The sequence below is a fragment of the Canis lupus genome, chromosome 12 (assembly GCF_011100685.1).
Source record: "Canis lupus familiaris isolate Mischka breed German Shepherd chromosome 12, alternate assembly UU_Cfam_GSD_1.0, whole genome shotgun sequence".
Taxonomy (NCBI): domain Eukaryota; kingdom Metazoa; phylum Chordata; class Mammalia; order Carnivora; family Canidae; genus Canis; species Canis lupus.
The window spans coordinates 57,719,848-57,847,360 of NC_049233.1; the positions used below are offsets into that span (position 1 = coordinate 57,719,848).

General features: G+C 42.8%; 1 protein-coding gene and 1 non-coding gene across 5 annotated transcripts; one reads left to right on the top strand and one right to left on the bottom strand.

Annotated features, from left to right (window-relative positions):
* The first annotated feature begins 38,754 nt into the window (after positions 1 to 38,754).
* On the top strand, positions 38,755 to 38,861 carry LOC119874391. Its single transcript, XR_005368245.1, has one exon. It is a non-coding gene; the product is annotated as a U6 spliceosomal RNA (small nuclear RNA).
* A 10,468-nt stretch (positions 38,862 to 49,329) lies between these two features.
* Positions 49,330 to 121,591, bottom strand: FAXC (failed axon connections homolog, metaxin like GST domain containing). Of its 4 annotated transcripts, none has more exons than XM_038554785.1 (7): positions 121,411 to 121,527; positions 120,465 to 120,586; positions 114,987 to 115,122; positions 102,157 to 102,353; positions 92,523 to 92,746; positions 59,277 to 59,393; positions 49,330 to 51,553 (listed from the first exon to the last, which is right to left on the bottom strand). In XM_038554785.1, the coding sequence occupies exons 2-7, from the start codon at positions 120,569 to 120,571 to the stop codon at positions 51,264 to 51,266; spliced, it is 1,071 nt and encodes a 356-aa protein (XP_038410713.1). In that variant the 5' UTR covers positions 120,572 to 120,586; positions 121,411 to 121,527; the 3' UTR covers positions 49,330 to 51,263. The 4 variants fall into 4 exon arrangements, with proteins under 4 accessions (XP_038410713.1, XP_038410714.1, XP_038410712.1 ...); XM_038554786.1 differs by lacking the exon at positions 121,411 to 121,527 and adding an exon at positions 121,083 to 121,194; XM_038554784.1 differs by lacking the exon at positions 120,465 to 120,586 and having other exon boundaries at positions 121,411 to 121,591.
* Positions 121,592 to 127,513: the final 5,922 nt, after the last annotated feature.

Sequence of the window (127,513 nt, forward strand, 5' to 3'; positions counted from 1 at the left end):
TAACTGCCTCTCAGAATCGGTGCTGTCCTGAACCCTCTTCAGCAGGGACTGGTTTGCTCTGGTGGCATCTTGGTACATTTTGTTTAAGCTTTAATTAAATCTCTTCTGTTAAGGTGTCAGTGACTCTTCTTGGCAGCTGAAAGATAACATGTAAAAGGTAATTTCCTAAGATCCCGGAGCACAAAACCCTGGCAATGTGCAGGAGATACACACGTGGGCTCTTTTCAAAAGATGCACGTTTGAAATGGATTGTTCTGAGTGAACGAAACTTTAAAAAATAAAGAAATAAATAAAAGACGGTCTTTACTCAATGAGAAAATGTTTATAAAAGTTAAGATAAGCCAACTCAAGTCTTGACTTAAATACTTTATGCTGTCACACTGTCTGGAAATAAGTGAGGCTGCGGGGAAAGTATTCATATAGGAGGAGGTGCTGAATAAGCCATGCTGAGGCCTGTAGTCATTGGCACATCCTCTACTCTTGCACTAATTTCCCACTGCTGCTGTAACAAGCTGGCAAACTGGGTGGCTTAAAACGACACAAATGTATTCTCTTACAACTCTGTGGGTCAGAAGTCTGACACAGGTCTCCGTGGTTAAAACCAATGTGTCTGCAGCACTGCATTCCTTTCTGGAAGCTCCAGGGGAGAATTGTGGTAATAGAAAGAGCTTCCCCTAGGTTCTTGGAGGACCACACTTAGGCAGTGACAAAAATAATAAGTACTATTGTCTACTAGATGTCAATAATCGTCATTATTGTTCCCTTTCCAGCTTCCAGAAGCCACCTACATTCCTTAGCTCGAGGCTAAGGAATCTTAGCCAATCTTCCAGGCAGGAATGTTGCATCTCTCTGACCACTTTTCTGTAGTCACATCACTCTCTGACCATGGTCTGGAAAGATTAAGAACCTATGTGCTTACTACTGGGTATTTACCCCAAAGATACAGATGTAGTGAAATGACAGAACACCTGCACCCCGATATTCATGGCAGCAATGTCCACCATAGCCAAACTGTGGAAGGAGCCACAATGTCCATCAATAGATGAATGGATAAAGAAATGGTATAAATATACGATGGAATATTACTCAGCCATCAGAAAGGATGAACACCTACCATTTACATCAACATGGATGGACCTGGAGGGTATTATGCTGAATGAAATAAGTCAATCAAAAAAGACAACTATCATATGGTTTCACTCATATGTGGAATATAAGAAATAGTGAAGGGACCATAATGGAAGGGGGAGAAACTGACTGAGGAGAAATCACAGAGGAAGACAAACCATGAGAGACTCCTAATTCTGGGAAACAAGCAAAGGGTTACAGAAAGGGAGGTGGGTGGGGGATAGGATAACTGGGTGATGGGCATTAAGGAGGACAATTGATGGGATGAGCACTGGGTATTATACTCCATGTTGGCAAATTAAATTTTAATCAAAAAAATAAAACAAACAAAAAATAAAATACATCTTGAACCTCTTCCAATAGCTCAGCCTATACTGAGCCATCAGGAAAACCCAACCTGTTAAGACAAAGAGGGGTTTTGAATAAAGAAATGTTGAAAATGGGGATCCCTGGGTGGCGCAGCGGTTTGGCGCCTGCCTTTGGCCCGGGGCACGATCCTGGAGACCCGGGATCGAATCCCACGTCGGGCTCCCGGTGCATGGAGCCTGCTTCTCCCTCTGCCTGTGTCTCTGCCTCTCTCTCTCTCTCTGTGACTATCATAAATAAATAAAAGTTAAAAAAAAAATTAAAAAAAAAGAAATGTTGAAAATGAAACAAACAAACAAAAAAACCTATGTGCTTAGATCAGACCCACCCAGTCTCCCATACCTCCTCTTACATAAGGCTGCACTGATCTTTGGTTCTATACATCAATGGAGACATAAGCTTCCCTCAGCTTGACCTTCCATCGTTAGATGGAACCGTCCAGTGGAAATAGCTCCCCTGCCCCTGCCCATCTGCATGCCCACCTCAACCTCTCCTGCCAATGCCAGCCAAAGCCCCACGGCAACCACAGGTACAGACACATCCACCTCCTACTCAAGGTGGTCACAAGCTTTAAGTAACATCTAAATTTACATGCAGAACTGAGAAGGGATGGAATATATTTTTCTGGACACCTCATTTTTTTTTTATTCATAAGCATTTTAAGGTCATTCCACTGCCCAAAATAAGAAAGAGCATTTGGAATGTCAACATCATTATTTTCGTTGGAATGTTGTGCCAGTAAAATACACAAATATAGCCCATGGTATTTGATTAATAGATGTGTATACCAGGATAGAACTGTAACACTATCTTTACGCCAAAATGTATTTTCCCTCAACATAATAGACAGAGATTATAGAAACACACACAGCCCTTTGTTGCTTTGTTGAAACACGAGTCCTTTAAAAAGGAAATATAGGTAAATAATTAATAAAGCCATAGAATGTGTAGCTACTGACGATATCAACAAAGCTGGGACAGAAGAGTTCTCACTTACCTGTAATAAGAGATTGCAAAAATTTGCTTTCTCTCCTTCACAAAACAGATTTGGCTTTCAAATGTTTGCCTTCCCCTCATTGTTCCCAATCTCCCAACCAAAGTGTTAAAGGTCATTATCCATGCACCATTCCTTTTTTAAAAAAAAGATTTTATTTATTTATTCATGAGAGACACAGAGAGAGAGAGAGGCAGAGACACAGGCAGAGGGAGAAGCAGGGTCCATGTAGGGAGCCTGACGCAGGACTTGATCCCAGGACCCGGGATCATGCCCTGAGCCAAAGGCAGACTCTCAACCACAGAGCCACCCAGGCGTCCCTCATGCACCATTCCCCTGATCGGTTATTATCATGAGTATAGTACATTTAAATTAGAGGCTTTTTAATACCGAAAATTAGGAAGTTTTTAATTTTAATGTCTCTTCTGAGTTGTGTGGGATGCTCCCAGGAGATTTTTTCTCTTGTTTGTTTTTAGCTATTTCTTTCTGCTTCCTTTCAGGAGGCAGGAACATACAAGACCTTTCCTGTTAAATGGATTACTTCTGAGTTTTTCCACTTTGGGAGTCTCCTAAGTCCAACCAAAGGGCCTGCCCCAGGTGACAGAGATGGAGTGGAGCATTGGCTTCCTTGGAGAGCCCCAGCCAAGGCTGAAGGGGGGCTGGCAGGAGAGGGCTGCCCCCAAAGCCTGGCACCTGGACAGGCCAGGAGAAGGTTCCTGATAGGGGCTCCCTGCCTGGGGCCGCTCATGGCAAGTGACTGGAACCTTCGTGTTCCCATCTCGGCCTCTGCAGTGTTCAAATCCCAGGCCCGCCAATTCACAGTTAATTAGAGATAAGGATGAAATACTAGATATTTTAAGAATATTTTCCAGTTTATTGCCCTTTCAAGGTGTCAGGGAAATGAGAAAGAAATGGAAAGGAAGAGGAAGGCGAGGAAGGCAGGAATAGAGAGGTTAAGCTCCCAGCATCCCCTGTGAAGCAGGTGCTTTACATACCCTTACATACCTTGTCTCTCGGAATCCTCCTACTTGTCCCCGATCGTCATTATTGTTCCTGATAGCAGGGAAGGCGACTGTGGCCAAGCGTGTTTCTACAACACGCTCATGGCCCAGGACTAATAAGCTTCAGAGTCCCTCTGTGATTTCCACTCCCAAGCCCACTCCCTGCAAGTGGTTACCCTGGGCGGTGACTTCATGCGTGTAAGTACCCTTGCTCCCACCCCGCCTTTTTGGTGAGGTCTTGTCCTGGCACACTGAGCAAATCCCTTGACACCGGGAGTAGGTGTCACCTCTTCCACCACCTGGACCCTGGGGATCCACACAGTCCACCAGCATGAAAACAAGCAGCCGACAGTCTGAATCGGGGCCTCGTCGTCTCGTCAACACCTCCACTACCCAAAGAATTTTCTGGGCTCCCCCTCCCATCTATCCCAATGGAGTCCAGCCAAGCCCCAGGCCCCCCGGGGGTTCCTGCAGGCTGAGATCAGGCCCTAGGGCACTATCTGAGGGGTTTTAAGACTTCCTTTCATTGGTTCAGAGCAGTATGAATTTGATAGGCTGCAACTTGAGTTGGTTTCCTACCATCCATGGGCAGCTGACAGCTGTCAGGGAGGCAGGGCTCCCTCTTGCCCCCGGCCAGTCCTGAGGCTCATTCACTGAGACAGGGACAGAGCCCAGACTGACAGACTGTTTTGGCTGTTGCAGTGAGGCCCCAGCAAACCGGGTTTGGCTGCCCATGGCCGAACACGCAGGTTTCTCGAATACCACTGGATCAAGTTGCCATGAAATGGACTAAGGCCGGTAAAAGACTCTGGCCCCCACTGCAGATTGCTTCGTTTCAGCCACGTATGCTTTTCTTTCATTCCAGTAACATCTTTTGAGCTCCTCCCATGTGCAAAAACTGGGGATGCAGAGCATCTGGAATGTGTTCAACATACACTTGCGCCGATAAAACACAGCATGAACAGTTTTGCCATTTGTTCATTCAGTCATTGATCCTTTACTCATTCGATAGATAGATACTCTGAAAAGTACTATGTGAGGCAATGTGGAAAATAAATACGTGCTCACCAGGCATCCTGCCCTCAAAAAGGTTATACTTTAATAGAGGAGGTAAGCTGGGATGCCTGGGTGGCTCAGCGGTCATGATCCCAGGATCCGGGATCGAGTCCCACGTCGGGCTCCCTGCATGCAGCCTGCTTCTCCCTCTGCCTGTGTCTCTGCCTCTCTCTATCTCTCTCTGTGTCTCTCATGAATAAATAAATAAATCCAAAAAAAAAAGAGAAGGAGAGGAGATAAGTCATAGAATTCTCTAAGATAAGGTAAAATATAATAAATGCAATGTAAAAAGTACAAGTACAGTGATATACGTCTCAAGAACGGAAAGAAATTACTGGCATTTGGAGTATTGGGAAGTTGTCTGGAGTTTGTTTCCCCAAAAGCGGACCCTGAGACAAGGATCGGAGTGCAAGTAGTTTATTTGGGAGGGAGAGGATCTCAGGAAGCACAAGGCAGCAAAGGGAAGGAAACCAAAGAAAGAGTATTTTAATGAGTGGGTTACTGCTGTGAGTGACTGGGTCTCATCCCCTTGGGGAGCCTCTAGGGAGCACTGAACATGCCTCAGAATCATCGTGGTGAGGGGAGAGGGGGCTGGAGTGTTCATCCCCCAACTCCCATCTCTGTGTTAGGGCTCACTTCTAGGCCATTAACTCCTTTGGCCTGGCAGCCCAAACCCTAGTCTGTGGCCAGATAGTACTCTCCAGAGTCAGGGGGCAGGAAGTTCCCAGTGTTTGCAGAACCCGCTTGTGGGGTAAGAGAGTGCGGGTGGAGAACCCAGCATATGCTACAAAAGCCTTCATGGAGAATCAGTACTTGAACAAGGCTTGTCCTAGTCCAGTCAGGCTGCTAGAACAATGACACCACAAACGGAGTGGCTTATAAGCAACATTTATTTCTCACAATGCTGGAGGCAGAGAAGTCCAAGATCTAGGTGTCTGCAGATTTGAGGTCTGGTGAGAGCCCACTACCTGGCTCAGAGTGGCTCAGTCGGTTAAGTGTCTGCCTTTGGCTCACATCATGATCTCGGGGTCCTGGGATCAAGCCCACGTTGGGCTTCCTTCTCAATGGGGAGTCTGCTTCTCCCTCTCCCTCTGTCCCCCCCCACACACATTTATTCTATCTCAAATAAATAAAAATCTTTTTAAAAATCTTTAAAAATTTTTAAAAGACCAAAAATGGACATTTTTAAAAATTCAATCCTTGCACAGAGAAGCTTATTCTCAGTGACAAACTACTTGACTTGACCAAGAGACCAGCTCAAATGGGATCCACTTTGCTTTTGTGTCGGTGAATGGCCTCCAATATTGATTGTGAAGTGCTTCTGCTCATCAACTATAGTTATCTTTATGATTCACAAAAGATGTTTCAAGTATCTCGGTGGCATAGCTCTCAGCTTTGGTAAATTAGTACTCCAAAGCAATGAAACAAGGTTGAATTTTATAGCCAAACAGTAAATAACCCACTCATCTCTTATATTTTAGGAATTGTCTTCTCTGGGAGTATCACCTTTCTACTGAGGACTTGCCTCTGCCCCTTGGCTGCTCTGAAAGCAGCCCAAGCATGCACAGGGTCATTCAGCTCTCTGCAGAGAACTCTCACACCAACAATAACCAGTGCTGGAAGACCAGGGACCCAGACACAGCCACACCTACTGTCCAGGGACTTCCTGTCTCCATGACTTCTGTTCCCTCACGTGACCCAGGGCACAGATACAAGTGGGTGAGTTGGAGAATTGCTTAGAATTTTGGTCTTAGGAATTTAGGTTTTAGGTCCATAGCAAAATTCGGGAGGTTCTTTGCCTTCAGGGTCAGAGGACCACACGTTTTTCTGACACCTCAAGGAAAATCAAACTTATTTTTTAATGACTTTAAGAGAAACAGAAGTATCTATGTTCCTTAGTTTATGAAACTAACATGTCCCCAAAAAGAGACATAAAGATGAATTTCCCGAAATTAAATCTTGTTTTTAATTCAACATGGGAATTTTCTCTTTAAAGACATTTTATGGGACACCTGGGTGGCTTGACAGTTGAGCATCTGCCTTTGGCTCAGGACATGATCCTGGAGTTCCAGGATCAAGTCCCTCCTCAGCCTCCCTGCATGGAGCCTGCTTCTCCCTCTGCCTGTGTCTCTGCCTCTTTCTCTGTGTCTCTCATGAATAAATAAATAAAATCTTTAAAAAAAAAAAAAGACATTTTTATGAGGCACCTGAATGGGTCAGTAGGTTAAGCATCTCTTGATCTCAGCTTGGGTCTTGATTTCAGGGTCATGAGTTCGAGCCCTGCATTGGGCTCTGTGCTGGGTGTGGAGCCTACTTTAAAAAAAAAAAAAAAAAAAAAAAAACATTTTTACTACGTAAGTAAGAAAGCATTTGTAGTCTAAATTTTAACTTCCCTCACATCCACTCCTACCATCTTGTGTATCTGTTTCATAAACCTTAATGGTCTTTGGGTTTTCTTAAAGTGGAGCACATTCAATTAAAAATGTCATTTATCAAGGAACTTTTGAAGGTGATGGATGTGTGTATTACCTTGATTATGGTAATGGCATCACAGGCATATGTCCAAACTCACCAAGTTGTATACATTAACTATGTGCAGTTTTTGTATCTCAATTATACCTTAATAAAGATGTAAAATAAAATAAATACAAACAAGTGAAATATAATTAATTAAAGTAGAATAAAATGAAATCATGCTGTTTATCATTCCATTCAGCACCCAGCCCTTTACTACAGGCCTGCTCGGAGGAGGGAAGCCCTGGGTGGAGGCAGAGAGGCAGAGGTGAACGTGGCACCGTTCCTGTAGGCCACGCGGAGTTGGCATTATTATTTTATTTTCACTGAATGTCATAGTAGGCATTAATGTTGTGACCACAGAAAAGCTGGAATCTTTTAATGCAGTGCTGAAAGGATTGCAATGGTAATAATTCTACAAACTAATGAAAAAAATACTGACCTCAATAAATCTTTTCAAATTATTTGCAAAGGATCTAAAACCATAAGAATTGATCCCCACTCATTTCCCTTAACTGAAATTAGAAGGTAATGTGTCAGATGAACAATAATCCTTACATTTTTATTGTCTCTCTCCACAGACATTTATAATTTTATTTCTTTGCAAGAATTTCTGCTGCATCCTGGATCTTCCCCCAAGTCCAACATAGTTGCTCTTCAGACCATCCTCATTCTTGTCTAATCATCTCAGATGTAGTCAATCAGATCAAAGTCCTTGACCTTCCAAAGGGAAGCCTTAGAAAAGAAAGTAGGGGGACACCTGGGTAGCTCAGTGGGTTAAGTGTCTGCCTTCTGCTCAGCTCATGATTCCGGGGTCCTGGGATCCAGCCCTGTGTCAGCTCCCTGCTCAGCAGGGAGCCTGCTTCTCCTTCTCCCTCTGCTGCTCCCCCTGCTTGGCTTCTTTCTCTCTCTCAAATAAATAAATTAAAAAAAAAAGTCATTAGAAAGAAAGTAGGAAACCCAGCAGGCACACTTTCCTAAAGTCCCTTCAACAGCGTCAGACTCAGACTGGCTCTCAGCCTCAGCACACAGGTCACCCTGGCTGGACCAGTGGTTCTCCATTTGCAAGCCCAGCCCCATTCCTGGTTCTGATCCCAAGCTGGGGCCAAAGAGACCTAAGAAGTTCCCTTTGTGTGTCTGCTCTGTTCTGAATGCATTATGCGGTTATCTCAATGCATCTCATTTAATGCTCCCAACACTCCCGCCCCCCAGAGCTAGCTGATGTTATCTCCTACTCGAAGGTAGAACACTTGAGGCTTTTACCTACAGCACACAGCAAGTCAGTGGTGAGGCCAGAATGGGAGGCCAAGCCCGTACCCTTTCAGCTGTACCCCATGGGCAGTGCTAGATCTTTCCATGATCTTATGCTAGATCTGCTATGCATTGAACATCTCTGAACCCTCACCTGGGGGCTAGCACCCTCCCCACCCACTGCCTGGCTACTCCCTGAGGAACTCCTTCTGCTAGGCTCGGCCTCTCTGCTGGGCCCCCAGCTATGTCGTTGTCTCATCCCCATTGCTGACTGCATGGGGGGGCTGTGCCCGGCTGTTTCCCTGCTCCTTGATCTCTCTGCTGCTCTGGCCAGACCCATCCTCTCTGCCCCTGACGCTGACCAGGGGCCATTCCCAGCCTCTTCCCCAGAGCCTCTCAGTCTGTCCTGCCTGCACGGGAGCACCCAGTCACACTCCTGGGCAGTGTGAGGCTCAAAAAAAAAAAAAAAAAAAAAAAAAAAAAAAGGACAGGAAACATCAGGACACCAGAGATGTCAGGTAACAGCCTCCATGATACAGGCATGTCCAAGAGGCCAAGCCAAAGCTGAATTCCACAAACAAGGGACAGGCTTTTGCCCCAGAACTTTCTAGATTTCTAGCCTCAGACTCGAGAAAAGTATTTGACTTTCTTCAAACTTGGCTTAGAATTTTAGGGCAGCCTGGCTGGCTCAGCAGTTTAGCACTGCCTTCCGCCCAGGGCCTGATCCTGGGGTCCCAGGATCGAGTCCCACGTGGGGCTCCCTGCATGGAGCCTACTTCTCCCTCTGCCTGTGTCTCTGCCTCTCTTTCTCTCAGTATCTCTCATGAATAAATAAATAAAATCTTAAAAAAAAAAAGAAAGAAAGAAAGAAAGAAAGAAAGAAAGAAAGAAAGAAAGAAAGCAAGCAAGCAAGCAAGCAAGCACTCTGGCCGCCAAGGTCCTAGGCCGGAGCCACAGTCATGGAGCGGCGTGTTGAATGGAGGCAGTGCTCTCACTACCCCAGAGCACCCCTCAATATTCTCTTCAACACCCAGGTAAGAGAGGCCAAAGCAGGATGTTCCTTTTCCAGCGTGACCAGGACTCACCCATTTTCTAGTACATCAAGGAAAACAAAGCCCATGAGGCCTACAAAGAAGTGGTTCAAAATGAGCTTCTCCAAGTTGAAGAAAATAGCAGAAACAATCACCTGGTCCCTGCTATGCTCGGGAGCAGCCTGTAAGGACAATGTTCCCTCCGTCCAAATAGGTTTCATTTTTCCTTTCGGATGACCCAAGTAATGTACTTATGGGAGAAAATTAGAAAAGGGTAGAAAAGCACAAAAGTAAAATTCGAATCAATCATTATCCAGGAACTCAGACATAGCTGTTACTGGCATTTCAGTGAATATATTCCAGTCTTCTTTTCTTTTTTTTAAAAAAAAAAAAAGGTTTTTTTTTAAATTTATTCATGAAAGACACAGAGAGAGAAAGAGAGAGAGAGAGAGAGAGACAGACAGACAGACAGGCAGAGGGAGAAGCAGGCCCCTGCAGGGAGCCCGACATGGGACTCGATCCTTGGACTCCAGGATCATGCCCTGGGCTGAAGGTGGCACTAAACTGCTGAGCCACCCAGGGATCCCCTATTCCAGTTTTCTATCCATGTGTATACACTTGTATCTTCTGGTTTTGTTTTTTACAAAATTGGAAATGTTGTATATACTATTTGTATCTGGTTTATTTCCCTTAACGAGATATCTTAAACTGTGACGGCAGTTTCTCTTTGACATCAGTTTTTCTTTTTCTTTTTTTTTTTTAAGGGTTATTTATTCGTTTGAGAGAGAGAAAGCATCTTGAAGCAGAATCCCCACAGAGCGGGGAGCCCAAGGTGGGGCTCGATCCCAGGTCCCTGAGATCATGGCTGGAGCTGAAACCAAGAGTTGGCCACTTACCTGACTGCACCACCCAGGCATCCCTCAATTTTCCTTCTATAAAATAATTTGAGGGTTCATATAGTATTTACATTGTTTCTAATTTTCTCCTTTAGAAATAACATCGCTAGTAAAAGTCCTTGTGCATAATTCTCTTTGTGCATCTCTACTTATTAGATCCTTAAGATAAATTCCTTAAAGTAGACAAAGTCAGGAAATATGAATGTTTTTAAAGATTCATATAGATTTATATTAACAAGTTACCAACCAAAACTCATACACATTTGTGGAATATGCCCCACTCTTTTTTTTTTAATATGCTTTTTTTTTTTTAAGATTTTATTTTATTCATGAGAGACAGAGAGAGGCAGAGACACAGGCAGAGGGAGGGAGGAGCAGGCTCCATGCAGGGAGCCCGACTTGGGACTCGATCCCAGGTCTCCAGGATCACACCCTGGGCCGAAGGCAGGTGCCAAACCACTGAGCCACCCGGGGATCCCCCTAATATGTCCTATTCTTTACACCTCTGCCAATAGTGCACATTTCCCTTTTTTTTTTTTTCCAATTTAGTGGGTGAAATTGAGAGCAAGCTGTTTTAATTGGCATTTCTTTGTTTACTAGTGAGATTGAATATTTTATCATATGTTTTTGGACATTTACTTAAATATTTATAGCTTTTATCTATTTTTTATATTGCAGTATTTATTTTTATTTTGAAGAGCTCTTTATGCATCACAAATATCCATCTTTGGTGTACCACATTGTTGCCAATATTTCCCACAGGCTATCATTTGCTTTTTAGTATCACTTGGGGTGGGGTTTTTTTTTTTCTTGCATTAGTTATAATTTATGTGCCATTTTAAAAGTGTTCCAAGAAAGAGTCAAGAACCCTAACATCTACTGGTGGGAGCAATTCCACCATTGACACAAGTGCAGGGGCTTCGGCCAGGCTGGAAGCTCTCTGAACGACACCCCCAGGGATGCACAGTGAAGTGCAGGGATTCTGGATTCCGTACACAATGCCATAGAGATTGCAAACAGACAAATGAAAAGCAGCTGAGACTTAGCCTGAGCTCCTACCTGACCGAGTTCATCTCTGACCAATGATACAGGACAGGATGCAGCAAGCTTTTCCTGTAAAGGGCCAGACAGTAAATATTTCAGGCTTTGCAGGCCGTACAGTCTCTGTCACCATCATGCATTTCTGCCATTGTAGCATGAAAGCAGTCCAGGGACAATACACAAAAATGAGTGGCTTTGTCCAAGTGAAACTTTATTTACAAAGACTCTACAATCTGACTTTCACGTAATTTTCACACATCACAAAATATTTTTCTTGCGAGTTTGTTTCAACCTTTTGCAAATCTAAAACACCCTTCTTACCTCAGAAGTCGTGCAAAAACAGGCGGTGATCCACGAGCATTAGTTTGCCAACCCCTAATGCAGGATGAATGTCTGGTTCATACAGATCTTCTAGAGAAGCCTGAGGAAAAGGACATGTTTTGATTTGTGAGCAGAAGAGATGTGCACCACTTCCAAGTGGGACTTTTAGAAGCCATCACATGATTGCACCATATTATCTTTCATCTCACTCCTAGCAATATCTCTGCTGGTGAGCCTGGATCCCAGAGGGAAAATATATGGAGCAGGACCACAGTCAACCTGCAATGAACATGAAACTTGATTGTGAAATAAACCTTTGTTGATACAAGCCACCAAGATCTGGGGATTGCTTTATTACTGCAAATACTTTAGCTTGTGCTGACTGATACATACCTGAACAGATTATTTTGTATTTGTATTTGCTTGGCCCCTGTGGGCATTTGAGTTTAAAAACGTTTTTTAAGTTATTTGAGCTTTAGTTTCTTCGTCTATAAATTTGCAATACTATTTACACTAGCAGGTTGTTGCGAGATAAGATATGTGAAAAACGCTTTATAAATCACAAAGCACAATGGAAAGGTTTTTATTACTTTTATTATCAAAAAGCCATAAAAGAAAACAGATTTTACAGAGTTCTACTACAGAAGTAGACGGGACTCTACTCTAGAGTCAGGGAGGGACTCAAGGTAATCAAATCACACAGAATTTCTTTAAGAGAAAGTGGCATTTGAACGAGACATTGAACGATCAGCAAGCTTTTAATGGAAGCATGGATGGAGGCCAGTAGGGACAGGCCTACTTTAGCACTGTCTTTTTTTCTCTTTTAAAGATTTTTTGTTTGTTTGTTTTGTTTTTTTATGCATGAGGGACACAGAAAGAGAGAGGCAGAGACATAGGCAGAGGGAGAAGCAGGCTCCCTGCAAGGAGCCCAACATGGGACTCGATCCCAGGACCCTGAGCCAAAGGCAGACACTCAACCACTGAGCCACCCAAGCGCCCCAACACAGTCTTGAATTCACTTTGTCTCTGCCCTTGTTTTAGGTACTAAAACTGATACCTGTTCACTAAATTTTGAGAAGGAAAAAAGGTTGTATTACAGGTAAACAGTGTATAACAGAAGACTTAGAAATCTTCCTTCTGACACTTGATGTTATATTTAAAATTATTTCATTTCAACTCAGAGTGAAGTCAGCCCAGAGGAGTTAGCTACATAATTACTCCTCTCACAGTCCTGGCCACCCTTAGCACATGTAATTATTTCATAATTACCCATACTTATGGCCCAATGTGGAGATTGTATGTGGAGCATCGATCTTTATGACAAATGTAAAAGAAAAGCAGTCACGCTTCTCTGTCCCCACAAGGTCTCCTCCCTCTTGTCATGAGGACAAACAGCTTTCCCTGGGCAAAAAGGAAAGTGGAGGACAGGCTGGGAGGCCAGAAGTACCATAGTTGTGAATTTGGAGATCTCACAGAGGGCCAAGACACAAAATGCTTACACATTTCCAGAAACATTTCACCTTTGTTTTGTCTTCTCCAGATTCACAAATGGCAACTGCTCCCTGAGACACCCAATTGTTCATTTTAAAAAGGTCTTGTAAAACTCGAATTCTGTAAAAGTCAAAAACACTTCAGCATCACTTTCTCTTCCTTTCAATCCCTGTCAGAGCACACTTTCACATCCTGAAAATAAGCATGAGCTCAATCTATTGAACCATCCAAGGCTGGACTCAGAGTCAATGTTGGCATCTCTGGACTTCACCCTTACATCGTCAGGCGAACTTCCAGCCTCTGTGGGATCTCTGCTCTGCAGTTAATGGGCACTCGTGGCCACTAGTGGGAGAATGACACAAGAACACTGATGTACTGTAGGCCAGTGCACCGCGAGTCCTATGGTCACCAAAATCATGTCAGAAAGAAAGGGAAAGGCCTGTTCATAGGGCCTGCTGCTTGCTACAGTTGACTCTCTGTTCCTTACACCACAAATTTTCTACAACTCTAAAGTCTTATTATGTGTTTTATGGAATAATTTTAGGAAAACAGAATTTGTGTAAGACCAGTATTACACAAGTGTCTGCTTATACGGAGTCTTTTTTTTTTTTTTTTAAAGATTTTATTTATTTACTCATGAGAAACAGAGAGAGAGAGGCAGAGACACAGGCAGAGGGAGAAGCAGGCTCCATGCAGAGAGCCCGACATGGGACTCAATCCCAGGTCTCCAGGATCATGCCCTGGGCCGAAGGCAGGCTAAACTGCTGAGCCACCCAAGCTGCCCTATACTGAGTCTTATATCCCAGACTCAGCCTATTCCAAGAGACACCAGGAGCATCCCAATTGCTCGTGAAGAGAAGCATTTGCCTCTTCTGTGATTCTTTTAAAGTCAACAAGTATAAAATACCCTCTCAGCCCCTTATCCTTTAGTGTCTCTGACAAAGGGACTATTATGGTCATAGAAAGCCTTTTTCCTCCTGAAAGTTATAATCTAGTTAGGGAATGAAACAGAGAGATGAGTCTTTAAGAAACAGCACTGGACTTGAGTGGCAGGACAAAGCAACTTCAAGGCTATAGTGGCTTAACCATCTGAGGAGCATCTCTTCAATAATTCAGAACAAGTAAGAAATCTCAATGGCCTGAAATAGCCATGAGGATGCCTGGTTGGAAGATAAACATGATCCAAGGGTGGATGGATTTTTTGTTTCTTTACGAATTGGTGGGCAGACAACACTCACCATATACTCAGTAGACCCAGAGTCTCAGAGGAGGGATGTACCTGGTGAGCTCAGGGACAGTGAGACCTGCCATATCTGAATTGTGCCCAAAGTCAGCATTGAAAAGATAGGTTGAGGGCAAATTGTAAGAGGAATTCTGGGCTTTGGGGTTCAGAAGCTGATCTAGGTGTGAGCAGCTAGTATGATCCTCTGCTTGAATCTATAACAGAAATTAGTGATCAAGATCTCAGCCTTGGTTTCTTAGCCTTTAAAATGGGGATAACAATAGTACCCACCTCACATTATTGTTCCAAGAATAAAGTGAATATCTACATATTATATATCTATATATTATATATATACTCTCTCTCATATATATATTTTCTCATATATATCATATATATATATATACACACACATACAACATATATATTCATTAAAACAGGGAACCTGGTAAATAATAAGTTCTAGGTATGTATACACCATTATTTTTTTTTAATTTTTGGTAACAGTGCATCATTCCTCCTGAGGAGTTTTGTGCCCTTTGGAGATGGCTAAACGGGAATATTTAATTCATTCTTTGGATTTTATAAACAAAAAATAAGAATGATTCTCTTTACCCAGGACAGCTAGAGACCTGTTTCCTAACTGTACCCCAAACAGAAAGAAGGCATTGGGTGGAATAGAAGGTCCAGAATCCGGGCTCCAGGGAGCACCTCCTGAGTATGAAGCCTTGCTTCTTCCATGGCCTTCCCCTGGCACCTAGGAACTGAGAATCTTGCCCATTAGAGCACCAGAAACAGTGATTAAGACGGACATCCTCTGAAACAAATCAGAAACTTTTTTTAAAGGGGGAAAAAGGCTGAACTTCCACAGTATAAATATTACTAGATGGCCTCGGGCTCAGATGCCATTCACAAACTCCTCAAGCTGTGCTCTCACAATTTATGACATTTAACAGAGCCCCTGGAGAGAGCTTCAGTCCTGCCTTCACTCCAGAGCCAAATATTAGCCTCCTTGTGTTAATGAGGCCGAGTCGAGGAAGAGTAAGACGGGAGATCATTTGAGTGATTTTGCTTGTTAACTTTAAGGCCTGTCCTCTCTCCCATGCTCCAGAGAGAATGCTGGAAGCTTTTGGGATAAGGACTCAGTGTCCCCCTTCACTAGACACCAATGTTCATCCATTACAAGGCTCATCCACCCCAAGTGTCCTGGGCTGCTGGGCCTCCAGGGCACAGCTGGGAAGGGACGACAGGCTGACACACAGAGAAGAGGCAGGTGCAGTAGATGACAGCAGGGCCACTGTCCTCACCCAGGCCGGCCTCCATTAGAGCCTCCCACTTCCAGCACCTAAACAGGTGTGGCTCTGCTAAAAACATTTAGACCTCCAGCAAGGGGAGGCTTTGTACTTTTATCCAATACAGTTGGCCAAGGCCCACTTATGGTCAGGAGACTATTCATTGGAGTCAGTCACACACCTCCTGCTACACCTCATCGGTTCTGATCTCTGCAGGGCAGCTATACTCCTTAGACCTAGGATTATTGGGCCCAGTAAAGAGGAATAGTTTTTCATAGATATATGTGCCATGCAATATTTGAGATATACTTAAAAAGCTATTCTTTGTTCATTTGGAATTCAAATTTGTTTTGTTTTGTTTTTTAATTTATTCATGATAGACAGAGAGAGAGAGAGGCAGAGACACAGGCAGAGGGAGAAGCAGGCTCCTTGCCAGGAGACCAACGTGGGACTCGATTCCGGGACTCCAGGATCGCACCCTAGGCCAAAGGCAGGCGCCAAATCGCTGGGCCACCCAGGGATCCCCTGGAATTCAAATATAATTGGCTAGCTTACATTTTATCTGACAACCCTACCAAGGGGTTCAGTTTCCTCCTCTAAATGGAATATTAAGCCAGATTAGTGATTTTCAAACTTATTTAAGGACAAAGGTCTTCTGTCAAAAGAATTCTTACCCAGGGGGATGCCTGGGTGGCTCAGTGGTGAGCCTGCCTTTGGCTCAAGTGGTGATCCCAGGGTCCTATTACCTACACTTCAGCTACAGTGGTCTTTTTTTTTTTTTTTTACAGTGGTCTTTTTAAATGCAAATATAATCCTGACATTTGCTACCTAAAACCTTTAAGGTAGTCCCCCATGACTTTAGAAAAAGACCTAAACTCTCTACCATGGCCTCTAAGACCCACATGATCTGGCCCCTGCCCACTCGTCTGGCCACAGCCTGTACCACTCTTGTTTTCTCTGTCCCAGCCAAACTGAATTTCTTTAAATGGGCTACATCCTTCTCAATTCCAGTCCTCATGTTTCCCACAAGCTATTTCCTCTGCCTGGAATACTCTCTCTGCCTTTAGTCCTACCTTATACCTCTCTCTGCCTAAGTCTCTGCCAACTTATCTTTTGGGTTTCAATAGAAATGCCACTTTCTCAAATAAGCTTAATTAAATCTCCAGACAAGGCCTGGCCCCCTTATTTTAAATCCCAATGCATCCCAGTTTCCTTTTGGTAATCAATTATGCAATATTCAACACTTCTCCTTAAGGAAAAGGACAGGAATCATGTCTATCTTAATCATTTCTGCATATTCACTACCAAACTTAGTGCCTTGCACATGGTAGATGCTCAATGAATTGCTGCTGAATGAACTAATAAATGCAGAAAAGTCTGCTCCAGTCATACACTGTTCTGTTGCAACCCATGCACAACCCTTCAAAAATCCTTAAAAATTTACCATATTAACCCAAATTTACATGAAATTATAGAAGGACCAGCTTATGGCAAGCCTTGCAGATAAACTGAAGAACTTGGTTGATAGCAATAATGATTAAAACATGAAAATATATTTTATCTATTGAATTGGCAGAGATTAAGAAACAGACAGTACTTCATGTTGATGAAGCTATAGGGAAGCAAGCCCTCTCAATCATTGCCAAAGGGAATATAAATTCATAAAACTTCTTGATGAGTCACTTGACATTATATATTTATATGTGAAACGTACATACTCTCTGCTACGAAGTGAATGCTTGTGTTCTCCCAAAAGTCACGTATTGAAATCCTAACTCTCAATGTGATGGTGTTAGGAGTTGGGGCTTCGGGTGATTATATTAGGTGATTCGGTCATACGGATGGAGCCCTTATGAATGGGATTAGTGCTTTCTATATAAAAGAGGCTCCAGAAAAATCCCTCAGTCCCTTCCATCATATGAAGATACAATGAAAAATCTGCAACCCAAAAGAAGTCCCTCCCCAGATCGTGCTGACACCCAGATCTTGGACTTCCAGGCTCCAGAACAATAAATTAAGCAATAAATTTCGGCTCTTTATATGCCACCCATTCTGTGGTATTTCATTATAGCAGCTCAATAGTAGATAAAACTTTATAACATAAATACTGGGAGAGAAAGCCTAGAAAATATCTACTAAATTAGAGATTAGGGGGTTATTACCTTTTACATTATAAATTTGTGTGCTGTTTTAATTTTTAAACCAACATATATCACTTTGAGACTTGGGTAAATCAATAAAGTTTTTTTTTTTAATTTAGAGATTTATCTCATCCAATTTCTTTATCTTATTATTGAAGAAACTGGAGCCCAGATTGTCAAACAATAAATGATTTCTGTCTTCCACATTTACTTTTTGGTCTGTTCAACTTTTTCTTTGGGTGGCTTCCCTTCTATCTGATGGGATTTTTAAATCCAGAAGTGGGTACATGGTTCTGGTTGGCCAGTAAGAATATACATCTCCCAGGACATAGGGCTTGGCTCAAGAATAGAAATATGACATAAACATCGTCAATTAGAATCATTTTCAGGCATTGGTATGGATTTGGGGGAAGAGGACTTCATGTCTTTTACCCTAGATTATTATTTATGGGGAATATTAAATAGTAATTTAAAAAAATCTGTTGCATGTCTACGATTTTTAATGACAGGAAAAAAATGCTTCAGATTAAGTGGAAAGGGGGGGGGTTATTTTATCTATTCCATTATACTACATCTAATATACCTTAGAAGTGTTCCACTAAAACCAACTCTAATTTGTGAAGGAAACTGACACAAGACAGCCAAGAGTTAGATTTGTGGAAGAGAGCTACGGTGGCAGATCATTATTATTATTTAGTTGAAATAATATCAGTACATGCAATATACATCGTTGAGCACATTTTCAGTCATATCAAATCTCCCTCACATCCTAGCTACTAGAGTCCCCGTGAATTGTTTACACAAAATCCTCGAACAAGTAGCCCCAGAATGATGCCCTTGAGGCAAACAACTGAGTGAGATGACAAGAATGTATGTCGAATTACATGAAGCTGCCCCACAGGCAATTTTGGTTCTTCCAGACCAGTTACCCGAAGTCAGGCACACTAGAGCCCCCATATAACTAACTGAGGATATTTCCCCTCTAAAATGAATATTCCGTGCGTCCCCTGGGACTCACTTGTAACCAAAGGGGAATATTTTTGTCCTGCTTCCTGCCTTCTGCATCAGTGACTGACATACAACTCATCACCTGATTATGTTTCTCGGCCAGGAACTACATGTGTCACCAGGCAATCTTTAACTCTGTTCTTGATAAATAGATTAAAGATGTCATTAATAAGGTAAAGATTTAGGAAGTACTATTTACTTGGTCTGCCATGGAACATATCCAAGAGTCATACTTAGAAGCAGATGGCTTGTGTTTTAGAGTAACAGAAACCAGAGTTCAAATCCCAGCTGAGCCTCTTTTGAGATATTTAGCCTGACCACACCTCAATTTCCACATAAAATAATGTTCAATTACCCTTTCACTGGGTAATGATGAATTTGAGCCCCGTGCAGTGCCTGGCATGCTGTGGAAGCATAATAAATTGTTTTTGAATGAATGACCTTAAAATGTTTAGTAGATGGGGCACCATCTACTCTTGCTTTTGGCCTAAGTCACGATCTCAGGGTTGTGAGATGGAGCCCCACATCGGACTCTGCACTCAGCTGGGAGTCTGCTTGTCCCTCTCCCTCCTCCCCTCCCCCGCTTGCTCTCTCACACACTCTTTCTCTCTCAAATCAATAGATAAAATCTTTTTTAAAAAAATGCTTAGTAGAGTGCCCTTCCTTTTTCATCAGTGCTCCCCAAATTTTCAAGTGCATGTGGAAGCATCTTGGGCTCTCGATAAAAATGCAGATTCAGGTTCAGTAAGTCTGGGAGGGGGCTCAAGAATTTTACCTGGCTCCCAGGTGACACCAATACAGCTGGTACACAGACCAAACTTTGAGTAGAGTTTACACCACTGGTTCTCAAACCTAACTTTGGAAGCTTGCCAAGACACTTTTAAAAATACTGATGACTGGGTCCCCACTCCCAGAGATTCTCATTTCATTGGCCTGGGGTGTGGCCTGGGCCCTAGGTGATTCTGAGGTGCACCCACATTTGAAAACCACTGTTTCATACAGTATGTGCTTAGCAAGTAAGACCTATGGTAATTGTAAGTTTGATGAGGGTCCAAATGATTGTGATCACACCTGGTAACGTACGGGCACACTGTAACACTATTCCACAATAAGCAATATATGTTATGCTGTAATAAAGAGTAGAGAGAACCACAGAACTTAGCAGGTAGGTCTCGGCTAAACAATTAGCAAAAAAGCAGAAGACGATAAACCAACCAGAGTCTACGCAGACTTCAGAGTTTGCTCGTCTTGAAATTTAACCACTTTAAATGAATTATATGCAACGCTCTAAGGAAGAGTCTTTGTTTTTAAGGACATCTCTTCAGATGTGTTCCAGTGCATGGCACAAACAGGGACGCCTCTGTCCTATCTCATTAACTAAAATGTTGGGGTTTCTTTTAACTGTGCATCCTCATTTCCAACAGAGAGTGGGAGCCCAAGACACATGATACAATAGGGAAAATGTCGAGGCAGCATTTTCAAACATAATCATCCAAATGTGAAGGGACATGCAGTTCAGAAGAAACAGAGGAAGATGATACAGCAAGGAGAGAAGAGAGCAGGTGACGCAATCTGATGTGACGCTGACACGCCAGATCAAAGACTCTGACGGGTGAGAAACATTTCATTTGGGAATCAAGTGAATTGTTATCAAGTTAACAGAGAGAAGGAGGACTGTGGAGATAATAGAACTGGCTTTCAGCCACCACATCTAAGGACTTTGCCCAGAGGAGCTATTCAAGTGCTTGTTCAGAACACACCGTCTGGAAGCTTAAATGAAAGTGCCCAGGATTCCAGTGGGGTCTGCTCGCTTTAAATGTCTCCGCCCTAATCCCTGGGACCTCTGACCTTCTGGAGAATGTCTCCCATAGTCCAACAATCTTCCTCAGAAAGAACCCATCTCCTCCCTCTGAGAGATTTATGGATTCTATCAGTTTGTTGAGTTTAGCACTTAATTTGCATGTTAGCACTTGCTATTGGACTAATTTGCTCTACATGCCACTAATTTTTAAGTTAAAAAAAAAATTCCTTCATCATATTTTCAGATCATTAAGTGTCTTTTCATACTCCTTCAAACCAGATAATTTCATTATGTCTTCTTAATTTCTTAACTCTTTTCTACCATTTTACTGTCTTGCAGAACCAATCTACCACTTCAAAGGAAATAATTTTAAACGATTGATTTGCAAAGCTGAACAATAATTACCTTTGAGGAGTCTGAAGAGAGAGCCCTGAGTGGCTTTCTCTCTGATCTTGTCGCTCTCTGAGGTTGTCTGAGTCGGGCAGTAGACTGACTCTGTTTCACCTTGTTTTTTCTGTGTTTTCCACAACTGTTCCAGAAACATCTTTAAAATATGAGCGAGTTTAACAAAACAGTACAAAATTTCTCAGAAGGACATATTAAAATTTATCAAGATGAAAGCAGGAGTGGAATTAATATGAACTAATTATACAACTTAGAAGGAATTTAAACATATCTGAAACAAGAGAATCATGTTTACATTGACCAGATCCTGAGTCTTAATAAACAAACTTCAAGGAATACCATGGAATTTACAATAATTGAATTTTAAATGTTAAACTAAATATTTTTATATGGCGATCAGAATCATAAAAGAAAGAAAGAAAAAAAAAAGCTGAATTAAAGACTCTGTCATATATGGGCAAGTAAGAAATCTCAGTAAAGTCTAACTAAATGGGCCAGCTGGAAGGGCCCGACATCAGGGAAGAATGTCCCACAACTGGATCCGCTCAATGAAGTTGCAAGTTAAACCTAGTTACACACACCAGAAGGAAACATGGCCTGCCAGGTGCAACATGGTGTTTAAAGGGTATCGTTACAGAAGAGGATGCCTGGTATGCAGTAGGCACTCAGTAGTTCCTGGATGAACAGAGGAAGGGATGATGGGTGGTTGGATGGATGAGGACGCACAGGTGGTTGGATGGATGGGTGCAAGGATGGATGGGCATTTTAACCAGAGTCCATAAAGAGAGCTCATGTTACCTATAAAGGCACCCAAATAGGGGACATGAGGGACACAGAAGAAACTCAACAGCCCCAATAGGCAGGCAACACCAGAGCTGTCCATCAGCAGGTGGAAGGTATTCAGGGAGGAAGAACAAGGAGGCAGCTAACAAGAGCACAACCTCCATCCTGGAGAAACCAAAATAAATGGAAGATTGTCAACATAATAATTTTCAAGAAGTAAACAGCACAAAATAAACTCTCTAATGAGAAAGCAACAACAACAATTGGGTTTTGAGCACCAGACAGAAGCTCAGTTTTCAGACCTAAGGCACAGGAGCAAGACGTTGTCTCAGGACCCACACACAACTTCAGTGTATCAGAACTGGGGCATGAAGTCAAGGTGAGAACTGTACGAGCACCGAAGACCTCTGGTGCTGAAACCTGAAACTCATTAAATCTCTCCTACATGGCAATGGGACTAGTCCTGGAGCCCAGGGCAGAGCGGAGACCACAGATGTGTTGGGGACAGGAGACAACAGAGGCTGGAAATCAAACAGGGCCCTAATGACTCAAATCAAGGAGAACGAAAGTGAGGTTCCAGAAAAATGCAAACATCAAATCTCAAGGACAATTCCAACTAGCATCTGAAAACACAGCCACCCCACAAACAACTCCGCGGTTGAGAAACTTGAACCCTCGTGAGATCCTGCTTCTATGTGCTCCAATGATGTCAGCAACCTACTGGTACCAGTAACCTGATAACACAAGTGCCACCAGCCATCAACATTCCCCGACTGCCTTCTGTGCAAAGAGCTCCATCCCAGGCCTCTGTCAGTAAAAAAGAATTCCTGTGATTTGGAAATAAACTGCCAACGGGAATGCCATAACCGAGCAAGGATTATGAAAAACATCCAAAGATTTTCTTTTCCAAAATCAAGACATAAACCATTCACTCAAGTAGCAGGGACTTCTGCTACCCACTGAAAGAGATGGGAAGCGGTCCACTGGGCTCGTGGGAATTCTGTTTGCCAAAATCAAGAAGCCAGATATACAGAAAGCATTCGCCTTCCCACTCAGTAGTCCTCTTATGCCCTCATCCAAGCTGATCTCAGAGCCTGGGCCTCTCTCCAGCCAGAAGGACAGAGCAGAAGAGCTGAAAGTCCTAGACTCGGTGCCCCCGGATGCGAGCCCTTTGCTCAGAGGGATGGAAGCCCCTTCTCCCAGTGCATCAGCCTGCGGTTTCAAGGCACCTTCCCCACATCAGTATTCTGAAGGGGTCCTCTGATGCGGTGGCATTGAGAGGGAGCGGTTGTTTTGGTTTTAGTCCATTCCATATATTTAGCCCCTAGCATTGCCTCCAGCCACTTGCACTTGCTTAAGAGGATCATTTGCTACTGATGTTTGCTCGAAGCATCAGCAAGATGTGATGGTGCTGCCTTTGCTTAGCAAATAATCCCAGTTTCAAAGAAGGGAGACAAGCTGCCTTGCAAACCCAGAGCTGCTATGGAGAATTCCAGAAGGAGGAGTCGACTTTTCAGAACCAGGGCCTGTGGTACCTCATCCTGCGGCTCTGTGAAGCACCTGAAGCACCACAGCAGCAGCAGCCTTCCCCCTGGGGCGGACTGGAGATCTGCCAAAGGAAAGGAAGTGCTTCCCCCAAAGTCTGGCTCCCTGTTTTGAGAAAAAAAAAAAAAAAAAAAAAAGCAAAAAACTATCTGAATTCTGAATGTTACTAGGTAGAAGCCACAGGCCCAGAGTTAGAGACTAGGACTAGGAGAGCGTGCCCTACACCAATGGAAGATTCCTGTATCCTTCACACCATAGCATCCTTGGTGCTGGTGATCATGCCAGAGAAAGCTGACCCAAGGGAGCCGGCCCTCCCTACTAGTCGACCTGTCAAAGAATTTGGCTGGGCCACTCATGTCTCCTTCCTGTGAAGTCATGGTACGTCTTCCCTGGGTGGTGAACTGTGTGGGCCGCTTGAGGTAGCTGGTTACAGGGACAGTAACAAAGGTGCACAGGTGGCTGATGTGTGTGACTTGTCAGGGGAGGACACAGGGATGACCGATCCCATTTATCGTGCACCTACCGTGTGCCGGGCTCTGTGTACTCATCATATCATTTAATTCCCTCGGTAGCCCTGCAAGATGGGCATCGTCGTTCCCACTTCCCAGTGGAGGAGGCCACAGCCCGGAGAAGAGAGATCTTCAGCTTTCTGCCAGGATGACAATGGAAGGTCCTGGGGATACAGCTAGCTTTCACAGTGGCAAAATATTAATTGGCTTGGTCTTCACCTCTAACCTCATCTATCGCTTTAGCTTCTTTGTCCTGCCTGCCCCCCCCCCCCCCGCCACCATAACCTTGCTTTTCCCCCTTGGGCATCCAAGAGGGCTGGGGAGAGGGCAAGAGGAGGAAGTAGCAGAAAAGAAGATGATCTTAGTGGTTCAAATTAAGAAAAGGATCTCACAGACTGAGAGTGGAGGTAAATGGAATCAAGTTGCTCTACCTGGGTCCTCTAGGCACTGACGCACCTGAACATTTTTCACACCTTTTCTAGCCACTACGCTTTCCTGTTTCTTCCTGATAAAACATTTGCCAATGCACACAGACTCATCTGACATCTTTATCAAAGCAATAGTAGGGAAGCAATTGCACACCCTGAAGTCCTTGGGGTTGGATCTATCTCTTAGCCTACTTTCACCAATATGACCACCCAAAGTGTGAACATATGTGGGAGACTAAATATACCTGCAAATTCTTTGTAAATCCCTCCATTAAAGTGTCATTTATTAACCCTCCCCTTGCCTCTGGCTTGGCCCTGTAACTTTCTAATGAATTGGAATGACACTACACCAGTTCTAGGCCTGAGCCTGGAGAAAGCCTGGAAACTTCCATCTTTGCTCTTTCAGGATCCCTGAGCCACCATGTAGGTAATCTGACTATCCTGGTAGAGAAACTCCATAAACTGGTAAGGTTCTGAGACTATGGAGAGGGAGGCAGTCTCAGCCCTCCCAGCTTCCCAGTCCAGCCTCAGGTGACCCCAGTTCCATTTACCATCTGACTGTGATGACATGACAGATTCCAAGTGACACAAACAGAAATGCTCAGCTGAGTCCAATCAACCTACAGAACCAAATGAGAGCTAATAATAAATTGACCTTTATTTTAAGCTACTAAATTTGGGGGGAGGGGACAGTTGTTACACAACAATAAATAACAGAAACAACGTACTTCTGGTAAATCAGAAATGGTCTCAGAATCTCAAGCTGCTAGCCCTACCTATTAGAAATCTGCCTCATGTGAAAGAAAATAAGTAGCATGTCCATGTGACCAACTAGCAGCCAACGGATGTTTCAGCTGTGGTCTCACTGGTTGTGTCTACCTAAAAGAGGAGGATTGATAAAGGACAGGGAAGTCAGGGTCCAGCTATACTTTCTTCAAAGTGAGGTGATGACTGTCTTCAGGTATGACCAACTAAACTCTCAGGCAGCTGAGATAACTTGCCACCTTCTCCCACAAACTATAAACTTTGTCGCTTTCATTAACGTCTAAACTCCCAGCTGCATCACCCTGCTGAAGAAAAGGAAAGGCTCTACTAAAAACTGCCCAGGCTTTTTGTAGAAATGGCAATATCTTACCAAGGATCATGCATGAGGAAGGTCTACAGATGTCTGCAAGGAAAAGGGTTGGATCTCCCAGAATCAAAAAGTCCCAGCAATTTTGTCCTGATCGTCAAGGATGCTTATCCCTCAGATCCTAATCATCCACTCACTTCCCAATGCTGTTGGGAAGCAATGCTCCCAAGACCTGATTCACTATACAGCCACTGGTCATGAGGTCTTAGAGAGCAGCGGGGTGAGCGCAGAGCAGAAGACGATCAGAGGCTGATAGATCCGAGATGCTGGATAAAGAAACCAGCCATGTGCAGCCCATCAGCATCCCACCATCCAGAGTTCAGCAGTGGTGAAAAGAGAAAATGGTGAGAGAGAAAGCTCTACAGGAGGCCTGTGAGGCCCCAGCGTCGCTCTCGCATCAGACACATAGAGAATCAGTGGGGATGGTTTAACTGAATCATTGGCTGTAAAATAGTCAGCATCTAATGTATGGTTGGCAATGCCCTGGGAAAAGATACATATAAAAACCTACATCAAGATATAATCAGCTAAAATTAAGGGAGTAATTAAAGTAATTAGGCCATATTTATATGAAACTTAATGTTGCCATTACAAATTACGTTGAGGCAGAATAATGACGGCCTAGTAAAGGCTCACGTGCCTGCCCAGCTGGGTGATCCTGGGCACGTTACTCCTCCTCCTTTGCCTCTGCTTCCTCATCAATTAAGAGATACCACCACCATGTTTCATTAATTTTAAGATGCATGTTTTCTCACATTTTAACATCTCTAAAAAAAAAAAAAAAAAAAAAATCACCGCTTACAGGGACTAACCATTAGCTGGTAGTGTTTTAGTGTCTTAGACTTGATAAAGAGGTAGGACTCTACTGCACTAGGTTGTCGAGAGGATTAAAAGAGTTAATATTGGCCAAAATTAAAACTGCCTTACAAGGGGCCAGTGCTCGAAACAATGTTAGTTATTATAACTGTCACCAAATGGGAGCTGGTTTACATGTGAGTGCCCACCTCGCCACTTAGACGGGAACAGCCAGCTGTCTACTGGAGAGGGCTGAACAACACTGACAGGTGATCCCAACCAAAACAAGTATACTCCTCTCTTCATTTTGTTCTCTGGATTTCATATCACCCATCACTTCCCCTCCACAAGGGCAGGGGGCTTCTCAACTCTGGTTGCACTGAGGAATCACTTGGGGAGTCTTTTTTTTTTTTTAAGATTTTATTTATTTTAGAGAAAGAGAAGGCAAGTGGAGGGGGAGGGGCGGGGGAGAGGGAGGAGAAAATCTCAAGCAGATTCCATGCTGAGCGTGGAGCCCGACACAGGGCTCAATCTCAAGACCCTGAGATCATGACCTGAGCTGAAACCAACAGTCAGATAGATGCCTAACCTAGTGAGCCACCCAGGTGCCCCCTGGGGAACATTTTTTAAATGCCAATGCCCATGACGTCACCTGCCCTACACACACACACACACACACACACACACACACACTCAACTTTAACTGGCCTGGGATAAGACCCTGGCATTAGGATTTTTTTTTTTTTTGCATTAGGATTTTTAAAAGCTCTCCAGGTGATTCTGATGTGCCTCTAGCAGAAAACCACTGCATTAAATTATAAGGTTTTTGAGACTAAAAGGCCTTTCTAGGAAGAAAATCAATGGAGCACCACAGGGTCCTGGAGTCAGCCACACGTGGGTTTAAATTCCTTCTCCTCCCCTTGAATGGCCTCCCCTTAAGTTACAAACACTTAAATTCTTACAGCCTCAATCCCTTCATCTATAAATTGGGAAGAATACTTATCTCATAGGGTTGTTTAGGAGATTCATTAAATATGAGCTCAGCTCATAACAGCTGAGCACACACATTTAATAAATACATTGTTGTTATTAGTGTCATTTGTTCATCCACCTAGTGGAGGTGCTTAATAAATATTCATTGGTTTGGATCTAGAGACCACAGAAAGCCCCTCTCCTGAGAAAGAAGGGCAGAGAGAAGGAGATAATCAAAGGACGCTGGGTAAGGACCGTCTCACAACTGAACCTAGGCCCATCTGAGCCTCACATCATGGGCAAACAGGAATAAACGCTCTCCATCCACCAACAGGGCAGCGTTCCTCATGATGACCAATGAGGGGAAGTCCTCTTCCTCTGCCCAGGAGACATCTCCACCTGTTCAGTCTCCTGTGTGTGCAAATTGGAAGCAAACGGCATCTGATAATTTGGGCAGAGGCACAAGCTCAGGGATCTTTCAGAACCAGGAGGTTGAAACAAAACAACAACAACAACAAATATACTGAATGCAGGTCTGTGATGTTCCTTTCCTCAGAGATAAATCCCAACCTTGAAAGCTGAGCAGAGAGGAAGGCCTGGTCCCCACTGGCCTCCCCATCCTGCCTGCCTGGGCCAGGAGACCCCCAGCCAGGACTTGCCACACTCTAGTGATAAGCTATACTAATAAGGGTACACGAGAAATGTGCAAAAGCTGCACAGGGAAATGAAACCTGGGCCCCATTCCTCCCATCAGCATCAAATTTTTATTTCTTGACTAAATAGAAGCTCTGTGGAAGAGAAACAAAACTAGAATGGAAAGCATTTGCTGCCCTCTTGTGGGAGACTTGGCATCCTTCCCCTCGGTTTTCAAGACTAGAGACATGAAAAAGGGGGGAAATATATATGATGTCTAGAAGCCCTGCTCACCTCTGCAAAGGACCTGGGAAAACTGCACGCCTGCCTGGTCCCAACCATCCTGTGTGTCAGGAAATTGGTCCAGTTCTGGCCAAGGCCTGGGATACTCGAAGGAAGTCTGGGTACATCCTTAGCCTTGGAAAGGGAAGGAGGAGAAACAATAAAAGGTCTGACTTGTCATGGTTTATAATTTTCCTATGGTACAAATCTGGATCCGGGCTCTAGGCCTAACCCTGGGTTGGTCAAGACGGGTGGAAGGTGGGGTCAGCTAGCAGGATGAGGTATTCCAGAGTTACACCTCTAGAGTAATGGAGATCAGGGGCTTAGGCCTGTCATGAAATCCTGAACCATGTCAACCAAACCAGGCTCCAGGGAGCATGAAGGGGAGGTGGATTCACACTGAATAGCCCAGGCAGGAAGCAGATGCTACCTCCCCTCCCATCAGCCCTCACCGCCCCCCCCCCACCACCACCACCACCACTGCAGCCCAAGTCCCATCCCTAGTGGGCCAAACAAGACTTGAGCCTTTCAGGAGCGAAAAGGATTTTATTTTTTGTTTTTAGGAATGTTGAAAGATATCCTCCCTAGCTTGGAATGTATCCAAAATGTGTGTTGAAGTCTGTCTCTCTGGAGACTACCCCGTGCTAATGAGAGATTTAAGATTTCCCCGTTAGCCGCCACGTAATTTGCAACCTAACTAGTGACAGATAAATGAACCAGAATGGATTTTTTAAATTATTACATTCTTAACATATACATGAAATTTCAGAAATCTTACAGAAAGGCAACAGCATAGTCTACCCACCTAAGGAAAGAGGGAAACCTCAATAAAACAGTGTTTTATTCACTATTACCTTTTTATTGATATGTCACAATCCGGTGGCTACTAACACTAGTACTGGAGCAACCCTTCTGATGCCAGGAGCATGCACATTAGAAAAGTCTGTTTTATGGGCATCCCCTATCCCCAAATCACCATGGTCTTCATTCTAAGGCTAGTCCATGCAGAAATCAATGAATTTTTTTTTTCTTATTTGGTTGGCTGTCTTAGAATTGCTTAAATACAGCTTCGCATTAACGAGGCCTCCGTTTGAGGAGCCAGGAAACAGAAATGCAGTTGCCTCCCTCACCTCCCTAGAACCTCTCATGGCCCACAGCGTTCTAAAGCTGCACTGTCCAATACGGCCGCCACTAGCTGTGCATGTCTATTTAAATTTATATTTTAATCCATTAAAATCAAAATCCTTCCATTGCACTTAGCGCGTTTCAAGCACTTGGTAGCCACTTGTGGCTACCATATTGGACAGCACAAATATCAAACATGTCCAAGATCACAGAAAATGCTCTTGAAAGGCATTTTTCTATAAGATGGCTAAGAACCTTTAGCAAAGCAAACAAGGTTCCTAAGACCTTGGTCCTGTCTGCTTTCTTACTCTCCTCTCTGGCCTCCCTCTCCAAACTGCAACATGACATGACCCCCTCACCCACCACTTAGGCTAATCTCCCTGAGACGTCTTCCCTGCACGTTCCCATCCACTCACTACTGAATTACTACTCACCCTTTAAGACTCAGGTTCAATATCAGCTCCTCCCTGCAGTTTCCCATGATCTTCTCCCCCCCCACACCCCCACAGCTACAAGGTTAATTGGCCTTTTGTGAGTAATTCCATAACTGCTTATTATTTTTATAAGGCATTTGTTAATTGTTCTTAATAATATGTTACTGATCTATATTTAATTATAAAGTATTTTCTAATGATAATTTTATCTTTAGAAGTTTTTATGAAATAATTATTTTTAACACTAAACGCAAACTTTGCGCCCACCCTAGTTTGAAATATAGTTCTCAGGGCAGCCCAGGTGGCTCAGCAGTTTAGCGCCAGCCTTCAGCTCAGAGCCTGATCCTGGAGACCCGGGATTGAGTCCCACGTCAGGCTCCCCACGTGGAGCCTGTTTCTCCCTCCGCCTGTGTTTCTGCCTCTGTGTGTGTGTCTCATGAATAAATAAATAAAATCTTTAAAAAAAAAAAAAAAAAGAAATATAGTTCTCAAAAAACACCCTGTTCTGTCTTCAGAGCCAGAGTGATCTGGATGAAAGAGAATTGAAACAGAGAACAAGAAACCCGGGTCAACTCCTCAGGAGAAGCCCTGACTACCTGCATAATCTTAGACAAGGCACCTGACCTCTCAGTTTTCTCATATCAAAGCAGATTTGGGCCTGCAGATCTCTGGGAACTCTGGGTCCTTCCATGCCCTGCGTCTAAGGAGGGAGCCAATGGGAAAATGGTGGACAACACAGGGCAATGCAATTGGGGAGTCAGAACCTCCTACTCATCGTTATGAAGCTTTTGGAACTGAAATCTAAATTTCTGCCAATTCTGCACACATCCATACCAAACTGGATCACTCCAGGGGCTACTGCCTCATTCGTACCACCAGAGCCACCAGATTCTCAGAGCCACGTCAGGAGTCCTCGCCTGATAGCAATCTACAGAGTGCTGGGCTCTCAGACTTCCTGTGTTTGTGATTCACTTTCAAATACCAGAATTAGGGACGCCTGGGTGGCTCAGTGGTTGAGCATCTGCCTTTGGCTCAGGTTGTGATCCTGGGGATCCTGAGATCTAGTCCCACATTGGGCTCCCTGCAGGGAGCCTGCTTCTCCCTCTGCCTGTGTCTCTCATGAGTAAATAAATATTTTTTTTAAATACCAGAATTATCAGGAATATTGAAAGGTACTAAAGGACTCAAAATAACAGTAAACAAATCAGATATCACTAACCCTCCAAATCAATAATACATGGCTGTCCCCTGAGATGTTCAGGCATAAGCTCAATTGTCATCTTCTCAGAATGGCTTTCCCTGACCGTGCACCAGGCCAGTCATTCTCCTTCACACTACCCCATTTTGTGTTCTTTATAACACTTACTGTTATCTGGAGCCATCTTTCTTGTTTGTTTCCTTGTCTATTATGCGCCCATACACACACTGAATTATAAGCCCCCTCAGAGCAAGACTGTATGTGTCTTATTCCTTAACCCCCTATGATAATGACTCACACATGGTAGACACATAATAAGTATTTGATGACTATTTGCTGGGCAAATGAGGTCAGCAAAATTATGGCAGAGTCACTCCTACAGTAAAATTACACTTAGTAGTGTCTTTAAAGCTGCTGCTATTCCCACATTTGCCCTTCAGCATTGCATAGCTGTTGGAGAAAATCTCTTTACTGTCCCGACCTTGTTGTGTTATACACTAATGAGGCTCCATTCTCATATGTCCAGTGAACACACCCTCTTCCTTCAGCACTCTCTTTATACTTTGCTAGGCCCTTAGTAGGCATCAGTAGGGTTTATTGGCCTATACTACTTCCTCTTTGCTAGGAATTCAGGGGCACAGGAGCAGGGTCCAATGGCTCTGGGTATATGTAACAAAACTTTGTACCTCTGACTACATGACTCAGAACAAAATGAGACAACCAAGAGTGGGGAAAGCAAGAACCAAGACAGTTCCAGGGACCTCAGTGGCACCTAAGTGGGATCAATCAGATTGTTTCACCAAGAATCTTGAAGGTAGAATGAAAAAACCCGAGACACTAGGAGTCACCAATCTCTAGATCTCATGCACACTTGCCTGTAGAATTGCCCATTCTGAGATTTGATCGCCCCATTCTTCCTTTCACTCTGTGAGAAAGAAGAGTTTTTCCAAAGATTCATTCATTTATTTTAGCTGGGAAGAGGGAGAGAGAGAATCTCAAGCAGACTCATCTTAGACTGAGTGTTGAGCCTGAAACAGGCTCGATCTCAGGACCCTGAGATCATGACCAGAGCCAAAACCAAGAGACAGATGCTCAATTGACTGAGCCACCCAGGTGTCCCAAGCATTTTTCTAATTAACTTCTATTGCTTGTAATCAAAAGAACCTTAACTGACACAAACAAAGGAGTACTCCATTCTACTCCATAGCAGGTAACCGTCACAATATCCTATCTGGCAGAGATCACTGTGATGGTGTGCACATTTTGTGTGGTTAAAATAGATTTACACCTTGACTGAAGTTGACTGTTCACCAGTATGAAACTGGGGCGCACTGTAAAATGTGGACAAAAGCTACCAACCCAGAAAGAACCCACATTACAGGGCAAAATGGTAAAACCAAAATGATCAAATGTTATGGGAATAGTAATTAAGACATAATGTTATAGTCATCTACATAATCAGATCCGAAGAGCTGGAAAAATCTGGCTTCTTGGCAGTGTAAATGGAGGAGATGTGAGGGTTTCAACTGAGTCTAACCTTCCAGTAAGCTAACTTGATGAGCACTAATAAACTGATCAAATGTCCAAATCGTGATCCTGTAGTCTATGTGGATTAAATATTATTTGAAGTATAGTGTCTAAATCTTTGGTCATTCTATAAGGATGACACTGACTAGAGATCACCAAAGGGAGGGCTCTAATGTGGTAAGAGATGGGTAAACCATTTGACAGGAGGAACCATTAAGGGATGTTTGGTTTACAGGAGAAAAGGCTTAAGAAAGTCCAGTTGCTTCATCACATATTTTAAAGAGCAAGCACATGAAAGGAAACCTTCATTGAAACTCAGTAGATGGAAGTAAGAACAGTGAAAGAAAATTGCAAGGAGGCAGAATTTAACCTAAAGAATAGATTTCTATCACAATTTTCCAACAATTTTAATAATGTACCTAACCAATAAGTAGGCTACTCTCCCTGGAATTAGTCTCAAACTGTTTCCAGGTATTTTAGAAAGTGCTTCTGCATTGGACGGATGCGTGGCACAGGTGACATCCTGGTCCCTTTCAAAACTCAGAGGTGGGGCTTCCTGTAGAGATTCTATCACTCACTGGGTGACTTGAGCGAGTAAGTTAATTCCTCTTGGGCTTTTCAGCCTCATCTATGAGAAGAAGACTAATTCGATGGTCTCAAGGTCCTCCAAATTGCAAAACCCTATAACTCACAATGGAGAGGGAACAGGAAAGAGGAGGGAGAGAGAAAGGAGCTGCCTGTAGAGGAAAGATGAGAGGCTGCTTGTAATGGGAGAGAAGAGAAGGAATCAAAAAGAGGAAAGAGAAAGATGAAAAGAAAATGGAGGGGGTCTGTACTTCCCCAGCCACCCCCCCACAGGCCTATTTAATAGCTCCATCTCCACCTTCTTTATTGTTCAGCTTTTTTGATAAATTTCAGCTGGCATTAACGTAGAGCATGTGGTTAATACCATAGTTTTAACTTCCAATTCAATTTTATTACTGAAGGCGTCTTTTTTTTTCCCAAACAAGGATTTCTCTGAGACCCATTGCATTTTCCTTTTATATTCATCACATATTAAAGGTTTCCAGGAGCCCCTAAATTTCCCATTTATGCTGATGCTCCCATTTGGTATGCTGAAAGTACTTCATTGCCATTCGTTATGAATGAGCTACAACAGTATTGCAACAGCGCTCAGCAAACAGCTCCTGACTTTCAGGTGTCATTACATGCAAGTTAAACTAAATGGATGAATTTTTAGCAGGAATAATGTAGTTCATGTTGACATTATTCACAGCTTTCCCAAGAAGACAGGTATTAATCAGACAACACTCGTGTAGGTCTCAGTATATAAATATTTGGGCGTCTGGCTAAACAGTGCCCTAACCTTTAAAAGGCATATAGACCTTATGCTTTAAATAGGATCATCAGTATAAAGGGCAATTTAGGACAAATAAAAGGAAGAATTTCTTTGCACAGGAGTATGGATGTATATGGAACCCATTATCTCAAGAGTTTAAACAGCATACAAATAAAAATAAGTCCCCAAGAAGCATCTCGTTAAGTCAGTAATCACAAAGTTCTGTGAAGTCTTCCTCCAAAATCATTCATGCATCTGTGTCTTTCCCTCTACTTCCACTGTCTTTACCTTGGACAGCACACATTTACTGAAGCCTCGGAGGAAATTTTTAAAAATATAGAAATTCAAGTGGTATTTCTGGAAGTTCATAATCTAGAATGTGGTATACAACAGGAAATGAATAGGAAAGCATGGAGGCACATATTAGGTGCTCAATGAATAGATGAACAGTGAATATTTCAGAAATTAAGAAGGCACCATTTCTCAAAGCAGGAAGACTTCGTGGAGAAGGATGAATTTGATATGGCCATAATGCATGGAAGGGGAACAGATAAGCTATTAGGATAGAAACTCTATGAACTAAGACATAAAGCTAGCCAAGGGTATGACACGATTTCTGGGTGGAGAACAGAGTTCATGTGAAGAAGCTTCACGTAGAGGAGTGGGAAAATAGGAATTTAGGAACCAGGTATCAGAAGCCCTTGACAAATAGGTTAAAGAGTTGAGACCACTCTGTAGAGGGTGAGGAACCATCAAAGCAAGAAGTTCCGACAAGAAGCAACAAGGACCCAAGCTGAGAGCAACAATGAAAATAAAAAGGAAGGAACAAATTTATAAGACACTCTGCTCTTCCCTTCTAATACCTGCTGGAACATTCTTCCTTTATCATCTTGCCAGTCTTCCACTTGAAAGTCCTCATTGCATCCCACACAAAGTTCCAAACTTCTCCTTTTTGTATCCACCAAACTCCAGTGTCTTGCACAGACCTAGTTACAAACTCACTTGCCACTTAGAACAGGTCCCTTCCACTGCATTCCACCAGTTGGGGGCAGAATGACAGCATCCAGCACATAGCAGCCAGACTTTAAAAGTAGATTTCTACTCTTTTTATAAGTCTTAGATTAACCTTAATCTTATACATAGGCATAATTAAAACACAAATCATTATAACTTCCCTGAATCACAATTCAGGAATAAACCACTATGACCAATCTACCCTTCATTTTTTCCTTTAGATGAGAAATTTTAATAACTAATATTTCACCGGGCACCCAGATGACTCAGTCAATTAAGAATCTTACTCTTGATTCTGGCTCAGGTCATGCTCTCAGTGTTGTGAGACCGAGCCCCATGTCAGGCTCCGTGCTGGACACAGAACCTGCTTAAGATTCTCTCTCTCCCTCTGCCTCTCCCCCACTCTCTCTCTCCCTCTAAAAAACAAAAACAAAAACACTAAACTTTCCTATCAAATTCCCTTAGCTTTCCATAAAGCCAAGGCCTCCTACTAGACAGTCTCCAAGCCAGGCCCCTTGACAGTCCCCTTATCCTTTGCCAGATATCTTTTCACATCTACATAGTTTATATTCTCATATAAAATATGGTCTTATTTAGCCCTGTCAAATCACTAGCACAGAACAGAGCACAAGGTGAGCAATGATTACCCATTGATTGATTGATTGATTATAGATTGATTTTTATGTATGGATGTTAGTTTCATTCTAGGTTACTAAGAGAAAAGGATATTTGGAAATATTCCTATATGCCAAGGGGATAGCTTAAAGGTACTTCAGGATCTGAGGGTAAGATAATCCGGTTCATTGGACTACAAAATATTTCATTCTCTTATTTTGCAATGATAAAGGAAGAAATAGAAGCCCACAGGAAGGAACAGGAAAGGTGCAGTTGCTTGGAACAGAGTCACTGTGCTAAGAGCCTCCCACATCTAGCCTGAGAAAAGACACCAAAGTCCTGCCCATTTAGGTGAGAACATGAGTTCTCACAGACTTAGGACTATCAAACCCACATAAAAATTGGTTCGCAAAATAGAAAGAAAGAAAAAGAAAGAAAGAAAGAAAGAAAGAAAGAAAGAAAGAAAGAAAGAAAGAAAGAAAGAAAGAAAGAAAGAAGAAAAAGAAAGAAAGAAAGAAAAAAAGAAAGAAAGAAGAAAGAAAGAAAGAAAGAAAGAAAGAAAGAAAGAAAGAAAGAAAGAAAAATTTAAAAATTAAAAAAAATTGGTTCACTTTCACATGTATATGCTACAGTTTACAGGATGTACTCTCACATCCCGGGAGTGTACTCTCACCTTCTACTGAATCCCCAGGACAATAGGTTCCAACTAGTCCCACTGTGCAGTGGGTCTCAAACCACTTAAGCAGGGTAGGCGAGGGGTGGGGGAAGGGACGAGGGTAATTTCCAACCTCCTCAAGCTTAGTGAGTGGGGTTTGGTGGAGAGCTCGACTTTTTAGTGGCAAAATCTACATTTTATCATTAAAAGAGACAGAGATAACGGTACCATCTTAAAGGCACTTTGCCCAAGGGGATTTTTAGAAAAGTGTTAGAATTCCAACCAAGGGCCAATGGCAGAGTCATAAAGGACCAGCCAGGAGAGACGCATTTGCCTGTGTCATGGGAACTGCCAGAGGAAAGACCCCTAGTACCAGGGAGGTCTCCAACGGTTCTGTGAAAACACCCACCACAGAGTCATCTTTAAACATCTACAAATATCTACAACCATTTTGGTGGCAGTCAAGTTAGACATGCTTTCCTCTGCCTTCCTCTGCTCTAACCCTAGAATGGTCAGAAGTTACAGCTAGCCGATGTGGGTATGCGGTGGGAAAGAGGGAAAGAGGCAGAGGTTGAAAGAAGACCTAAAATAAAGGTACCATGCCCTTCTGATGGAGACTCAAGCAAAGGAGCAACTTACTGTTGAATGGAACCCAGCATTCTGGTTATTACACGACTGTACATCTTCGTAACAAACTGCACCTGTCTTGAGAGACTAAAGAGATCCCCAACTTTCACTAAGACTAAGCAGATAAACAATGAGGCTTGCCTGAAATTTCATCCAATATTAAAGGGAAAACTAATCCTACAGAGACTAACTTTGCAGTTGCAGTTAAAAAACCAATAATAAGAAGTTGCTTCATAATCATACCTGATGGGACGCTCAGGGCCTGATCCTGGATTCCTGAGATTGAGTCCTGCTTTGGGCTCCTTGCAGGGAGCCTGCTTCTCCTCCCTCTGCCTGTCTCTGCCTCTCTTTCTGTGTCTCTCATGAATAAATAAATAAAATCTTCTTTAAAAATCATAAAAAAAAATAAATCTTATCTCCTACCTACCAGGGATTTCTCCCTTTACTTTTGTGTGCAGAGATCGGGCTAAGTCTAAATATGCCAATACTTAAGCAAAGAAAGTATCACTAATATCACTCCGCTTCCTATAGGATGCAAAAACCGATAGCTAAAAGGAATAGACTTCCAAGACCCCCAAAAGAGAGCCATACACAGTTTTAATGGATGCCGTCTCATTAATAAATAGATTGTAATACATAGAAACAGTATAAAACAAAGAATGGGTGAATGTACTTCACACTAGAGGCTCCAATAAGATTTTGTTGGGCAGCAAACGACTGCAGGGGTGGGAAAAAATGCAGTGCCAGCCATGGGCAGGATTTGGGATTCAGATCCATGGTCTACATGTGTCAAGGAAATGGGAGCTATTTGAATTACAGGGCTATAACTCCATCAAGAGATCCTAAGGACTCCATAAACCACTTGAGCCTACAAAAATTACTACCCCATATTTCAGTCACCTGTGGTTTGTTCTATGAGTGATTTACCGGCTGCCTCTGCACAGTATGTCATGTCAAACTTCAAACTTTGGATGTCTCTTTGCAATTTGATCTCTCTTTTCCTTGAGAATCTGTCCATTCCTATAACCAGTCTTTATTGAGCATTTACTACATGTACGAATGCTGTGGGAGAGGATCATGCGGTTCCTTTCATATCTCTACCTACTGCAAACCCTAAACCCTTCAAGTTATCCAGCACCAGAAATCAGACATCCTACAGCGGGCTAGAGAGCCCTGCCCGGGGGATAAGTACCCCGCAACAAGTAAAGCAAATGTTTGATAAGGAAACAACTACAAGCATTTGTGGGTGGGGTTTCCAGAGTGTTCCATCCTAAGAGTTCCCCGAAGCTAATATGCACTCATAGGAAAAGCTGCTGCACAGTGACTTCCAGAAGCTGCTCTTAAGGAGAAAGGGGTTGATGCAGCTGCTGCTAAGACACAAGGTTATAGACATCCAACAGCCCCCACCATCTGCCTCCAAGCCGTTGGTGGAAAGCCTTGTCCTTCCCAACCACAGATGTGCTCTAGGTCCATTTTGATCCTTTAAAGACAGCTCTCGGACTCCTTGAACCCTGCAGGGCTAATGCTACTTACCTAAGATGTTGAGGGTGAAGAGGAGGTCCTTGACAGTGAGGTTCATCTCAGAAAGATGAGGCTCCCTGTACTGGGAGGGTTCTATCCACCAGGGGGATCCCCCCAACCCATCTTATCTATCCCTCTCTTGTGGTATCTATCAACATCTATAGTTTACCAGTTTTATGTCTTACCTACCATTGAGGGTAGAGTCAGCATCTGATGTACCTTTCTATCCCCCACCAGGTCAGAAATGAAGAACACCTTTCTCTTTCGCTTTCTCTCCTTGGGGAAAGTCTGGTGAAAAGAAGGCACTCAGCAGAGAAAACAGAAAAAAAAAAAAAAAAATCAACTGTAGCCAGCCATTTGTTATCTATGTAAATAGAAAAGGAGGAAAAAATGCCAATAACTTTTTTTTTCTTTTTTTTTTTTTTTTTTTTTTTACATCAGCATCATTCCTTCAGTGGTGGAATGACAGGTAAAACAAGGTGACAAAATCCATAGTTTGGTAACTCTGGAGTTTGGTGTGTGAAGATGGGAAGGGCAGTGGTGGGAAATATGGCAAGTGAGGGAGGCGTGTTCAGGTCCCGGAAGGCCTCATGTGCCTGTACTTTATCCTGAAAGCTACAGAAACAACAAGGACAGTTTTCCCTTTATGAGTCCCTTGGCAGTGCTCGCCTCGGCAACACATATACTAAAATTGGAACAACACAGAGAAGATTAGCATGGCCCCTGCGCAAGGATGACATGCAAATTCTTGAATAGCTTGGCAGCAAGGTGGAGGCTGGGTTTGAGGGAGGCGGACCAGAAGGAAGGAACCTAGACAGAAGGCAGCAGCCCCACAAGCTCAGGCTGAGCTGAGGAGATGAATTCCAAGGAATTCAGGAAGCAGAACCCCCAGGACTGGGTGACTCTGGGGTTCTTGCTGAGACACTAAGAGGCTCGGGAACCCTGACAAACAGCAGACGGAAGGAGGATGTGGATTAGCAGTGACATCTGGACGTGTGGAGACATCCACAGGCAGCATCCCACGGGCATATGGATATGTGGGTCTGGAGACGGGGAGCATGGTGTGGGGTTAGAGACGGAGAAGTGCGCAGCAACTGCTTACAGATGGTGGCCAGCAATGCATGTGATGAGCTCCTCCGGGCAGCAGGCAGTAGAAACCCGAAGAACCCTGCCACCTAGGGGGGTTGTCTCCTTCTTTTTCTGTTATTTCCCCAGGAATTCCCTCTCTAAGGAGGGTCAAGGCGAATGCCAGTGTGTGGGGCCAATGGCCATGACCACCAGAAGGGAAGCACATGAACCAGGGATAACCCACAACTCAGGTCCCCCCCCCCCCCACCATCCAGCACAGAACCAGCGTCTGTCTGAACATGGATCCAAGGCCTGGTGACAGGGTTTATGTGCATTCTGTAAGAAGACAAACCCCATGGCTGCCTGAGAATAACTCAGAAGTTAATTAAGTCATTTCTGCTTCCACACAAGCCTTCTCCTCAAAAGGTTGTGTGGTCCAATGTCACAACCACTAGAATGGTGTAGGGCTAGCGGTGCACAAAATGGGCTCAAACCTAGGTCTTCAAACCCCAGCTCTGCTGTTCACTTGGCGGAGACCCGGGACAAGTCAGTTAACCTCTCTTTACCTCAGTTTCCTCATCTGTGAACCAGACATGGTGATGATGGTGATGGTGCCGAGGAAGGTGGTGGTGATGGTGGTGGTGGTGGTGGTGGTGGTGGTGGTGGTGGTGCTAATCATGGTGGTGGCAGTGGCGCCACTGATAGTCCCTTTCTCACCGGGCGTTTGTAAAGGTTAAACGAATTAAGGGGTGCGGGTTGCCAAGAACACAGGGCACGGCACAGACTAAGCGATACGTAAATGTTAGCTCTTAGTGGCTGATCTGGTCACGAAATTCCTCCTTCCAACACGATCAGAATCAACAAAGCAGGAGGTGGAATCGGTGTTGATAGGAAAATGGTATTCAACCATGGGGAAGGACAAAAGGAGGTTGAACTGGAAGGTACCTTGAAGATCAACCTGCAAGACCCCCCGTTTCGCATGTGAGGACACAGGTGACAGGGGCAGGGAGTTACTGAGACAGTCGCCTACCGGCAGGGCAACATTAAACAAATGCAGGGAGCTAAAGATGTTCCATCACTCTCCAGCCCATTTGCTTCCACAACCCCTTCCGGGGCTGCAGCTTCACTTTGCCCCCCCTTCCCAAGCTCCAGTCCCGCATCTCCTGCTGCTTGCTCATGTTTGGTGTGGCTAAACCCAACCACCACTTTCCCCCAGACCAGCGCTTCTTCACATCCCAGCATTACCCCCACACCTTGGTCTTCTCCTTCCCCACACCCGGGAGTCAGCATTTCCTTGTGCATGTGCTCCACGTTCCACGCCTGGCATCTCGCCCTTCCGGTTCCCACAGCACCCCTGCCCCACTTCTGGTCTCTAACTTCACTTGGGGGCCACCGAGATGCAGCCCAGCTGCTCTGTGGCCACCTCTCCTCGGACTGGGCCCACATCCAGGCTGTCATCACACAAGTCTTATTTAAATACTCTTTCCTTGCATAAGTCCTCATTCCTTACCCTCAGAGGGATGACTTCCAAACAGTCCGGCCTAGTCTCCTTCCCCTCTTACCCCCCTCTTACCAGGGAATCTGGACTCTGACATCCCAGAGCAGTCCTAAAATTTCCACTGCTAGCCCATGAATGCCCCAGCTGGCCGCAGGGAGGTCTGTGAGGGTGCAGAAGGAAGCAGCAGGGCCCAGGGGAGGGGTCTGGGGCTGCTCCCTGCCCCTGTAGCCCTCCCCTCAACTCTCCTCCTCCCTTTCAAGGCTGCCTGTGGTGTTGTTTTCATCAGGGTTGACCTGATACATGTTGAGCACCTGTTACCCAGTGTGCTCGCCCAGGCCAAACACACTTCCCCGAGTGGGTGAGCCTCCAACCTAACAGGCCCTCACCTGGAGATGACCCTCCGTCTTCACAATGGGCGCACCACCATGAAAATACACCAGGTAGCTCTTGGGCACACAGGGCACCAACCCAGCCATTGCCGTGAGGGAGGGAGCTGGTCCTCTTTCCTTTGTTTTCCAAAGTTTCCTCTCATCCACGGGATTAACTACTTTCACCTCAGTAGGCTTTAAAAGAAAAGTCTGGTGCTAATGGGAACCAGCCCAGCTGGGAAGGGTTTAATGGGTGCTGACAGTGGCATCATGTGCAAGCAAAATAGGCCGCCCCTGGGAGAGCCAGGACACCACCTGCTCTGCCTCTTCTCTGAAAGGAAAGAAGGACAAAAATATGAAAAATCAAGTCGTGGAATATTCAGTACAACTGGCAGGAAGACATTCCTTCTGAGAGAGCACAGCACGTTGGAAAGGCGAACACCCCCGCCCTTCCTTCTGATGCCTTGGAAAGCGAAGAGGGCAAGCTTCCCTAAGGGGACCAGGCTTGAACCCAGGACCTCCCCACAAGTTCTGGAAGGGTCCGGAGCTAACTTAAATGGAAGTAGATATAGCTTTGCCCCAAAGCATTTTCAATTATGGGCCTGTGTTAATAAGCAGGGTTGACTAGTTGGGATTTATAAGTCAACAGAGGAAAGGGGGTCTAAAATCCAAATTATGATCTCTAGAATGTGGGATTACAGTATCCTCTGAATTCCTACTTAATAGATATTCCCATGGTTGGGGAAGTTTAGGATTTTGAATGTTACCTTATTGCAATTTGCTGTAAATGCTAAGATGCTAGGGCCACCTGGGTGGCTCAGTAGTTGAGCATCTGCCTTTGGCCAGGTCACGATCCTGGAGTCCTAGGATTGAGTCCCACATCAGGCTCCTGGCAGAGAGCCTGTTTTTCCCTCTTCCTATGTCTCTACCTCTCTCTGTAGGTCTCTCATGAATAAATAAAATCTCTTAAAAAATAAATAAAAGCTAAGATGCTAACGTATGAATAATAATTGGTCAGATTTCTAGATAGGATTTCAAACATCCTAAATGTCTCTATGGGTCTTGACATGCCCTTAGGCCCCGCTGTCTTTTGCCATTCATTGCCAGGCGTGTCTGGGTGGAACACTTAGTGACAGGATTTGTATTTCTAAAGCCCTCACTGCAAATCTATGACTTGAGCACATCTTAGCCACTTTACCCTAATCTACCTTCCCAAGGCTCCTTCGTCATCTACAAAATGGGAATCATACTTCATTGAAGAGGTACAAAAACTAATTTAGACACTATCAATAGAAAAGGAAATTGCTCTGTCATCAGGCCTAGTACCCCCCGTGAAGGTCTTAACATGTGTCCCGCTTCCACCCTCTCCTTTTCTTCTCTCTACTAGTGGATATCACTCCCCAAAAGCTCTGAGGGGCACACTGGGCAAGAACTAAGGGCAGGAGGGCACCTGGGTTGCTCAGTCGGTTAAGTGTCTGCCTTCGACTTGGGGTCATGATCCCAGGGTCCTGGGATCGAGCCCCTCACCAGGTTCCCTATTCAGCCAGGGGTCTGCTTCTCCCTCTCCTCTCAGTCACTCTCTCCGTCTGTTTCTCTCAGATAAGTAAATAAAATCTTAAAAAGGAACTAAAGGCAGGAGAGGGGAGGATAACATATTCAAAGACCTGTTTTTCTACTTAAAAAACATTCGTTTGAAATTCTTATCCAAAAGTTATATAGCTAAAAAATTCATTACCTATGTTTTAATTATACAAGAGCCTTACAAGGAAAAGATCTTCCCAAGCATCTAAGAGACCACCACTTAACAGTATGTTAGATGCAAAAATTTCAGATTTTCCTCCTGAGGGTAACGTTTAAAACATTCAAATTTGCAAAAAGAGAAGCAAATGGGAATAAAGACATTCACAGCAAAGCTATTTCATAACCACTAGTTATCATTTACACATCAAATACATACAGCATTGAGACCAAATGTACAGAATTTCCACATTTATATACAGTAATCAACATAGTGCACAATTCAAATCTATCTTACAATCAAGTGTACAAGTTTAAATATGGCTTTATAAACTACTAACAATAACTGTGCTAAAGTAACTCATAGGTCCAGAAATAAACACTGGAATGCCACCTCCACACGGAGGCCCTTTGTTCAGCAAGACGCTATTTGTGTTTGCGAAACAGATGGTTCAGGTAAATGCTTCCAGGCCGGCCGTGTCCACCCATCAGCCCCCAAGCAGTTGAAATGTGGGTTCAAATTATACCAACATCAGTCCTTCCTATCTCAGACATCTGAAAATAAATCTGTGCATCTTCCACACATTTGCAGACATGGGGTTACAAACGAACAGAAGAAAGATATATAATCAGTGAGATGATGGTTACCAGGAATTAGCAAAACATGCTTTTCAGATTGGTACTGGAATTCTCAAGCAATACATCCCATATTTGCATTGTTTTTTTCCCCTCCTTTCTTATTTTGCTTAAATCCATGGACTGTGAAATCTTTCAGAAATTTCCGAAACATTCCAGATCAAGTGGTCCCAAAAAACAGGATCAAAAATGGCTCTTGTAAAGGGGATATCTATGTATTCACTATTCTCTTCCCCAACTAAAAATGTCCATTTTAAGTAAAAATAAATACACGCAGACATACATTCCTTGACCTACGATCATGCGCCCATGCCTATTTTACATATCACTTTGCCGCAAATGTTACATACACATTCTTTAATCAATGGCAGCCTTCTAGGTGCTACCCCTAAATACACCTTGCCCTGTTCCCTAAACTCTTATTGAGTGCGGGAGAATATGAAAATTTCTATGTTTGCCATGGTTTTTCATGTACGTATCAGTACAGCAGTGTGAGCAGTGTGTGTGTGTTTATAAATAAATATGCTAACGAGCATGCTCAGAAAGTTTTACTGTGGAGTGAATGAGCACAAAGGTTTGGAGACCCCTGCCTAAATACCGATGATTTGGGGTGTCTCCATTTAAAGGACATCAACGAAACAAATAGACATTACTTTGTACATTTTATACTTATAAAATGGAAGCCATATGCCACAAACCCTTTTGAGAAACTAGAAGGAAGTTCCAGAATCAAAGGAACTGGGTGGAGTCCAACACTCTGCTCTTACCTGCTCCCCTACTTCCTTGGCTTTAGGTGGGACAATCCTGGAGCTCGAGCATATAAATTAAGACAAAGATCAATGTTACTCCAATGCTTCCTTCACCGTTCTTCTGTATATCCACAAACAACCCTTCCCTACAAATTGCATTTGTTTTTGTTGTATAAACCTGGATTTTGTATTGTGTTACTACCACCACCACTGAGACAACTTTTGACGTGCCGGACACATCTCTAACACGGCCATACCACGTGGCTGCCTGAAGCCACCACATCCGTCGCCCTTTTCTCCTCTCCTCCCACTCCATGAAATCCTCATACCATTAACTGAAGGATTCAGACCCTCATCTTCCCAACCATCACCACCGTCTGAGCTGTCAGACACTCTGCAGGATGCACATCTCTGGGGAAAACACATGTTTACAATAAGCGTGATCCCATGAGACTGATTACTTGAGGTAATCATTTTGACAGGAGTAACACAAACATGTCGCCCCTACTGAAGCAGAGATTCCTCAAAAATTTGAGCACTGTTTTTAATCTTATTGCTGCAAAAGAATTCAGATACAATTTGTTTAAAGTAAAAATACAATCATTTGGACATGGTTTGTGTTTGAATAAGCCAAATGTGATCTCTTACTGAAGAGAGAGAAGAAAATATGACACAACACTTCTAATTCTGAACAACTGTTAAAAAAAATCCACAGATCTGTTTCGTTTTGTGACTGTTAAGAGGAGGGAGGTGGCAAATATCCAAAGCATTGCATTTCTCTTTCCTAGCCCTCCACTTAATTGTATTCCTTCTGCTTTTTAGCCACAGCTAATTAACATGACAATTTAGGAGCTGAATCCTATTGTTTTTAAAGCCATAAGTAACTTTTAAAAATACTAAAGAAAGGAAAAGTTTTAAATATTATTGATAAATGAGTTGCTCTATTCCAAAGTCACAAAGTAAAAAAAAAAAAAAAAAAAAAAAAAAAAAAAGATGTTTGCTGTGGTGGGGGCAGGGTGTAAGTTATTCATATTTAATAAAATTAGCCATTATCATAAATACATATTGCTCTACAATTAGTGGATTGCTTCAAAATATTTAAAGCTACTAATAGGGACAACAATTTTCAAAAATCCAAGAAGGCCATGAAGTTCATTGCTGATGTTATTTAATTGTGTACAGAACACTAAAGTCTCTACCAATCTTTTATTCTAGGTAACTTGTTTCTCCTACTAAAATGATCATGAGTGTTGGTGCTGGGTAGACCACATTCATAAGTTAGTTTATTATTGCAATGGGCCCCTTTATTTATTTAAAGGTTTTACAACTTGGAGCAATAATCTTGAATTTCAAGCATCCCACTTTGTCATAATCTAGCCAGCAATAAGTTTCAGAGGGCCTTGTTCTGGGGACAAGTTCCCTGCCTTGGCAAGAGCCAGAATGCCGGAGGGGGTCACACTGTCAGCCCCAAGAGAGCTGAGTCACTTTCCTTTAAGCTATTTTTCAGTTTCCTCTCTAACCATCTCTAAAGACCAGGTCAATATGTTACTCATCCCAGTTATCTTATCCTAAAGGTTAAGGAATCTTAAATAATATCTTCCGGATATTCTTTAAAGTCAGGGACTAAAAACTCAAGTTTCTGGTAAGGAATTCAAATGACGAAAACATTCATGATGTGTTTGCATTTACTCCCAGCACTAGCAAGAGTACTCCAGGAAAGTGGGACCTCCTGCCCCACCCACTAAGGGGATCCTTTCAAACTTCACCTAGTTTCATCCAGACCACCGGAAGCAAGTGAAAGAAGGTCAAACACTCCACAATCATACATAATTGATGGCTGGATCTATTAAAGATGGGTTGCCAGAGTTCAGCATTCAGACTTCGAAGTATTTGTGATCGAATGTACCTTCATCGGTTCTTGTTCAACTTAAACAGCACTGCACATAACGGAAAGCAAAGGATCTTGGATCATAGTCAGGAGCAATGAAAATAACTTCACCCTGTAAAAAAAAAAAAAAAAAAGAAGACGACAAAGACGACGACAATAAAGAAAAACCTGAGTAGTTACCTATCAACAAAGGCACCATCCTTTTATTGAAAATACACTCAACAATTATCCTATGAATGAATTCATGAATAAATGGATGGATGAGTACAGGAAAATGTGACTGTGCACACCTTTTTCCTATAAGGAAAAATCCAGCCTCTTCTCTCCTATCTGAAGCCCCCAGCCAGTCACCCTACCCACGCAGAAGTGGTGGATTCAAGGGCTGAAGTGAAGCTCATCTGGCCCTGAATTGATTTTGATAAACTAACTTTTTGGATAGTTTAAAGACAACCGACAATGACAACAATAAAATCTTGTCAGTTTCGAAAGGTCGAATCTGTCAAGACAAAGACACTTTATCAATTAATGTTAGACTGCTCTTCTTCCTTCCTTCCCTGTCACTCAACACACACTCGACATGGACAATAAGAGATTGCTTTTGCACATACATCCCAGACCAATTTTTCTCCTCTCTGAATACATCAGAGGCAAGAAAGAATGAACACTAACAACAGTAACTTTTAAAGACTTTCTAATAGGCTTATTTGGCTAGGGTCTGTGAGATCCCTAAGGAATCCATGAATGATTTCAGGCCTCTAAAACTGAACTTATATGTAAAATTTTGCATATTTGCATATATGTATTTTTCTGGTAATAAGGTACAGGATTTTCATTAGATTGTCAGTGACAGCCCCAACACAAAAAATTTAAAACCACTACTTTTTAGTGTATGGCCTGCTTTCTGGGCATACCTTTCCCATGTAGCCATCATGGAAGGAAATGATGAGTGCTGTGTTTCTAGAGAAAGGAGAGATTATAATGGGCTGGGAAGTCTTGCAGAATGGATGAATGGGCCTCAAGAGCTGGGCATGAGTTGGACCAGCAGACAGGAAGGGCAGGCATTTCAGAAGAGAGGCTAGCATAAGCAGAGGCAGAAGAGAGGCTAACATAGGCAGAGGCATAAGCAGAGGCAGACAGACACGAGGCCTATTTAGGCAGTGGCAAAGAGACCAACCCAGATGCACTGGATGGCTCACAATGGAGGAGCCCTAGGAGACACAACAGGAAATGAGATGAGAGAAGAGGTGAGAATACCATGCCCCAGGGAGTGGCCCTCATCCTGAGGCAATATGGCAGCCCCTCAGGGCCAAGGCTTTTTAAAAAAATTAATGGTGGTGGGTGGAATGGATCAGGGAAGCAACCAAGCATTTAAAAGAAGCTTTCAGAGAAGTCTAGGCAAAAAAAGGATGCCCTAAAACAAGGATGTCATGTCTGTTCTGTTCACCTCTTTATCCAGCATGGGTCCTAGGGCCAGGCAGAGGGTAGGTAGATGTTCAGTAAATACATAATAAGTGAACAAACAGGTATGGATTCTTTAAAGATAAATAACAAAGGATAAGGAGTCTTGGTGACTTGATGTCTTTCATAGAGTCTAGCAGTGTCTTGCACAGAGTAAATCCTAATGAAAGATCTCTTGAATTGGTCTGGATGGACCTGAATAGACATGGAGAACAAGAGTGGAAGACCCCAAGCACTCTTTAAGAGAGGCGGGGACGTTCTGGTTCCACAGGCATGGAGAGATTTCTCAGGGGACATGAGTTTTAAAAGGAAACCAAGTCAAAGTGGTATAATGGCAGGAACCATCTAAAGCAAGGTCAATGATTTCAGTTCAGGTCCTGCCCTCCAAATGAATGTGCATGTGACATAGAGCCAATAACCTCAGAGGCTCTCCTGTAAGGGGATTTCTACAACTAATCCATGGCCCCGCTATACATTGCTATGATTCTATACTTTCTCTCAAATAATCTAGGCAACACCCATGAAGCTAAAATCCCTAGCTCTTCCTTTCCTTGAACTCTTAACTATTTTAGGAAAAGATATCCTAATTTCTAACACCACAGTACATACAGGCAGGGTTCATTGGAGGGCCAGACTGCAGTTGTGATTCAAGTCCAAGTTGTTCTAAGTCTATGATCAGTCACCTGGGTGGCCTCCGTAGCATCACTGTTCACAATTCATTGTAACAACAAAATGGTAAACTCTGACAATATAGTTTACCTCTGCATAAATTTATATTGCCCTTATATCTATTCTGCCACATGTAGATTAAATCACACTGTTGCTGCTCTTCGATCCTGATGAGTGGGGATAAGGGACAATGGGAGAGGGATGGAAGAGCAGAATTTATTTTTACAATGACAGGTAAAAAAGAAACAAACAAAAACAGGTGGCTAGTGGGTCTTCCGATCAACCAAAAAACATCTGTTAACATTAAAGATCACACTTCCTTAAGTTACTTTCCAATAAAAAAGAAACACAACTTGAACAAGTAAGCCAGATAACCAAAATATCCCCTAATTTCTTGTTATTTTTTCTTATAAGTAGCACCTGTTCACCATATTGGAGAACATTTCAAATCTGGGGAGCTTAAGAATGAAAGATAAAAATTAAAAAGATAAAAATAAAGCCATCCCATAAAGACTACCCAGGTCATCCACACCACAGCGATTCTCTCTTGGTCCTTTTGTTTCTATAATACACATTGGAAGGTAAAACCTGGGTATATTCCAGGGTTCCAAATCAGGTTACACCTACAAAATGCTGTATAGTCAGTCATGAGCCATCAGGCTGGTACCCAAGACTCCAAGTGGTAATGTCCATTCAAGCCCCTGTGAGAGGTACCTAGATAGAATGACTTATTTTACAACTTCACAAAAAAACATTGGCTCTCCATGTACTTGCCAAGCTATGCACAATAAAAAAATATGTGACTCTACACAGGCATAACTTAATCATTCTTGAAGTGAAGATATAACACACCTGGTGCTATATAGTAAGAATAAATTGTTGGCAAAATTTCAAACACAACTCTTTCCAGCTAAGGGTGGGAACAGGGCAACTCGGTCTTTTTGCGGACAGGTCTATAGTCCATCTGTTTATTTCATTCACATTTTCAAGCCCAAAATTTCCCTAGTCAAAGTATCCCTAGTCACTCAGAACTACCACCAGCTGACCCTGGAACACACGTTAGAGACAGAGATGACCAATCCTCGCACACGACGCTGGAGATAAAACACGCTCATCCATTCATATCTTCTCCACCACATTTTCATCAGGCACAAACAGTCTCCTCTGGAAGATGAAAGGTTTTAATAAGATACTACCAATTGGGTTTCCTGTGCAACAAGAATTTCTAACTCAGGGCATCTCCACATTTCTTCCCAGTTACATATATCCCACACAGTTGCTTCAATGGTAAGCGGCCTCAGCAACTCTCCCCCTTTACCTCTTTGTGAATCCACCGCATTTTAGGGTTGTTTTTGCAAAAGCCATATTCAAAGAGAGTCTTTTTCAAGCAAAGTATGTGAACTTCTCAGCACAAGTTGCTGTCTTTTAAGCAGTGCGTCTTTGGCCCTACAATGAATAACCATTACCCAGTGAGTCCATTGTGATCGGAAGCAAAGCAGTTCTGTTTGCAGTAGTAAATCTTAACACCGACCCTCCTAGCCCAAATCCACGGCCATCACCCCAGCATCTTCACCCCATATTTCACTGGAAAATGTTTTAAGTCAACAAAAATAATGTCTTCAGAGATGCCTTGGTAAATAGAGTAACCCCAAGGATCCATGTGCTCTACGGGGAAGGAGAGGGAGCACAGGGAGACTATGGGAAATCCTTAAGAAATATTAAGATTTGTCCTCAGCATTGCCTTCCTCTCACGGGGCAATGGCTGAGAACACCAGAAAGGTTGCATTAGTAAAACTGCATAGAGTCTACACTGCACAAAGTGCTTTGATATCAGTAACAGGATCCTCTTCATACTTCATCTTTTCAATACTTCTTGCAAGGTTTGTTTTCAAAAAGACATTACATGTTGGTAAGCGACTGCTTAGAAAAATCAGTCAAATACCTTCCCCTTCACCCCTAAGAAACCTATCATATTCCTGAGCTTTATTCCCTTCAAATAAACCGAACACAGGCAACTTAACACTCGGGAGTCAACAAAGGACGACATTCCAGTGTGCGTTCAGGCAACAAAAGAAAGACTTCTGCAGGTCCACAGAATTGAAGACTGTGTGTAGCTGTTGATGATCTGTAAAAATATTTTTCAAGGCTCTTTCAACAAAAGATTTCGATTCAAGCAAGATCACAGGGAAGAACGATGACAGAGTCCTAGCTGTGCCTTTGCATGTTTCGTCTGCTCGGCTTTTGCGAGTCGACTGTGGCTGCTGTTGGCTGGATATGGAATTCCTCTGCCCTCGAATCTTCATACGTCGGAAGCACAATCAAGAAGAAAATGTTGCGTTTATGTCACACCCCTTCCAAGAGGTTTAAAGCGCCGAATGTTACCACGTGAATCCTCACAACACCCCTGTGAGGTAGGTAGGTGGAGAGTATTGGTATCCCCACCTTACAGGTGGGGGAAATGAGGCACACAAGAATTAAGGGACTTGCCCGAAATCACACAGCTAGTCACTGGCAGGACAAAGAAAACTTATACTGATTAGCACCTAACACAGTGCTTTGCACGTAGTAGGTGTTCACTGAATATCTATGGATTTTATTTGAATTATCTCAACATACAATATACACAAATAAAATACAAGCAGCCACCATAGAACATCTGTCTCCTACATTTCTCCTGGTGACTTGTCTCATTGACTCTGAACCCAGGTGGATACAGGATGTTCAAGACTCCATCTCACAGCTGAGCCCTCCGGTTGAAGAGGATCTACGTAAACACGATCCATAGACAACCTGCTCTGGCACCTGCTCTACCACAGAATGTTAGTTTTCTAATGAAAACAAAAATGGATTTCAGGAACCATGCTGACTCTTTTTTTTTTTTTTTTTTTTTTTGCCTGTTTGTTTTAAATGGAGCCATCTGAATGGTTCTGTGTTTTTGTTTTGTACAAAAAGAAATAAGGCTGCTATAGTCCAGTTAGCTTGTGAGAAGTGTGCCGAGCACGAAGATCTCCTCCCAGCTGAGATGGATTTCTACCCAGGACGTCGGGCCAACCCCAGGGAGTGGCAGCTCTAGCAGAAGAGGGTCAGCGAGGCTGAACATCACTTGCACTGTTCGTGGTCTGTGTAGTCATCCATGTCCACGTCAGAATCAAAGAGCGAGTGTCCAGTGAAATCTGTATCTGGGGTTCTGGAAAAACTGTTCTCTGCTCCCTCATCTTCAAAGGTCTCTGTCCTTGAGTAAAAGCTGAAATCCAGCAGGGGCGTGTGGGTTTTGCTGCCCTCGCTGCTCTCCTCAGACTCATAGATGGTGTTGTCATCATCGTGGTGCCACTCGGGCCAGAATTTCCTCCTTATCCTCTCACAGTACATGGCAAGGTTGATCAGCTCACCTGCAGGGGAGAGGGGGGTGGCAGTAAGGAAAGCCAGGGTTAATTCTCAAAGGCAGCAGCTTAGCTTTATGGGGGAATTGGGAAGAATGTGGTGGGGGAGACATTAACAATGTTTTTCTCCATGGGGACTATCAAAGATTTAGATGTTCATGCACATAAGAAGAAAGGTGAGTGAGAAAAGTTAAATCATAAATGGGCTGAGCGAGATATAGGAGAGTCTTATGGTGATGATGGGGGGTGGGGGTAGAGTATCCACAATGGCAGCTAAACTACCATCATTTGGCTTTGTAAAGCATTTTATTATTTCATGTTTGCTTATCAAGAGAACTGGTGCTTTGACTGGTTCATATTTAAATTAATTTATAGCCCATGAAAATACACCAACTGTTAGTTGGGGTAAGTCAGCCAGAAGTAATCATTCATTCTACAAATATTTGCAGTGTAATTAAGGTCTGGGTACTAAGCCAAGTAGTTGAAAAAAGTTATGTTAAGATGTTAGTTTTGCCCTAAATAATCCTAAATAAAATGGATAACTCAGAATTGTCTATGGATGAGTGTGCCCACAGGCACTTTTAAGTAAAACAGGTATTTTGTTAAAATTTTTTAAATTAAATTGAAACGTTATACCCATAATTAGGTTCCTACCCAGTCACTGGGCTACTTTTCACGTGAATCAAAGGAACACTTTGGTTAAGTCACTAAACTTGTCCAGGTATTGGTCTGAAACATGACACAGAATTTGACATGCATTTCCTAACTCCCAGGGAAAAATGAAGAGGGTGAGTTTTTGCCTTTGATCCACCAGATGGCAACATTGCTTACAAATACATAATTTGTCACTATTCCTTACAGGATCTCATTGCCCTAAGAGTATTCTTCGGATGTTTGTTTTTTAAAAGCTCTATAAACATCTACTTGTTATATAGGTAATCCATGTTTTATTGTAGAAAATTAGAAAATGTGGATACGCAAAAAATAAAAGTTACCAATAATCGCATCCACTGTAATAACATTTTTGTTTATGTTCTTCCAGAAATGTATATACTTCCATATACATTTATATATATTTACATTTGCTATTTAGCATATATTATATATTGTTTCCTATGCTACTTTTTTCCACTTAACATCCTATAATGGAAAAATTTCAATTTCACACTATCATCTTGATAGCTGCACAGCAGTTCATTATTTGGATGTACCATAGTTTCATTTTGTTTTTTACCAGCCCCCCTTTGTGGCCCTTTAGGTTGTTTCTATATTAATGAGTCTCTTGATTATAGCCTTTAACTACACTATTTTATTTTCTATCAAAGATAATATACTCTCAAAAAAAAAAAAAAAAAGATAATATACTCTCATTCCGGAAAATTAGAAGTCTGTATATAGAAATGGTATAAATAGATAAGGAAGAAAACAAAAGGCACCTATGCTCTCATCAATCCAAGGTCATCACAATTAACATTTTGGTGCAATTTATTTCTGCATATTTTCTATTTAATTATTGTCATTGTTACCACTTCCTGTTACTTTGCATAACATCATTATATGCATTTTCCATGAAAACTTTTCAAAACTTGATTGCTGCTCTGCTTCAATAAGCACATTCCCTACAAAACATAATAAAGTTTTGTCCTACTCCATGGAGTTAGTCCTACTCCATGGACTAGTATTGGTTCCAGGTCACCATTTTCAGTTGTCTCAGATCCTAACACTCCACTCATATTACGGAAGAGTCCATCCTGATTCCCTACTCAAGGATTTTACATACATACCCAGGAGCCAGAAGCCAAGGAGCCAACATCAGTGCTCCTTGAAAAGATGCAGGCAAAACCTTCCCTTAGACTCTTCCTCAGGGAAGCAGTCATGAAACACCTCACCAGGTATTGCTGCCCTTCACAAGTAACCAAGACTCGGACAAAGCTGTGGAGGCAGCACCAAGGTTTGGAGAGTGGGGGGGCGGAATCAAAGATCATGGTCACTTCACAGTAGGGTCTGGGGACAGCTGTGTTTGCCTCAATCAACACCATTCCCTATTAACAGGTTAGTGAGCATCTAGAAAGTCAGAATCTAGTCACAGAATCTACACCATATATGGTTCTATCTGCCTCTTGTGCGGCTGTTTCTCTACTCTCGGTTTCTTTGCTTTTCTTCTAGGAGAGCTGCCCTGCCTTCATAGTGTGTGACATTAATACCATTTCAGTGTGCAATAATAAAAATTAATAATAATAGTAGCAAACATGCATATAGTCCTTACTGCGTACCAGGCACTGTTTGAAGTGCTTTATTCATGTGTTGAATTAGCCCTTGCAATAATCCTATGAGGCAGGAATTTTTATTATCCCCATCTGTCATGGGAACACTGAAGCAACAGAGAGGTTAATTAACTCGCCTAAGGTCACATAGCTTGAAAGTGGCAGAGCCAGGATTCAAACACCAGCAGTCTCCAGACACCATGCACTTCGCCACGAATCTGTTCTCTCCCTCTCTACTGATGAGCTGACAACCTGGCTTGGGAATTAATAGCTGCACACTCTCTGCCACAGAATTTTTTCCTGTAATTCTTCCTGGGGTCTCAAGAATTATGAGGGGACAGGTGCCGCCCCTCAAAGATAAAGAGTTGTCAAGAAAAAGTGATGATTCCATCATGCAGTCCAGAAAGGGACTGCTTTTGATACACAAAAACTAGGAGCCCACATACCCATCCTCATATCCTGCCACCAATAAAAAGAATGGACTGAAGAATGAAATTTTATGGTTGAGTTCTATCCTTGTCTGGCTTGGCCAGTCTCTTCTGTGCCTTGATTCTCCATCAGCTAACCCGCTCAACATGCCACCAGCCAAAAGAATAGAAAAAAGTTGGCAATAGAAATAGGCTCTGTGTATATGTGTGTATGTGTGTGTCTGAGATATAACTGTGTTAACATAAAAGCCTATGTTGAAGGTGTAAACTTTGTAAAATTATAGGAAAACTGCCATTTCTTTCAAAATGTACTTAATAATCAGATAACGATTTCGTACATCAAACCAGTAAAAATTAAAGTCTGATAATATCCAATGTGGAGGGTCAGGCAATGTAACTACATGTCTCATGGAATTATAAATTGCTATACACTTTTTTGGAAAGTAATCCAAAATCTCCTGTTGAAATATTAAATGTATATATCTGTTGGCCCAGAACTCCACTTTTATTTCTCCAGTCTACTAAAAGAAAAGCACCAGTATATAAAGATATACGGGTATGGATAGCAACAGCATTGTGTCAGTAAAAAAGAAAGGTGAAAACAGCCTGAATGTCATCAATAGGGATTGACTGAATGAATTATACTGTATCAATTTTATATATTCTGTAGCTGTTAAAAAGACATAATATTGTATTAAGTGGAAAAAGCAAGTTATAATGTGTATAATACAGTTCTATTGCTTAGCTTAAAAATAGTAAAAACAAACCAAAACTACTATATACACATATGTAAATTTGCACATGAAAAAGAAAGGCACAGAAAGATTCATCCCAAATTCTTAATATTGGTTATTCTATGGGAGTGATATTGGACATGGATGAGGGGGACAGCATAAATCTTTTAAAATATTCAGGGCTAAAAAAAAAAATCAGGGCTGCTTAGGTGGCTTAGTCGGTTATGCATCTGCCTTGAGCTCAATTCATGATCCCAGGATTCTGGGATAGAGCCCTGCATGGGGCTCCCCACTGCTCCCCCTCTTTCCTACTCACACTCTCTGTTGCTGTCTCTATGTTTCTCTCAAATAAATAAAATATTTTAAAAAATTGTTTTAAATAAATGTTTTAAAATTTTCCTATATAATTGAACTTATTATGACAATCATGTATTTTTAAATTTAAATTTCCAATAAAAGGGGCACCTGGGTGGCTCAGTGGTTGAGCATCTGTCTTTGGCTCAAGTCGTGATTTTTTTTTTTTTAAATAAGAATATACACAGCTACAGTCTTTCTAACAAGCAATTTAGCCATGTAGACTAAGAGCTTAAACCTTTTAAGGTAGAAATTCCCCAACCAGAAATTTAGCTTAAGGAAATAACCAGAAATAAGCAAGAATATGTATTTATACAATATTCACTATAGAATACTGGTTTAAAAAAATGTGAAATAACCCACAAGTCCAGAAAAAGAAGATTAATCACATCAATTACAATGTAGCCATGGGATAGAATATTATGTTGTTTTAAGGCATATTTAATTACAAGGGAAATGGTCATAATACATAGTTCATTAAAACTATAGGTTTATAACTGTATCAGCATCAGGATCCTAATTTTTAAAAATATACACATACATGTACTTCTTGAAAGATGAGGACACATGCTACGATATTAACAGTAGTTCTCTGTGTGTGACAGGGGGCACAAGTTATTTTTTTTTAACTTTTCTACTTTTTGAAATTTTCTCCAGCAAGAAAATAATATTTCATATATCTACATCTATCTATCTATATATATATATGCAAACACACACTTATGTATATTTTAAGAATGCTGAATATTCAAAGTCCCTCAACTTACTCACCTAAATCAAGGCAAATTTCTCACTATTTTAGATGGCTCCAGTACACTGTGTGGCTAGATACTGTAACTAATATCTAGGACCAAAAGCTAATATTTACACATATGCACTCACACACTCACACATGCAGTGAGGCCAACAGTGCCCTGGCGGCTCCAAAGTTAAGGCAGAAAATTGCTTCATCCAACCAAGCATTCACACTCCTGGTTTTGAGCCAGTTCTAAATCATACAGGTTCTTAGTTGTTTCTGCTTCTCCTTCCTCTTGTTACTTCTTAGGGAAGTCTCCACCACAGGAAGAGCAAAGACGGAGAAAGAAGTAGAGGCGAAAGTAGTAGTTTGCCTTCCTATTAGCAGCTCCAGTCAGAAGGTTTAGAAGAAGAGCATGGAACCAATGACCAAAATGTGATTTGGAGACTCTCTAGGGACTTTAATGATTCATGCGACACCATTCCCCAGGGAGAGCTGGAAGCTGCTAACTTGTTTAAGAATCAAGTACATGCAACCATGTGCCAAAGTCCCTCACAGATGATGGTGTCAGATTCCCTCAAATGTGTGGGCATTGAGTGGGACTCAAAATCAATCCTTCAAAAAGGCTGACCCATTTCTTTAAAAAGAACAATAAATGTCTCGAGTCCTTCCAGGAAGTGAAAGAGAGAAGGGCCAAGTCATAAATAATTTAATAAAAGATGCTTCATCCCTGCAAGAAGGGATTCCATAGAATTTGATAGTTCTACTTATAATGGATACCTAAATGCTTCTGAGTAATAACAGATGATGTCAGTTGTGTGTGCACATGCACGCACGCGCATGAGCAAGCACTTGGTACAAATATAAGTCTATGTGTACAAGTGAGTGTGTATGGAGTATGTACATATAGAAGTATGTGAGTATAATACCCAGTGCTCATTACAAGTGCCCTCCCTAGTGTCCATCACCCAGCTCTGTCCCTCCACCCTCTGCCCTTCCAGCGACCTTCAGTTTGTTTCCTATAAGACTGATGAATCACTGAGCTCTACCTCTGAAACCAATAATATATTATACGTTAATAATTGAACTTAAATTAAAAAATTTTTAATCAGGGGATCCCTGGGTGGCTCAGTGGTTTAGCGCCTGCCTTTGGCCCAGGGCGTGATCCTGGAGTCCCAGGATCGAGTCCCGCGTCGGGCTCCCAGCATGGAGCCTGCTTCTCCCTCCTCCTGTGTCTCTGCCTCTCTCTCTCTCTCTCTCTCTCTCTCTATGTCTATCATGAATGAATGAATGAATGAATGAATGAATGAATGAATAAATAAATCTTTAAAATACTTTTTTAATCAAAAATTTAAAAAAAATAAAGAATTATGTGGACAGATGTAACAGTCTGTGTACTCACCAGTGTGTAAAAGTGGTGTGCTGGGGAAATGGAGGGAGGGAGTAGGAAGTAACAGGAACAGAGGGTACATATAAAACATACCTCTAAATGAACTAAAGGGAACCAATATATTTTTAGATAATTAAAATGAAGAGAAACTATGTTAAATGCTACAAATGTCACCATTAGGATAACATTCAATTTAGGTAAGTTTTAACATATTGTAAGATAAAGAACATCTCTATGCTGATTATTTAGGAAATTAAGTATCAGTGCATACTATCCCAGGCCTCACTCAGCTGAAGTTCTGGAAGACCTTCAGCCAGTGCCTGACCCATTCCAACCAAGTCTGGTAATGTAGCTGAAGCCCCAACCCCTCCAATAGGAGGATCTGGAGAATGACTTCTGTCCTTAGCCTGGTCTGAGCTTCTGGGCATGCACATGAATACACACACACAGACACACACACACACACACACACACACACACACACACCAGAGTGCCATAGCCTTCACCAACCTTCCTATCCACCTACCTGTGACCACCACACAGGAGTATTCACCTGCGTCATGTTTCTTGTATCATTCTGCCTTGGTTGGTTCCCAACCATCATCCATCCAACATTAAAAGCATTCTATATGCTATTCACTGGTGACCTCATCTACACTCCCAGCCTGCTCAGTCAGGGCATAAATACCCTGGTCAATTCTGTCACTCCCCTTCTCAAACCCAAATATTGGACTTTGAACCCTCTATCCCCAGCCCCCAGGCACTTGCTTAGGTACTTCTTCAAATTGGAGAGGACTCCAAACAGTTCCCACCCACCAACACAGGGGAAGCCTCTCCCAGGGGCCCAGCTTCCTTGTACATCCCACCCCTTCAGTCTGCGCCCCTCAACATACACACACGCCAAGGTCTGGTCCTTGACATCAACTCACATTGATCTGACTTTCCCTGCCCCCTTGCTAACATGAATTTTACTCTTGGCTTACCACCCCTACCTCCACCCACCCCCACACATATATTCATTCCTCCTCTAGGTCTGGTCCTATTCACCCCTACTTCTACTCCTCCAGTCCATAATGAAACTCTGGCAGGCCTTACAGCCAAGCTCATACTACAAAAATACAAGATTGTGTTTCTTAGGCAACATACACAACTACTACAAGTAATAATATCTTACATTGTATCTGACTTACGAAGCATTTGTTGACACTTGCCCCATTTTTCACAATCTTGAACTTTCTAGCTCTACTACTCTCAATATATGACCTGTAGATACCCACTGGAATAGGAGAAAAGAATATTTTGAACTCCAATGATGTAGAAACGTATGTACTTATACCTACACGTGAAATACATAAACCTGCTCAGACTCAAAAACAGCATGGAGATGGGCAGTGAGTCCATCAGCCCCAGCCTACCATGTTTGCAGCAGCATTAGATATATCAGAAAGTGGTGAGCCACCTGTGTCCCAAGGAAATTAAGAAAGCCAACAAAACAAAAGCACTAAGTGGAACTCAAGCTCTGTATCAACAAGTACTAAGTCCACTACGTAGGAGTTGAAAGAAAAGCCCTGGTGTGATACACAGTACAATTTGTGTCAACTTTGTTGAGAACATAGTCTAGGCAAGATTGCAGCCTGGTCTCTCCTCAACCCCTAAATATCATGAGCACAGTAAACTGACCCTGGCCCTAGACACCACAGCCTGGTGTCACCATGAAACTTAGTCAAGTTCACAGGCATTGGCCTAGAATACTTCATTGTGTTACCCCTACACACCCCTTCATCCCACAGCAACTCCCAAAACCCGAAGAGGTTTGTAGGACTTGCCTTTGATCAGCCGCTCAGGTCTTGTCCCAGGTAAGGTCCACATTGCCTGTGCCAAGTGTCCGAAGACAGTGGCATCAAGAGTAGAAAGCTTGGGCCCCATGATGTACTTCTTATCACCTGCAGCAGACAGAGCAGAGAGGTTATTGGGCTGGCCTGCACTGCCCCACATGGCCACCATCACATAAAGCACAAATTACAGGTCCATTTAACTGTGTGTCAAAAGCTTTGCAGAGACAAAATGCATGCACCCTCTTTTTCTTAAAAAAAAAATAAATAAATAAAAAATATATATTAGAAACAAAAGTAAAACAGACAATTCTGTGGTATATCAACCCATACAGCAGCAAAACAGAGAAGTAACTGGGAACATATCAAGAAAAGCAGGTGAGGGGGGAGGTTCATGGGGTGAAGGGAGATGTGATCACCCACAGACCTCTGGAGGCACCTCCTCGTCTCAAACTCTGGTAACTAAAACTTGAGATGCTTAAGAACACCTGAAAATTTGCTTAAACCATCTCAAAGGTACCCCACACCAAGCACACCAGCCTCAGGCACCTACTTTATTAAATTAATACATTTCCTTGGAAAAATTCAAGAAGCCTAAGCTAGGTGGCAAGGTTTTCCATGTTGCACCATGGTCTTGGCAATGGTCTCACACTGAGCACCAGCTTCTGAAGGAAGCGCTACACAGAAACTATGAAATTACAGGCCTAGGGATTGGGCTCGCATACAACGATGTGTTGCACTTCTGCTCCCATCTCTCCTTTTCCATCACTACCGAACTACTGGACATCTGACCTATTAAAATTGCCCCAACTTGTCTCCCGAGCTAGTGTCAGGCGCTGTAGCATACAGAGGCAGCTCAGGAGGAACTGGATCCACCGTATTCAGATCCCAGCAACATCAGTAATCCCTGTGGGAGTCTACTCAGTACTTACCCTCCCAGAGCCTCAGTTTGCCCATCCGGAAAATGGGGATGACATTAACAGTGCTCATTTCTTAGGGCTATCATCAGGATGAATGGCATAATGCACATGAAGTACTTAAACCATATGTTGGTACCTCAAGCCTTCGCTTTCATGATAGCAGCCCCTTTGTTTCTGCAGCACATTCCTATCCCACCTGACTTAAATCACTAAAGTACTCTTCACCATGTCACTCCCCTTCACAACTACCATCAATGGGCTATGATATGGGTTATGAAATAAAGTCCAAACTCGGAATTCAAGGCTCATTATGCTCTGCCTCCAACCCATGTTCTGGCTTTATCTGATGCTCCTTCCTTACTCTGGCAAGTCTGGGGGGTACCCCCCCCTTCCCAGCACACTTCATGCTTCCCAAGGTCCCATCTTTTCTTATGCTGTACCTACCCCTTTCCCTGCCCTCCACAGTCTGTATGTGCTCCCCACTTCTCTCCATCTGGTAAATTCTATCCATCCTTCCCGGTCCAGCACAAGCCTCCTTCCAAAGCTTTCTCTGTCTATTCTATCTGGTGGTAACAAGAGTCTTCAGTTCAGACAGTCCTGAGTTCAAACCTTGCTATTAACATATGACCTTGTAGGACTGTAAGGCCTTTTATGCCTACTAACCTCAATTTTTTGAACCATAAAATGGGAGGAATTGCTGGTAGTTTAGATGAATAAGTGAGGTGACTTGAGAGCACACAGCAGAGGCTCTTCTCACCCAGCCTCTTGGGTGGCATTTCATCCATACTGAACTATGTGCTGGTTGGGTATGTTTTTGTTTTTATTTTGTTTTGTTTTGTTTTTCTTTTGGTTGTTTGTGCATTTTATCTTTCCAATTAATGATACGGTCTTTGAAAGTAAGAATAATTTCCTATTTTTATTAAACAAATTCTAATGAAATATTTACTACATACCAAGCATGCTTCTAAATGCTGTATGCTACAAATATCTACCCATTTCACTGCTCTTGAGTGGCAGGCTGACAAAATTAAGTATCTGATGACTGTGTATAAACAAGCTAGAAGGAGAAATGGCTTGAGTTGGGAATGCAAATTAACAGACCAACACAGCACAATATGAACATATGGAAATGTATCAAATCAATACTCTGTACACCTTAAACTTACATAATGCTTTATGTTACTTATATCTCAATTTTATAAAAACAACCCCCAAAAAAACAACAACAAATGTAGCTGGAGATCATCTTTAAAAAATTCATTTCTACTCTATATTCTACTGGGACCAAGAAATGCCCTAAATATGCCCTAACCAAATTGTCTACTTGGTGAGGACAAGCAAGTTAGATGTCCATACCAGAGGCCCCTAAGGTGTTTCCCACTGTCAACCAATCTCTCCATTATTTGAGCCTTACCCTGGGATCTAAGCCCTCCATCCATATACTGGGAATACACAGGAAAACACTAGACAAAAATAACAGAGCGAAACTGGATAAATCATTTGTTCTCAAGAGTGTCAGTTGTTTCCGTGGGATGCCTCAGTCAGTTAAGCATCTGCCCTCAGCTCAGGTCAAGATCCTGGAGGCCCTGTATTGGGCTCCCTGCTCAGTGGGGAGTCTGCTTCTCCCTCTGTCCCTTCCCTCACTTGTGCACATTCGTTCTCTAATAAATAAAATCTTAAAAAAAAAAAAAATTCTCTCTCTCTCCCTCTGCCTCCCCTTCTGCTCCTCCCTACCACTCTTTACTTTCTCACTCTCGATCTAAAGTAAACAAACAAAATCTTTAAAAAAAAAAAAAGTGTCAGTTATTTCTTTTTTTTTTTTTAATTTTTTAATTTTTATTTATGATAGTCACAGAGAGAGAGAGAGAGAGAGAGGCAGAGGGAGAAGCAGGCTCCATGCACCGGGAGCCCGACGTGGGATTCGATCCCGGGTCTCCAGGATCGCGCCCTGGGCCAAAGGCAGGCGCCAAACCGCTGCGCCACCCAGGGATCCCGTCAGTTATTTCTTAATGCACCCTGCTGGCTCCATGCCTTGGCCTCATGGAGTGGCTGGCATTAGTGATGTAGGTTGGCTGAGCGACCCTGACCCAGAGCTCTTGTGCCATCCTACAAGGGCAGGAGGGGTGAGCCAGTGATCCCTATAGGACTATGCCAGGGCTTGGCCCAGTCAAGGCCCAAACATAAGGAAGCCCACAATGCAGAAGCCATGAGACAGTTTTAGGGACTACTGTGAGAAGGCCCACACAGTTTCAGAGAGAAGAAAAACAAGACAGGACAGCTGGGGATGCCTGGGTAGCTCAGCGGTTGAGTGTCTGCCTTTGGCTCAGAGCATAATCCTGGAGTCCTGGGATCGAGTCCCACATTGGGCTCCCTGCATGGAGCCTGCTTCTCCCTCTGCCTGTGTCTCTGCTTCTCGCTCTCTCTCAAGAATAAATAAATATTTTTTTAAAAAGACAGGACAGCTGTAGTAGCTTCCTGCTTGAAAGAAAAAAAAATGTTGATCTCTTTGATTTAAAAAAGAGAGAAAGAGATTGTCTAAGGGAAATGCCAGAGTGAAGTGTATAAATTGACAGCTGTTGTAGAACCCAAAGACTTTGGAGACAAGAGGGAAAAATACAAAGGGATAAAAATAAAAAAATAAAATAATTAAAAAAAAAACAACCTTAGGAACCTAAAAATAAGAGCACTTGGGACTTTGATAAAAAAAAGAAAAGAAAAAACTTTAATAAAAAATATAATCATTTGAATCCATACATCAACTAGTACATGCAGTATTCAGCCCAAATTTCCTATTTGGCATGAGAACATTAACACTAAAAATTCACAGAGTTAGTTAGTAATAGAACCAGACTAAGAAGGCTGGCTCCCAGGTCTTCTAACCTCTGGCCTTAGGCTCTCTGCTCTGTGTAATATGCCACATGGATCATCATCCCAGAGATTAACACCCCCTGGAACAGCAGGAGGGTTGAGCTGTGATCCTTTACCAAAAACAATGCTTTAGAGAGGAAGGAATTCTGAATATAGGAAAAAAGAAAGAAAAAAAGCCTAGGGCTTTTTAAAGGTGCTTCCAAAAAAACCAGGACGGAATTCGTGGAAAATGATGAACGGTAGATACAAAATTACAAGTGTATACACACACACAACAGTCATAAATGTAAAGAATATCAAAATATACTCTGTTATTGAACAGTCCTCAAGTACCAAATGGCAGGAAGCCTTTACAAAAATTTTATTTTGAAATGATTTTAGACTAACAGAAAAGTTGCAAAAAAAAAGGAGCTCCTCTATACCCCTCAAACAGCTTCTGCTAATATCAGTATCTTATACAATCACAGTACCTGTATCAAAACTAAGAAATTAATATTAATACAGTACTGTTAACTGCACTATAGACTCGATTCAGACTGTATTAGTTTTTCAACTACTGCCCTTTCGTGTCCCAGGATCCGATCCAGGATTCCATCTAGGATCCCACACTGCATGTGGGTGTCATGTACCCTCAATCTCCTCCAATCTGAAAATTCCTAGTCTCTCCATGTCCTTCATAACCCCAACACTTTTAAAGAGTACTGGTCAGTTCTTTTGTACAATGCTCATCAATTTGAGTTTGCCTAAGTTTTTGTATGATTAGATTAGGTCATGCATTTTTGGCAAGAATACCACGGAAGTCATAATGTAACCTTCTGTGATGGTTAATTTTATATGTCAATGTAATTAGGCCACAGAGTGCTAAGTTTTTTGGTCAGTTTATTCTAGGTTTTTGTGAGGGTGGGTTTTTATGTTTGTTTTTTGAAATGTTATTTATTTATTCATGAGAGACAGAGACAGAGAGAGAGAGAAGAGAAGAGAGGCAGAGAGAGAGGCAGAGGGAAAAGCAGGCTCGCTGCAGGGAGCCTGATGCAGGACTTGATCCCAGGACCCTGGGATCACGCCCTGAGCCGAAGGCAGACGCCCAACCCCTGAGCCACCCAGGTGCCCCTGTGAGGGTGTTCTGAATTAGGTTAACACTTAAGAAAAAAAAAAAAAAAACACTTAAGTGTCAGACTGACTACAGCAGATTACTCTCTCTAATATGAGTGGGCCTCATCCAATTAGTTGAAGGCCTTAATTTTTTTAAACGGTGGGGGGAGGCACCTGGGTGGTTGGTTAAGCATCTGCCTTCAGCTCAGGTCATGGTCCCAAGGTCGTGAGATGGCCCCACCTCCACCACCTGCTCAGCGTGGAGTCTCCTTCGCCCTCTCCTTCTTCTCCTCCCTCTGCTGTGCTCTCTCGCTCTTCCTCACTCTCTCTCAAATAAATAAATATAATCTTTGAAAAAAAAAAAAGGGCTGACTCTCTCCAGAGTAAGGGAGGATTCCTTCTGCTTAATTGCCTTCAAATGGGGACATGGACTTCTTCTTGCCTTTGGACTCAAACAGAAACATGGCTCTTTCTAGGTGTTGAGCCTGCTGACCCAGCTCTCCTGGGTCTCCAGTGTCCACTCACCCTGTAGATCTTGCAACATGTCAGCCTCCATAATACAAGAGCCAATTCCTTATACTAAACTTTTATATTAAACATATACATACCAATGTATATATTTACCTACGTCCTATTGATCTGTTTCTCTGAAGAAACCTGACTAATATACCTTCTCAGGGCAACCTATCAGAGGATCCATAATTTCCATGTGTCTTCTTAGTTGTGATGTTAACCTTGACTATGTGGTAAAGGTGGTGCCCACAGATTTCTTCACTGTAATGGTACTATTTTTCCTTTGCAATTAATAAACTTGGAGAGATATATTGAAACTCTATATATATCATATTTCTCAGCAAACTCTGCCCCACTGATTTCAGCATCCACGGGTGGATGTTATCTGAAATAGTTACTACTATGATGTTTGCCTCGTCAGGATTTTCTATTTTTCTCATTCCTTCTACATGTATTGATTGGAATTCTACTATTCCCTACATCCCCTATTTACTAATGTATTCAATTATTTATTTATGTAAGTATGTATCCATCAATACTTCTTTTATTCCATGGCTTATAATCCAGTACTATTAGTATATATTTTCTTGCTCAAATTGTTCTAGCCTTGGCCTTTTGGACATTGGCAGGAAGTAATTTTAAGAGGGAAATTGAATTTAGATTTGACTCTACTTAGAGACAAAGAGGCCAAGCTAAGGTCTCAAGACTGGAGCACTCCCAGCTTTCACCAATTGGTTCCAGATCTTGCAGTCAGACATTGCAAAAACAAAACACTAAAGGCACTTCTGAAGGGCACTGAAGGAACAGGCTTGGGGGACAAGGTAACTCAAGCTTCACTTTCAGTAGGTAAACTATCCCCACTACTTTCTATAGGGAGGGACTCAGGTGGCTAAGAGATACCTGAGCACCTGTGACCCCCTGCCAGCTTCCAGGTTGGGAGTGTGGACCAGAACCACTGGTGAGGGCAAATGAAGGTTGAAAATATCAGAATCCCTGGGAGGTGAGGGATACCAGACTCCCTGAGGGATGCTCCACCAGAGGTCACTTTCCAAGCACCTAGAACACCTCCATTAGTGTGCAGAGCCCTTCTGATTGTGAGGGTGAACCTGCATCGCAAGAGAGTGTGGAGTATATCCAGCCAATGAAGGCAGGGTGACTTCAGGTGCCCAGGGTGATTTCACAGAACTCCATGCCCGGATCTTCAAGTGGCCACTAGGGAGCAGAGACCAGTAAGGAAATGCAAGGACGGTGAGCAGCCAGCCAGAGAGGAGAAGCCATGAAGAAGAAGGGCCCACAGCAGGGGCAACAGGCGTTGGCTCCACTGAGGGCTAGGGAATGCTAGCTGGTCCTAGACATTTCTAAAATCTGATCCTACCTCTCTTGGGTGGTTTGGGCAGCTCTTCTCCATGGCGAAAGCCATGACACAGATGCATTAACCACTGGGGCACCCAAGGATGTCACAAATTGAGTGGAGGTTGCTAAGTAAAGAATAACAAAAATGTTCCAGAACCCTAAAGCATATTTGCTCTTGAGCTGTGATTGGATTTTACAAGATCACTGGTCAAAATCCTAAGCAACCCCATTAATCCAAGGCCACTTATCCTGACCTTCAAGCCTGATCTAGCTCTTGCCACCCTATCTTCCACTTCTCCTGTCATGAACAGCAACACAGAGCTGACCAGGAGACACCAGGACACAACAAAGATGAAAGTATATGAAAGAAGACTGACTATGTTCGTTAGGTTCCTCACCCCCATTAAGGACTGACTGAGGTGATGATGGGTGGATGATGACGGAGAAGGGTGAATATGGAGAGCAAAGGAACACGGTTGTCCAGAAAGAACTAAATCAACATGGAGTCTGAGAAGAATGGTCAGAATCCAAGCCTGAAGATTCAGGCCAAACTGAGAGAACAAGCTGTATAGTTGAAGCAAGCCAGGCGTGGTGGGTAGGGGAATGAAGGGAAGAGGAGAAAATAGAGCAATAATGGGTCTTAAAAGTCCCACTTAAAGGGTGGGACTATATAACAGCGCCAACTAAGAGAGTACTCCTGGTCCTAGGCTGTTTGCCTGCTGCCTGGCTCTCAGCCTCCTCCTTGCGGGGAGCTGCTAACTTGCCCCCCAGTCCCAGGCAGGACAAGCCAAGGTCTAGCTAGCATGAATGTTCTACTTCAGTCAAACATGCTGGGTGCTCACCCCATCCTCCCTGGCCTCAGATAACCTCCTCCTATCCAACCTAAGCCTTCCCTCAGATCAGGTTCTCCCTCCTCTACTCAGTGAAGACCACCCTCACCGTCCCAGCACATGAGTATCTCTCACTGCCCATTCCTCTGCTAAACCCCTGAGGCACAACTGCTTAGAGCAGAGCTGCTCAAAGAGTCTGAGCCCAACAGCTAAACAAATTCTCAGGTTCCATCTACTGAATCAGAATGTCTGGGAGTGGGACTAGAAAATATTTTAATAAGCTTTCAGGTCAATAAAAATCACCTGGAGAGCCTGAAGTTCTTGGGCCATATTTCAAATAGCACTGTTCCAGATGTAATTTTAATATATATATATAGTAAACATATATAGTAAACATATATATAGTAAACATACATATATATATATGTTAACTAACTAGAATTTAAATAAAAACTTGAAAAAATTTTAAGAAAACAAATAGCACTGTTCCAGGTGACTCTTAACATGCCAGAGTTTGAGGAGTATTCATCTGGACTAGATCCGTGGTCTTAAAATTGAGCATGCATCATAATCACCTGGAGGCCTTTTGAAAAACACTGATTGATATCCCCACCCCCCCACCAGGAATTTCTGATTCAGGAGGTATGGAGCAGGACACAAGAATGCACTTCTATGGGGCACCTGGGTGGCTCAGTCAGTTAAGCTTCCAAACCTTGATCTCAACTCAGGTCTTAATTTCAGGGTTTTTTTTTTTTTTTTTTAAGAATTTATTTATTTATTCATGAGAGACATGAGAGACACAGAGAGAGAGAGGCAGAGACACAGGCAGAGGGAGAAGCAGGCTCCAGGCAGGGAACTCAACGTGAGACTCGATCCTGGGTCTCCAGGATCACATCCTGGGCCAAAGGTGGCGCTAAGCCACTGAGCCACCCAGCCTGCCCTTAATTTCAGGCTTGTGAGTTCAAGCCCTGCATTGGGTTCCATGCTGGACATGGAACCTACTTCTAAAAAAAATTTTTTTTTAAAATTTGCATTTCTAGCAGATCCCAGATAATCTAGTGTTGCTAGTTCAGGGACCACCATTTAAGAACCACCAACCTAGCTCACCATCAAGTATTTCACACGTGCTATCTCATAGTCTGATTTGTGTGTATGTCCTATCTCCTCAAGCAGGTCTTTGAGGGCAAATAACTCTCAGTTTTACTTTTCTGTCCATCTGGTACTTATCACAGTAGAAATTGTCAATTAGGTGATATTACCCTTAATTATGTTTAGTCTCTGTCCTTTCTTAAAATGGAGAGCTACTGTGACGATTAGCAGATATAATAATGTAAAAGTACTTTGCAAACTAGAAGGTATAATAATGTAAAAGTACTTTGCAAACTAGTACTTTGCAAACTAATGTTATTTTTAACATTAGAAATAATCTTCTACTCATCACCAGTAATGAGAACAAGTAGTGACTGTGGACAGAACCAGTCCAACATCTCTCCCACTGTAGACATCCCTTCTCCATCCCTTCTCCCACTTTCCTACTACAAATTCCCCAGCGCCAACCCTGCTAAGGACGTCTCTATCACTTCTTGGGCAGGACAGACTATTCTACAGTTAGTTCCTTACATTGAGACAAAATAGAACACCTTAGAATTTCTGCCATTGATCCCAGTTCTTTCCGCTGGGATCACACAAAGAATTTATGGCCATATTTATCCGTTCCTGGGAAAGTAAATCTCCACTAACATACTTCTAAAGCAAAAGCTGACCACTTTGCATATATATCACGATGGCATCGTGGGTAGAAAGTTTACTGGAGGGCTTTGGAAATAGCTACAGAAATGAACTTCTGACTCACATCTATTCCCTCCCTTACTAATTTTGTTCCCATTTTGCAGTGGTCACTATCAATTCTCCTGCCATTTAGTTAAATTTCCTATAAGTGGCAGAAGAGAAAGGGCTTTGCTAGAAAATATAAGTTCAAGAGAGAAATTAAAGAAAACAGTCAAAAAATGTTCAAGCTCTCATTTTTCTCTTAGTCTAAGAAATAAAGGGTAATTGTGTATTTCAACTATGGGCTTCCTTATACTTGAGCACTGATATGACCTATAAGCAGATAATTCCAGTGAAGTCCATGAGGACATCGCTCGTATTTCTAGTTGTCCTTCCCTCGCCTTTAATTAACTGGTAATTTGAGGAAAATTGAGAAACAAAGATTTTTAATACTTTCCCCAAGGATAGCATAGGTCACAGACTCTTACCAGCCAACTTCAAAGAATACACGTTAAGCTCTTTTTCTGCATATCAATTACCAAGAGAGCAAAGCTGCAAGGGAAAATAAAATCTACTTTCTGTTCTCTTACACTCCTGATCAGACTCTCTTTGTTGGGCCACTTCCTTTAAAGAGCTCTTGTTCACATTCCCAGCATATCCTAAAATTGCCACGTATGTGATTCTTTCAATTATGCAGAAGAAAGGGGTTACTATCCTATTTGTGAGGTTATTAACCATCGGGAGATAGACCAGAAGAGACACCGGAATTTAATCCCTCCTCAGATTTAACTCTGGGAAGCAACCAGATACTCCTGCAATTTTCTGTAAGATTCCCTAAAAGAACACACGAAAAGAGTTTTTCTCAGCTTGTATGAACTATCTTGACCCTGTCCCCACTGACCAGCCAATCATCTCACCTCTTCCTCTTTGCTGATGCCCCACCTCTTCGGATTCCCTAAGACGAGACACAAGTACATCCCTTCCCCACTACAAGGAATGAGTCGCACTTGCTCTTTTTTTTTTTTTTAAGATTTTATTTATTTATTCATAAGAGACACAGAGAGAGGGGCAGAGACACAGGCAGAGGGAGAAGCAGAGTCCCTGTGGGGAGCTCAATGTGGGACTCGATCCCAGGACCCCGGGGCCACGACCCCAGCCAAAGGCAGATGCTCAACCACTGAGCCACCCAGGCATCCCTGCACTTGCTCTTCTATACTTCAGCCCTCTTAATGTGTCTGAGCACCTTCTGACCTCTACCCACCCAAAGCCTCCATGAGCATAAACTCTAACTTTAGAAAACTGGGATAGAGGATTTGCACATGGTTGTAGGGGAAAAAAACTTCCCACGTGGGAAATTCAGAAAAAAAAAAAAAAAGTATTCCTCAGGAGGAGGCAAATGCCAGCTCAGACTCACATCATAGTTTATTATCATTAAACAGCAGCTCCTGGAAGTCAGAACTACAGCTAATATCCCTAACGGTGATGTAATGTTACCGACTCACCAATGATTGGCCTTATTTCTCTCTTCTTGAAGTTGCTGCAATATTGTTGCTTCTCAGTTCTGCTACACACTGGACTGAAAATCTGAGGGGTATAAAAGTCACATGGGTTCCCCAGTCGCCCCTTCCCAAGTATACCTTCTGAGGGTAAAGAATATAAATCACTCAACTCAAACTACATCCCGGGAGAGTCTTTCCCCTTAATTTCATTTCAGTCTTGGCTGCCCTGTATCAGGGCAAAGGAACCAGTTGTTCCATCTCTTTATCCCATAAAGACTATCTGGTAGCTCCCACAAGTCTGGTTTGGTCAATGAAACAACACATCAGGCAAAACTCAATGCCACATCAAAATTTAAGTTCAGGGACTCCTGGGTGGCTCAGCAGTTGAGCGTCTACCTTCAGTTTGGGGCGTGATCCTGGTCCCAGGATGGAGTCCCACATTGGGCTCCCCGCAGGGAGCCTACTTATCCCTCTGCCTGTCTCTCTGCCTCTCTCTGTGTGTCTCTCATGAATAAATAAATAAAATCTTTAAAAAATTAAGTTCAAATCCTTTTATAAGGAACTTTTACTTATAAGAAAGTTGACTAGTAATAGATTCTCATGGTTTTGTGTTTGGCCATCAGGGCCATGCAAGCAAACTCCACAATCCTGAAGAACTTTTGTTCATTTTACGGATCTCAGGTTTCACCTCAGTTGGAATCCAGGCTCCTCAACCATTTTTGAACATCAGACCAAGCACCAAAAACTGGTAAAGATCTTTAACCTCCAGAACTGTTTAGGGCCCACTCAGAGTGATGAATCTTACTCAGATTCACGCACTAGGCACAGATCCCTGGGGGTGAAATCAAATTGCTACAGGCTTTACCTTTAAAAATCGGAATCTGGGGGCACTTGGGTGGCTCCATCAGTTGATTTCAGCTGAGGTCATGATCTCAGGGCCATGAGATCGACCCCCACGCTGGGCGTGGAGCCTACTTGAGGTTCTCTCTCTCCCTTTCCCTCTGCCTCTCTACCCCTCCCTTTATAAATTAATTAATTAATTAGTTTTTAAAATGGGAATCCTGTACATCCTTTTTTAAATTTTTAAAATTTTTTTTAAAGATTCTATTTATTTATTCATGAGACACACACACACAGAGAGAGAGAGAGAGAGAGAGAGAGAGAGAGGCAGAGACACAGGCAGAGGGAGAAGCAGGCTCCATGCAGGGAGCCTGACGTGGGACTCCATCCTGGGTCTCCAGGATCAGGCCCTGGGCCAAAGGTGGCGCTAAACCGCTGAGCCACCAGGGCTGCCCTCTATACATCCTTAAATGATATACCCATGACTATGCTAAACATCACATCAAAATTCTGTGTGATGCTCAGTGCAGGACTGAGTCTTTATCCTACTTTAGAGGAGATGTTATTACTCCTTTACTGAATGCTTTTGCCCACATATCCTGGCCATTAAATGGGTTTAAATGTGCCACATAGCTCTCTCCCTAGAGAGACTGCTTTCTCAAAGATCACTAAATCCAGAGACAGAAACCTCCCGTGTGGCAAGCTCTATTACTTTGGCATTGATACAGATTTCTTCAGTGCCAAGATGAAAATAATCCTTTAAGAATCAGAATGGGCAATAATGATAGCATCTTGAGAGAAAGATAAGATTCTACTTCTAAAAGATGTAAAAACCTTTCATTTAAATAACTTGAGGCAACTGAGATCCAATGCCTGCCACCTACCATTGCAGGATAAGCACTCTCCTCTGCTGACAACCTGGCTTCACTCTTCACAACTCAGCAGCAGCTGAAAGAGTATCCTATTCGGGTTAATAGGATTGGAGCTATGTAGGTGTACTTATTGATTGCCGAAAAACCGTTTACCCCAAAACTTAGCAGCTTAAAACAACAAACACTTATTTACCTCACAGTTTCTGTGGGTCAAGAATCCAGGCAGCCTCAGCTGGGTGCCCCTGGCTCAGAGTGTCTCACAGGATATAATCAAGAAATTATCCAGGGTGGCAGTTATCTTTCAGAAGTCTTTTTATAACCTCGTTTTGGAAAGGATATCCCATTGCTTTTGCCATATTCTATTTGTTGGAAACAAATCAATAAATCCAGTTCACACTCAGGGTTAGGAGATTACACAAGAGGATGAACACCAGGAAGCAGGGAACACTGGGGGGCATCCTGGAGGCTGTCTACAAGGGAGGAATCTATCAGAGCTACATTCAAAAGTGCCTGGAGGTTAAATATCATGGTATCTGTAATTTATTCTATAATGCACACCAAAAAGGAAAAAAAGAGCTGAAGCAAATATGACAAATTATTAACAACTATGAAATCAAAGTGATGATTATAAAGCTATTTGTTGGACTACTATTGTACTTTTCTGTGTGTCTGAAAAATTTCCTAATTAAAAAAAAAACCAAGACCACCTGATCTTGTTCACTAACAATGGATCAAGGGGGAAAATTGCATCAACTAAGCTAACTCGTATGTTAATGTTAAATTATAGCACTTGGCAGATGTCCCTCAATATTTAAATGGCCCATACTCACCACCCTCATCTAACAGGTGAATGAACTCAGCTACTTTGGGCTTATTTGGTTCCTAGAGGTCCTGACGGTATCACTGGAATGGTTCCTTGTGACTTTGTCTAGATTGTGAACTCAGTGAGAAATCATACTAGACGATGAGCCCTACTTCAGTGCTAACACAGTACCTCCAGTACCCAGCCCAGTGCCCCGCACACAGTAGGTACTCAGTAAATATATTTTTCAGAGAATGGCAACTATTTTATAATACCTTGCCCTTAAATCTTTTGGACCAAAGTTATCCCTCCCATACCTGATGGCACAGAACTCTAGGATCTAGAACTTGGGCCCAACCAAGGGCTTGTATAGGTATTTGAGCTAATAGTTGTTGGTGAAGAACTGTTGTGGCCCAGTCGCAGGCTGCTATAGCTCACTGTTCCATGGAGGCAAGATGGCCTTCGAACCAGGGATCCCAACAAGTCAGGGCCTTAAGTTCTCATGAGAGAACATCCAAGCCTGGATCACCCGGTTTTTAATGCAAGGAGAATTCTTTTTAACCAACAACATGGAAGAGCTATAATCACCATAGAATTAAATGTAAAATAGCTGACTCAAGCAAGACTAGCTAAAGTTTGCCCTCAACTTCTCCGCTCCAAACGAACTTATACTAAACAGTGGGTCTATGGTTGTAGGGTAAGCTGTCAAAACCTTTAGGCTTTTCAAACTCCACCCCTATAATAAATTGTATCAGAAAAAAAAAAATATATATATATACATAGGAACTACAGTAAAGTAGGTCCCCAGAAAAATGCCTGGGATTTGGAACAGCAATTCAGTGTTAAACCTTGAGCTTTTATTAAGGAAAACTTTTACAAATGTTTACATTCAAAACCCTGTCTATAAGGGGCTCAGTCCATTGAGCATGTGGCTCTTGATTTCAGGGTCATGAGTGCAAGTTTCCTTTTTTATCTTGGTAGCCAAAAAACTCAAAGTTAAATTGGGCCCAATTCCAGGAATAAACTCACTCCAAGAACATGATTTTTTTCACTTGGTTTCTAAAAGTTTTATGTGATGGTTGACTATCCCATCTCTTATCTCTGGATTACCTCAAATTCCTTTTGGAAGCTACTATCCATTCAGCAAACAGTTACAGAATGCTTACTATTTACCAGGCCTTCTGTTAGGTACCAGGGCCAGAGGGAAGCCAGTCAGCCAATTTCTTCAAAATAATAATGTTCTCAGGTAAGGATGAGGGAAAGCCCAGGTGGAGGGGCGGGGCATAGAAAGAGCCTAGACATGTACAATATAGTATTTCCATGAGGGAGGTCTGCATGAAATGAAACAGGAGAGAAGAGAAACACCCAATGTAGGTAGTGCCAGGGGACTGGAGGAGGTCGAGGAGACCATTAGGAAAATTTCTAAGTAGAAATAAAATTTGAGGGGCATCTGGTTGGCTCAGTCGGTTATGTGTCTGCCTTCAGCTCAGGTCATGATCCGGAGGTCCTGGGATCGAGCCCCACATCGGGAGAAGTCTGCTTCTTCCTCTCTGTGCATGCTCTCTCTCGCTCTCTTTCTCTCTCAAATAAATAAAATCTTTATTTGAAAAAAAAAAGAAATAAAACTTGAGAATCAGTGGAATGAAGCAAGGCAAAGGAGACCGCAATCTGAAGGCACAGAACCGCAAAACAGCAGCGTGTGCTACTGCGATCCCAGGGTCATTTGGCGTGGGAGAAATAAATGTGCGCGAGAGGGAGAAGTGGGAAACCAGGCAAGGCTAGAGATGTGAGTGGAATTCAGGTTGTAAAGAAAGGGAGTTTAGATTTTAGGCCACGCGATCGGGAGCCAACAGTTCTGATTTACATGTTAGATTAAACACTAGTAAAATTAAAAAGGAAACCTGGAGGCTGGGACATCAGCTAAGAAGCTGTAGCAAAATCCAGACAAGAGACATGGGGTGCCCCCTCCTCCGGCTGTGGGGTGGAAAGGCCGCAGGAGAGGAAGGTGCTTGGGGAGCACCCCGGTGATGAGGCACAGCCATTCCCTCGGGGGGTGAACACGAACAGCCTCAGCTCTAGAGACCGATGCCTGGGTCTGAGCCTGACCCCATCCTTTATCAGCTCTGCGGTCTCAGGCCGGTTGGTTAACCACTACGTACCTCAGTTTCCTCACTGGCAAACCAGGCATAGTATTACTGATGCTAATAACAATACACCTACCCTCCAAGAATGAATGAATGAATGAGAATAGTTCCTGCCTCATTTACTTCTCACCAAATCATAGGAGCCTAGGTATTGTTATTCCATTACTGGGAGGATACACACACACACACACACACACACACACGCATACACATATAAGTACATTATATATTATAGATCATAGATATTTTGTATCATATATGTTAAATTATACATTATGTATATAATTGTGAAAGTAGGGATTATCACATGAGGGTAAGTAATATATATATTACTATTTGTTTAAGCACATTGGCAATGCTCCATAAATGACAGCTCTTGTCAATATTATTTTGATTATATGCAAGACAGCTCTGGATGCTTGGGCTACAGGGACTAACAGAACAGACAAGGTCTCTGCTCTCCTGGAGTTTACATCACATGGAGCGATGATAAACAAATCAATCAGTAAGTGATAAGTGCCATGCCGAGAATTAGAGAAAGGTGTCGTGCTAGCGGGTGACTGACAGCTGCATTAAACAGCTCTGTTGGTCAAGGAAGGCTTCTCTGTGGAGGTGGTATTTACCCAGAGTAATGAATGTCAAGGAGGATCTAGCAACGCCAAGATTTTGAGGATGAGAATGGTAGGCACAAGGAATGGCTCAGACAAATGTCCTATGGTAAGAACAAGCTCGGTGGGTTTGTGAAGCAGAGAGAAGACCAGTGTGGCTGGCATATAATAGGCAAGGGTTTAGAAATGAGATTGGTGGGGTGCTTGGGTGGCTCAGTCAGTTAAATGTCCTACTCTTGATTTCGGCTCAGGCCATGATCTCAGGGTAGTGAGATCAACCCCTGTGTCAGGCTCCAGCTCTATGCTGGGCATGGAGCTTGCTTAAGATTCTCTCTCTCTCCCACCCTCCCTCTGGCCTTCCCATCCTTTCTCTCTCTCCCTCTGAAGAAAGAAGGAAAGAAAGAAAATAAAAAAGAAAGAATAATAAAATAATAATAAATAAATAAATAAAATAATTAATAATAAATAAATAAATAAATAAATAAATAAATAAATAATAAAATAAAATAAAAAAGATTCTCTCTCTCTCTTCCCCCCTCTGGCCTTCCCATCCTTTCTCTCTCTCCCTCTGAAGAAAGAAGGAAAGAAAGAAAATAAAAAAGAAAGAATTGGAAAGAAGGTTCTGCAGTATAGGGCTTTGAAAGCCAGGTAGGAGACAATGGACAAGGAGAAATCTAGAATGACTTTTTAGCATCCCATCTGAATAACTAAATGGATGATGATGCCATTCCCAGGGAGGTCACAGAAAGGCATGTTGGTTTGGTTGGGAGGGTGAGGAGTTCTTTCAGGATGTGCTGAATTTGAGGTGGCTAAGGGACATCTAAGTGAAGATACAGAAAAGAGCTGGACTCTGGATGGTGGGGGATGGAATCCTAGGAACTATTGCAGGGGCCAAGGGCAGGCTGCCCCAAAATGTGCCACTTTGGCCTATTGATTATTTTGTACAACAGTGACGTGAGACGGCCTGTGCAAGCACACTCAGCCCCTCCTCCTCGGCCCCCAAAGCAGGAAATAAATCTCCCACGTGGAAGGCATCCTCCCTGAACCAGAAGCTAAGGAGAGTGTCTCTTTCCCACCAGAGGCAGGAAATTTAGAGCAAGAGGGCTGTGTCGACAACCAGTGTTTTTACTAATCTATGACCTCAGCCCAAATTCTGTTTAGAATTCCTTACTAAATGGCGCTCCCATGGTTTTCTTTTTCCTATCGGTTCCTCAAAGATTGATTGTCTCGTTGTCTAAAAAGTATTAAAAACTGCCTGCCTTGGTCATTTCTTTAGATCTCAATTTCATTACTAGGTCGCTCCGCACATATAACTTTTTCTCTTCTCTTGCTAATCTATCTCAAATAAATTTAATTTTTAGTCCATCTAGGAGACCTTAAGGATAAAAAAGAATAGGGCAGCCCTGGTGGCGCAGCGGTTTAGTGCCGCCTGCAGCCCAGGGAGTGATCCTGGAGACCTGGGATCAAATCCCACGTCGGGCTCCCTGCATGGAGCCTGCTTCTCCCTCTGCCTGTGTCTCTGCCTCTCTCTCTGAATAAATAAATGAAATCTTTTTTAAAAAAAATTGTAAAAAATAAAAAATAAACTCCCATATATATATATATATATATATAGGATAAAAAAGAATATCTCATGCCGTTTGCCATCAGTATTTAAGGAACCTGCGAAGGAAAAGCAGGAAAGAAGGGTCAGACAGATCCAGTAAGTAAGGTAAGGGCTAAAACGGTGTTCAGCAGGGGCCTCTGGCTTCTCCCAGATGACTTAGTTCAAATCTAAGCTCCACCACTTACTAGCTGGGTGTTCCTGGGTAAAGTACCTCTTTGTGCCCAAATTTCTTCATTGAGAAAAGATCATTACAGCTCCCTGCTCTGCGGAGGGTCTGCTTCTCCCTCTCCCGCTCCCCTTGCTTGTGCTCCCTTACTCTCTATCAGATAAATAAAATTCCTAAAAAGAAAGAAAAACAAACAAACAAAAAAACTAACTGCCTGCTCATTTTGGTGGGTTATAGCCAAGAACCGGGGCATCACCTAAAACAGCAAGAGACTGATGGCCCCTCACTGGGTGCCTGGGAATCTATGGAGTTGAAATTGGAGGATGAAGCCTCCAGAGACAGAGAGCTTGAATCCCTTGTTCTTTTTTTAAAGATAGATAGATAGATGATGATAGATGATAGATAGATAGATAGATAGATAGATAGATAGATAGATAGATAGATAGATAGAATAAGATAAGTGATAGATTTATTTATGAGAGCGAGTGTGCATGCGCACAGGGGAAGACTAAGGGGGAGAGAGAGGGAAAGAATCTTCAACAGGCAGAACCTGGAGCCCAGAGCCCAGAGCCCGGACTCCAAGGCGGGGCTGGATCCCAGGAACCCAAAATAGGGATGTGAGCCGAAACCAAGAGTTGGTTGCTGAAGCAATTGTGCCACCCAGGCCCCCCTATTTTTTGTTCTTCAACACACCCAAGACCTGGAGGAGTGTTTTTAAAGAAGGGAGAGGTTTATATTGGTAAAGTAGGAGGAACCTGTAAAGAAAGTTGAAGAGAGAAAAGAAAGAATGTGAACCCAAACTTCCTGAAGAGGGAAAGAAGGGAGGGGGTGGGACTCCGCAGAGCGAGGCTGACCAGGGGGACGGGAGCCCTGCTGGATGGGGAAGGTGAGGGGATGGGGGATCCTACGGATGAGAACAGCTTCTATGATGGAGCTCAGAGGAGGCAGAGAGGCAGTGAGGTCAAATAGGGGGAGGGGGGCTGACAACGTGGTGGGGTGGGGAGAAGATGAAGGAGAAAGGAGGCTGAGGCTGAGAGGCAATCCATTATCAAGTGTGGGAGTGAGATGGGCCACCCAGGCTGCTCTAGGACCTTCGGAGGTCCTGGTCCGAAGTCAATAGTCCCAGGTGCCCCCTGAGTCTGGAGCTGGCCTCGGGGAGGCGGTGGGCAGCTCCATGGAAGGAGCAGAGGTCCTTCCTCTGCAGGGTTGGGTTCGAGGCTGGAAGATGTTGGACAAACACCCACATGAGCACTGTGGATGCCTACAGTAGGGTCAGAATGGACGAGGAAAACCATGAATCAGACTGTCCATCTGCATGCATCTTTAAGATTCCAAGCAAGACTGAGAAAATATTTGCTTCAAATATCACTGAGTAGATCTGTGAGATATAAATAGATCAATTACATTTTAAGGAAACCTCAAATTCAGTGGAAAAATGGACAAAGAATTGAAACGGCTAAGTCACATAAGAAACAATTAGGACAAATAAAAAGGGGAAAATAATTCTTACAGGTGATTAAGGAACCAGAATACAGAGCAACCTGAAGATAAGAGTTCGTAATGAATAAAGTGGTAAATGATTTTTTTCTTTTTTCTTTTCTTTTTTTCTTTTTAAGGAATCAGAACAGTTACTGGTAAGCCTTCAGTGAAACTGGGATCTCAGTCTTTTACTGGTCCCTTTGTAAAATCTGTGCTTCTCTTTTGGAAAACACCATGGCAATGCCTAGGAACAGACCTAACCATGTTCATAAACTTTCACCCAGTAATTTTACTCCTAAGTCTATTTAAAGTAATAATTCCTCAAAAGTAAAGCACGTTTAATTTTGGCATTTGCTTTTTTAAAAAAAATGAACAGAATACAAAGAGATGTGTACATCAGAAATGATATTTCCTAAAAATATGCATGTGGGAGATACAGGGAAAGAGAAAACTGTTACTGAGTTAGGTGATACAATGATGAAAAATATCTACATTTTCCCCCAATGTTTTAAATGCTGATTAGTTTTTTTAATATAAATTGAAAATTTTATGGGGATCCCTGGGTGGCTCAGTGGTTTGGCGCCTGCCTTTGGCCCAGGGCTTGATCCTGGAGTCCCGGGATCAAGTCTCGCGTCGGGCTCCTGGCATGGAGCCTGCTTCTCCCTCCTCCTGTGTCTCTGCCTCTCTCTCTCTCTCTATCATAAATAATAAATATTTTTTAAAAAATTTTTTTAAATTGAAAATTTTAAATAAGAATGTTGGTGGGTTCACCAAGGACTTAATGCATGATACATCAGGTCATCATTTATCTATAATTCCTCCCTGAGTTAGACAGTCTGATTCCATGAATTTTATGCAGGCAAATCAGCCCAAACAGAACACAAATGCGGAAGGGCTTCTATATCTGGCAACACTAGGAAATGATGTGTACTGTAAAGATTTTAAAAGCCTGTTATCTAAAGGGTGCTATCTTGTGAATTTTTCATTCTTCTAATCATTCAGGACTGGAACCCTGAAATTTTAAATGCAAAGTCAAAGACACTTCTCCCAGAGGAAGAAACAGCCAGCATGCCCCCAGAATAGAGACCAGGTCGCTTCTGTCACAATTATACCAACCAGTTTGAGTTGTGAAATAAGCTGCAAAGATTTCTAAAAACTCAGTACTCATTAGCATTTAATTTTATTTTGCTAAGTCTTTTTTTTTTTTTTTTGGTCTTGTTTTCATGAATAGCCAATGTATTTGTACCCACTGAGATAGCAACAATGAGAATGGAAAAGAAACAAGCCACAACCTGGGCCCCCGACTGCCTAGTTCCCTTGTGGGTGCAAACACCATGAGCAGGACCCAGCCCCACTAGCCCCTGGCTAGCCATTCCTCCCTCCTCCCTCTGAAAATCTAGATTGGAGAGGATGCCTGAAAAGAAGAGTTGATGCCATTAGTGGGCTGCAAGCAATTCAGAGTTACTGGATAATATGTATAGCCCTTTCAGAGTAAATCACTTCCACTCAGGAGGTGAGTACAGGATTCCTTCCTATAGGAGCTTGTAAAAAGCTTAGGCACTCCCTGGAGTCAATATAGGTAAGAGTAGAATTTATGGTTTCCAAGCCCAGGATTACTGTCCCTGCGTGTGATCTTAACAAGCCATCAGTGCAAACATTCCAAAGTTGTACTAGAGCCAAAGAAAAGCATCACCATTAGCTGAGCAGCCTGAGACCCACTTCCTCACCTCTCTGACCCTTGCTGGGCTTTCTTATCTGTAAAATAACTTGCTCTCAGGGGTGTTGTAAGATACAACATTTTGAAGATGCTGTCAAAAATGTTTAGTGTATCTGTCTGAAAGTCCAGCACCATGTGCACAGACCCAACCAGGATTACCCTGGAGACAAAAATGAATAGGCTCAGCTTGTTCTGAGTTTTCTCCCTTTTGATATCTGCCTAAACCAAGGCCGAGTGCCTTCTTGGGGCCCCTTCCATGATCTTTACCCACCCAGTCCTCTTCCCAGCACCTAGCACCCAGGCCAGCCCTTCTGACCTCCCCAGCTGCCCAGATTACAGACATATTTGAATCACCTGCTCAGTTGAAAAAATACCTTTCCCCAGACCCCACTCCCAGAGATCTGAATAATCTGGCCTGGCATAGGGCCTGTGCAACTGTGTTTTATAAGCCCCTGAGGTGATCTAATGAGCAATCAGGGTTGAGAACCACCATTATGCTAGGGAGGTGCCTGTAATTTGGAAAGGGCTTAGAACCCCCATTAGGAAACACTGCTCTGAGGTTCCAAAACATTCCTTTTAGCGTCTATTATTTTCTTCTTTTATCTGTGTGTTTATCTTTCTAGCTAGATTGACAGGCAAAATTACTTCTATGTCTTTCTTCCTCTTCCCTCTGTTCACACTCAACATATGCTAAATGTGCTCATGTGTGGTAGATAAAACCTAATGTTTCTCGTCTTTTTTCTAGTGCCTAGTCCTGAAGGCTTCCCCCGCCCACCTCCCACCCTGTCACTTTCACTGGGCGGCGCTGTGTGTGGCTGCTATGTCCCAGGCGACTCCCACCCTAGGCCAAAACACCTACTGTAATGCAGTCAGTGCTGTTTGCATAATATAATTAAACGGGGTAGGAAGAGCAGCTATTAAAATAGCCTATTCCCAAGCTTGCTTCAAAACAAAACAAAGCAAAATCCCCTCCAAAAGCCTTTGAGTGAAAAAAAACTTTAAGAAAAAGAAAGTAAAAAAAAAAAAAAAAAAGTAGAAGATTGGAAGAGAGGTTTATAAAGCGCCGGGCCCTCAGAAGGCAGGAGTGGCAGCCTAACATAAATCACAATCCAAGAGATCAACCAGAGCTCGAGTGATCTCTACTTTGGCCTCTGCCTTGTTTTGTAACTTGGAAAGCCATCTCTGCTCCCCTCTCTGGAGGATGAATATAAAATCATGAAACCATGAGAACTGGAAGGACGTGCCAGAGACCATCCCTAGTTAAAGATCTCAGCACCTGTGATGATGGTTGATCATGGCAGATGGTTGAGGCTGATGGAGGTCATCAGTCTCACCTTGGAGTAATTCCGAAGAACAGCCACTCCTACCACATCACAAGACAAGCCCTTCCAACTCAGAACCCATCTGTTTTAACGTGCTCCCTTACCCTGAGTCGTAATCTGTTGCCTTCCCCCACATACCCACCCCCCACTCTCTTCTCCCCAAATACATCCATCATCTGCCACAACACCTAAATCAGTACCCACTTACAATATTTGAAAAAAGCTGCTAAATGACCCATACATCATCACTTCTGCAGACCATCCTCCCCCAGGATCCTCAAATTCTTGCATAAAATTATTTTGAGATGAACCCCCTTCCTAACCACCCTTCTCTGGATACACCCTGGTTCGGTCAAGTTCCTTTAAAAGATGGATCCCAGAACTTAACATTTTGTTGAACTCCTTTGTTCAACAAACACTTGCTTAGGTACTTGGTCACACCCTAGAGACAGAAATGAAAACACCAGGCCTGGCACAGTCGAGCTGAGGAGACTGCCAAACCAAATCATTAAAGAAGGTACAAGGAAGGAAGGAAGGAAGCACCAAGTGCCTCGGGGCAAGGAATAGGTTTGCCTGACACAACGAAAGATCCAGAAATGTTTCCTTAGAGAAACAAGTGTTAATTTGAAACACTGTATTGTGTTAAACAGGCTAGGTTTTTATTAACTTCTTTGACAGCCCATCACACTGGTGACATCCTAAGACTGAAATCCATCATAATCCTAAAGTCTCTTTTTCACATGTCTCTCCCTCACCCTATATTTGTGCTATTCAGTTTGGGGACCTAAGTACAGATTTTGACATTTCTCCCTATTAGGTTTCTTCCTGCTAAGATTCAAAGCTTTGATTCCTAATTTTCCCACCCAGTTGTTTAGCTAGAAACATTCAAAAACCATGCCTTTGAAGTTGTCAACTGGTCACTGAGAAAAGTCAAGAACAGAGCCCCTGGAGAGCTCTCTTTAGGTGATATCAAGCCATTGATTGGCAGAGTAAAGATACAGTCACTCAACCACAAATCCACTAGTTAATCCGGGGACTTTCAAATTTTTTTCTTTTGTAGGAAAAGTTCTCTATCAAATCAAAATGCAATAGATGTCCAATATATAAACAGGTAACTAGGGAGCTGTTCTAGGTAAAACAGGTGGAGAGAGTCCAAACTGCTTGGGCTCCCTCTCGTCCCTATTGGAGCACTCAAGGAAAGTTGGTGGCACCATATGCCCCCAAGAAGCCCCCTTTGAAACCCAACCATCTTGCCCACATGAATATCATGAGAAAAAAAAATAATAATTTAAAAAAAAGAATATCGTGAGAGATGGTATCCAAGGATTTGAATAAATCAAGATATAGTCTATCCAATTAGTAAGTCCATGTCAAGAAGACACAGTAGTCACTTTTTGGTATGATTCTTTCACAATAAACCAAGATAGTTCTTTGTGAAAACTAACCATTTATTTAATAATTTATTCTAGTATTTTATTTCACTATCAGAATCTACTTCTTCCTCCCTTTTTGGAAATAGGGACAATTCCATCTACAACTTCTGACATGCTCCTATTCTTCCTGTTTCTGAAAGATTACATTCGAAATTCCAAGATCACATGGAAAATTTTTCACATCTTAGGACATTGTTAGGGCTGAGAGACTCGAATGTTACTGGTTTATAAGCTTCTTCAAAGTAGAGACCATTCTTATTCATCTTTGTTTCCCAAGAGCCCAACATTCATTTAGTGTGTAACTAATACAAAAATAACATTCAGGGGATGCCTGCGTGGCTCAGTGGTTGAGCATCTGTCTGCCTTTGGCTCAGGGTGTGATCCTGGATCAAGTTGTGCATCGGGCTCCCTACATGGAGCCTGCTTCTCCCTCTGCCTGTGTCTCTGAGCCTCTCTCTGTGTGTCTCTCATGAATAAATAAACAAAATCTAAATAAATAAATAACATTCAAATAATTAGTTTGCTTGTTAGTCTTTTAGTTGTTTGAAAATACCGAAGTGCTCTTTTGCGACCTTCTCACCTAGTTTAGATTTCAGTTCTTACCTATATAGAAGCAAATTATGAATTGAGTGCTTTGACCTTCTCCGTGTTGTCATTTAACTTTGTACCCTTAAAATAAAAAAAGTTTTAGCTGTCCCAAGCTGTTTTACAAACTACAAACCTCATTCCACTGGACTCCCACCTCCTGACACCACAGCTCACTGCTTCGCCCTTTTTTTTTTTTAAGATTTTATTCATGAGAGATATTTATTCATGAGAGACACACAAAGAGAGAGGCAGAGACATAGGCAGAGGGAGAAGCAGGCTCTGCGCAGGGAGCCCAATGCAGGACCTGATCCCAGGACCCCAGGATCACGCCCTGAGCCAAAGGCAGATGCTCAACCACTGAGCCACCCAGGCGTCCCTACTGCTTAGCCCTTTAGAAGATCCTCTGAAGTAATAATAATTTCCTTAAGTATGTCTGTGACCAAAGAGGACTGATGAAATGATACCATTCTAGAGAAAAACGCAAATTACTCACAGGTGAGCACCTCAAGATACACTAATTTATATGTGTCCTGTCTTGGTTAAACCTTCAGAAGCCACCCAGCTGAAAGAAGGGAAAGTTGACAATAGGAGTGGAGAGAAGAAGATGGGAAAGACAGCATCAAGTGCCTAAAGTAACTTCAGTCTCCCATTACCATCACAAAGACTAGGGACCCCAAACAGAAAACCCACATTATTAATAACTGTTAGATTGCAGTGTTTGGGGAACTGGGGTGGCTCAGTTGATTAGGTGTCTGCCTTCGGCTCAGATCATGATCCCAGGGTCCTGGGATGGAGTCCTGCTCAGCGTGAAGCCTGCTTCTTCCCCTGCCTGCCACTTCGCCTGCTTGTGCTCGCTCTCTCTGTGTCAAATAAATACATAAAATCTTGGGAAAAAAAAACATTGCAATGTTTCATAATCCTGTTTATAAATAAATCTAGAGACACCATGCTGCGTTAAATAAGCTAGGTTTTCATTAGCTTCCTTGATAGTCCATCACACTGGTGACAGAGAATGAAATCCACTATAATCCTGAAAGTCTCTCTTTCACATGTCTCTCCCCCCACCCTATATTTGTGCGACTCAGTTTGGGATCCGAAGCACAGAATTTGACATTTCTCCCTTTTTCTTCTTGTTAAGGTTTAAAGCTTTGATTCCTGATTTTTTGAATTATTTAATAAGTAAATATGTAAAATATTATGGCTTTTGAAACTGTGGAACTCAACTTCAGGAAGTATGTACTAGTTTTTTGGGTTTTTTTTTTTTAAGATTTTTATTTATCCATTCTTTTTTTTTTTTTTTTTTAAGATTTTATTTACTTATTCATGAGAGACACAGAGAGAGGCAGAGACACAGGCAGAGAGAGAAGCAGGCTCCCTGCGGGCAGCCCAGTGAAGAACTTGATCACAGGACCTCGGGGTCAAGCCCTGAGCCAAAGGCAAACGCTCAACCGCTGAGCCACCCAGGCGTCCCTGTACTAATTTTTATTCCTATCAATAGAGTATATCAGCGCCTCCTTCACACCCCCACCAATGCATCACATTAAAGGAAAACAAAACAAAACAACTTTGCCCACCTGGCTGACAGAGTGGTGCCTCATTTGTTAACTTGCATTGCTCTGATTACTAAAGAGGCTGAACATCTTTCATGTATTTATTAATCATTTGTGTTATCTTTGCCAATTCTCTTTTTATGACTTTTGCTCAGTTTTCTCCTTCAAGTATTCACTTTTCTTACTGATTTATAGAAGTTCTTCAAATGGTTAATTAATTCTTTTGTCACATGTTGCAAACATTTTTCCATCTTTCATTTCCATTTTAATTTTATTTATGGTCATTATTGACATCCAGGTGGCTTTATTTTTCTCAAGAAATCTAGCAATCCAACTTTTCTTTTGTCACTTCTCCCTTTGGTACCATATTTAGAAAAGCTTTCCCAAGTTCAAGATTATATAAAAATCTCCCATATTTTAACCTGATACCATTAGGGGTTTTTTTTTTTTCCATTTAAATGCTTAATCCATTTGGAATTTATTCAGGTGTATGACATAAAGTCAGGGGGACTGTACTTATTTTGTCCCAAATGGTTAGCCAGCTGTCGCAACACCATTTACTGAATTAATCTGTCTTTTCTGTACCAATTCAAAAGGGCACCTTTATCATATGCTCTGTCTCCACTTGTGTCTGTCTCACATGGATCTGAGACTGCGTACTCCCACCTGAAATTCATGACCTTCCCCTCTTCTCCAGCATTCTCCAACTCTGAATATTTCGTTTACTAAGTGTTCATGTCAAGAATTTGGTTATTCCTAACCCCGGCCCTCTCCATCACTGCCTCTTCTCCCCACACACACATCTATCAAGTTACCAAATTGTAGTCAATTCTGCTTTAGAATATGGCTCTAAACCATAATCTTATGTCCAACTCTATCACCATAGTTTATCTTTCCTGGACTGCAACAGCGTCCTCCCTGGGCCCCCAAATCCACTTTGGCCCCTCCAGTGCATAAACATAAATAAGGTCACGCTGCTGCCCTACTTTCAACCTCTGACAGCTTCCATTCTTGTTAGAACAAAGGCCAAGCTTATTTAAGCGATATAGAAGACCTGTGTGATCTAGCCCCTGCCTACCTCTGCCTCATGCCACACTTCAGTTCTCACATGGTTTCCAACACACTAGAGCCATCTTTTCCTTCTGGTTGCTTTTCATGTTACAGCCTTCATATGTGATGTCCCTTCTACGTTCCATGCTAGTCTCCTGTCCCACAACGTCCCTCCTCCTCGCACATACACCTGCCTAATTCTAACTTTTCTTTCAGAGGCTGGAAGTGTCATCTTCTCAAAGAAGCCTTGCAATAACTGCCCCCCACCCCACCACCACCACCATCATCACGCTAGTCTCTCCTGCAAAAGCTCCTTCCTTGCACCTAGTACTTCTCTACGTGGTACTTCTCACAAGTCTTCCCATTTTATAAATGTTTGTGACTATCTCCCTCAGGTGGTAGCTCTAGCAGCTCAGGGCTGTGCCCAACTTGTTCACCAACTTCTCTTTTTACTGTTTGTGTAACTGTGGGCAAGTCACTCAACCTTTCCATGCCTCAGTTTCTTCATCTGTCAAACGGGTGGTATTGCCACCACCATGTACCAGATTCCATCTTCTTTCTTACTTCCCCTATCAAATGATCAGAGCCGGAGATCTCTGTGCTAACTCAGGACACACAGCTGTATTCTTATTTTCTTATATTCATTCTATCTTATTTCCCTTCCACGTCAAATTCATACCTATAGACTCAGGATTAATGGTAGAACAGAAATATATAAAGAGGCAAGGCAAAGCAGGGTTTTGGCTGATGAGTTTTGTGTCAGTTTTCACAGCATCAAGTGTGATACCTGGCACATGGCATTATATAGTATAGAAAAAAATATTTGCAATATATTGAGGAAAAGACAGGTTGGAAAATTACGTGTATGTGTGCATCTACAGAAATACATGTGTTTCAAAATTACACATAAAAATATTGAAAAGAGGGGATCCCTGGGTGGCGCAGCGGTTTAGCACCTGCCTTTGGCCCAGGGCGCGATCCTGGAGACCCGGGATTGAATCCCACGTCGGGCTCCCGGTGCATGGAGCCTGCTTCTCCCTCTGCCTGTGTCTCTGCCTCTCTCTCTCTCTCTCTCTCTCTCTCTGTGACTATCATAAATAAATAAAAAATAAATAAATAAAATATTGAAAAGATGTGTACCAAACGGACAACGGTGGTTAGCAAGCAGTAAGTTATAAGGTTACGGTGACTTAGTTTCCTTCTCTGTGTTCTTCTGAACCTCCCCAAGTTTCTACAATTAACAAATGTTAAAAATCAGAGGAAAGGTTTTTTCAGGCTTTTTTCTCAGAAAACAATGTTCTTGATTGAGTCCTGGTACATACAAAACTTGTGACCGTGATAATGATAATAGCTAATACTTCTCAGCATTTTTTATGGGCCAAGCACTATGGTTAAGTACATTACATAAATGCTCATTGAGTCCTCGCACTCTATGATGTAGGCATTGTTCTCACATCCATTTTGTAGATGAAAAAGTTCAAGTTGTTCATGGGAAGTCACAAAGCTGCTAAGTGGTGGAGCCCAAGATGCAAACCCCGAACCTTGGGGATCTGACTCCAGAAATCCCTCTCTCCTGTGGCCACAAGATTTCCTGTCTCCAGCCACACTGCTTCTCAGAAACCTAACTTTTCTGTTCTTGATTTTTATGTCTTCTATGCTTTTTCGATTCTTATCCCTTGGGGAAGGGATAGAAATAGGCAATATATGCAATTCTCACACGAGGTGAAAGGCATCCACTATGTGTGGTATCTCTGCTTCAAACACACACACCTGCCCCAAGGAGACGTGGGAACATGCCCAACTGGAGACTAGGCAAGCCTACGCCCATCATCAGCTCTCGCAGCACCACAAACCTCTGCTTCCTGCCCTTGTTGCAGTTGTGTTTTACACTTACTTGTTACTTGATTGCTTACTACCTGCCAGGCACTATTCTGGGCACGTTACATGTGCTCTTTTTCTTTTCAGCATTTTACACATAAGGAAACCCAGGCCTAGAGAAGTTAAGAAACTTGCCCAAGGTCACAGAGCTAGGAAGTGATGGAACTGGGTTTGATCTCTGGCTTAGAGGCATCACTCTCAAATGAATGAATGAAAGTATACTCTCTATTTTCTTTTTTTTTTTTTTAAGATTTTTATTTATTTATTCATGAGAGACACACAGAGAGAGGCAGAGACACAGGCAGAGAGAGACACAGGCTCCCTTTGGGGAGCGCGATGCGGGACTCGATCCCAAGATCCTGGGACAATGCCCTGAGCCAAAGGCAGATGCTCAACCGCTGAGCTACCCAGGCGTCTCTACTCTCCATTTTCTAAAAAAACTTTCGGTCTCTTATTAGGACTACTTAATTTTATTTCTGTAGGGCATGAATATTTCTCATACATCATATTTCTAATATTTTAATATTTCTAATCATATTTCTAATATTTTAATATAATCATATTCTAATATTTTAATATTTATAATATTTCTCATATATCATATTTCTAATATTTTGATTTTATTATTATAAATGGAAATTTCAAATTATATTTTCTAATTGGTTATTTGCGATATCAAGATTTACATGTTTGTAACTTTGTAAACTTTTCATCATTTTATCTTATCATGATGCATGTACTCTTTAATCCCCATCCCCTATTTTCCCCCTCCCCCACCTACCTTCCCTCTGGTAACCATCAGTTTGTTCTCTATTGTTTTTTTGGTTTTGGTTTTGTTTTTTAAAGATTTATCTATTCATGAGAGACACAGAGAGAGAGGCAGAGACACAGGCAGAGGGAGAAGCCTGCAGGACTTGACCCCAGGACTCCAGGATCACTCCGTGGGCCAAAGGTAAACTGCTGAGCCACCCAGGGATCCCCTTGTTCTCTATTGTTAAGAGTCTGTTTCTTGGTTTGTCTCTGTCTCCTTTTTTGTTTCCTTTGCCTGTTTGTTTTGTTTCTTAAATTCCACATATGAGTGAGATCATATTTGAGATTTTATTTGTCTTTCTCTGACTTATTTCACTAACCATAATACTCCCTAGCTCTGTCAATGGTATTTCAAATGGCAAGATTTCATTCTTTTCTATGGCTGAGTAATATTCATATATATATATGTTTGTATACACACACATATATATATCTCATATCTTCTTTATCCATTCATTTATCAATGGACACTTGGGCTGCTTCCATAGTTTAGCTATTGTAAATAATGTTGCAATAAACATGAGGTTGCATGTATCTCTTTGAGCTGATGGTTTTGTATTTTGGGGGTAAACACCCAATAGTGCCATTCCTGGATCCTAGGTAGTATATTATTAACTTTTTGAGGAACCTCCATACAGATTTCCACAATGGCTGCAACAATTTGCATTCCCACCAAAGAGGGTTCCCCTTTCTCTACATCCTCACCAACGACTGTTGTTTCCTGTGTTGTTGATTTTAGTCATTCTGACAGGTGTGAGGGAATATCTCCTTGTGGTTTTGATTTGCATTTCCCTGATGATGAATGACACTGAGCATCTTTTCATGTGTCTGGTGGCCATCTGGATGTCTATAATTTTGTAAACTTACTGAACTGTCTCATTAACTGTAATTTTGATTCCCTAGTATTTTAGCTATATAATCCCATAAATTCTATAAATAATTTTGTCTCCTCCTTTCCAACATTAAGATATCATCTTTTTCAATTAATTTTTTTGTTTAAATTTAATTTTTTATTTTAATTTAATCATAAATTTTTAAACTATATCTATAGATATGTACTATTTTCAGTATCTCTTTACCACTTGCCCACTCAGGCCTAAGCCATCTGCTATGACACCAACAGAGCCATTTTTCTAAACCACGAATATGGTTCTTTCTAATACTCAGAAGTCTGCACCACCTCCATGTTTTCTGTATGAAAAAGTCTCTCAGCATAATTACTACCTTTGATAATATGGCCCCAAACTACATTTTAACCTTCATTTTGACCACGATTCCAAAATGCCCCTCACTCATAACTCCTTTTCTTATGATTTGCCCAGACGGTTCCTCCTTATTTTCTTCCTTGGGACAACTGTTTACCTTCTGAGGCCACATGACTGCCGCCTCTTCTCTGGCCCTCCCAAGCTCTCCACCCCATTTCACCCCTGCTCCTGCCATGTCTCCAGAGCACCAAGCACAGATCTCTGTCAGGGAACCTGTCACAGCCCAACCTAAACATGGGTACTCATTTAGAGCAGAGGTCAGCAAACTTCTATGGAGCTTTGGATGATAAATATTTTGGGCTTTCTGGGCCACATTTGATCTCTGTTGCATTTTTTCCCTTACATTTTAATAATGTAAAAATGATTCTTAGCTCATAGGCTCTAAAACAAACAAACAGGCCACATCTCTGATGTTCAGCCAAAGAGCCTCTCCCTCCCCAAAGGCAACAAAAGTGCTTCTCCTATGAGAGCCTAGAGTGTTCTCCAGGCCCGCCCATGGAAGAGAACTCCAGCAAACTCCTGCTTTTCAAGTAGCCGAATCAATGTCTCATCTCAGGAAACCATCTAGACTTGATGGTGTTTGGAATACTTGCCAGGTATCCAACCTAGCTACTGACAATAATCTATCTCCCATCTCACCGTAATTGGGGAAGAAGCATTTTGCTAAGTCATTAAGTGTCAGAGAAATGTGGGCAGTTATCATTGTTCTTTTCACCGTCCCCCTGCTCCCTGGTTCTCCCAACCAGAAGTGCTCCAGAAAAGTGATGATCACCCCTCCCTGGTTAAGGAACCAACACTATGAAGTTTTTAGAAAAAAACAGCACTTTACTGGCATAATCTCTGGCTTAACTTTGAGGACTCAGTATCTGGCTTGCCGGGGCTCCCCACAGTGTGAGCTGGAAAGGAAGCTGGGAGCAGATAAGCTGCTCCCTAAGGAGGAAATGGCCCACGTTCTTGTGAGGCTGCGAGTCCAGTACTGTTTCCATGGGAACAAAGTGAACTTGAAGCTAATTCTACTCACACCTCCTTCAGGCAGGCCCTTTGGGGCCTAGAAAGGCAGAGCACCAGAAGGTCTGGATAGCATCAACCCCATCCCCACAAACCAAAGCTGGCCGAGAGCTAGATCTGCTGTTGGGATCTCCACCGGCAGGCCAGGGCTCAGGGGAGGACACCAGGCCCAGTAAGCATCTGGAGTCCAGAATAGGGAAGGAGCCAGTCAGAGTGAGTCACCCTGCAGGGGGCGGGTCCTACCTAGCACAGCCCCCAGTTCCTGGAGCACTACATGGGTTTCAACAAAACAAACCCCAAATCCCACTCCCTAGAGGAGGTGAAGAATACAATACGCTCTAGAATGGAAATGAGGATGCCAAAAGATAGCAAAAGCCCACCTTCCCCAGGAGAAATACGCGGTCCCAAGGGGCCAGGTCACATGACTAGTCTCATAGAGGGCTTGGCTCCCTGCACATTAGTTGTCCCCAAGAGAAACCATCATTTCACACACAGAAGCTCCTGAATTCAAGTGATGTGTTTCTGAACTGACAACTAACAGCTAAGACTTGAGCTCTGACCAGCACAGAGTCACATCAGCCCGGCCACCTCTAGCCAACAAGGTGAGCAAGGACACCTAACTCCGCTCTCGGTAGCCTTGCCCACCCAGACACAGGCTGCTCCAGGCTTCTCTTTGAGGGGCTTCCCAAGCACAGCTAAACCTACCATGGGCAATAAACACAAAATCAGAAGACTCACAACGTGCTAGTTAGAAGACGACTAAGATTACCAATGGAAACGTAGGGGTGAGAGATGCCAACGTGGCACGTGCGCCCGGAATGGGTCAGAACCAGCACTGCCAGCCTTTCTAGCAGCTCGACGTCCATGGATACACAATCAACTCTGCAAGCAGATGTGTTACCAAGCAGCCCTTTCACCCTGGCCTGTGTATAAACAGAAGAGCTTCCTTGCTCAGAATCACCCTTGGCTCACAACACATTCCGAGTGGCCAGCAGCACTTCCAGCCAGGCAGTCAGGCCGAACCCCGTCCTACGTTCTCCTGGCGTGGGCCTCGACACACTAGACTGCCTGGCACTAGAGATCAAGAGGAGAGACGCTTGCTCCTGAAAACAGGGGACTTGGTTAAATGGTGGGACTGCGACCTACGTGTGCAAAGAAACCAACCCAAATGAAACTTTAAATCAGTCAACTAACAGTGCTTTACTAATCATGCAAAAAAGTAAGGATATAAAATATAGAATAGAAGGTGTGGTACATTACCCAAAAGCCCTGCCAAGGACCGCATGTCCTTCTCCATCAGCATGTAAATCTCTTCCTCTGAGAAGCGGCCAATGCCGTGGCCGTGCATCTCGCGTTTCACAATTCCTTTCGTTATGTGGCACACGACCCACCTCAGCAGGTTACTGAAGGGACCGCCACCACTAAGAGAGAGCATCTTCCGGGTCTCATTGAGATTGTCCACCCACTGGCAATAAGCTAACGTCCTGGAATTGTGTGGAAACAGGTTACTACTGGGCATTAGACACACGTCCGCTCCACAGAGTCCATTTCCAGTGAGTGTGTCAGGAGGGAGCACACTCTGGAGGAAATGAGCCAGAGCAGCTTTCACAAAGAGCAGTCTGCATGGCACATGTTACAACAGTTTCTGGTCAATGCCTAGGCTTCAGGTCTGCAAGAGAGACTAAAACAAATCCAGATAACGATGCCATGCTACAATTCCACCAACCTCTCCTGGCACCCACCCTCAGATCCACGCCCCCACCCCCCCACCTCCCCAAGGCCGAGCTCCTGCTTCCGCCTAGGCAACCCCACGGAAAACAGTAGAAACCCACTTCAAAAGGTTTTTAGGCAGAACAGTGCATACCTATGGGGACAAGAGGAAGGAGGCACAGTGACTGCAGTGCTGGCTTCCTTGTCTTTTTTGATCTAAGTCATGGTTATGCACAATCAACTCTGCAAGCAGAGTTCTGCTTATATATGTCTTATATATGCATGTCTGCATATATATATGCAGGTATATGCTCTGTGTTAAGTAAAAGTAAGCTGCATTTTTTTTATTTTGGACAATTAGTGAATGTGGGGTTTTTTAAATGCATTTTATATTTTACAACATCAAAGAGCTTTTTCAAAAGGTTTTTGCCTTTTTGACAGAGGAGTAGGGAGGAGATATACTTGTCTGTGTTTAGTATAAACTACACAAAGTGTAAATATTATGTATATTATTTGCTCTCCAGAAAGTCTGGAGAACTGTTTCAGTTTGTTCTCCAGAACTCTAAAGTGAACACAAATACCGAAGGAACTCAGTTGAGTCATTTTTCCCATCTGGGTGGTGCTTGTGGCAAACTCTCCCGGTGTTCCCATGGGACATACACAGATAGCTCAGCAGCTCTTCCCTGTTTGCGTGGTATGCTGGCTACAGAACTCAGGCCTTGACTGATGTTGGTCTCTGAACCTGTGCAATTGCAGGAATGTTTCTATGGCTAATAGTGTTGGTAGACAGAAGTTAAAAGGGTTTTCTCCTGAAGGCTGAGAAAAACGTAGCTGTAGGAGTGCCCACATAAGATATTTTAGTTTTTCCCCATAATGAGCAATAAAAGATGTACTGACAGTCATCTCTCCTCCTATGTTGGTCGATATAGAAATAATGGCCATTTTGAAAAAATCAGAAGAGTGAAAAACATTTTTACAGAGAGAACACAAGGAATTACAATACATTATAACTACTTTTCCACCTCAATTTTTTTAAAGAAAAAAAAAGTCCCTGAAATGTTGATCATCTTATATAGTTTTATTCTTTCCAGTGTTCGTTCTTCTACAAAAAATAAAAATAAAAAACAGATTTCCCTAAAAATTTTTAAGCATTCCTGATTTAGGATTCCTGAAGTCCTACAACCAATTTCAACATAATTCTCTGTACTGTACCCATTACTCTTATTATTTTTTAAGATAATGCCTACAAATCTTGTTAGAGAGCTTTATACTTGTTTTTTTATAAATCTCTCAAAATAAAGTCTTGAGTCAAGAAATGAATTTTGCTGAAAATAGGAAAAAGTACATCGCAGTGGTAACTAATACATACAGTCAGAGAAGTCAATGGATCTTTTGATATAAAAGATCTCACATTTACTCTAGTAAATTCTTTGTAAACATGCAAACTAAATACTTTCCTGTTTGTTCTTCTTTCTACACCTGTAGTAATTAAAGTATCAATTTTCATATTCTATTAGAATAATTCAGCTCTTTGATTCTAATTGTACTAGACTGAAAGGCACACAGAAAAGAGCTATCCCATCCTTGATTATTCTGCAAGTCCATGAACTGAGAATAAAACTAAATTATCCCCAAATAAGCATAGCTAGGTCATAACAGCATTTAGGAAGCACCAAAAGAGTAAAAATGAGGAATGTGGTGGCTCCAAACTGACAGGTTGATGTGAAAAATATATATGTATTCTTCGTAGATGGATTACACAGATTTTATCATAATCATAACTGATCCCAAAGGATGAGCAGAAGCTCACCAGGCAGAGCAGAAGAGGAATGGTATGCATGAGGAGCACTGGCTGGGGTGGGTACAAGGATGCCTTGGGAAGCAGCTAAGAGTAAAGGCTGGAAGGGTGGGCCAGGACCAGATCTGGATGGGCCTGAGACAAAGGGTGGTGAGCTTTAACCACTGAAAAGCGATAAGGGGTCAAGAAACATAATCAGGTTTGTGGCAATATGAAGGAAGGGCTGCAAATGGAGAAAGCACTGGGAGGGAAGGCTGCTTGGAAGACTATGGCAAGACCTAAGGACAAGGGCAATAGTAGAGGTGGTGGGAGGGTGTGCAGGGAATGCAGAGGAGAAACTCTGGAATATGAGAAAGAGTCTACTGATCAATGGATTAGGTATAAGGAGAGATTAGGTATTTTCTCTCAGGCTGATGACTTGAGTGGATGATAATGTCATTAACCAATAAGGGCAGACACACAGATTTAGATGATGAAAGACACATCAAACGGTTTCATTTGAGGATCCCATGGAACCCCCAAGTGAGAATTTCCAGAGGTTGAGGACTCAGGAGATAGTTTTAGACTCAAGATAGAGAATTTGTGGGTGAGGGTTTGTCAGTGTGAGTGCTAAAGCTGTCAGAGGAGAAGGGTCACGTCACCTAAGGAAGTTTCTAGGGTAAGGTGTGGTGTTAGGTATAAGGCTTACACAAGTCAAGGGCAAATTAGAAGGTGAGAAGGCAAGGCTGGAAGGGCCAGCATAGAGAGAAATAGAGACGCCCCTTGCTCTGAAGAAGAGAGGTGGAGAATGTTGTAAGAGAAGGGGCTGCAGAGAGGTTCAGAATTCCTGCCTAGTGACTCCGGTTTCCACCATCAAGCAGGAAATGGGGGCATGCGCACAGGATGAGGATGCAGTGATGGAGAGAGAGCTTTGCACAACTAATGAATTCAAGTAGCAGATGGGGATGGAAGAGGTAGCTGTTCTGGGCCACACAGCTAAGCTGGAGGAGACCCCACCAATACAATGGTGTAAGGTTCTCTGCCTGCATTAGTGGGTTGAATGGAGGGCACAGAAGGAGGAACACTAGGTTGATCTGGAATTTTGCAGCTAGAGGTAACCTAAGAAACTGTCTGAAAAAAAAAAAAAAAAAAAGAAACTGTCTGGTCTTCCTCTCTTCTCTTTGCCACCCTGCTCCTTGACTTCTTCCCTCTTTCACTCCTTGTGCCTAATCCTGAGCCCAGTGTCAGGGAAGAGAAGCAAATGAGGGCCAGGCAGGCTGTGTAAGGGTCAACCCCTATGAAGTGTACAACCCCTATGAAGGGTACAAACTTTAAATACCAAAGAGAACAAGTAATTCATGGGATCCTAAATCAATCACTACAGGCAGCAAACCTCATTTACACACACTTCCATATTCTCACAACCAAGAACCCACCTCCTTCCGTGACCAAGCTTCCAGCAAACTATTCGTACTTGACCAAAACTATTCTCATCCAAATCAATGACACCTCCTTGTTGCAAAATCCAAATAAACATTCCTTATTTTTTGTTTTCAAGTAGGCTCCATGCTGGGCATGGAGCCCAACATGGGGCTTGAACCCATGACCTTGAGATCAAGACCTGAGCTGAGATCAAGAGTCAGACACTTAACTGAATGAGCCATCCCAGTGCCCATAAACCTTCCTTGTTTATTTATCTTTCTTGAACTCTCCTCAACATGTAACGCTGTTGGTGTCTCTTGTAGAAGAGCTCTCCCCTGGCTTACTCTCTAAAGCTCTCTACTGCTTTTCCTGCATGTTCATGCAAGTTCCCAAGATTTTCATCACCATTCTTCCTACTTCTTACTCCACCGTCATGGCATGATCTAATTCACACCCATGATTTCAAAGTGATGACTCCCAAACCCATACCCAGCCCAGACCCTTGTCCTGACACCCAGGGATCTCTGTGAGGGGTCCTTGGGAACTGCAAAGCCTATATCCAAAACTGGACTCAATGATCTTCCTTTCCTTTGAATCTGTCTCTCCTCACCCAAGCCCGTAAGAACCCCAGGATGTGTTCTTTGCTGCTCTCTATCCCTCACTCCTGACAAGCCAGTCACCCTGTGAATCTGTCCTTTTCTCTAACTCGATTATCATGTAGCTCAGGCCTCCATCATTTCTCAACCCCTAAGCACAGCAGTCTCCTAGCAGATCTCCTGACATCCCGTCCATGCCCTTCAGCAAGCCATTTGTCCCAAGGCAGCCACAAAGATCTCCTAAAACACAAATCTAATCCCATCAGGCTGATCCTCAGAGTCATTCATTAACTCCCCATAGCCCGTTAGCTTGGCACGCAGCCCTCCTACAGTCTCACCCAGGCACGGCTGGCCATCCCCTGGCCCCATCCCCCTGCACTGCCTCCTGTGTACCTGCCACACAGAACCACCTGTGTCTCCCCAGGCTCCTCTGTCTTGCGTCTAAACTTTGGCAGATGCTGCTCTCTCTGCCTAGATATCCTAATCCCCTGCCACCCAGCCCCTTTCACCCAGCCCTGACAGTCCCCAGCTTCTGTTGGGGTACCATCTCCTCTGGGAAAGCCTTTCCCCCATCACTCCAGCAGGTGCTGGCTGCCTTTCCTCAGGTCTTCAAACTCTTCCCCCAGCACCCACCATTATGATGGGTCAATGTCTCCCTCAGCCTGTGAGTCACCTGAGGACGGAGACAGTGTCTTGCTTCCCCCCATCCAGCATGGAGTATGGCCACTAGGAGTCATTCATTAAGTTTACTGAAAGAATGAATTATTGATTGAATGGTAAAAAAAGCTTTACTCCTGAGCCAGCTACTGCTAAGTAGTGTTTCTAAGGGCTGACAATATTTAAATAGGACGAAGGAAAAACAGAAATGCCTTTGAAGAATGAAGAAGGGGCTGACTGTTCTCTTCTGAGGCCCGCGTCACTCTCTACTGGGAAGAGCCCACTCCATGAGGAGTCGTGAATCATCAACCGGCAAGGGCAGGGAGAGCCAGTTTGGAAACTAGACTAAGCTGAACAATTAATTCATCATTCTGAGAACCTCTTTCAGAAAGTTGATTCTCATTTCCTTTATCACAAATGATGTACCGGATCTCTTCTGCAAAACGGGGTCAAGGTTTCTCTTAAAAATTGATTATCCTAGTCAGAACAGAAGAATAAATACTGTTCAACATTTTTAAAGGAGATCAAGAGTACAGGAAAGAAGCGCTGACCCCTGATGTTTCAATGAAGATCTCTCTTGTTATAACCTAACATGAGGCCTGGCCCATAGCAGAGATCATGCTAACATGTGGAAAACTGCAACCCTCGGAATCTACTGTTTGATGACTGAGTCTCAGCATGTGGCCTTCCTGACCACAGATGCCTTTCTCCATATCCTGCTACATCCTGTCATCTTTCGGTTGTCTTCTAAATGCATGGGGGTGCAAGAGCGTATGATAAGCTTCTATGATTCCACCGAGTTGCACAGCCCCTAGACTAACCCTTCCAAGCAGGACCTTTCACTACATCTGAAATCAGGGGGCAAGGGGAACAGGGAAGAGGGGATCACATTAATCCAGTTTTAATCATGGAGAGAGACTCCAGGCTTTTAGACAAGATTTTGGGTAAGTCATTTTAGTAAGGACTCCACCTCCCCAATTAGTGAAACTATACCAAAAGCCAACCTCAAAATTGAAAAATCATGGCCAGCCTAGATGCAAATTTGTTCCAACACCTATATTTTAATGGGTCAAAGTGGTATGGCCTGACCACAGTGCGCTACACACTTCCTTGTGGGGCTATAAGACTCTTGGCGCACTAGTGTGTCATATAGATGAAGCTGTAGTGTCTGTTACCAGAGCTCAATTTCATTCCACTAATTTGACCCCGTGTCTCTCGTATTTCCCTTTATACCAACTTCCATGCGTTGGATCTAACTTAAGCACTCAGTGGAACAAAGAGGATAGAAACCTGTCTTCTCCATGTTCAATCATAGTTATGCAAGTGGGACATACTGGTATGGATTTCAAGTTCAAGAAAAACTCGTTATAGCTAAGTGTGCTTATTTGACCAAACCTGAAGCAGAGCCCCAGGATGATGTGATGGTATTTACGTAACAATGCCAGCTTTCCATTGTCTTCGCTTTTCAGAAATATCACACCTGGAGCGTTCTTGCAATTTTGGACCAAAATAAACATATCTGAAAACTCCAGATAATTCGAATCAATTGATTCAAACAGTGGATTTCATCTCCTCCGCTGTAAACACAGACACACCTTGGAGCTCAGATTGTTAGAATTTAACAAGCTCTAATGAAAATCTCATCCTGTAATATTTTCCTATATAGGGTGGTCCATTCCTCATGCTGGCCCCAGTTTCCATGGGTGCACATTCTGTGTGTGGCCTCTGAGACAAGAAAGTGGGGAGCAGGAGAGGAACCTGACAAGGAGTGTCCACAAACTCTGCCTCAGGCATTTTCTTACTGGAGGGACAGGTGTCTTTTCTCCTTTGGGATTTAGAGCTCTAGGGAATGCCTGTTCAAAGTCTCCCCAAAGCAAGAAGATAGCTAAAGGTTAGGAAACCTTATGAAACAGAGGAAGGTTTGCTTTTCCTTCTGCTGCTAGGGACTGAAGGGAATTGAAGGAATTGGGAATTTTTCTTTGAAAGTTCACTGGAGGGCAGCCCAGTGGCTCAGTGGTTTAGTGCCGCGTTCAATCCAGGACATGACCCTGGAGACCTGGGATCGAGTCCCACGTCAGGTTCCCTGCATGGAGCCTGCTTCTCCCTCTGCCTGTGTCTCTGCCTCTCTGTGTGTGTGTGTCTCTCATGAATAAATAAATAAAATCTTTAAAAAAAAAAAAAGAAAGAAAGTTCACTGGATATTTTTATCTCTATGAAGAAGACCTGACCTCCCACCTTCATTATATTTTCCTCAAAATAACCTTTGAGGAGACACAAATGAGACACAGTAGCTAGCTCCCGCTCTGAATTACAAAATGTAATTAAAAAGTGGATTACAGATACAAAATTATCCTTAGAAAGGTCTATGTACGACCTAAGCAACTCCCCCAAGCACTTGTGTGTTTATGGTCCATAAAATTAAGATTCTTCCACACCAGGATACCACCTCCCAACTCTCCCACTCACTTCCCACCCCCCAATACCTTTCCCTCCACCACCTAGAGCTGCCTCCCATCATGTATTAGCTGGGGCTGTTGAAGGGAGAGAAGGGAAGGGAAAGAGCAGAAGATGAATTTCTACCAGGGAGTAAACATATAAAACGTCTCCACACACCAAGAGAAAAAATCAGGGACAGCTGGTACTTGGGAATCTTGCTGGATCAAAGTCTTTCTAACTGGAATGTACATTTTATGAACCACTACAAAAATCAAGAGTTGTAGCGCAAGTACTAATGAAAATGTAAGGTGACTTTCAGCTTCTTTCCATGCAGCTCACAAAGCAAGAGCTCTCCGCATTAATGGGCCCATCAATCAAACAAGGTAGCACTTTGGAGGGCTGCATCAACAGAAGGCACAGAGGGTCAGGGTGGCCCTGTGCTGGTTCTTCATTTCTTTCAATTGCTGCCAAGTGGGGACTAGAACCTCTTAAGAGATGAGATGGGCTCTGTCCCACAGGCTTTTCCCTGAGACTAAGCACACCACATGCAGTCATTCACTTGGCCCATGCTGTAACTCCTGCGCTCTTGAAGATGGGAGCCCCATCAGTTCTCCACAAGTACCATAAAGAAAAGACCTGGGTGCTTTCCAGGAACACAGAGTCTGTGATTACTACCATGCTGATCTGCACCCCTGCCTCTGCTCTCTGCTGGGTTCCCTCCTTGCCCCCACCCCCTTCACCCCTACAGTGAGAGGGGGGAAAAGAAGCGGTGCTTTGGATCTACCCTGGGATAAACGGGGCAAGGACTGTGAGCAGAAAAAGAAAACAGAAATAGAGAGTCACTTAAAATCCAAGAGAGGGAACAGCAAGTTTTCCATTTAGAAAGAACAAGCAAGTTTCCATGTAGAAAGAGAGCTGAACTGATGAAATAGGACGGTGATAGGGAAGACCTTCGACAATCAACCCCACACTAAGTGTGGAGGAGGCAAAAGCTACTGGGTGAGCAACTGACCCCTTAATAACAATTAATGCCCAAAAAAGAGGGCTTAACGATTCTTAATTAGCTCTTTGGAACAAGATAAGTCTAGAGAAATCATAGAGAAAACTCATCTACTGGGGTGTATAGAAAGGTGCTAAAACTCCAGGAAATGGATGAAAGACAAAAGGAAAAATCCCACATGACGATGAGTTTATAAGCCAAGAAGCCCTGTGCCTGTTTAACTCACATGTCACAGCCAGCACAATGGCACATGCAGAATACAGGCAACTCATCCACGCAGTGTGTGAGGCTTCAGACAAGGGATGCAACCTAGGGGTCAGCCAGGCGGGACAAGAGCACTCAGAAAGCAGAAGTACACTTTACTTCTGGAACACAGAGAAGCTCTTGTCGTCTAAGGAAAACTGACAATAATTTTACAAAGCTTGAATAATTCATTTCACTTAAGACTTCTAACCTGACTTAGTCTTCTGTTCCCTCCTCTGGGTGTCCGATATAATAGTATTTTAATTCAGCAGTTTGGACTAGTAAAGAGCAGAGTCAGTTGAAATATCCTCTTCACCTCAGTGAGGTGAGGTCTAAATCAGGGGTCAGCCAAACACAGCCCATAGGCTAATAAGTTTTTACATTTTTAAATGGTTGGAGGGGTGCCTAGATGGCTCATTTGGTTAAGGGTCCAACTCTTGGTTTCGGCTCAGGTCATGATCTCAGGGTCATGAGATCGAGCCCCATGCTGGGCTCTGTACTCAGAGTGGAGTCTGCTTGGGATTCTCTCTGTCCCTCTTTCCCTCTGCCCCTCCCTCCACTCACATGCACTCGTTCTCTCTCTCTCTCTCTCTCTTTCTCTTTCTCTAAAATAAATTCATTAACTAATTAATTAAAAAATTAAAAATACATTTTTAAATGGCTGGAGGAAAAAAATCAAAAGAATAACTTTTCATATTAAATGAAATTCAAATGTCAGTGTTTTTATTGTTTCATTGAAACAGAGTCATGCTCTTCATTTCCATGTCATCTATGGTTGCTTTTGCACTACAATGGAAGAGTTTAAGGAGTTGCAACAGATCCATGGCCCCACAAAGCCTAAAACATGTGTTAGCGAGGCCTCTACAGAAAATGTCTACCTTTTTTCTAGATACCTAGAAACTTATCCGTTATAACTTTGACCCCTAAGTCGGTCAGAATGTAGAAATTTTTGAAAAGGCTGGGGAATGTCTGAAAAGTGAAACAGAACTTGGGCTTACTCCAAAGGCTGGGGACAGGCCCTGGGCACTCACCCAACATGCCTGGGGGACTCACCAGTAGAAGTGCTCCTCCACCATCTTGGTCACTGCTCTGGAGATGGCTCTTTCATGAGGGCCAAGGTTTTTGTTTAAATTCACTCCAAGTTTCTCTTCCAGAAAGTCAATTATGAATTCTGTGCCAGAAACTTTTTCATGATTATATTCAATCCAAGGCATTTTCCCTTGAGCAGAAAGTTTTCCACCAAAATAATTCTAAGCAGAGTAAATTTTAAAAAGAGAAAAGCAATGTTTTATTTAAATTTCACTGTATGGTTAACAGAAAGAAACATTCCAACCCTTTATTTGATAGTGACTATACTGTTCAAGTGAATGAACTCAGCACATAAACTCTTTAAGACAACAAATAGTTACTCTTGGAGAAATAAAAATACCTCACATGAAGATATTACTTTACTCCCATAGATTTTATCATGAGCTCTGGTATATTGTTACAAAAAAGACCAGAGAGGAGAAGTAGTGTTGAAATGATCTTGGTAATAGTTGGTTTAGTTAAAAAGGTTAAGAACAAGCCACAAATGCAAAACAGTGAAAATAAGCCATAATGGGGCTTGCACTGGTGAGGCTACTAACCGAAGATCTCATCTGAAACCCAGCAGCTTATGCTTGAATAATGCTTAATACCATGGCAAACAAGTGGCCCCATAAATTATAACACTTAGGTGTAAGAAAGTGCATCCAACAGACTCAACTCTAGTGTTGGTTAAAATGTAGATTCCTGGGCCCCAGCCCAGACCTCTGCATCAGAAGCCTGGGAATGGTGCCCAGAAATCTGTGTCTGTGCTAAGTTCCCCTTTGATTTACACCCATGCTAGAATCTTACAGTGTCTCAGAGGACATGATCCCAGATGGAGTGGAATGGGGGTGTGGAGTCATACACTTTATGAACACTGGGAATTAGAGTGACATTTGCTGCCTCCACTCCTTGGCCAGGCACTACACATTCCCCTTGATGTGGACCAGAAGAAATGTTACAAACCTCGAAAAGTTGTTAGTACATCAGATATTCTTGTAATTTGTACACTAAAGATGTAAATTTACCATATAACATAGTACCTGTTTCAGATTAACTCTTGATATCACCCATATCAACCTAACACATCCCTTTCAGGACTTTTGTCATTTGCAGATGGATTCTATCCTACACACTGACATCAGAGGAAACTGTTTGAAATGCAAATGAGATGCAAGATCTCTATGGCTCAAAATTATCCAGTGGTTTTTAATGGATCTATTCTAACCCCTTTCACATACCAGTCTAGACCTATACCACCTAGCCACTGCCCACCTACCCAGCCTCTTTGCTATCAATCTCTCCAGTCTTCTGAATTCCAACTGCACACATCCGAACACATCAAGGTCTTTGCCACCTCTCTGACTTTGTGCACTCTTTACTTTTTATAGGAGTCTCTTTTCCCAACCTCTGCCAAGTCATATCCATCCTAAAATATTTAGTTCAAAGTTCACCTTGTTGGTGAACAATATTTCCTCAAGGTGCAACCATTACTTCCTTTCCTCCATGCTTCCATTGTACAGTGTATATTCCTCCCATCTTATAATATTACCATTGGTACCTTTGCCTTTCCCTCTAGGCCATGCCCCCCCGCCCAAGTATTTGGTACATTTTTATCTAGACTCCTTTTAAAAACTGGAGTAACAAAAATTAATGATTGATTCTTTTTTTTAAAGGGATTTATTTTATTTTATTTTATTTTATTTTATTTTTTATTTATTCAGAGAGAGAGAGAGAGAGGCAGAAACACAGGCAGAGGAAGAAGCAGGCTTCATGCAGGAAGCCTGATGTAGGACTCGATCCCAGGTCTCCAGGATCACACCCTGGGCTGCAGGCAGCGCTAAACCGCTGTGCCAACAGGGCTGCCCTTAATGATTGATTCTTATGGAAATGAAAGTTCTTATAGGTTTTTGTCATCAAAAATGTTAGTTTTAGAGGCAGAAAAAGTATTTGACAAAATTCAACATCCATTCATGACAAAAACTCTCAATGAAGTGGGTATAGAGGGTATATACCTCAACTGTATAAAGGCTATATATGAAAAACCCACAGCTAACATCATACTCAATGGTGAAAAGCTTTCAGCTTTTCCTCTAAGATCAGGAACAAGACAAGGATGTCCACTCTTGCCACTTTTATTCAACATAGTACTGGAAATCCTAGCCACAGAAATCAGACAAGGAAAAGAAATAAAAAGCAACCAAAATGGTAAGAAGTAAAACTGTCATTATTTGTAGATGACCTGATACTATATATAGAAAACCATAAAGGCTCCACCGAAAAATCTATTAGAATAAATGAATTCAGTAAAGTTGTAGAAACAGCATTAATATACAAATATCTGTTGCATTCCTGTACATTAATAATGAACTAGCAGAAAGAGATATTAAGAAAACAATCCAGGATGCCTGGATGGCTCAGCGGTTGAGTGTCTGCCTTCAGCTCAGGGCGTGATCCCAGGATCCGGGATCAAGTCCCACAATCGGGCTACCTGTGAGGAGCCTGCTTCTCCCTCTGCCTATGTCTCTGCCTCTCTCTCTGTGTCTCCCATGAATAAATAAATAAATCTTAAAAAAAAAAAAAAAGAAAATCTCATTTACAACTGCATCAAAAAAGAAAAAAATACCTAGGAATAAATTTAACCAAGGACATGAAAGACTAAAAATCTGAAAACTACAAGACACTGATGAAAGAAATTGAAGACAACACAAATAAATAGAAAGATATACCACAATCACGGATTGGAAGAATTCATTAATATTATTAAAATGTCAATACTACTCATAGCAATCTATAGATTCAACTCAATCCCTAACAAAATAATGTTAATATTTGTCAAATAACTAGAATGAATAATCCTAATGTGTAGAGAACTATAAAAGACCCTGAACAGCCTAAAGCAATCTCAAGAAAGAAGAATGAATCTGGAGGTATCACACTCCCTGATTTCAAACTATACAATACTATAGTAATCAAAATAGTATGGGTACTGGCATAAAAATAGACACACTAATCAATGGAACAGAATAGAGTGATTAGAAATAAACCCATACTTAAATGGCCAACTAATCTACAAGAAAGAAGGTAAGAATATACAATGGAAAAAAGACAGTCTTTTCATTGAATGGTGCCTGGGAAACCTAGAGAGCTACATTAAAAGAATGCAACTAGGGATCCCTGGGTGGCGCAGAGGTTTAGCGCCTGCCTTTGGCCCAGGGCGTGATCCTGGAGACCCGGGATCGAATCCCACGTCGGGCTCCCGGTGCATGGAGCCTGCTTCTCCTTCTGCCTGTGTCTCTGCCTCTCTCTCTCTTTCTGTGTGACTATCATAAATAAATAAAAATTAAAAAAAAAAAAGAATGTAACTAGAAAACTTTCTTATGCTACACACAAAAATAAACTAAAAATAGATTACATACCTAAATATAAGACCTGAGACCATAAAACTTCTAAAAGAAAAGATGGGTAGTAATCTGTTGGACATCAACTTTAGCAGTATTTTTCTGGATCTGTTTCCTCAGGCAAGGGAAACAAAAGTGAAAATAAACAACTGGCACTACATCAAACTAGAAAGCTTTTTTTTTTTTTTTTAGATTTTATTTATTTATTCATGATAGTCACAGAGAGAGAGAGAGAGGCAGAGACACAGGCAGAGGGAGAAGCAGGCTCCATGCACCGAGAGCCCGACGTGGGATTCGATCCCGGGTCTCCAGGATCGCGCCCTGGGCCAAAGGCAGGCGCCAAACCGCTGCGCCACCCAGGGATCCCCAAACTAGAAAGCTTTTGCACAGCAAAGGAAACCATCAGCAAAACAAAAGGGCTACCTACCAAATGGGAAAAAAATATTTGCATATGATATATCCAATAAGAAGTTAACATCCAAAATAAATAAAGAATTCCTATAACTCAATACTAAAAAAAAAAAAAATCTAATTTTTAAAAGGTCAGAGAACCTGCACAGGCATTTTTCCAAAGAAGACATACAGATGGCCAACAGATGCATGAAAAGATGCTCAACATCACTAATCGTCAGGGAAATACAAACTAAAACCACAATGAGATATTATCTCACACCATCCAGAATCGTATAAAAAAAGTCAAGAAACAATAGATATTGGCAAGAATGTAGAAAAAAAGGAGACCCTCATGCACTGTTGGTGGGAATGTTAAATGTGCAACCACTATGGAAAACAGTATGTAAGTTCCTCAACAAGGGGCACCTGGATGGCACAGTTATGTGTCCAAATCTTGGTTTCAGCTCAGGTAGTGATCTCAGGGTCATGAGATTGAGCCCCCTGTTGGGCTCCACACTTTGTGTGGAGTCTGCTTGATTTTTTCTCTCCCTCTGCCCCTCCCACCATGTGCTTGCGTGCCCGCTCTCTCCCTCAAATAAATAATAAATCTTTACAAGAAAAAAAAAAAAACACCATACAATCCAGTGATTCCTGTACTAGGTATTTACCTAAGGAAAACAAAACACTAATTTGAAGATATATGTACCCCATGTTTATTGCAGCATTATTTACAATAGCCAAGGTATGGAAGCAACCTAAGTGTCCAGCAATAAGCAAATGCACAAATAAGATATGGGATGGACAGATAGGTAGATGGACAGACAGACAGGATGCAATATTACTCAGCCATAAAAAAGGATGAAATGTTGCCATTTGCAACAATATGGATAGACCTAGAGGGTATTATGCTAAATGAAATAAACCAGACAGAAAAGAAAAATACCATATCATGTGTGGAATCTAAAAAAACAACCAAACCAACCAACCAGAAACAGACTCATGAATACAGAAAACAAACTGGTGGTTGCCAGAGGGAAGAGATGTAGGGGTTAGGCAAAATAGGTGAAGGGGATTAACAGGTGCAAGCTTCCAGTTATAAAATAAATCAATCATAGGGATGAAAAGTACAACATAGAGAGTATAGTCAATAATATTGTAATTATTTTGTATGGTAACAGATGGTAGCTACGCTTATTGTGGTGAGTACTTTGTAATGTATACAATTCTCAAATCAGGGACGTCTGGGTAGCTCAGTGGTTGAGCATCTGCCTTCAGCTCAGGGCATGATCCCAGGCCTGGGGATCAAGTCCCACACTGGGCTCCCCGCAAGGAGCCTGCTTCTCCCTCTACCTATGTCTCTGCCTCTCTCTGTGTGTCTCTCATGAATAAATAAAATCTTTAAAAAGAAAAGTAGGAGATAACACTTTAGAGATACTATGATCATATCTAATTAAAAAATTAGATAAATGTTTAAAAATATTTAAAAAAGAAACACAAAAACATCTGAAGTAATTGGCAATAGTATGAGATACAGATGATCTTTCCACGAATTTCAGTCTTTCAGAATTGGCTATATTACTGTTAAAATAAAAACATTATCTTTTAAAAATAATACTTAGTTTTCCTTAACTTCCTAAATATATTCAAGAACTCCTGGCCTATCTTACTTAAGCAATTGAAGTCTGACTGGCCCACTAACGGTGGTTTCTGAAAGTAATTTTGAGAAGAATCATGAAGAGATAAACCTTTATATATTTTGTGAGCTTTAGTTTCCTCCTGCAAGTTTGTCCTAGGTGAAATTAATCTACACTTCTACTATATTATTAACACAGCAGTGAAAGCTATGGGCTTTGGTTTTAAAAATCTCATTCCATCACTTATTCAGTGTGACCCTGGTCATCCCTGGATCTCCCTTATCATCCTTGGATCTCTCTGGGCTTCAATTTCCTTATCTACAGAATAGGGATACAAGAGTTGTAGGAGGACTACTACATGCATGAAGGAGTTTGACAAGTCCCTTCATCAGAAATATTAACATCACCATTACCATTTTGAAATGGAGAATTAAGACCCTAAAAAAAAGGGCAGCCCAGGTGGCTCAGGGGTTTAGCACCACCTTCAGTCCAGGGCCTGATCCTGGAAACCCACGATCGAGTCCAACGTGGGGCTGGGGCTCCCCTCATGGAGTCTGCTTTTCCCTCTGCCTATGTCTCTGCCTCTCTCTCTCTCTCTCTCTCTGTCTGTCTCATGAATAAATAAATAAAAGCTTTTAAAAAAAATCCCAAAGTCTTGGGACACTGACTTGCTACACTAGCCATGGTACCCCCAACTTTTCAGCTAAATGTATATCCATTACATTCACTGCACCCCTGGAGCCATCTTGAAAGCTCTCCCACTGGCTAAATTTGAGACAATTTGAGCAACTTTTATAGATTATAACACATTGGCAAAAAAAAAAATCTACACAACCACTATTATGAAATAATTAGAAATATATATGTTGGTCTCTGCCCCCAATTTCCAGCACAGAGCCCCTAAAAGCCTTATAAAAATTCCTAAGTGATAGAGCACTAGGAACATTTTTGTCTTAATGAGGTGACTCTGGGTGGGCTCCTTGGATGGCTCTTGGAAGGTGCCAGGTTACTAGAAAGACCAAACCTTGATGAGCAACCATGATTTTCAGTCCTGTCCCCCATCCTCCAAAGATGGGGCTGGAAATGGAGTAAATAATTGCTCATGCCTATGTGAGGAAGCCTCCAAAAAATCCCAAAAGTATGGGGTTCAGAGAGTTTCCAGATGGGCAAATACATCCATACCGGGGAAGGTGATGCATCCAACTCTACAAGCTCCTGAACTGGGACCGTCCCAGGCCTCACCCTATGTACCACTTCATCTAGCTGTTCATTTGTATCTTTTAACGTATTCCTTAGTAAACTGGGTATAAACGTGTTTCCCTGAATTCTGTAGAGGGGGAAGGATACAGTCTATGAGACAGAGTCCTTAACCTATGGGATGACACTGTCTCCAAATAGCATGTCAGAATTGAATTAAATTGCAGGGCATGCAGATGGTGTCACAGAGAGCTGCCTGGTGTGGGGTGAAAACCTCCCCATATCCAGTGACCACAAGTGTCAGAAATGAAGTGTTTGATGTGAATAGTAAAGGAGACTCCCAGGGAAGAAACACACAGTAGGGAAAAGCTGGGTTTTGTCCCACATAGAAAGAAAAAAACGAAGTCCTTCCCTTTACAACTATGTATTGTAGTTTTGTAGGAAAAAAAGTCCCTATTTTTTGAAGATGCATACTGAAGTCCTGAGGGGTGAAGTGTCATGATTTCTGCAGCTTATTTTCAAATGGTTCATTTAAAAAATTGTTTATATAAAGAGAAATAAAGCAAAAAAGGCAGTAATTGGTCAATTTAGGTGAAGAGCATATAGGGTATTCACAGTACTAGGCTTTGAACTTGTCTGTGGCTTAGAAAGTTCCAACACAAAATGTTGGGGGAGTGGGGGAACACACAAGATCAGCAAATAAGTAACAATCAAAAGTTAGGGCTAAAAGCCAGAGCAGAGAATTCCAAAGGAGCCATTCTCTTTCTTTTTCTCTTTCACATTTACAAAGTATTATTGTGTGAAATACAGCTTTCTTATACAACCAGTTACAGCAAACAATGTAGGCATCTTTGTGTGTGTCTGGAAAAATGTTTGGAAGGATGGCCCAAAGTATCAGTAATGGCAATGGCTAGTTAGTAAGATGCCAGGTGATGTTCATTTTCCACTTACACTCTATGTATTGTTTGAAATTCTTATAAGGACTATATGTCATTTATATGTAATCAGAAAAAGATGATAAAGCTATTTTCATTTTGAAAAAAAAATTAACCATATCCGCAGGACCTCCTTGTTGTACCTTTTCTGCAACTTCCTACAAATCTATAATTACTACAAAATGAAAAGTTTTCAACCTACCAATATTTACATCCTGATTTTAAAAAGATGAAAAGATAGTAACTGTGACCAATAGATCAGGCTTTTTAAAAAAAGCCTTTGAGTTTCTACTAATGGTCATCAAATATTTATTCCAATCTCTCTTCTGTTAAAAAGTAAAAAAAGCTTCAAATATAAAGTTGTGTTCTTGGGAGTATGGCATTTTAATCTTTTCTTTTTCAAGGCACAGGGCAAAGAAGGGGCAGAGAATAGAGCTCCCTGGATCTCCGACAGAATGCCTCTATACTGACGAGTGCAGGCGATGAGTCCCACCTGCACTTCCCAGGCACCCACAACACAAACCCTCATCGAGGGACACCCAGGTCTCAAGGCACCCATGGCGGGCACACAGCTTCCTTCCAAAACACAGGACCATTTTTCTCTTACCTAAATCTCTGCTCTGAGCTGAACACCCCCTGCATTGATTTTCCACAAAGTCCTCACAGAAGAAAAAACACTCCTATGCCTTTCTTTAAAAAAAAAAAAAATATATATATATATAAATATTTATATATATTATAAATATTTATATATATATAAACTCCTCCTGAGAAGAATCCATATAGATAAAACCACTTGACTACAGGAGGCCCGTGACTCCATTCCTACAGAAATCAGAGAGACTCCACAAGAGCTAACACATTGTGCTGTGTATGGATCTGTTCATTCACAGAAGTTAAAGCCTCCAGTCTGGTAAATCTCCAGATGGTGACCCATAACAACCCCCAAAGAAGCCCCAAAACAAATGACTATCAACACCCACCAGACCAAGCCATGACTTCTCTGCCCCACCGTCCATTCAGATTTCCTAAAACTTAGATAGCAAGGACTTCTGGAGCCCTGGGGCAGGGTCAATGTCCCATGCCAGCATGAAGTAGTTACAGAAGATGGATCATCACCCATTTTCCCATAAAAGATTTTAAGGGCTCAGAATCCTTGAGGGGTGAATGTTAGAGACAGTTAGTTAGGGTCTAACAAAAATACTGGAGGCCAGCAAAGAGGAAGTCATGGCCAACTCTCAGGAAAGCCAGAGGCTTCCTAGCAGCACTCAACAAAGCCACAAGCAGCCGGGTTGGCTAAATTCTGAATCAACACACTATGAGCAGCAAAGCTGAGGGAATAGAGTGGAGAAACAGAGTAGCTAGGGGGAATTAAAAATAAGTGCTGTGAAGTCCGGTGATGCTGGCAAGGATTTTTTTTTTTTTTTTTTTTTTTTTTAATGTAAGAACAGGGACACCTGGGTGGCTCAGTGGTTGAGCATCTGCCTTCTGCTCAGGGTGTGATCCTGGAGTCCCAGGATCAAGTCCCCACATCGGGTTCCCCAAGGAGCCTGCTTCTCCCCCTGCTTATGTCTCTGCCTCTGTCTCTCATGAATAAATAAATAAAATCTTTAAAAATATATATATATATACACACACACACACACACATCAACAAGAAATCATAATTTTGGAAAAGGGGAAGTGGTCACCTCCTAGAAGGCCTGTGCAATAGCTTCAGGTTTCACGGTGAAACATGTGTCCTGCTGGCCCAGTCACACTACCTAAAAGCAGCTGCTCTGCAACATGAGCAGAGGAAGTTAGGCTCCTGGTAAAGCCAGGGCCGCAGCAGTCAGTACTTGCAGGCTTGAAGGCAGGAAGAGCTAGGGTGGCACAGCCCGGCAGCTGAGCTGGCCCCTGCAAACAGCAGTACGGCTCCATCAAGGTGACAGGGTCCAAGAGATCTAGAAAGCCATCAGGGACTACCCAGCACAAAATTCAGGCCTGGTGCCCTAACTGCCCCCAAGCTGTCAAGGCTAATTGATATGACTGGGTCAAGAGTGATGACAGAATAGAGATAGGCAGCTGGTGGGGAGCACTCTCTTCACTCAATGTGAGCCCCTGGGTGACATGGATCTTCCAGTGCTGGCTGCCTAACACCAAGCTCAGCAACCATCTTTCAAATCTGATCTGCTGCATCTAGATGCTTCAAGTTCCGTCTGTCTTCAGGGCTATCTTCTCCTCTATTCAGGCTTAGAAAGTCCTGAATAATCTCCTTGTTTCTAGGGCCCTCCACCCAAAGTCCAGGTTAGGTGCCCCGCCATCATATCCCCAGCGGGGCCTCCATCATAGCATTTACCACACCAGGAGGATGCCCCTCATCTCATCCCAGCATTGGTCTCTCGGAGGGTCACTGCCACCCCCCATCCCCTCTTCTGCAGAGAAATTGGCTCAGAAAGCACAGGCCAGGGAGCATCAGGGGATGCAGGGCTAGAAGCCTGGCCCCGCTGCTCTGTTACCAGCAAGGGAGACCACTTCCTCCCAGTGCCACCACTTTGGAAGAGCCTGAAGGTGAACCCCTGGCCAGCAGGGGCCACTTGGAGGAGTGGCAGCAAACCAGAGGGACCATTGGTTTGGGGGTGCCTGGGTCTCCCTTCTTACTTTGCTTATATCCCCTCAGAGGCAGAAACCTGAAGCCTAAGCTTTGGCCCTGGCTTGGTACAGATTCCCAGGCAGGGAAGCTGCATCTCCGGAAAAAGGAAATCTCAAACCAAAATAGACACCAGAAGCGTGCAACCACCATCACAGAAGAGCAACAGATGAATCCATACAACATGGAGCACGACTGTGCAGACACAGACCAATTTTAATTAGCATAATAGATATCCTCTAAGGTACAAAAGCAGAAATGATAAAACAAACCAAGGGGAAACATGAAGAAGAAAAATATAGAGTTAAACACAATAGATAAGTAGTACAACGGATGCAAGAAGAGAACAGAGTGATGCAATGGAATTTCAGAAAGACGAATCCACACAGAAGGAAGAAGAAAAGAATGAAGGAATATGTTCAGAGACAGAGAAAATAAAAGCAGAGATTTCAGTATCCAGATAATAGGCGACAAGAAAGAAGAATGGTGAAATAAACAAAAAAGAAAGTATTTGAAGAAAATTAAGAATTCCCCAGAATGAAAAAAAAAAAAAAAAGATTCAAGACTTCAGACTAAGAGTTTAGAAAGGGCCAAACAAGATACATAAAGACCCACACCAAGGCACAGCATAGTGAAATTTAAGTATGTTGAGATTAAATGCAAATTCTAAAAGTTCCAGAGAGAAAGAGAGAGAGAAAGGATCAGGCTAATACCAAATTTTTCAATAGCAATACTGACACAGAAAGACAAGGGAGTAATATTTTTAAAGCCCTGAAGGGAAAGAACTTTGAAGGTAGATGTTTCCAATGTGAGGGCATAATAAAGACATCATCAGGTGTGCAAAGCTACTGGAGGTTTGCTGCGTAAAGGCTCAATCTGAAAATATGCATCAAGGAAGCACTCAAATAAAAAGATAAATAATCCTGGAGGAGAAGATACATAGGAAATAAAAAGCTAGTCAGAAGTTTAGTAAGGTTTGTTGCCTAAAAAAGAACCAGACAAAAAAGGAAGGGATTTCCAAAATTCCAGGATTAAAACATTAGATGACAACAACACACTTGGGATCAGGGCTGGGAAAAGAGAGACCCAAGGTTCATGGGAACCTGTAAGATACTTGTATTATCCAAGGGCCAACACAGCATTTGAGAAGTGATAATAGGGAAAAATAAACTCAAATTTGGATCTTAAGAGCAACCACAACAAAAATAGAATTTGTTTTAAATGAGAAGAAAATTTCTTTTTATCTTATCTGTTAGAAAGCAGGAAATGAGAAAAAAAACAAGTATAATGAGAAAAATATTAAATAAGATGTTAGAAAAATAATAATAAATAAGATGTTAGAAATAAGTTGTAGTTAAACAGTAATTACAAGCATAAATGAAAAAACTCACCAATTAAGGACTCTTAGATTGGCTACAGGTAATACATTGGCTAGGAGAGACAGATACATAAAAAAAAGAGAAAGAGGATGGAGATGGATATCCCAAACAAATATGAACCAAAAGAAAGCTGGAGAATCAATCTCAATATCTGATAATATAAAATTCAAGGCTAAAAAAAAAAAGAAAAGCAAGGGACACAGCTGGGTGCTATATCCTGGGAAAAGAAACAAGAGAGTACAAATGTGATCTTCCATAGTATTATATACCTAACTATATGATCTCTTACATAAAGCAAGAACAGGATGGCAAGAAGAAAAGATAAATCAAAAAATACCCATGGATATTTTAACCCACTTCTTTCAGACGCTACTAAAACAGGCAAACAAAAAATAAGCAGAGATATACAAGATCTAAACAATACACTAAACAGACGCTCAAGCAAGTAAATCTAGAGAGAGCTCATCACCCAAACAGAGAATAGGTAATGATTTTCAACATTTATAAAAACTAGCCACACACTAGGCTAAAGCCTCAGTAAATTTCAGGGAACCAATACCACAGAGGCTCTCTGCTCTGATCATAAAATTAAAAAACAATAACAAAAATCAAAACTTGTACATGGCTAGATACTAGATGAAAAAGAAAGATATTTTTAAAAAATACATAGAATTGAATAACAATGAAAACACAGCCTGTCAAATTTGTGAGACAAAATGAAGTCACAGTAAAATGAATCCCATTAAATGCATCCCTCTGTTTGTTCTTTAATGCTGAAATGAGTGAATATTTCCCTGAAAGTCACCCAAACAGAACACGGACCACTGTAGAAAAGTTTCCCCCAAATCACAACTATCTCCCTGGTGACCTGCTGGGTGCTCTGCCCCCCAGGATTCATGAGAGACAAAAAGTAATGCTGTCAAACCTAAAGGAAAAAACCACCTTTATTAGGAGCTGCCCAGGAGGCCTATCCAAGCTAAACCAAGGCCTATTCTATGTCAGGAAAAAAAACATTGTGACCCTGAAACCTGCAAAAGTCCATACCCTTTGAGTGCCCCATTAAACTGAATGTAAAAATCAATGGCCCTTAGAATCCAGTCTCTCCTAAGTATTTCCTAAGGACCAGGCGCTGCTAACTGCATACCCAACCCTCCAGGGCCAAGAGCAAGCCCTTCCCACCATGTGAGATGAGGAACTCCCCTTCTGATATTACTGCCATGAGAATAAAACCCATCTGTACACAAGTACCTGATAGGGTAAGTCGGCCATCCTTAAGTAAGTTTCCATTTTCAAACAGAAAGGAGACAAACTGGGGACACCATTGTTAGGTCTTGCAAACTGATGCAAAATAATAGCATCTTTGGAGTCAATCTCTTGCTGTTTCCTGCCAAAACCAAAACAGAGATCAAGAACAATCCACGTTGTTATACACATTCAATTCCCTTAGTTCCCCAGAGGTCCCTGGTGGGTCGTAGCTCCTCAGTGAACAAGCAGATCTGTTTGTCACTGGGGCTCACTCCAGAAGAGGAGTGGAAGCTTACCCAAAACACAAGAGGACCTTACAAACTATCACAGGGACTCCAAGGGCTTCGAGCGAAACTTGTGTATCAACCTCCTTCTGGTAACTATAGCCTATTGGGGCAGGAAGAGTACTTTGTGATACAGGCCCACCTCTTCTCCAGCTGGCTATGTGTAGGGGCCAGGGACAAGCCGGGCGGATAAAAATAATGGTGTGTGCTTACTGGGTGTCAGGCATTCTTCTTAGGGCTTCACAGGTTATTATTTCATTTAATCTTCACAATGACTTTATGAGGGAGGTACTACTGTTATCCATGTTTTATAGATGAGGAAACTGAGGCAGAGGGGATGAACTTGCCCAAGGTCACACTGCTACTAAATGGCAGAACCTGGACTGAACCAGGCAGGCAGAGGCTATGTTTCTTGACCCGTGGACCATACCATGAAACTGTCCCTAGAATCCTAGAATAACAGCGTAGGTTTACTCTGCAATGAACCAAATCTACAGGGAATCTGAGACTGCGAATACTCTGGTCCCTGTTCCAAACTATGGGTGCCTTCACCTGGCCTTTCACCTGGATGATGCCAAGGAAGCTGGCTCCCAGGACTCTATTCCATCTTCTCTAGCTTTCCAGGTCCCTGCTCTCGCTGCACAGCATAGAACTTAATACCCCTGCCTCTTCCCTTTCTTCTATCTCAGCCACACATCTAGTTTTCCCTTGGCTACTTTTTTGGGTCAGAGGATTTCCCTGGGACAATCTTTCAGCAGATACTGTATAATAGAGAACATGCTAGATTCCAAGTGTGGATGCCTGCAGTCAAATCCAAGCCCTGCTTCCTACCTGCCACATTACCCTAGGCCTCTCTGCCTCTCCCACACAGAAAGTGAGGGCCGTACCAATTCTGCATCATTTAGCACAAGGATGAAATTTTTAACATCTGTAAACATTTGTGGAGCTATCAAGCATCATGTTAGGATTGTAGAATCTATTCTCATTCACAGAGATATGGTCTTACCCCCTTAAACTACAAAATCTCGTCATCCTACCGGGCTTCGATCTTATGCTACCCTCAAGAACCTTTTGCAATTATCTGCCTTTCACTCAATCCAACCGCTTCCCAGACAGATAGGCCTCGCTCTTCCCCTTGGCCTTCCCTGAGTCTCTGGTTCCTTCACATCACTCCCAGTTTAACCCCACATACTTCCACCCAAGCAAGAGCAAGCTCTTTGTATCATCGTCCCATGGTGCTCACTTACTGCAGCAATGGCATTCAGTTAAAACCAAACTCTTCTGGAGAAATTTACCAACAAAGCGCCCCTTCTACTTAAAGAGTTATGAATGACACTCACTTTGCAAACACTCGTCAAGTCAAAAGGATACAAGTATTTGCTGTTTTCTGGCAATCTTTGCTATGTAAAACAAAGATTTTCTCTTTTAGATGAAATGTTGGGGAGGTCAGATACTAAAATCAAGAAGACTCTCAGATGGTTCCCAGAGAGCACAAACTAGATTTGACAATTAACTGATCTTGTCCAGTCAAATATTTCAAGTCACAGAGAGGTATTTTCACGTAGAGTAGCCAGACAAAAATTTAAGAACTGGAAAGATAAATATAAAATCTTCTGCTCTACTGCCCAGAAACATCTAACACTAATGGTTTACTTGGGCCATATTCTAAGAATGGGTGTGACAAGCGTATGCTATTGACTTTGTATTCATCATGCATATTAATTTATTTCATTCCAACAGTAACACCAAGGAGTGGATACTCTTATAGTTTAAATTTGGTGTATTATGGTATACAATAGATAACGGAAACTAAAGCTTAGAGAGGTTAAATAACTTGTCCAAGGAACATCACTGTAAGATTAGGTCATTAAGAGCTCTTAAGCCCTTCTACTACACTGAAATGGGCAATTTCTCAGTAAACTATCAAAACCACCAGTTTGACTCCAGCCACTCGAGCCTGAAACTTTCTGATGGAAGTTATAATAGCTAATGATGGCCAGCTTTAATTGAATGCTCACTTACGTGTCAAACTAAGCGTTCTAAGCGTCTCATGTGTCCTAACTCAGTCAACTCCATAAGGAAGGCTATCATTATCCCCATTTTACAGATGAGAAAGCCAAGCAGCCAAGAAGCTCATTCTCATATCCAAGTTTACATGGTTAAAAGCAAAGTGAATCTGAGCCCGCTGTGGCTCCAGAGCCCTCCTTCCACACATCAGAAACTACTCTCTAACTTAGGATCAGAAGAACAGGTATTTAATAAAATACCTTGGACAGCTCTACTTTCTAAAGTGGCTTTATAACGAGGGTTACATAAGAGAACACCGACTGGGCAGCAAGACTAGCCCCAGCTCCCATCACGAAGGGTATCACAGATGACCAGGCCTCGGTGTGCGGCTGGTGAGCTGTTAGTTTATGGAGATCAGATGTTGGCTGACCTGTGGGCTGCTCTGATTCCATAAGTTCTCCACGACAGGCTGAGCCCAAGTGCCCAAAGTGCAAATAAGCTACCAACAACAACATCATTATTTATTCATTTGATTTACAAACAACACATTTTCAAATGGATTGAATTTAAGACAGCTGCTAGGCTCTCACCACTCAGGGGAAGTAAAGAAGAGGGTTGAGACACTATTTGTTTAAAAATACTGCAGTGGGGGGAAAAGCAGGCATAAAATCCAAAATACCTCTCTTGGTTATACTCACTGATTAAACTTCCTAAGTAATTCTCACCAGTCAACTTTCTTTCATACACTGGAGACATGGCCATACACGAAGGTTAAGTCTCTCCAGCAGAAAATCCTAGTGGAGAGGTTACAACTTTACCATGGCCCGTGACCTCAGACACTGTGATCATTTCAAGGTGTGTTTTCCATCCTGCAGATTCCGGATTGTTTTGTTTTGCCTAAACTACAGAGACAACTGACACTTAGATTTCGCCCTAAATGGAAGTCTCTGTCATGTAATCTCTGACTCACAGTCCCAGACCTTGTTCAGTCTTCCCCAGCCCCCATCTTTCTGTGCCCCTAGGGGCTGTCAAAAACTCAGTTCCCTGCCACAGGCCTGTCTTCCCTGGGCCATACCCCAATTCTTTACATTTCTCTTCTTCTCCCCCCATCAAGGCTTATTTCGGCATTGGTACTTTCTAGGAGGCAGCGGTTAAAAGTGCAGACTGCACAGACACACATTTCCAGGCCTGGATCCTACTACTCTTACTGTGTGATCTTGGGCAAGTAGTTTAACCTCCCTCCCTCAGCTGTAACTGCCTTATCTAGGAAATGGGAATCAAAGCATCCAACCATAGTTGAGAGAGATAAATGCAAGTAAAGAACTTCTCTACAGAATCCCTACTAAGGGATCCAAAAGGGGCAGCCTTTTTATCATCCGCATTATAACACGGTTTTCTACTCCATTATAACCTATTTCGTACCCAGGGCTTAAACATCCATCAAGAAACAAAAGTGAATAAACGAAGAATGAAAAAGTCCCAATCTCAATAAGTATCCAAGCAGTCTGCTAAGCAGGGAAGGACACATCTGTGGACAGAGGGCTCTTCTGTGTCCAGCGACCACACCTGCCAGGGCGTGGCCTGCTCTCAGGATGAGCTCTGGGCTCCTCACTATTTCTGCAAGGTCATTTAAGCAAGGTTTAGACTTGGTCCTACGAGGCCGTGCCTTCACTCCCACCACAAAGTGTTAAACCAGTGAGAAGCCACATGGTTCTGGATCCTGAAAAGGTTCTGGACTGGAATATAATTGAGAAACACCCGGGTTACCATTTAAAGTACTGCACAAATGTTTTCGGTTCTCATACAGCTTGAAATCTAACTTGAAGTGGAGTTCTAAAACTAGCAAAAATAGGAAATAATCTGGAGAAATAATTCACTTTAAACATTTTTATTTGGTTCAGCTAAATGATTCAAGGTACTGTGCTGAGAGAATTCGGTGTATATAATAAGCTTAGAATGAAACTTCTCAATTATGGCCAGACTAACAGTGAAAGCCAACACATTTCCTCAGACCGAAATGATTTCCCACCCTCTCAAAGACAGGAAATATTCAAAACACCTAAGTTGGCCTGTCACAATGCCCTGGAATCCCTGTTGGCCTGTTAAAGGTCACCTATCACTGTCTTTGTTTATAACCTATTGTGTAGGATTCCCCCGCTGGAAAAAGGCAGTGTGAACACATATACTGGCCAACTGGGATATTCTGAGCCATTGAAAACAGCCCGCTTCTGGTCATCTCCCAGTGACAGAGGGCTCCAACGCATGGGAATTTTAAGCCTAAACTGATGTTATCAGTGAGCCAAAGGACCATCCCAGGAGCTTACGGTATTACCCTACTCAAACAAAGATCTCATGTCCTTCTGGATGTACCAACAGTAAGGGGCCTCCATTTTCTGGCATTTCCAAGGCAGTCCTGTCAACATTCTGCGGCAGGCAGCCTATGCAAGTGTTTACGGCACTGGGCTGACTCCCGTGTTCCTGTCAAACACGCCCATGTGCTAGTCCTGTCCTCGGATCTCCTGCTGCTCTCACAACAATGGCTCTGAAAGCCCACGATGGTACTTAGCTTTAGACACCTGATCAGCAGACAACCAGGTTAAGGCTGCATCACAACTGCACACTACTATACTTGACCATGCCTCTCTAACAGGGACCCGGGGGGGGGGGGGGGGGGTGTCCCTGGAGCTTTTGCAAATTTCAGCCTTTTGAGGATGTTGAAATTTGGGGAGGGAGAGTGGAGAAACTAACCTTTAAGATAAGGTCAGCGGTTACCATTCCAGCATTATTACCTATAAACAAATAAGGCATTTGCGAAAAGTGTAACTTAGGATCTCTACAAGGCCTCATTCTATTGTTGCAAACATTGCACTTAGCATCTTACCAAAGAGCATTTCCGAGTAGACTATTTCGCTCCACAACAACCCAGAGAATTTTCGCTTTTTAGCACCGAAGGACTGGGAGACCAATGTTCTCCCCCCTCCCACGACCAGTTTAATTCTCCTGGCAACTCGAAACTGCCCCCTCGGGCCAGCTGACCACGGATTGATTGCCTCTAGGGAAGGGCTGGGGCAGGATTCTCGGCTTCTGCGCGGCGTGACCTAGCGGCTGGCACGGTCCCCCCTGGCGCCAGCCCTGCCCTGGCCAGGTGCCCCTCTCGGCGCCCCTGCGCGGGGCCCTCTCTTCGGCTCACCTAATGACCAGGAGTTCGTGGAGCAGATACGCAGCTGCGGCCAGCAAAGCTCCCCCGGTCAAGTAAAGTGTTTTCTTCCACCAGGGATCGGAGCCCAGCCCTGCCATGATCCCACCGTAATCCTGCAAAGGGAAAGCGATGATGTCCCCATAAAAGGAGAAAGGTTCCTCGGACCCGGCCCACCAGCCGAAGAAGGAGACGCTCTGGTTCCAGCTCAGGTCCACCACGCACGGCCTGGACGAGGCAAAGCCAACCCCCCAGTGCATGCTGCGCGGCTGGCTGCGGGCGCCCCTCCCAGGCCCGCGCCGCCCGCAGGGGAAGGGGCCGGCGCGCGGGGGGCGCGGGCTCAGCGGCGCGCGGGGGGCGCGGGCGGCGGCGGCGGCGGCGGCGGCGGCGGAGGAGGAGGAGGACGGGCGGCGAGGGCGCGGGCGAGGGCGAGGGCGCGGGCGGCGGGCGGCGGGCCTGGCCGGCGGGGCCCCGGGGCCCTGGGCGGCAGCGGCGGCCGCCGGCTCCCCCCGCAGCGGCCTCTCCGCGCCGCTCTTTGTGTCGGCGCCTGGAGCAGGCCGCGTGATGTCATTGCTCCCCGGGGCAGGGAAACAGGCGGGATAAGTCACCTACCCCGCGCCCTGCCCCCGCCCCGCATCTCCGCGGTCCGGCGGCCTCCGCCCCGGCCGGAGCTGCAGCGCTGGGCGCGCCCCGAGGGCCCCGCGCCTCCAGGCGGCGCGGCCGGGAACGGCTCGGAGCCGGGGCTGGGGCTGGGGCTGGGGCTCGGGCTCGGGCTCGGGCTCGGGCTGCGGGGGAGGGGGGAGGGGGGGCTGGAAATGCGGCTCCACCGGGAGGAAGCTGCAGTCAGGGCCCGGATCTCCGTCCCCCGCCCCCCGCCCCCCCCGCGCCGCCGCTCCGGCCCCTCCCGCGGGCCCGGGAGCGGGGAGCGCGCAGGACTCACCTGGGCCGCGGCGAGCGCCAGGCCCCCAACGCCGCCCGGCGGGGCTGGGGACGAGGGCCCGGATTCAGGCCGGGAGTTACCCTCTTCTGGCCATCGGGAAGGCGCTGCGCATTTGCATAATTCATAAAAACACTCTGATTACAGCGCACAGTTCCCTAGGTCTTGGCCGTGCGCTCACGCTCACGGAGAGGAGGAGACGTCTGGTTGGACAAATACCAACAAAAATGCACTCTGGAGGGCTTTCCCCTCGGCCGGACCCAGCTCGGGTCTTTTTCCCCTTTGAAATCATTATGGGGGAACTTGTACATGTGGGGATGTTTTGGTTTGTGTCCCTTTTCTTTTCGGTGCAGAAAATCTGCTAAACGTGTGTGTGTGTGTGTGTGTTCGATTTTTTTTCCCTTAAACTTCATTTTTAATTTCATTTCGTAAAGTTGGTTAAGTCCCAACAAGAGGGCCATGTTTCATAGTTTTATGATAACACGGATTTTGGCAAGAGCATGAATAGCTTAAAATTGTTTGGAGGAACTGAAAAAAAAAAAAGTAGTGAATGCTGTCATGTTCCTAAATGCGGGCCTTTTTATTTTTTTTTTTTTTTTGCCAGCATGAAGGAGCAATGGAAGGGGCTGGCCATGCAGCAGCGCTTGCAGTGTCCCATACACCACCGTGTATGGACACCTGACCTGTCTGGAAGTAGTGTACGCGCTTGGAAGCAAAAGTCCCATGAGCAGGTGGCAAAGAGTGGAACCCAAGGGCCTGCTGGAGTGATAGACGTGGTCACTAGATTATTCCAGAGAGAGGGACCAGAAGGCTGCAGGGTCTTGTTCACAGGAGGTAGAGCGGTAAGCTTGGAATCAGAGCAGGAATCCTCTGTACTGGCTACTGGCTGGCTCAGTCAGTACTGCAAGCCAGCTCTTGATCTTCAGATGGTGAGTTCAATCCCCATCTTGGGTGTAGCAATTCCTTAAATAGATAAACTTTATTTAAAAAAAAAAAATTAAGGGCAGCCCTGGTAGCTCAGTGGTTTAGCGCAGCCTTAGGCCCAGGGCATGATCCTGGAGACCCGGGATCGAGTCCCATGTCGGGCTCCCTGCATGGAGCCTGCTTCTCTGCCTGTGTCTCTGCCTCTCTCTCTCTCTCTCTGTCTCTCATGAATGAATAAATAAAATATTTTTTAAAAAAATTAATAAATAAACTTTAATAAAGTGCTCTGTGCAGAGATGGGACAAGGAAGACCAGCAATCCTTCATTCTTCTTCTATGCCCTTCCCACATAGCACCAAGCCTTTGCTCTCATTAAATGTTGAGCCAGTATTTAAAGAGTGACAGTTTGTTATTTGGTCCTGAATTATTTGCCTGAGCGTCCAGATTCAGTCATGGGGATGAACATAAATTACCTTCAGTGAAGCAATATGGAAGGCCAAAGGGAGAATCAATACTGGCAAACTCTATGTCCAGGAAACAAGTTAGAAACCAGATTAATTTAATGTTTTGGTCCCAGAGAGCCACTTACCCATTTTATTCTCATACCTCTTGTGGTAGGCAGACCTGCCCTGCCCACTCATGGAGGCTGGTGACCAACTGCTGCCTCTTGGTCCTATCAGATCATCTTTGAGTATTAAAGATGCTCATCTTTAAACCATCACCTTGAGCATCTGGTCTTTAGTTCAAATGTGGTTTAAATTTTCAGAGACAAAAAAAATTTAAATTAAAAATAAATAAATAAATAAATTTTCAGAGACACCATGAAGTGAACATCTTTTAGATGTACATGTAAATAAAATAAAATTTCACGGGAAAAGCTAAAATAGAATCTTAACCTGATACAGATTAAAATTTAGCTTTTAGACCTGTGGCATAGGAGAAAGATTATTTAAACTCAACTTGTATAAAAGTGAAAGGAAGCAGAGTAATCTATGAGGAGTCAGTAGATGTAAGAGGTGGACCAAATGAGAATGTCAGTGCAAAGCTATGGGGAACAAGGAAAGCAGCCACAGCTGTGAAGGCACAACAGCCATGCAAGCCTTAACCAACCTTTGTGCAAGATCAGATGAGCCCTATGTGGAAAAGCTGCTCCACCACAATGGGATGGAATCCAGCCACAAAGAGAAGGAAGACTTTGGCTCAGAGTCAGGGGCTCAGCTCCAGAGGAGTAGGGGTAGTATAATTAACAGCCAGAGGGGAACTGAACAGCATTGAGTCAACAACTGACTCTTTTGAGAATGGCTCCTCAGAATAGCCTGTGTAGAGCCAGATCCCAGGCTGAACCCACGGTGAAGCTGTAGGGAGCTAAGTATGTCTGCACTCCAGCTCCCCTTCCAGGGCTCCTTCAGCTACTGAAATGATATGAAGACCACAGGAGCCAAATGGGCATCTTTACTGCACCTCTTCCACACCACCACCAATCCTAACAGCCTTGGTGTCATAACCATGGACATTAGCTTCAAGCTAGAAGGACCTTGTCATTTTTCTTTTGTGAGGACTTTGTTTTACTAACTCTAATTGGGGCTTTACAAGGCCAGAAAAGGGAAGGGACTAATATTTATTATACACCAACTGCCTGTCCGGTGATATTTTTTTCAGTAACTTCAAAACAACCTGTGTTAGTTAAGTATTGCCATCCCCATTTACAAATGAGGAAAGTTAGGCTAAGGTAGATAAATTAACAAGTTCAGTTCCCAGAGCTGGGTAATGATATATAGCCAGGGTTCAAACCCACTGTGTCCTACACCAGCAGCCCTTTGTGCTTTACAGCATAGCGTCTATGGTATCTCTCATGTACCAGGACTGGAGCGCTGTCCATGGTATTCCTTCTTTACACCATTCTATTCTGAGCTATGTCTAAATCCAATGGCTGGGATGCCTGGGTGGCTCAGGGGCTGAGCATCTCTGCCTTTACCTCAGGTCATGATCCCGGGTCCTGGGATCGAGTCCCTCATTGGGCTCCCCGCAGGCAGTCTGCTCCTCTCTCTATGTCTCTGCCTCTCTGTGTCTTTCATGAATAAATAAATAAAATCTTTATTTAAAAAAAAATAAAATAAGCCCAATGGCTATAAAGCCTCAAATACCTACCAGCTATATTGTCATCTTTTGAGAAAGGTGGATTCAGACAGTTCCTTATGCTAATACTGCTATGCCTATTTATGCCTGGCTATGATGATATGACAAGGGACAAGTAAATCAGTGCTTCCCAAACGTGTATATGTATCAGCTGGAACTCTGCCATGATGATCAAATAAGGGACAATTAGATCAATTCTTCTCAGACATTAGTGTGCATATGAATCATTTGGGATCTTTTTAACGTACAGATTCCAACTCAGTAGTTCTGGTGTGAGGTCTGAAATTCTGCATTTCTAACAAGGTTCCTGGTAAGACTAAACCATACTTTGATTAAAGGTGACCTAGACTAGGAGGCCTGGGTGGCTCAGTCAGTTAAGTGTCTACCTTCAGTTCAGGTCATGGTCCCAGGGTCCTGGGGTTGAGACCCACAGCCAACTCCTTGCTCAGCAGGGAGCTTGCTTCTCCTTCTGCCTCTGCCTGCTGCTCCCCCTGTTTGTGCTCTCTCTGTCAAATAAATAAATAAAATATATTTTTTAAAAAGTGGTCTAGACCAACTGAACTCTACATCTGAAACTGATGATACACTATATGTTAATTAATTGAATTTAAACAAAATAAGGTAATAAAAAATGTTTAAAAATAAAAGTGGTCTAGACCACCAGCTTATTAAGAGGATCAAAGACTCTGCCCAAAAGGAGCCCCCCTCCCACGCTCATTCCATGTTGGATGGTTCTTTTTCTTTAATATTTTATTTATTTAGGGGCACCTGTGTGGATCAGTGATTGAGCATCTGCCTTCAGCCCAGGGAGTGATCCTGGTGTCCTGGGATCAAGTCCCACATCGGGCTCCCTGAATGGAGCTTGCTTCTCTCTCTGCCTCTCTCTGTGTGTCTCTCAGGAATAAATAAATCTTTTTTTAAAAAATTATTTATTTATTTGAGAGAGAGGGCACACACACACACATACATGAGTTGGGAGTAGAGAGCAGAGGGAGAGGGAGAAGCAGACTTTCCGCTAAGCAGGGAGCCTGAATGAAGGAGGGCTGGATCCTAGGACCTGAGATCATGACCTGAGCCTAAGGCAGATGCTTAACCAACTGAGCCACCCAGGTGCCCTGCAGTATTTTTTTTAAGATTTTATTTATTTATTTATTTATTTATTTATTTATTTATTTATTTATTTATGAGAGAATGAGATAGAGAGAGAGGGCAGGGGTAGAGAGAGAAGGAGACTCCTCTGCTGAGCAGGAGCCCAATGTGGGGCTTGACCCCAGGATCCTAGGATCATGACCTGAGCCAAAGGCAGACGCTCAACCACTGAGCCACCCAGGCGTCCCTGTTGGGTGGTTCTTAACCAGCCCAATCACATCACAGTTCTTGATGAGTTTAAACACCAGACATACAGATAAAAGGGTTGGTATAGCAGAATCAGACATGGAAAGAAAGTGAATCAAGACTCCAGAAGAGCTACTAGAAGAGACGTAATGCATATCCCTTTTGAGAGGTCCTAGTTTAAGTGCTAGATGCTGGCTGAGGAAGCCATGGGGCAGGAGAGTTGGGGGGGAGGGAGTGGTAGGGAGGGAAAAGGAAGAGAAGACGGGATCCTGGGAGATTAGTGTTAGCACAGCAACTTTATCAGATGCCAACACTAAGAGCATAAACAAATGAATATAATTCTTTTATAAATTTCACTGATACTTGAAAAAATTTATATTGTATTTCATGATTCAAAATAGTTTAAAAGATTTAAGACCTTGCTGCTGTGGTAATAAGTGGATGTGATGTTGGTTTTACATAATAAAATTTAAGATGCCATTTTATTAAAATATCTAAAAATTAAAATACTATTCAAAGAATAAACAATATAATTGGATTTTAACTGGATTTTACTGTAGAGCTTCTGCTTTCTTAGCTTGACTTGTGGAGAAGAGATCTAATACAACCCTACCCAGGCATCCCAAATCCTCACCAACATTACAGCTGGAAGCTACTATATTGCCATAGGTGACATTGACTATCTACTTTCTGATTGGCTGGCCTTGTGCATCTCATAAATATGCAACTATTAGAAAACACTTTCTGCAAAATGGAGTTGATGCTGAGAAAAGATCTGCAAATAATAATCAGGCTCAAATGAGTAAGGGGCAATTGAGAAGGTAGGTCATAAGAAGGGCTTGGGAGATTTTGAGCTTGAGCAATACATTAGTTTGCTAGGCCTGCCCTAGCAAAGTACCATAGCCTGAGTGGCTTAAACAACAGAAATTTATTTCCTCACAGTTCTAAAAGTGAGAAGTCCAAGATCAAGGTGTTGGCAGGGTTGATTTTTTTTCTGATGGCCATCTTCTCCCTGTGCCCTATATGGTATTTCTTCTGTATGTCTATGTCCTGATGTCCTCTCTCTCCTGGAGAGAGAGAAAGAGAAACTTATGTATGTCCTCTTCTTATAAGAACACAGTCATCTTGGATTATTAGGTACACTCAAATGACCTCATTTTACCTTAATTGTCTCTTTGAAGACACACACAAATACAGTCACATTATGAAGAGCGTCAACATATGGATTTTAGGAGAACACAATTCAGCCCATAATAGCCTGAAGAATGTCCAAGTGGAGATGTCTCCCAAGTATTAGGTTTAGAGAGAGATTTGGGCCTGGGATTGAGATGAGTGGGGGTCATTAAAGACAAGGGAGTTAGAATGAGAATGTGAGAGTCAATGCTATGTGAGTGGGCCAAGGACAGAACCCTGAGAACACCACATCTAAGAGGGTGGCCAAAGGAAGAGAGGCCTACTCAGAAAATTGAGAAGGAGAGGGAGCCAGGAGGGAAACCCGATGGGTATTGGGGCTGTAGAAACCAAAGTGTCTCAAGAAAGTGTGAAGTGGGATCAATAGTCTTTTTTTTTTTTTTCATTTTTTTTTTCAATAGTCTTATATGCTCCCAAAAAGCAGAGTAAAATAAATTTAGCTAGCAGTACAGACATCACTGACGTTGGAGCCTGAGCACATTCAAGTGTCAAGGGGTCAGAAGCCAGGCTTGAAAAATGAA

Excerpts from the sequence above, each read along its gene's own strand:
- FAXC (XM_038554783.1), bottom strand. The coding sequence starts at position 120,730 with ATGCACTGGGGGGTTGGCTTTGCCTCGTCCAGGCCGTGCGTGGTGGAC. Across the intron at positions 92,747-102,156 it reads GTGGAGGAGCACTTCTACTG|GACGTTAGCTTATTGCCAGT; the intron begins GTGAGTCCCCCA and ends ACACAATTCCAG. Across the intron at positions 59,394-92,522 it reads GTCCTTGGCAGGGCTTTTGG|GTGATAAGAAGTACATCATG; the intron begins GTAATGTACCAC and ends TGTCTGCTGCAG.